We start from the raw sequence: 144,179 nt of genomic DNA on the forward strand, positions 1-144,179 counted from the left end.
AGAGATCTAGTCCCAATTCCCTAATGGGAAGAAAGGAAAGGAAGATCCATATTGGCAAGTTATCCAGCGTTTCTCTTGGATTACATAGAATCTAATGGATAGAGAAAAAACTTTTTCCTACACATGCCTTCCTATATGTGTGTGTGTGTGTGTGTGTGTATACATATACATAAAATATGCATCTGATTGTACCTGTGTATACATGTGTCTATAGCACATCAGGTAGTTGCATTTCAATTTTAGCGTCCTGGGTAGTATGGATAATAACAAGCATTCAAAGAAAATTGGAGAGAGATTCTAGGTTTCTCTTCCACAGCTGAAAGTCAAAGCAAGGTAGATCTTTTGTACTAGAAGGTTTCTAAGAGTTCATAAACTAAGCACAAGACCATTTACTGGTAACTGGACCTCTCTATGAGAATTAATTCATACTTTAGAAAATTCAAGTCAGTTCTGTAGCTGGAGGAGGAAGACAAGGAGAAGAAAGAAGGAGGAGGAGGAGGAGAAAGAGGAGGAGAAGGAGAATTAGAAGAATTAGAAAATGAAGAAGGAGGAAAAGAAAGAGGAAGAGAAGGAAGAAGAGAAAAAGGAGGAGGAGGAAAAGAAGAAGAAGGAAAAAGGAGGAGGAGGAGGAAGAAGAAGAAGAAGAAGAAGAAGAAGAAGAAGAAGAAGAAGAAGAAGAAGAAGAAGAAGAAGAAGAAGAAGAAGAAGAAGAAGAAGAAGGAGGAGGAGGAGGAAGGAAGGAAGGAAGGAAGGAAGAAAGAAAGAAAGAAAGAAAGAAAGAAAGAAAGAAAGAAAGAAAGAAAGAAGAAGAAGAAAGAAAGAAAGAAAGAAAGAAAAAGAAAGAAAGAAGAAAGAAAGAAAGAAAGAAAGAAAGAAAGAAAGAAAGAAAGAAAGAAAGAAAGAAGGAGGAGGAGTTCGGTGAAACCAGCCATTCCCAGATGGCTTACAAGGTCATTCATTTTCACTTTCTAGTTCTCTAACCCCCTCTACATTGATTTTGACTGCTAAGATCCACCATTTCCTTAGATTAGTTATATAAGGTTCCCTTTTCTTACAAAAAGAGAATTAAAAAGAGAAGGAAGGAAATTGCACAAACATTGAATACATACTCCATATCTGGTACAAGAAGCTACTTTCAGCACCCTTTGGACAGCTGTAATCTAAATAAGTTTTCCCCAGCCCAGCCCTGCCCTGCTTTCTCCCCACTCCTCTCTAGCAGTGGCCAGCCATATCCTCAGAGTTAAACCCACAGGCCCTCATATCTTTATCCCCAGTGCCTAGTACAGTGCCTGGTACAATGCTTATTGATTGATCCAAGGTCTCACATCAATGAAACTCTTCCTTTCTCTTGCCCACTTTGGCTCAACTGAATTTGTCTTTAAAAGTTAAATTTTCATGACGTTTTCCTCCAGCACATTTTGGGGTATTATCCTCAGAATTGTCAGTAAAATTTCCCAAGCTACCTCCCGGCCATTTTTCTTTGGCTGCTGAATAATTCAGCCACGGCTGATTAAGATTAATTTTGGTCAAAATAAATGTACGCCCAGGCAGACAACCAGCAGCCAGCATCCTCGCCAGAGGCAATTAAATTGAGATTCATTTGATAGTGGAAACTCTTAACAGGACTGTGGGCTTGGGCACTACTCTAATAAACCAATTACAGTGTAAATGTGCTGAGTGAATCAGACAAGCGAACTATTTATGTTATGCGTGTGTTTTATGTGCATTTTTAAGTATATATGTGTTTATGTATGTTTATTGTGTGCATATATGTATGAGCATATATATGTACAATTACATATGTATACATACACACAAAAACACACAGATGTATATATATATATACTGAAAAAAATTCTACTCTGAAATTGCTCCTTGATCCTAGCACCCCATTCTGGATGCCCAGGAACATTCGCCCATAGGCTGTAGGATGATCAAGAACGAAGAACAGATGGGAGCCTCCACTTTGCTGACTTAACTTTCTTATTTGGATGGCAATATTTATATGCTCAGACTCACATCAAATAAGAAACTTCTTCCAAGTACAATTCAATTCAATCCCATCCAACTAAATTCATATTTATTAAGGATATACATTTAAAACTCTAGGCATCATGGGACAGGGCAAAGAATGCTGGGTTTGGAATCAGGGGTTCTGGGTTTGAATCTCGGCTTTGAAACCACTCATTATATGGATTATTTCATTATAATATATACATATATACACACATGCATACATATATGTCATATTATACTATGTATTTATTTTATATTACATAAAATATACTGTATATTGTATATTAAATATAATATGGTATATATCATATATACATGTATACATACATACACATTGATATATATCCATATATGGTTATACATTAAATTTCCTCGCCAAAATGAGAGGTTCTACTAAAAAGGCTTCTGACCCACCAGCAATTATGCAAAAGAGGAAGAATTAGTGATTTGGAAGGTGCAGCAATGTTCTCAAAGTCATAAAAGATCTTAAGGAATTCACTAAACCTCTCAGACTCGGTTTCTTCATCTCTATAATGGGGGAAGGGGAGTTCATCAGTGCTAACAATATATATAATTTTTAAATGAGTTAGATCTCAGGTTGTGTGCAGAACCTTCTCTATTTGTGTGAGGTTTGGATTTTGTTAAACAATCCAACAAAAGCAGAGGAAGACCAGAGACATCGTTGGAGTACAACTCAATACAACAGAACTCAAAATCAGAGTGCTGCAATGGCTAACAGATTTGGAATATAAAGGCCTGGATTCAAATCCCAATTCATTCAACCTGTTAGGTCTTGTGCACATCCCTGATTTTTCTCCGTGCTTCAGTTTACCTATCTGTAAAATGAGGCCATTGGGCAAGATGACCACAAAGATCCCTTTCAGTTCTAAGTCTATAATCCTGTGGTCCATGAGCCTCTAACCTTCTCCAATTCAGATTTTCTAATCCCATTTTCATCTCCTTGAAATGACTTTTTTTTCTGAAGCAATTGGGGTTAAATGACTTGCCCAGAGTCACACAGCTAGGAAATGTGAAGTGTCTGAAACTAGATTTAAACTCAGGTCCTCCCAACTTCAGGGCTGGTGCTCTATCCACTGCACTACCCAATTGCCCCAAAATGCTTTTTTTTTAATCCATTATTTCCTAGGAAGAAACATCCATGAGATTTAAAGACTGCCAGATCACAGGAGGGACACAAAAGCTGCATCTTCCCTCGCCCCGTTTGCAGATTTTCTCTGCCATTAATATTATCCCAAGGCAGCAGCCACAGCTCATGGCTGACAGCTCCTGACAAATAGTCTAACACAATAAGAGGTACTTTGGGTTCTGCTTGCAGATCTGGTCTCGGAGTTGACTCTGCCACCATCACCCTCGTAACCACCTGAGAGCTTACTTTGTGGACATCCCATGTTTTGAGTCGAGTGCCCAGCTTACAAAGGCTCCGTTGGATGACTCACACTAAAAATCATTGAAACCTCCTTTTTCACACCCAGATGCTGTTTTCTCTGAAAAGAACCTCGTGTTCCTTTCTGAAAAGTGTACTGACTTTCCATGGAAGCACTCCTACTGACCACCCAGGAAAATAGATGGAATCCACATTCTATTGTCAACCATAATCAAAAGAAGGAAACAAAGAGGTTTTATTTTTTTAATTCTTAGAATATTACTCTCTTGATGAAAGGCAACATGAGGGAGTGTATAGAGGATTGGATTTGAAGTTCAGGAAGACGCAGGTTCAAATGCCATCTCTGTTATTTGTTTCCTCGTGGCTATGGACAAGTTATTGTGAGCTTCAGTTTCCTTTCTCTGCAAAATGGAGATCCCCATTATAATATCTATCCCCACTTACATGGTAGTTGTGAATCTCAAATAGAAAATGTATGTAAATGCTTTCTAAAGGGAGGCAATCGGGACTAGCTGAGAAGTGGGCAACCTAAGGCATAGATGTAACCCGAGCGAGTCGGGCTTTGGAGTCTGGTGTTTTGGAGCAGAGCGTGAAGAAGAGATTGAAAGAGAAGGGGAAGGAGGAATACAGTGTTCAACTGAGATCACCAAGGATAATGGCAGGAAATGGAGTGAAGAGGAAAACTGTGAGCCAGATTCTGAGCTCTTTAAGGAAGGAAGAAGAGTGGTCCCTGACCAACAGATGACAGCTGGATGCTAGGAACTCCCAAAAGGTGATGGTGTCAAGGGGGAAGGTCTTGGGGAGCCAATTTTTTTTCAATCCCTGCTCTATCTTGCTTTTTCTCTTTCTCCTCTGGCAACTCCTCTTTCCCCATTCTTTCTTTGCATTCTTTTCACTACCCCCCCCCAATTTGAGTCTCCTCCAAAGTTTCATCTTTTTACACTCTCTCTTTTCTCTTGTTTCTTTTTCCTTTTTCTCTCTCTTTTTCTTTCTCACCTTTTCTTTCTCTTCTTTTCTCTTTTTCTTACTCCTTTTCTCTTTTTCTATCTCTTCTTTTCTCTCTTTTTCTTTCTCCTTTTCTCTCATTCTCTTTTTTCTCTCTTTTCTCTCCTTCTCTCTTTTCTCTTTCATTTTCTCTTTTTCTTTTTCTCTTCTTTTCTCTCTCTTCTTTTCTCTTTCTCTTTTTCTCTTCCTCCTTTTTTCTATTTTGTTCTTCTCCCCATGGTGTCAATTTTCTCCTCTATCAGCTGAAATACTCCAGTTACCATTTGGAAGTCTCAAAGGATTTATCAACACTCAGCTGGTCCAACTAATCAGATCATGACTTTGGAGCTGGAGGAAAATCCATAGAATGTTACTGCTTAAGACCAAGATAGGTCCAGGAAAAAAAAGATGTTTGATACCAGAGAATTCCTGAATATGTTTATGGGCATCAGGGAAGAAGCCAGAAATCATCTGGCACATGGACCATAAGGGGTCTTAGAGGTTACTTGTTCCAATCTTCTTGTTTTATAGATGAGGAAAATGAGACACTGAAAAGAGACTAGTCCTAGGTTACACATGTAAGTGGTACAGTCAAAATTTGAACTCAGGTGCTCTGATTCCACATCCAGTAATATTTCCTCATACTATACTGCCTCTGATATCCTTATCCCAAAAACTAAGTGACTCCCCCCCAAAAAAAGCATTTGTGGATTCCTATCAGTGGCCCTGAGGGCTTTATCCCTTCAGAAAAGTATAGAATATGTCTTATTCTCCTGGTAATTGTTGACCCTAGGTAGATCAATAGGTCTGCCCTGGGTAAAACTTTTAATGGAAGGGAGGAGAAGTAGGAAGAAGAAGAGGAGGGGGAGGAGGAAAAGGGAAGAGGAAGAGGAAGATAAAAAGAAGAGGTAGAGGAGAAAAAGTGGAAGTGGAGGAAAAGGAGGAGAAAAATAGAGAGTTGGAAGAAAAGGAGGAAGAGATTGTGGAAAAGAAGAGGGGGCAGGAAGAAGAAGAGAAGGAAAAGGAGGTGAAGGAGGAAGAGAAGTTGGAGGGGAGGAGGAGAATCTAAGCACTGCCAGATCCACAAGTCATGAGATTAATTTTTTTGGTGTTTTTTTGTTGGCTTTTTTTTTGTTTTTACTTTTATTTCTACACATCTTCAGAGGTCAATGCTCAGCAGAATGTTCTTGAGAATCCAAGGGAAGTCACTTGGTGCTGGTAACCATGGTGACTGCAATTCCGAGAGGAATTACAGACTTCTTTTGTCCTTGAGCATCAAGATGGAAGCCCTTGACCCAGACAATGAAGTCTTCCTAGTGTGCCAGGTGCCAAGTAGTAATTCCTCCAGCAAGTTTTCTCCTGGAAGATCATTATACACTTCGACAACGATATTGTATGAGGATGTATTCTGATGCAAGTGGATTTCTATGACAAAGAGACCTGAGTTTCAATGGATAAATGATGGACAGAAAGAGCTACACCCAAAGAAGGAACACTGGGAAACGAATGTGAACTATTTGCATTTTTGATTTTCTTCATGAGTTATTTTTACCTTCTGAATCCAATTCTTCCTGTGCAACAGGAGAACTGTTCGGTTCTGCAAATATGTATTGTATCTAGGATATACTACAACATATTTAACATATATAGGACTGCTTGCCATCTAGGGGAGGGGGTGGAGGGAGGGAGGGGAAAAAACGAAACATAAGCGAGTGCAAGGGATAATGTTGTAAAAAATTACCCTGGCATGGATTCTGTCAATACAAAGTTATTATTAAATAAAATAAAATTTAAATTAAAAAAAAAGTTTTCTCCTGGAACTTTCAAGAGCAACAGAAATGAATCTTACAGGCAAGGTTTTGAAATGGGATGGTGTCTTTGAGAATGGGAATTCCTCTGCAAAGAATATTCTCTACATCTGTCCCCCCTCTAGGGCTCTGTCCTAGTCCCCCCTCTCTCTGTCCACTCTCTCTCTCTCAGTGGCTCATCAGATCCCATGGGATTAATTATTAACTCTATGCAGATAATTCCTAATCTCTCTCCCAAATCCAGTCTCACAAAACCAACCTCCTGCTGGACATTTCAAGTGTCCATAAGGATCTTAAACTCTACGTGCTCAAAACAGATCTTATTATCTTTTCCCAAGACTTATCCTCCTTCTAAACTTCCCTGTTTCTCTAGAGAATATCACCATCTTTCCCAGGTGAGCCCAAATTCACATCCTCGGTATCCAACTTCTCTTCATCTCTCTCTCTTGACCTCACATAGTATTACAGATCTTGAACTACAAGGGAACTTTCGAAGTTACTTATCCAGTCCAACCCCCTCATTTTACAGATAAAGAAACTGAGGCACAGAGAAGTTAAATGACTTGTTCAAGATCACACCAGTAGTAAATGACTGAGCTTGGATTTTAATCCGGATCTTTTGACCCTAAACCCAGAGCCCTTTTCACTGTTTCAGAATGCCTCTCCATTAATTTGTCAAATCTCATTGACTATCTCCACAGATATATCTCCTTTTCTTTACCCAATTGGGGCCACCCTTGTTCAGGCCCTTATCATCTCTCTCTCTTAGACTATTGCACTATTCGACCTCCTTTGCTCTTAAATCTCTCCCCCTCTCCAGTACTCTCCAGAAAGCTGCCAAAGTGATTTCCCAAAAGCACAGACCTACCAGCTCTCTCTCTTAGTCAATAAAATGCCAATGACTCCCTAGGAATTACAGGATCAATTACAAACTCCTCTGACAAACCCAGTCTACCTTTCTAGCATTATTAGACATCACTCTACTGGGTGGATCCCTTCAGGTTGCCACATTCCCACAATATACTCCATTTTCCATCCCTTTTTCTTTTTTGATGGCCATTCCCCATGCTTGGAAAGCATTTCCTCCTCACCTTAAATCTTAAAATCCCAGGCTTAGCACACGGAAGGGCCATCTAATGTGAGCAGTCCTGAATTCGATTGTCTCTCAGCATCTAAAACAAACAATTGTGAGGACATATTAAGAATTGTCTCTTATTTGTTGGATGAAGGGATGAATAAGTGAGTGTGGTGTTTCCATTTCTGGAGACAGAATATGCTGCTCGAAATTGGATAGAAATAGTTTAATATCACAGAGACACTGTAAATATGATTGAGATGCAAAATTCTAAGGAAACATAATTCAGGTGTTTCTTGGGTATTTTTTTTAATTCCCTTATTTCTGGGGCAGCTAGATGGTACAGTGGATAGAGCACCAGCCCTGAAGTCAGGAGGAACTGAGTTCAAATCTGGCCTCAGACCCTTAACACTTTCTAGCTGTGTGACCCTGGGCAAGTCACTTAACCCCAACTGCCTCAGCAAAAAAAAAAAAAAAATCCCCTTATTTCAGACCTACCAATGCATAAAATTTTTCTGGACTATACTTATTTGTTAAGAGGAAGAGCATTTGCTTGGATCGAGGGTAGACTAGGGAGACAGGCAAGGGGAAAAGCGATAGTAATTTTAAAAAGAAGAAATGAAACATTTAAAGACATGCAAAAGAAAACAAAAGAGAGTTCAGAAGGGTTCACAAATAAGAAGGGCAGTATTGGTGCTTCCATATTAGGGATAGGATCCATAATTTCATTGTCATAGGAAAATGCCTTTTCCAATTCAGACTAGCAACTTCTTTCTCTGCAACGTATAGATTTCCTGGATCATTGAGTGGTTAAGTGATTCACCCCCGACTGCAGAACCAATGTGTGTCAGAAGAAGTCTTTCTTGTTTAATATATATCAAATTTAACATGGTAAAACAATATAGTGGAATAGACAGAAAACCAGCCCGGAAAGCAGAAAATTCTCACACGCAGTGTTTTGTGACCCTGGGTCAGTCACTGTACAAAATGAGGAAGCTAGACTGGGCAAGTCACTTAACTTTTCAATCCTCTTGTATGGAGTAGAGAGAGATAAGGAGAAGAACTTATAGGAATGTATGAATTTTTTTTCTGTATTTTATTTTCATTATTTCTGTGTTTCCTCTACGACCTGTATAATATCTGTAGGCTCGTATTTACTTGAGCCTTGGCCATTTAGAAACCTATTTACTTAAGCTGAGCTGATGACATTTATTGATATTTGACATTTATCGATATTAGTCTATTAGCTGCACCACTGTCTGCTTGATTAAGCCTAAAGGCCTGATTTTCTGTTTCTTAGAAATCAGGAGATTTCAGGGAAACAGAAAACTTCCATTCCAATTTCCCCAAATAGCAACAACCAATTAGATGCCTCTCCCTCCCCTTCTCAAAGCTCTCTTACTTGTGATGTAATTTCTTGTATAATTTCTTGTGTCTTTACTACTTCTTTAGCCCTCCCACCATGAGTTTTCTCTTTCTTATCTCGTGATGAAATGGCTCATCCTCTGGAGGTTTTCAATAAACCACTTTTCTGCCTTCTACTGAATAATCTCTGAGTAGTCATTTTGGGTAAGGGTCTTCTACACCCCTCACACTCTAAATAACAAAGTTGTCAACCTGTATTTGTAAAAAGGAAGCTTTCTCTCTCAGAAGTTTCCAATACCAATGACATCACAAGTCCAGCCTCTATCAATGTTCCTAATATAGATTATATATACATATATAGTCCATATAAGCTCTGCAGTGTCTTTCTTCTGACTCTCACTCCTACTGAGAAATTGGGTTCTCAGAAGCGGATCAGCCATTTCTTCTCCTTCTCTTTCCTTCTCTCATCTCTTTCCTTCAAGGTTCTAGAGGTATCCCAGAGTGGTCGGGGTGATTTTCTAATGCCATTGGCTTGAGCCCCCACTGGTGTGCTTCCTTTCTATAAGATGATCAATTGAGATTCAATTTAGTCAGCTAATCTTTAAAAAGTGTTTTTTAAAGAGGGCATTTACTATAATGAATAACAAAAATACTAAAAAATAAAATACAAAATAATTCCTCAAACATCTGTGACACACTTTCCCACAAACATATTCAAGACCGAGAGAAAGTGAGCTCATGCTTGGAGAATGCATGTGACATTGGGGAACTCATGATCCTGGTTACTGGAACTCCTTTTTTCCTGCCCAAGAAGTTTGCTGTAAATAGGAAAAATCTACATTCAGTTTGTCCCCAAAACTCAATGGAGACATTGCTATTAGCTGACCCAGAAATGTTGTTGTCAACGCCAGTGGGAAGGTGGGGACTCTAGCGTCCTCCTGGCCCTTTGGGGCTTTGATTTCTACAAGTAAAAGAGGTGGGAGATTAAGTAGAGACCTGGCTAAGACCTGTGTCCTCCCCCACAGGTGCTTCTTTTTTAAGAGCTTTAATTCACTCCTAATTTCTCCAAAAAAAAAAAAAAAAAAAACAACATTCTATTTAACAGGACTCAGAGGGCACAACAAAATCCCCCAGCCAATTGGAACAGACCTCTTCTGAAGGCATTTTACTTCATGGGATGGTTATCAATGTCTACTTTCACTTTTAGTTCCAGGTCCATGATTAAAATTGATTGATTGGCCATCTTATCACCCCCTTCAAGCAGGAAGGGAGTTAAGTAAAGCAATCACTCCATACTTCTGTGTACTTTTTTTTTTAAAGCTGTATGTAATAGGGATTCCTGGCTTCATATTTTTAAGGAGCCCCTTTAAAAGAATTGTAGCAAAAGTAATAAGTACTAGCTGTGTGATCCTGGGCAAGTCACCTAATCCTGTTAGCCTCAGTTTTTTTTCATCTGAAAAATGAGCTGGAGAAGAAAATGGTAAACCAGTTTGATATTTTTGCCAAAAAGCAAAAACAAAAACACTGACTTGGGAGTCAAAGGACTTCAGCTCAAATTCCACCTCTGATACTTCATTACCTTCAATTTTGCCCAAGTCCTGTTAATTCTCTGGGTTTTTCTGTTTCTTTTTGTGAAAATAAGCATATCTGCCCTTTTCCACTTTTGTGGCACTTGGTGCCCTTGATGGTAATAGGGAAATCCCAAGGAAGTATGGGTTTGGAAGAAAAGATAATGAGTTCAATTTGGACATGTTGAGTTTGAAATGCCTACCAGACAATTAGTACAAAATGCCCAGTAGGCACTTGATGATGTAGAACTGAGGGCCAAGTGAAAGACTAGAGCCAGATTTAGGAATCATCTGCAGGGATGTAAGTGATAAGGATGAAGATCCATCAAAGGAGACGGGGAAAGAGCAATCAGACAGGTAGAAGGAAAACCAGGAGAGAAAAAAGTGCCGTGAAACCCCAGAAAAACCAAGGAAGAGAAAGTTGTCAAAAATGTAAACTGTTGCACAGGGTCAAGAAGGATTTGGCCATTAGATTGGGCAATTATGAGATCATTGGGAGCACTTTCAATTGGCTGATGAAGTCAAGACCCAGTCTTAACAAGATTAGAGGAGAATAAAAGATTGGGAAATGGAGGACTAGGAGGACTATGTATGAGACAGCTCTTTCAAGTAATTTAGCTGAGAATCACGAAAAATCTAAAATGATAGCAGTAAATCAAGGAAATGATGTAGCTATAGTTTCCTTAGACCTTAACAAAGCATTTGATGGAGTACCTTATATAATTACCATGGCTAGATGACAGTATAATTAGGTAGATTCAGAACTGGTTGAATGACTAGACTCAAAGAATAGTCATTAATGCTCCAACCTGACAGGAAGTCTACATGGTTCCTGTAAGCACAGGACTTGTACTCGTCTTGTTCAACATTATTGTCAGTGACTTATATAAGCATGTTCTCCAAAGTCAGTGACTTAGAAAGAATGCTCATCATGTTTGTACATGAAATAGGGATGTTAACACATTGGATAATTAAGAGTCTGGCTCTGAAAAGATCGTAATAGTCTAGAACATTGGGTTTAATCTAATGAGATGAAATTCAACAGGATTGGGTTGGAATATAAAACTGAACCGTCGGGTTAAAAAACATCAGCTTCACAAGTACAAGACTGAAAAGGCTTGAGCTCAGGCCAGTTGGTCTGAAAAAAAAAAAGAGGGAAGAGTGGACCACGAGCTGACTCGAAGGAGTAAACAGTATGTGGCAGCCGAAACAAAAAGGTATTGTGCTCCTCGGGAAGCCTAGCTCCTAGGAAGAAGAACACGAGTGTCCTGTACTCTGCTCTAGCCAGACCACAACTGGAATAGCCTATTCGGTCCTGAGTGACACAGTTTAGAACGGCTGTTAATAATCCAGGACATAGCCGGAGGAATACCACCAGAATGGTGCACTTTGAGGAGCTGAGAAAGGAACTGGAATACGAGATTCAAGGGAGACATAATAATTGTCTTATAGAAAAGCAGTGAGACACATCTTGTCTTGCCCCAGTGGAAAGGATCAGGAGCAATGGGTAGAGGTTTCCAAAATGAGAGTTTGGGGTGGATGTCAAAGTCCCAGCTATTAGAGGCACGTAAAAGGGAAATGGACCGGGAAAATAGTAGGTCACCCTGCTTTGGGTGGGGGTGTTCAACCAAAAGGTGTCTGACCACTGCTCAAGTATGTTATGGAAAGGATTTTTGTTCAAGAATGGGTGAGACTTGGGGCAGCTGGGTGGTACAGTGGATAGAGCACCGGCCCTGAAGTCAGGAGGACTTGAGTTCAAATCTGGTTTCAGACACTTAACACTTCCTAGCTGTGTGACCCTGGGCAAGTCACTTAATCCCAATTGCCTCCGCATTGGAAAAAAAAAAAAAAAAAAAAAAAGGATGAGACTTAAGGGTGCCCGAAGTCCCTTCCAACTCTTGAGATTCTTTGATTCAATAACATCTCTAAGACCACCTTCAAACCTTTAAAATCTGTAACGCCGGGTTCTTTTCCAGAGTGTTCCTGAATGAATAACAGACCTCCTGTGTGACTTTATTAATGAAAGTCAAGAAAACCCACATAATAAAATGGGAATAGGCCAATGAGATGTGTCTGTTGAGACATCAAAATCAGGCCCACAATTTGTCATCCAACCACTATAACACTGAGGAAGTCACGAACTCCCATACTTAACCCTGACATTCTCACATGGAGCTTCAAGTGAAGAACTTGCTTTATGAATCACATAATAATTCACTGTTGCCCTTGATAGAAGAGATACCTTCGATCAGTGCATCCTAGCTGTAATTCAAGGAACAAAACCACTGATTTTTCAAAGCAATTTTACTTTATTTTTTATTCAGTAGGAAAAATATGGTCAGGACATAAATCAGTGGATGATGGCTTAAGATTCCTCTAGCAGATATTTATTTCAATATGAAAAGTATTAGATTTATCATGTCAATTTTACTTCAGGAGGGAATGAGGGATAGGGTTTGGTAAGTACAGCTCAAATCTAGAGAACTTCTTCTAGCATGTCTACCAAGGGCCTCAGACTGTGTATTTCAACTTGAATGTGTTCCCATTTGGTTTTTCAGGCTTTTCAAAGAGGGAGAAAGGTAAAAGAAAATTACTAAAATTACCAAAAAATTACAAAATGTTTACAAAGGTTCTCTACTGATTCTATTTTTTAGAAAACTTCACTCTCCTGCTCAAAAAACCTCAAGAGCTTCCTATTGCTCACAAAATAAAGTTTATTTAGGAATTGGAGGCCTCCCCAAGTTGAAACTAACCTACCTTTCCAATCTTGCCTTACATTACTTCGTATTTAATAGATTTCTTATTTATTGGAGTTTGAGGGAACTTTAGAGGTCATCTAGTTATTGAATCAGAGAATCTCAAGATTGAAAGGGACCTTAGCGGCCATCAGGTCTGCCGTTTGGGTTCTGTTCACATTCTAGCTAGATGTTTTCCCCCACCAAACCCAGTCACCACAACCACCCCCACCTCAAGGTCTAGTCCAGGTACTATCTCCACAATGAAGTCCTTCCATCCTCAAGTGGAAGTAACCACCCCTCCACACACGTTCACTTTTCTCAGAGCAAGTTCTTCACACCTCTGGCATCTACTTAGGATCATAGTTGGAAAATGGAAAGGAACCAGAGAACTCCAACCCAACTGCATTTTACAGATGAGGAAAGTGGGCTGAAAGAGATTCACTGAAGCAAGATTGGAACTCAGGACTTGCCTGACTTTTAAGTTCTATACTCTATCGATCACATCTATTGATTGCCTCTCTTCCGTGGAAATTTCCCAGACATGAACACATCACAATGGTCCTTCTTCTTTTTGCCAGACTTCTGGAAGATGGCCAGGGAAGCAACACGTCTGATCTGGGTTTTCCCTCCCATCTGGCAGCTTGTATTCATGTCAATGTTGTTATCACTTCCAATCTCAAATTTTGGATACAGGTAGATCTATGTTGGTAAAGACATTCTGGGACAGGGCAATGCAATGGGAAACCTACTGACTCTACTGTCATAGAATATAGATTCACATTCTCCAGTGTTTACAACCCATGTGATTTTGAGAAGCTTTCTGGGTTTTAATTTCCTTATTTATATATTTTTAAATGGGTGCTATAGTTTCACAAGTCCTTTCCACCTGTAAATCTATAATCTGATGTCTTAGTATTATAAACAACCCAGCACACTTTCAGTGAATTGAATAAAATCATATGTATTGCCCTTTTTTGTGCATAGATTAAGAAAGGTAGATATCAGCATGGTTCATAAAAAACAAATTCACTTAAAAGCATTCTTGAATTTATAATTGCATTTTCGTAAATAACTTTTCTCAACCAACCAAGAGTAGGGGCTGTGAAATATTTCTACATTTTTAAAAAGTGTCCTTGGATTTTAAAAAATTGGGAACCAGTGCTCGAGAACGCCTAAAATGCCAGGAGTTTTTGCCAAAGCCATCTCTCTGTGGAATCCACGCCCTTCCGAAAGATTCCAGGATAACAGCTGGTCCAGATGAGGAGAAAAAAGAAAATTATCCTGCTCCAAGAGCAAGATTCCAGATGTGCACAACAGGTTGATAAGTGGAGAGTGAGAAGTCTAAATATTGTGGATCTAGATTGTTGGCAAAAAAACATCTAGAATGGTAGTTGTCACCAAGGATTTCATCATCTCTGGATTTAGTTGAACCCGTCTCCAACTCAGCAGCTGTGCCCAGACTTTGCAAAAACTAGAACTCCAGGGTAACTTGCCAACGACCCTCATGGTGGTCAACAGGCATTGTCTGTTTTTCCACCCTGGTTTAGTTAGAAATCAATGGGAATCTGTGATACAAATTATTTTCCTTTTTGTCATAATCAATAACCAAATCTCACTTTGAAACGACTTCTGAATTCATTCTTCAAGACTCAGCTCAAGTGAGGTTTCAATAATGGAGCTTTTCCTGATCCCTGCCCCCAAAATGCTGTGCCTTCCCTCCAACAAGCTTGTATTTAATGACTTTGTATTTATTTGTATTAATCACCTTTATACTTGTTCTTGTGCATATACTTGTTGTCTCCCTCATAAGCCCCTTGAGGGCAGAGATTGGGAGGGAGGGAAGGAGGAAAGAACAGAGAGGAAGGAAGGAAGGAAGGAAGGAAGGAAGGAAGGAAGGAAGGAAGGAAGGAAGGAAGAAAGGAAGGAACGAAGAGAAGGAAGGAAGGAAGAGAAGGAAGGAAGGAAGAAGGAAGGAAGGAAGAGAAGGAAGGAAGGAAGGAAGGAAGGAAGGAAGGAAGGAAGGAAGGAAGGAAGGAAGGAAGGAAGGAAGAGAAGGAAGGAAGAAAGGAAGGAAGAAAGAAAAAAGAAGGAAGGAAGGAAGGAAGGAAGGAGAAGGGTGGAGGGAAGAGAAAGAAAAGGGAAAAAAGAAAGGAAAGAAGGAAGAAAGAAAAGCAGGAGAAGAAAAAGAAGAGAATAAAGAGGAAGAAAATAAGGAGAGAAGAAAAGAAGGAAGATAAAACTAAGGAGGAGGAAGGAAGAAATAGAAAGTGGAGGAAGAAGAGATGAAGGAGGAGATGGAGGATCAAAAGAAAAGGGAGAAGTAAGAAAAGGAGAAAGGAAAGGTGGAGAAGGAGAAAAAGAGAAAAAGAAAGGAAGAAGAGAAGAAAGAAAAAAAGAGGAAGTAGAGAAGCCTAGCTAATGGTGCTTTCTCAGATTTATATATGCATAATGGACATTCATATAAATCATCTCATTTTCTCTCCTCGATGAACATTTATTAAGTGTCTACTTTTAAGCTCTGTGAGGCAGTTAATGCAAGTGTTAGGGGAAATTGCTGGAGCTGTGATTCCATTAGCACAGAGGACGCCCAAGTAAGGAAACTCCCTCTACCAGGAGAGAGAGCCTGGAAGGTTTATCTCAGCAGACATCTCCCATGGGAGCCCTGCACTGCTCCACTTCCCTAACTGTCGGTATTCTCCCTCTTCTCGGATGACCTTGTATTCTCTGGGCACATACTGCATCTTCCTCAACCATCAGTAAAATATTAGCTTCTTGAAAGAAGGAATTCATTCTTTAACCTAGAGAATTTAAAACAGACCCTAGAACATAGTGAGCGTTGAATAAAAGTTCATTGTTGAATTGTTGAGTTTCCTCAGAATTACTTAACTCTTGAAAAAGGTTGTGAGTTTAGCCAAACAACTTGGCCCAGTGGGAGTGTTGCCACTGAAGGGACTCCCTAACAGCGTGTCGCTCCGTGGCTAGAGAAATGTCTGGGTATCTTACTCTGATAAAGATACTCAGAGAAGGGGTTGAGGTTGAATTTCCAGAAAAGTTTCCATCTCCTTTGACCCTAATCAAGAAAAACCCAACGTTTATTTTCCCTCTGGGGAAATATTACAGTTTCTCCATTGAATAAAAATATAAATCCCTATTTTTAGACCTATGCAGTATGTGAGATTATAGTTATTGAGCAAAAATAGCACGGTACACCAAAGGAGCCTGGAGGGAGAGGACTGCTGGAGATCCATCTGCTTCCAGGCCTGACCTGCCTAATGAAGAACATAGATGAGGTCAGTCTTAAAAGCTGCCCCACAGCAGCTGAGCTCCTGCTGAGCCAGCCTGTGCCTCGGGGGCTGTGGAAAAGTCAAATGAATGCCTTTTAAATGGTTTCAAAAGAAACTGATGGGTGTTGGGGGGGGGTATAACTCCTAGTAAATGCAACTTGGGCCCCACCATAATCCATCGTGGAACTGGCCCTTGGGTTGAGGAGGGGAAGAGAAGGGGAAAAGGAGGGGAAAGCATTTTAAAGTATGCAGTGAACTCAGGATGGCATCGGGTGATTAACTTCAATTTACATCAATTCCACCAGCATGGATTAAGTGTCTAATGTGGCACTGTCCTAGGCACTAGGGGTAGACTCCCAAAAAGTGCCTCCCTTCAAGAACCACTACCAGAGTCCCTCTTTAAGGTTAATAATATAATTGTGTGCTAAGTGCTTTACAAGTATTCTTATTTAACTCATAACAACCTTAGGAGTTGGGTGTTATTTACAGTTGAGGAAACTAAGGCAAGGGTTGACAGAGATGCTCAAGACAATGATAATAATAATAGCTGAAAAAATAATAATAGCTGTCATTTATAGGACGCCTACTAAGAGTCCAATTTTACTGTGAATGAATGTATTTTAGGGATGTTTCAGATACCACCCTAAGTGCAGGGGGAAGCTAGAGCCTCAGCTGCTTCTTGAACAAGTCTTCTCCAGAAATCTCCATTCAATTCTCCATAAGAGCTGTGGGGAAGTGGGAGCTCACAATCCTATCTCTATCAAGGAGGAGAGTGCCTTTAGCTGAATCTAATGATAAAATGCTAATGGGATTTTAGAGATAAGCCAGTCCTTCCAATGAGAAACTAGATCAAGAGAAGGTGGGACTTGTTCAAGATTACACAGGGAGACTGAGCGGATGCCCATCAGTTGGAGAATGGCTGAGTAAGTTCTGGTAAATGAATGTTAAGGAATATTATTGTTCTGTAAGAAACAATCAGGAGGATGATTCCAGAGAGGCCTGGAGAGACTTATAGGAACTGATGCTAAGTGAAATGAGCAGGACCAGGAGATCAATTCTGATGTACATGGATCTCTTCAACAATGAGATGATTGAGACCAGTTCCAATGATCTTGTGATGAAGAGAGCCGTCTGCACCCAGAGAGGGGACTGTGAGAACTGAGTGTGGATCACAACATAGCATTCTCACTCTTTTTGTTGTTATTTACTTGCATTTTCTTTTGTTTCTCCTTTTTTCCAGTTTGATTTGATTTTTCTTGTGCAGCAAGATGACTGTATAAATATGTATGCATATATTGGATTTAATATATATTTCTACTATGCTTAACATATATTGGATTACTCGCCATCTAGAAAGGGGTGGGGGAAGGGAGAAAAAAATTGGAACACAAGGTTTTACAATGGTTAATATGGAAGAATCATCCATATGTTTTGAAAAATAAAAAGCTTTAATTTAAAAAAAATTACACAGAGGGTTAATGAAAAGGCCTAAATTAGAACACAGTTCTCCGCACTCCCAACCCAATAATTTTTGCTCGATTCATACTTTTTTTTTTCCTTTTCCATGCCCATCTTTGCCCTCCCTTTCTCCTGTACTTTCTTATCTGGCATCTAGATTTTAAAATTCTGGGTAAACTTTATGTAAACAGCATAACCTAAAATTATTTTTTGAGACATCCACCAAAGAGAACATGTGAGCTCTTGCACAAATGAAAACATGTTATATAATTTTTGCATAACAGAAAGTCCCAGTATTGTTTCCTGCTTTTTCAAATCAAACATTAAATAAGTGGAAGGAATGAATGAAACTAAAATGAATGGATAATGAAATGCATGAGATGGAAATTAAAGAGCACTTTTGGCTCCCTGGCTATTTCGGTCTCACTTAGAAATCTCAAGACATCTGGACGTCCCTTTCTATGGGTGTGGAGAAAAATAACTGGGCAGCCTCCTTGAACATAAAACCACCCAGGTTCCCTGATTTCCAAATGGTCTCAAAGGACCTTAGCAGCACTGAATTCCAATGACCAAGCAGAGGCCAGCTTGGAGATCATGTTGAGTTCACATTTAATACTTTGTCCATTTGTTCTATGAATCTTTCCTAACTCCTGTGGAGATGCATTCTACAAGAGGAAAGGGATTCGCAATCAAGAGTTGAAGGGTTTTCCCCCCAAAGTTTCTCTGTAGTACACCTGACAAAGTGTCATATGAGTACCACAAAATGGGAATGGGTTTCAGAGTAAAAGACCTTAGTCCAAATCCCACTCCTGCTCTGGGCCTCAGTTTCCTAAGCTGTCAACTGGAAAGTGGAGTAAATGTTTCTTTACGATCTCTTCCAAATTTAAATCCTGCCATCTATTATCTCATACTCCATCAACTGAACAACAAATCATCAACGTTTATTAAAGCCAGCTGTGTGCTAGGGACCCAAAGACAAGAGAAAAAGAATCCCTACCTTGAAGATACTTGTGATCAATTGGCTTCCATTAGGAGATGGCCAGGCTGCTTCCCTGGAGGTATCTCTTATGCTATTTTTTAAGAACAAATTATCAAAATATTTCAAAGGAGTCACAGTCAACAAGCATTGAATCATCACCTCCTATTTACCAAGAAGATTGGGGAGACAGACATGATTGTAATGATTAAATAATAGCAATAAAACAACAATAGCAATAAAAAAGTTTCTTTCCATTTCTACCTCTATGATGTCATGACATATCACTCCAAAATAAAGTTGCTCACCTGAACTTTACTTCTGAAATTGCTTCCATCTACTCTATTTATATATTTTATGAACATGGTTGTTTACATGTTGTCTTCTCCATTAGGATGTAAACTCCTACAGGGCAAGTATTCTTTTTGCTTTTCTTTATATCCCTAGTGCTCAGGCACAATACCTGGTAAGAAGTACTACTACTACTATCATAGTAGTAGTAGAAGTAGTAGTAGTAGTAGTAGTGGTGGTGGTGGTAGTAGTAGTAGTAGTAGTAATAGTAGTAGTAGTAGTGGTAGTAGCAGAAGTAGTGGTAGTAGTGGTAGTAGTAGTAGTAGTAGTGGTGGTGGTAGTAGTAGTAATAGTAGTAGTAGCAGTAGTAGTAGTAGTAGTAGTAGTAGTAGTAGTAGTAGTAGTAATAGTAGTAGTGGTAGTGGTAGTAGCAGAAGTAGTGGTAGTAGTGGTAGTAGTGGTAGTAGTAGTAGTAGTAGTAGTAGTAATAGTAGTAGCAGTAGTAGTAGTAGTAATAGTATAGGAGGAGGAGGAGGAGGAGTGGTGGTAGTGGTGGTGGTGGTAGTGGTGGTAATATTCATAATAATGGAATTAAGGTTAGTACTTTACAAGTGTTATTTCATGTGATCCTCACAAAACCCGAAGCAGATACTATTTTTATGCCTACTTTACTGATGAGGAAGCTGAGGTTGAGAAAAGCTCATTTGGCCAGGGTTATACAACTGATACGTGTCAGAGGCAGGATTTGAATTCAGGTCTTTCCTCATTCCCAGCCCAATATTCTTTCCACTTCACCACACAGCAACCAATAGTAGTATTGAATAAATGCTTGCTTCCTAACTGACTAACTGACTGAGACTATGGGAATGGAAGGGAAATTCACAGAATCAGTCCAACATGGAAGTCCAAGGGGAGGGAGGAGAGAGAAATTGCAATCAAAAGGTCTTGATTGAGTGCCGCCTATGTAGTAGTATACCTTCTACATGAGCACTTTTGAATCCTCCCAGCTTATCCACCCAGTACTCTCCTCTCAAAATAAAGTAAATAAAGAGAAACAAAAACACCCTGATTTCTACTCTATTTTGTACATCTTTCTATAACCCTATCTCATTTGCACAAATAAGACTCATCTCTTTGATTGAGAGGATGATGGATGACTCCATGTGATGCGCCTGGGTAAATGGTACAGTTAGTGTGAGAGCTTCAGAGAAGAGAGATTGTCTTCTTGCTTCTTACTTCAAGAGTGTCCTGTCTCGGGATTCAGATCTCTTTGGGGGAGAGAGAAATCTAGAGAAAGAGACCTCTTTGGAAGCCATACCCACAGAGGGAAGCCAGCCCCCCAACACGTCCCTGATGTATGATTTGTCTTCCAAGAGACTTATGGGAATTTCCTCTTGGGTGAGTGGGGATTCTCTCTCTCTCAGCTGAGCTGAAAGATTTTCCTGGGAAGAGCCCCAGGGGAAGAGCTCGTTCACTAGACACATTCTCTGGCACAGTCAAATCTGTGTAACAGAGAAGTTAATTTATCTGTGTTGTATGCTTGGATAAATGAATGTATTTGCTCCTCACTGCTTCGTGATGGATTTTTGTAAAATTAGCATCTGATGGGAAGGACGCAAGCTTTCGGATATAAAGTTATTGCTTTTCCTTTAAGCAATAATGATCAGCTTATCTTCAACCTAAAAATCATTTTCCCTGAGGATATTTAGAGGGCAACTAGATAGAACTGGAGTCCAGCTTCCCCTCTGTGAATAAAGCAGAGCAGCTAGTGGCTCCTTTGGAGAGGGGATATTCCAGAGAGAGCATTTCATGCTTCCCTATGAGCAAGTGCATTCAGGCAAACCCATCTGGACATGTTATCTACATGGATAGCACAGACCTTATATTTACCTCTGGATACCTTATTTCCCCTGAGAGAATAGGAGACAATGTGATTCTGGGAAAAGAGAACTTCTGACGTCCGAAAGCTCAGGTTCAAATCCTAACCCTGGTACTTAGTCCATGAATGACATTGGGTAAGTCACCCAGCCTCCTGGGCCTCAGTTTCCCAATCTGTAAAAATGATAACATTGGACCAGCTGGTGTCTGAATTCCTTTCTTCCATGTTGTTTTAAATTCCATGGGGGGCAGAATTGTTTCATTTTTGTCTTTGTATTTTTAGTACTGTCCCTAGTACATAGTAGATGCTTAATGAATGCTTATTGATCAGTTAATTGCCCAGCACAATGCTAGATGTCACGAAAGATAACAGTCTCCTCCCTCATAGATCTTATAGTCTTTTTATAGAGTCCAAAAATGATACATAAAGCAGAGCACAGTGCAAGACTGTGTATTTTTACATTGGAAAATTTGTATGCATTTTATAGTACCTAATATCCCAGTATATGGTACAGGCAGCAAACGCCATGAGTTTCAGGAAGACACTAGCTGTAGTTATTGGGTGTGACTTCATGAAAAAAATAGAATTTCTTCTTCCTCTCCATGTCTTTCAACCTAAAGATCAGAAATTATTGGGGCTCAACATAGGTCTTATTCATCCCTCTCACCTATCAGAATGTCTGACCAGTAGTAGAAAAAGAGAAAAGAACAAGCATTTATTAAATGACTATTCTGCGCCAGGCACTATGCTAAGTGCTTTATAAATATCATCTCATTTGATCCTCACAACAGCTAGTCTGGGAGGTGGGTGCTACTATTAACCCATTTCACAGATGAGGAAACAGAAACAGAGAGCGGCTAAGGAACTTGCCCAAATCACACAGCTAGTAAGTGTTTGAGGCTGCATTTGAACTCAAATCTTTTTGAGTCCAGGCTCAACTTTGTATCTACTGAGGCACCTGGGGGTCTCTAATTTCTATCTAGAGAGTAGACATAATCAATATTTGTTAATTCATTGAGTGAGTGATTATGAAAATCCCCTATTTCTTGTTTAGTTCAAAGTGAAATCCATATTATTTCTTTTATCCCTTTGTTTAAATATTATTCTCTGCCTCATTCCACAGCTCCATTTAGTCGGGAGTACATTTTGTATGGTCTTAGAAGAATCAATGTTACTATATAATCATGATGCACACTGGGAAACCAAGGTCATGAGTTACATACACATTTCATATGATTCTGCCCCAGAATCACTACACAACTGTTCCCTCCCCCAGTCACCCTACATAAATCTGTGTAAGGAAGCAAGGAAGAGAAAGGGCAAAATCTGTACTCCCTCCTAGAAACAAAACTCCTGATGCATGCAAATAAGCCAGTGGTAAACCAGCAACAGATTTGTTCACCTGAAGTGAAAGGTAAACATGTTTGCCACAAAACCAAACAAACAAAATCTTCAGAAAATAACTTTTTAGTGAATTCTTGTTCTTGTTCTTGCTTCTACTAGTCCCATCTCACCTCACCATACATTCAAGAGAGATGAAGACAAAATGGAAAAACACTAAATTTTGAAATTTTAGACAATATTTTCATGTGAGCTTTAATAGTTTTAAATACTGTACTTTACTTATGGAACAGTATGTTTCAAAATTTAAATAAATTTAAATGTACAGTTGTATGTACTGTTTTCAAAAGTAAATTCAAGTTGACCATCCATTGGTTCCCAAATGCATTTAAACAGATCACTAAATGATAAACAATAATGAGGCATAAAATGTAAAATGTTCAAATATCTTAACAGCATTGGTTAAGCAGCCTCCCTTTATCAGTCTTTTTTTTTTTTTTTTGCAAATTCCAAAACCTAAAATTTTATGACAATATTTGTGATGATTTTGGCAAAATAATGATGAAAACATTTGTAATATGCTTATGACAACACCTAGCATATAGTAGGTACTCCATAAATGCTTGTTTCCTTCCTTGACTCTAATTTGTTTAATTGAGTTGAACAGCTGGAAGGGTTGTCAAAGTGGTATTGTTCATGAGAAGATAGTGAAGGAATATTCTTCGGGTCAGAAGTAGCAAGCCCCAAATCTGCATTTCACCACATTTTTACCCAGACTCCTTTCTCCCCACATCACGCAGCCAACCCTACTCCTGGGTGATTTACCAACTGGATCTTCCAAAACACCGAAAGAGGTCCCTGAAATGTTTGTGTGTTGCCTAAGAAAGAGCTTAAACCCACAGGAAGGGCCCTTTGGATATAGATGCTCAAACAGAATTGAATTATTGGCAAAATTAGCTGATCTTAAAGCATTGAAGCAAGTTTTGAAAGGGATGGAGGTTCTAGTTGGAGTGTTGTTGTTTTTTCTGCCACTGAGAAAAATGGGCTTATTCCTTCAGTAGGCTCAATGGCAGATCCCATCAGAAATTAAATGATCAGCAAAGCTAGGTGGTGTAATGGGTAACACACCAGTCCTGAAGTCAGGAGGACCTGAGTCTCAGACACTTAATACTTCCTAGCTTCGTGACCCTGGGCAAGTCACTTAACCCCAGTTGCCTCAGAAAAAAAAAAAATTAAATGATCAGTGTGCTTATATAAAAGAGCCAGAAATATAAGAAGATCCAGATTTGAGTCTTTCTAAGGTATATTGTTTGGGACATTTAATAGATTCACCTCTATTAGTATCTTTTCCTTTCCTATGTATACAATATACCTGCATATATTTATGTGTATGCACATATATGTATATATATATGACCTCACAAAATTATTTTGTCAATCACATCAGATGCATAAATGAATGCATGAAGGAATGGCCATTTATTAATTTGCGGCTAGGTGCCAGCCATTATGCCATAACTAAGGTTACAAACACAAAATCAAAGGCAATCCCTATCCTCGGGCACGGGGAGACACTCCATACGGAGGGACAGTAGCTAGGCTGAGGGAAGTCACAGGTGTGATGAGTAGAGTCACAGAGGAGAATATTGCTCTACCCTTTCTGGGCACAATGATAGATGATAACTTTAAAATACTACATATAAATATCATGTATTTTTGCTTATGAAATGCACAGGTGGAGCCGTAGTCTCTTCAATGTGGCTATTCTGCCCAACGATCCCAGGTTGGCATTTTACATACTGGACTCACCTCGCTGCCTAAATGAGTAAAGCACAAAGGGATATGGAGTTATTCCAAGAGATGGAGAGTGCTAATCATTGACGAGATCAGGAAAGGCAGCAGATAGCGGTGTGCTTGGACTGTGCTTGGAAGGAAACCGGGTCTTCTCCCAGGTGGAGGTGAGAAGGAAGCACCCTTCCCAAGGAGGTGAGAATGGCACCGGCTCCAGACGCGTTCTGCTGGACTGGCAATCTGGCCACAGGAGAAGTCTAGGAGCTTCTCTGTTATAGATACATAATAGATCCCTGGGAAAGGAGAGCCTTACTTCATGGGAGCCGTGGTTATTTTATAGCGAATTGAGGATAGGAGGCTCTTTCTTAATCACATTTACACTCTAATAGATCCCTGGGAAAGGAGAGCCCTTCTTCATAAGAGCCAAGGTTATTTTATAACGAATTAAGGATAGGAAGCCCTTTCAGAAATTTGTTGGGGGCCCAGATTTTCAGCCCCAGCTCACTGCTTCCTGTGCATCCTAAGCTGGATGAGCACATTACTTTGTAGCTATTTGGTGCAACTGAATCCAACCGTGTGGACCAGTCTCTTGTGTTCAGCAGGAGAAATCAACACCTCCCTTCCCAAACTAGGTCTGGCCTTAAATTAAGTAACAGCTCTGTTGGCACAAATGTAGATTCAGGTGGCTCCTCTGGGCCCCTGACTTAAGCTAATTAATGGCACTCTTAACTGCACTTAAATTTCCTATGTCTTTTCTTTACCGATTATTTGGTTTACCTCTAACAAAGAGCTACTGTTTGGCTCCCAATAGTGCTGTACAAATTCTGCTTACTGAGAAAAATAAGGTAAAAGAAAAAACTTGAAATGAGAAATCTAAACCTTTATTAATCCAGAACCCAAGTGACTAGAACATTCATAGAACAATAGGTTCCTGGAACTGAAATGCACTCCAGAGGTCATTAATAGAAGGGGTTCTTTACTTTTGTCCATCAGTCATCCTTGGTCCATCAGTTTGGTGAAGTCTACAAACCCCTTCTCAGGAGAATGTTTTCAAACACATAAAATACAGACAATCACAAAGGAATCCAATGATATTGAAATAAAGATTTTTTTTCCAAAGTCACAGATTTTGGAAATAGACCCTTAGGGGTCCATGCATGCTAGGTTAAAAATACCTGATCTAGACCCAACCTTTGGTCAAAGCATGAGGACCGTCTGCAACATTCCTAGTAAGAAGTCACTGGCAGCCCATTTTAATTGTAGAGACTTTTAATAGATAAGAAGTTCTTCCATTTTAATTAATAATTGATCAACAAATTTTTATTAAGCATTTCCTTTGTGTCAAGTACTGTGCTAGATATTAAGCATATATTGAACTGAAAATTGTTTCCCTGTCTCAATCAGCCAGGTCATTTTTCTTCTCCCCACTTTTATGAGAAAAAGGTAAATCCCAAGAAATCTCGATATCAGGGATTTCACTTAAACAAAATATTAAAGGGATTCCAAGGTTATTTTTCTTCTTTCCACTTTTGGAAGAAAAAGGTAAATCCCAAGAAATCTAGATATCAAGGATTTCATTTAAATAAAATATTAAAGGAATTCCAAGGTTATTTTTCTTCTTCCCACTTTTAGAAGAAAAAGGTAAATCCCAAGAAATCTAGATATCAGGGATTTCACTTAAACAAAATATTAAAGGGATTCCAAGGTTATTTTTCTTCTTCCCACTTTTAGAAGAAAAAGATAAATCCCAAGAAATCTGGGTATTGGGGATTTCATTTCAACAAAATATTAAAGGGATTCCGAGGTTTGTCCCAGGAACAGGATGTCCTCTCCCAACATCCTTTTCCTTTTACAATTATCCTCACAAACCAGACATAACCCATAAGAATTCCTTGAACATTCCTTCTGTGTATAGACACATATCAAGCATGAATAGAAGAACTGACAATTACTATGTCACTATACTCCACTGATGGCTCATGATAGGCTGGAGGTAAGCAAAATCAGTTCTCAAAGCCTATGCCGGTGGAGTGGAAAGTCTGGTGCTATTGTGCAAATTCTAGCAGACGCCATCCACCTGCACAAAGCCAAGCATCCTCATCAAGCCTGCCTTTGACAAGAATCATAAAACTTCCAGCGGCACTGGGTCACATGTGACCATCAATGGCACAGCAACTTAACGCTTTTCATCAGTAACATTATGAGTCCTTACCTGGGAAGTCCTTGTCAAAGCATCCCTCAGTGTGTGCCCAGCAGAAGGGAGCTATTTCTTCCAAAGAATCTTCATCCCAATGTTCAGCAGGAATCCTTCGTCAAGATTCTACTAAATTGAAAACCTCCCTATGTATTGTTGGTGAGTCATATACTACCTTTGCACAGAAGTGGGGGGGATGAATTTGGGGGCCATAGCAACTCTAAGCCAAGTTGTGATGTCTGTCAATCAAGGGAGTCACTACTTGGAAAAAAAATTGCAGATGCTTGGAGCATTGGAGCGTGTTACGGCAGGGAGTGAACCAAAGCATTTCAGAAAGAAATTGTGCAACAATAGGAATTGAGACAGAAAGGATTTTCTGGTTAACCACGAGTTAACTGGGAGATTCACTGAACCACAACATCCTCTTCCAGGGCTATTAATAAAGGTTTTAGCATAAGTGGGGTTTGGGTTTTTTTTTTAATATATTAGCTTTGGAAATGCCCAAATGGGAAGTTACCAGCCACATGTGAGGAACCTCTGGTGCCTTGCCATCCTCTGAAGAGTCTGACACTTAGAATAGACCCATCTTATATTTATTTGGTATTTTCTTGTCTTTGTATTTATTGCTCTTTCCTCCCTTCCCAGAACCTCCAAGTAGAAGGTAAGCTTCTTGAAGGCAGGAACTGTCTCAGCTTTGTTCTACACATCCCCAATGTCTTACATTGCCTGGAACATTACAAATGCTTAAAGTTAATTGTTTAATGGATACAGAGATAAATTCTTATGTGCACATAGGTTGTTATCTTTTTGAGGGCAGAACATTTTAGTACTTATCTTTGTATTTTTAACTCCTCGAACAGTAGTGTAAGGTACATAATGGACACTTAATAAAACATGTTAATTGATTGATGAATTAATGGGTAAGAAGAAAGCAGAAGAGAATTAAGTGGCTGGCCCAAGGTCACACAGATTGTGTCTGAGATCAGATTTGAATTCACAAAGATGAGTTTTCCTAACTTCAGGTCTGGCACTTTATTCACTGCCTCCTTTGCCTAAATTTGTAGTGAAATATTTTTTTTAAAACTTCAGCTAAAGGAAAATCTTCAAGGTTCATTTTAAAGAAGAATCATGAACTAAGTAACAAGTAAGAGAATATTTGGTGGCCTATGGGGTAACCTTGGGCAAAGATGAGTCAAAAAGGAAAAACAAAAAAATGACATTTCATCACTAATAATAATAGCTAGCATTTATATAGCACTTACTTTGTCTCAGGCACCCTGCTAAATGCTTTACAATCACTATCTCAGTTGATCCTTACAAAGCTTTAATTAAAAAAAAAAAAAGATGTCCATGAAAAGGAAATAAAAATTAGGGAGCTTTTGTTCAAATATCCCCCCAGACCAGGAAGCTAGCTCAGTTCTTAGCACCCAAATAGATATCTAATATCATTGGTTGCTGTTGATGCAGAAAAGTTTTATTCAAAAACTCGCACCTTCAGAAGGGGTAAAGCTTCCTGGCCAAAGTGGAGAGAAGAAGACCCAAGAACTGTAGAATGGGTCTACGTTGCTTTTCCTCTCCTGGAAGCCCCAGAATCAGTTCTATTCCAGATTCCTCTGCTGATTTCTACAGTATTGATTTAAATCTTTCACTTCTCTCCAAAGAGAGAGAGAATTCAGCAGAGTGTTGCTATGAAGGCTTTGAGATCTTCTCTTTAATGAGGATCTGATTCTGGCCGTCAATAACCCTGATATGAGCAGAAAGAGCAATACAAAATGTTACCACTAAACATCGTTGTGCCTGTTGTTGGTCCTTTTTTTAGACCAACGACATCACTGGTGATGTCTTGACCTGCCTGTGAATTGAATTTAAAGAAGGCAGAGCCGCACAAGTCATCAATCTCACTCTCTCTTCCAGAGTCATTGACAAAAATGGCAGGACAAAAATCAGGATGAGTGGCTATGGCCTGAGAGGCAATTGATGTCGTTGCCTTCTTTGGTATCCGAACAAGCTCTCGATGCTCTACGATGTAACCTTCGTGGCCATTGGAACAAATGGTTCTCATCTGCCCTTTCCTCCTGAGGGCAAGTTTCCACATGCTTCATGGGCTAAATATAAATTTCCTATTACTCCATCCATTTGCAAATCATTTTACTGTGTTTATAGCATCCATTAAACTGCAACTAAAGATGCAGTATGATCCTAATAATTTTTCATCTTTTATATTATATTAATTTTTTCTGTGTTTTAATACACTTTGATTTAAATCTTCATCCAGGAAAAAGGAATCAAATGAAATAATTTTTACATTAAAAGCCTTGACGATAAGAGCTTATATTTTCCTAACCTTTTACAGTTATAAAGCACTTTCAGAGGACATATACTATCTCATTTGATCCTCACCCATCCCTTAGGAGATCAGCTGCTCAAGTTTCCTGATCTCCATCTACCCAAATGAGGAAATTCAATCTCAGGGATGTGATGTCTAGGTGAGTCCAGAGGTCACACAGGAAAAAAGTGGCAGAATCATATGCTCACAGATTTAGGATTAGCAAAGCCCATAGATGACATTTGATCCAATCCTCTCCTTTTACAAATGAGGAAAACATGGACCATATGCCCAGGGTCACATAACTAGAAAGTGGCAGTGCCAGGATTAAAACTCGTGTCCTGTGACTCCCTCCTTCATGTCATTAGGTTTTCAGATCCCACATCCTTTAAAATTCCTTTAGATCAAAAAACTAAAATCTGTCTCTGGTGGTTTGATATATACAAAACCCAGAAAATCTTTTAAATAATAACTAATATTTATATAGGCTTTATATATGGGATTTCCTCCCTACTAGTCTAGGAAATAAATACTACAGATATTGATATCCCATCATGGTAGATAAAGGGAAAAAAGATGTACAGAGAGGTTAAATTGCTTGCCAAGGATCACATCCTAAATTAAGTGTAATTTTCCTGATTTTCAGTTTGGTCTATTTGGGGGCAAGGGTGATAGCAGTTTAGAGAGGATTGACTTTGGGATGTGAGGATTAGGTTCATGTCCTTCACCCTCTGTTTGCATCAATTTTCTCCTCTATTAGATGATTGAAGAAGAAAATGGTGAATCATTCTATTATTTCTGCCAAGAAAACCCCAAATGAGATCACAGGAAGTAGGACACAACTGAAAAATGACTTAACAATTACAACCATGGGGCTCAATAGGCTTTAGGTTCCTTTCCAATTCTAAATATGGGATCTTCCATGGTCTCTCTAGTCAATAATCAAAAAACATTTATTGAACATCTACTATGTGGTAGTTACTGCTGAGTACTGGGGATATGAGGGAGAAAAAGAAAGGCAGTCCCTACCCTCAAAAAGTTTCCAATCTAATGCAAGAAAGCCAGAAGAAAAATTGGGGGAGTTTTTTGGCTTCCCTCTCCAAGCCCCACAACCAGAGAAGAGAGGCAACCGAGAATCCAGATGAAGTGTTGATATCAAGGGAGAAGCACTCTCCATGATGATGAAATTTCTGGTGATGAAGCAAGATGTGATAATCATGGAGTCTAAACACAGTAACTGCTGGAAAACGGAACCATTTTCCTAGTCAAGAAGACTAAACTGGAGCCATTCTCCCAAGTAAGAGCTCCTCAGTGATGACAATGATGACAAAGGCTAGTTAGTCAAGTGCACCCATGAGGCAGCCATTCCCTCTTTCTTCCTATTTCTGGTCCCCTCCTCCCCTTTCCATGGACCCCACATCTTCATTCAAGACCTAATGTGAAGGTTTTCATCAGGTACAAAACTAGGGGCTCTAGATAACCAACAATTATGAAACCAGAATGAACTTCAGTGGAACAGCTGAATTTACTTAGGCAGAAAATTTGGTACTGGCAGCAAACGGCCCATCTGAATGGCGAGAATTATTCCCAATTATAGTGGCTTTGCATTCTGTTTAGGAAACTGCCCTTCATCTCAATTGTCCTCTCTCTTCTTTGGCTGTCCTTGTCTAATCAGTTGATGTCTCCTTGAATTATTCTCTATTTTCATTTGCCATTTTCTTCTCCTGCTGCTGCTTTTTCTTCTTCCCTCCCTCCTTCCCTATAGAACTCTCCCACACATACACACAAGTTATTTTTCCTGATGTTTCCATAATTTTAGAGATTTGTTCTCTCTGTCCTTGAAGACACGATTGCCTTCCCCATCAGATGCCTTTGTTGCAATGCCTGATGAGCTGTTTGTTTTTCCTAACAGCTTTCCTCCTTCGCCTAAAAAACAAACATTCACCAAAAATGTCCTTGTTTCCCTAAATTGACTCTGGGGTTGCTGTCTCTGGTGCTGGAGCACACCCTGCCGAGGAAATGAAGAATAGCAGCTCTGACAATGATAAGAAACTGGAAAACTGGGACACAAAGAAAAAGGTCCTGGATTCTGTTACCCCTCTCCCTCACAACCATTTTTCTGAAAGTATCGGTCCCTGTACAGTGGGGTAGAACCTCACAATCAATTGACAAGCATTTTTTAAGCTCCTACTATATGCCAAGGACTGAGCTAAGCAATGTGGACAGAAATACAAAGAACAAAGCAATCCCTGCTCTCCTACAATTCAGTACTACAGTTTGGGGAAAGTATTCAAGAGGGCCAGTCCTGGAATCAAGAAGTTCCGAGTTCAAATTCTGCTTCTAAATCCTAGATCCATAGAACTACGGGTGCATTTTATGGAGAAGAATACTGAAAAACAGGAAAATGAAGTGATTTAGTCAAGAAGTTCTAGGTTCAAATTCTGCCTCTGTAGTCCTAGATCCATAGACCTATAGATGCATCCTTTTATGGATAAGAAAACTGAAAAACAGGAAAATGAAGGGATTTGCTTAAGGGGGGAAGTGTCTAACCTCTCAGCACTGCAGGCAATTCAAGAAGTTCCAGGTTCAGATTCTGCCTCTGGAGTCCTAGATCCAGACCTACAAGTGCATCATTTTATGGATGAGAAAACTGAAAAACAGGAAAATGAAGGGATTTGCTTAAGGTGGAAAGTGTCTAACCTCTCGGCACTGCAGGCAAATCTCTAAAACTATATGTTACAATGAGGTTAACCAATGAGCTCTGGAGAACAGGGACTTAGCACAGTGAGCAGGACATAGAGGGTGCTTAATAAATATCTGTTAAGTTACCAAATGACAAGTAAGCAAGAAAAATCAATATGGTGACTCCCTAGCACCATCACCCCCAACCTAATCAAATATGGGGAATTCATGACATGGCTAGCCAGATTGCAGTAAAAGGAACTAGACCCTCAATACTACTGTCCACAGAAGGCAGTCTGGGTCACCTTTTCTGATCTCTTCATTTACATTTGAGAAAATTGAGACCAAAGAAGCCCTTGCCCAAATTGCAGACATTCAAAATCTGAGCTCAGGGTATCTCAGGTCCAACTGAGCATCTTTTCTACTATTTTCAATTAATCAATCAATAAGCACTTATTAAAATATACTATGGACCAGGAGTCATTCTAGGCTTTGGAGACATGGGATTAAAAGCAAAACCAGTCCCTCCCTTCAAGAAACTTATATTCTAATTTGGAGAGCACATGAACACATACAAATAAAGGAAGAATGTGTCCAACAGGGAACCACCCAATGAGGGTCCAGTTCTAGGAATACACACAATAGATTCTGCTTGCTGCCAATTCACTGGGGCTTATCCATTAATTGTACCACATCCAAAAGTGAATTTAGTGACAGAAATGTTTTGGCAAACATGAAAATGAGCCAACTCTCCCCAGGGACTCAAGAGAGTATCACACACACACACACACACACACACACACACACACACACTTTTCAGCTCTCTTCCCTCACTAGATTGTAAATTCCTTGAGGGCAAGGAGTATCTTGCTTTTTCATAATTGTAGCCCCAGTGATTAGCACACTTCCTGGCACATAATAAATACATCCTTAATAAATGTTTATTAGCTATTGACTATTATTTACATCTTGTCTCCCCTTTTAAATTGGGAGCCCCCTAAGAGCAAGTACATGTTTGAGTTCCTTTTGTTGTCCCAATAATGGCACAGAGTAGGTCCTTAATAAATGTTTGTTGACTGAGTGAATGACTCATTGACGTAGGTAGTTAAAAACATCAGCCTAAATCTTTGAGGTAGGAAGCCACAAATATTAATTTTTCACCACATGCAAGGTGAGCTAATAGTGCTCACTTTTTACAGGTGAGGAAAATGAGGAACAAAAAGGCTAAGTAAAATAATCCTAAGAGAAAAATTTCAGCCTAGTTAGAGCTTAGATTCATCTGTTTCTAAGTTCCCACTCTCCTCTCCTCTAAGGTATGTCCTTCATTAGACTACTCTCTTGTTATAGATCATTTCTATGATTCCAAAACATTTATTAAGCACTTAGTATACACTTAAGCAAGCACTGCATAAGGATCTGACATGCATCTCCCAGACAATAAGCTCCCCAAAGATGGGGACTCATAGAGAAGAGTTAGAAGGAATCTATTTACTTCAACCCATACCCAAAAAACCTGTGTTCCAGAAGTGATTGATCAACCAGCCTTTGCTGAAAGACCTCCTTATGATTAATGGACAGCTCCACTGTTAGGAAGTATGTCTCCATCTTTGCAATTTCCATTTTGGAATCATAGAAATGAACTCTCCCTCATCTGCTCTCATAGCACATTACATTCCTTATGCATTTATTCCATGTGTGTTATATTTATCAGTGAACATGTCTGGACACCCACAAAATAGGGGAGGTCCTGGAGGAAGAGAATGAACTTACAAGTTTCAGCACTGATAAGAATGGCTCTGACAGAATTTGAGCCTCAGGGTTGAATTGTGCACAGATAGCAGGACAACTTCATTTTCCTCTCTGTTGTTTTCCACTGAAGGGTCCCAGATGTTACTAAACCCTACTGCCTTTCTGATCCAGCCACCTAGAACGGTTTGCTCTCAATTTCTCTTTCTTCACATTGAGAAATCTTAGCTGATAACAAAGCCTGGATGACTGCCCAAGCTTCCTTCATGGTAGATCTACTCATGCTGTGTGGACATATATCATACCCTTATCTAAGAGTGTTCTGCCCGAAGGGATGTAAATTTGAAATGCTGAAACCTTCCAAGATGTCTTGAGGTTTCTTAAGGACCATGCTATACAACCAGATTATGTGATGACCAATTCTGATGGATGTGGCTCTTTTCAACAATGAGGTGATTCAAACCAGTTCCAATTGTTCAGTGATGAAGAGAGCCATCTGCATCCAGAGAGAGGACTATTGGGACTGACTGTGGATCATAATATAGTTTTTCACTTTTTTGTTGTTTTATGCTTGCTTTGGGGGGTTTTCTCATTTTTCCCTTTTTGAGTTGATTTTGATAAATGTGGAAATAGATATAGAAGAATTGTACATGTTTAGTATATATATCAGACTACTTGCCATCTGGGGAGGAAATGAGGGGAAGGAGGGAGGAAAATTTGGAGCACAAGATTTTGCAAGGATGAATGTTGAAAATTATCTTAGCATGCATTTTGTGTTTTGTTTGTTTTGTTTTTTAATTTTTTCTTAGCATGTATTTTGAATATAAAAAAACTATTATTTAATTTTAAAAAATAGGACCATGTTATAAAATTAAATTACTCTGGCTCTATTGATTGGGCCCTGCTTGGTTCAGATTGCATGCAAATTGAAATTGTTTCTATTTTGGCCAGAAACCCTGAGAGTCTTCCCCATCCCTCCAACTCCCGCCCCAAACTGACTTTTTTGACTAGGTAAAAGAGGCTGTTCTCTACCTCATTTCTTACTCTAGATAAGGAATCACTGACTGCATGCTGACTCAGTCAAACTGAAATCTGGAAAGACCTTAGCTTAAAAAGGCTGAGGTCTCCCCCTGCATCAGGAGCCATCTCCAGTAGTCCTGATAGCCACTGGACCTCAATGGCTCTGGAGGGGAAAGTGAGACAGGTGACCTTGCCAAGCCCTCTCTCACTCAAATCCATGTCATTTGCATGACATGGAATCTCCTCCCTGATGTCTTGGTCCTCTTCAAGAACAATAGACAAACAAAGAACTCTTGTTATAATATTTAACACCAAGGACAATTTTTTTTAAGGAAACAAGTGGTTACAGTGAATAAAATGTTAGAGCCAGAGTCACGAAGAACTGAGTTCAAATGCAGTCTTAGATACTTACAAGTCATTTAATCTCAGTTTTCCTCTTCCATAAAATGGGGATTGTAATAGCACTTACCCCCTAAGGTTGTCATGAGGGTTAGATGAGATAATATTTGTAAAGTATATTGTAAACCTTAACTACTGACATTACTGCTCCCACAGAATATCAAGCAATAAAGTGTTGTCTGGGAAAATTATTCCCATGGTGTTCCATATGACCTAAGTGGAAAAACATGTGCCCCAAAGATGTCCAAGCCCATATTAAATAACTGGAAAATGACATGTGTTTGATAGAATTTCTGAAAGTTTAGATACTTCTTCAATTTACTTGAGAGAATCTATGTCTTAGAAAATCAACACCTGTTCACAGAATTATTTGGTTAGTGACGGACTGAGCCATAATTTTAGTCAGCAAATTTTTTTCTTTTCATTCATTTGAAAATCTGGCAACCTGAAGACACCTCAAAGCCATGTGCCAAACTCAGAACCTCGGAAAAGTGGGTGTAGATGATACAAGAAAAATATTTTTAACCATTGATATTTCTAGTCAGTGAACTTTGAAGAAAAAAAATCAGATTCCAATTTCAGAGAGGCCTGGAGAGACTTACATGAACTGATGCTGAGTGAAAGCAGAACCAGGAGATCATTATACACGGCAACAACAATACTGCATAAGGATGTATTCTGATGGAAGTGGTTCTTTCCAGCAATGACATGATTCAGGCCAGTTCCAATGGTCTTGTGATGATGAGAGCCATCTGCACCCAGAGAGAGGTCTGTGGGAACTGAGTGGTTCACAACATAGCATTTTCACTCTTTTTGTTGTTGTCATTTGCTTGCATTTTGTTTTCTTTCTCATTTTTTCCCTTTTTGATCTGACTTTTCTTGTGCAGCAAGAGAATTGTATAAATATACACATATATTGGATTTAATTATTTTTAACATGTTTAACATATATTGGATTACTTGCCATCTAGGGGAAGAGTGGGGGGGAGGAGAGGGAAATTTGGAACACAAGGTTTTATACGGATCAATGTTGAAAAATTATCCATGCATATGCTTTAAAAATTTAAAAAAAAAAACCCTATAAGGGGCAGCTAGATGGCAAAGTAAATAGAGCACCAGCCCTGAAGTCAGGAGGACCTGAGTTCAAATATGACCCCAGACTCTTAATACTTCCTGGCTGTGTGACTCTGGGCAAGTCACTTAATCCCAATTGCCTCAGCAAAAATAAATAAATAAATGACTATAATAAAATTTTTAAAAATCAGTTTGCATCTTTGTAAAAGACCAACTAAAGATGACATTTTCAAAGAATCCTCAGTAGACTGTAACCTCTTTGAGGGCAGAGACCGTTTTTGTTGCCAATTCTTACAACCTGGTAATGGTGATTAGCACAAAGTGCTTAACATATGTTTGTTTAATTGAACTGAATTGAATTTACCCATCTAGACTTAAAGCCCAAGAGAAAGGAAGGGCTGAGTCAGGCTCCTAATCAATCTGAAGTCCACCCAGGAGTTTGGGTTCCTCTAGTGTCTGGAGCTTTTTTTTTTTTTTTCCTTATGTTTGGCATTTAACTAAATTTAACTAAAGGCAGCTAAGTAGCTAAGTGGATTAAATACTGGTCAAATCTAGCCTCAGGCAGTTACTTACTGTTAGCATGTGTGATACTAGGCAAGTCACTCATCCTGCTTGCCTCAGTTTCCTCATCTGAAAAATGAGCTGGAGAAGGAAATGGCAAACTACTCCAGTATCTTTGCCAAGAAAACCCCAAATAGAGTCATGAAGAGCCAGACAGAATTTCATGAGTGTTTTTTACACTAAGTTCCTCAAAAATGATCTTAAAAGAGCTATTTCAAGGCTGAGATGCATTCTGAGTCATTTTATGAGTCACCTAATGCTTTTGAAATCCAATGAATTTGGAGAATTTGGGAAGAAAAAACTTTCTGAAAGTCTTGTCACTTAATATGATTCGTGCCTGAATTCTTGTATATAGAAAATGGATATCAAGATGGCCCTAGGAAGATTCCCTCTAGTTCAATTCAAAAAGTCAACAAAACTAACCTTATGAAGGGATCGCTGCATACCAAGGTGGTGGCTATAGGACAGTAGGGACACGGACCGCCCATCTTGTACCTCATTAGACATAAGCTGGATAACAGAGCTGAAGTTCAAGTTTTATCACTAGAGTGATTGGTTTGTTCATTTTATGACACAATCTCTGTCCTCAAGAAGTTTACAAAATAATGGAGAGAGTCAAAATAGACAAGACGTATAAACCTTAAGTAATAAACGTTATTAGAACCAACTAGATGCCCTGTATGAGGTGCTGGGAGTACAAAGACATAAAGAAACAATTCTTCCCTTTAAGGCCTCACACTCTAGGTAGGGAAACAGCGTATTTCTATCCTTGTCCATATATGAGGGCAAAAGAGAGGATCCAGATAGTGAGTTGTTGCTGTGATCACTTTCCAACGAAGAGATGGCAGATGGGGACAGAGGGAAGGGAGGAGGGCTAAGGAAAAGCTTCACAGAGTAAGTGGGACAAAAGCTTTGAAAGAGAAGGTTTGAGCTGCTGGTGAGGATGCCCAGGCCTTTGTAGGATCATCTCTACAACCATTTTCTGCATTGCATCAGAGCACCAAGGAGCCCGTGAGATTCACTTAAAGGCCACCAGAAATGGCATATTGACCATTTTTCAATCCAATGGGTTTCATCTTATTGACAAAAGAGGATTTATTACCTACGTTAGCTAGACTGTGAGTAATAAATTAACCTCGCTGGTCTTAAGGAAACATGGCTAAATATGACAGGAGTTTGAGTTCAGCTGGTGTCTGGAAACATTTTTTTTTGATGTTTTGCATTTCATTAAAACCAAAACACATTTTTCTCCCCTGAGGAATTTTCCCTTCATTCCTAAACCCATGTGTATTACCAAGAGAAATGGAATCTATTTACTGCTGATACTACTTACACTAAATTCATCAAAATTTTCTTTTATGAGCTACTTAAAGTCCAAGACACATTCTGAGCCATTTTATAATGCACCCAGCACCTCTGAACTTCAATGGATTCCAAAAGTATGCACATATAAGCTTGACTCCTTCTTCAGTTTTTAAGATTTATTCTAACTGTAAAACTTATAGAGTGACTTTAAGCTTGGCCAAACCAGTCCTCCCATCCGGAAATGCTTCCAAACAATTCTCTAGATGATAAATGCTTTTCTTCACTGAGCAGCATTTGCTATAATGCTGTATCTAATAGCAGAGCTGTAACTAGGACAAGGCAATCAGGGCTTTAATTCAGGGCACCAAAATTTGGAGTGCTGATGGCACTTGTGCCAGAATTAAGAGGATGTTTTTTCAGTACAGAAAAGAGCTGAAGAATTTAGAGGCCATATCAGCATTGCAGGGAGGGGAAAAAAAAAAAAAGCTTAGTAGCTATTTAGTAAAAAATAATTAGCTAAACTAGGAAGTGTCCCTGATTTTAGTCCTTCTGCCAATAATAATCTGTGCAGCAATATTTCCTCTCCCTGGGCCTCAGTTTACTAATCTGAAAAATAATGAGACTAAATGACTCCTAAGTTCCCCTCTTTCTCTAATATTTTACTATTTTATTTCCATTTTATGGTTGAGAATAATCAGATACAGATTTTAGTGACTATTAGAACCTCATAATAAGTCAGAAGGCTGAACCAAAGGTGGCTCAAACTCAGAGCTGCCAAATTCTAGCCTGATGCCGTGTGAACAGACTTCATTTCTAAATTGTGATCATTCTTTTAATGAAATGAAGGAGGGTGTTTCAGGAAGAATGGATCTAGAGTTGCAAAAAAACACTGGAGAGAATCTGGTCTGACTCTCACATAATAGTTAATTCTGGGGGACGGGAGGGGAGCCAGAATGCAGGAAAAGAGGAAGGATGTTAAGTCACAAAACTAATAAATAGCAAATCTCACATTCAAATCCAGATTCTCCATTTTCAAAGCTAGGTTCAAAGTTCTTTCCACTACACCATTTTCTCAAAGCAGGATGTGCTCCCTTAAAGTAGATGGTCCTCAATGGCATCATACACCACAGTAAGATGCAGCATGGACAAGATTCAAATTCTCACTATTTTAATGAATAGCCTCACTTAGCCCCAGAGGCTCAGTTTTCTCCTCAACAAAATGGAAATAATAATAAAATTTCCACCATCTAGTTCCTGGGATCCGTGCAAAGAAAATACTCTACAAACTTTAACCATGGAAAGAAATTGATTTTGCACAAAATTAAGCTGGGTCAGGCCACATCTAGAGCACTATGTATGGTTTCAATGCCACATTTTAGGACAATCATTGAAAAGTATCCAAAGGACAATGACAAAGGTCCCTTTCAACTTTGAGATTCTGTAGGGCGTTTATTCCATTTAAAAAGAAAACATCCAAAGCCAGCTAGTCCCAGGTATTGGGGATTTTTGCAGCCAACCATGGGTGTGTCTTATTGTTTTTTTTTTTCTTTCTTTTTAAATCTCTTTACAAATCTGCCTAAAGTTATTTGGTCCTGGGTTTTCTCTCAAATGAGCTTATTGAAAGAAATATCACTTCCTTTGGGTAAAAACTTGGATTTAGATACTACTCTACGGATAGTATCCATATTGAAACCCCCCCAAAACTTATTTCTCCAATGATCCCATATGTGTTATCTCCCTTCAATGAGAATATGAGCTCCTTGCAAGTTCACTTCTGTGTTCTTAATCCTAAAGCTTGGCGCCCAGCAAGCACTAAAAAAATGCTTTTTGATTCAGTCAGCACTTACTCCCTGGAGTACATGCCCAGGATTGAGATCTCGGGAATCTTTTTTCTAATAAGCTTTGAAATCAAATGCAGCCACCATTCTATGGCTGTGAGAAAATCTGGCATCCATCATAGGGCGCGGAGCTAACGTCTGAACCTGGAATCACAGGTCCTGTGGTCACCCCTGCCTCAGCCGCTCACCTTTCTGAGTCTCAGCTTCCTCATCTAGAAAATAAGGAGGCTGAACCTGAGGATTTCTAGAGAAATCAAGAAGATGCAGTGGCAAGAGCACTGACTTGGGAGCCAAAGCATCCCTACCTGTGTAGCCCAGGTCATAGTTACCTTATTTGAAAAATGAGAGAGGATGGGATAGATGATCTCCAAAATCTCTTTTAGCGCCAGATGTAAGACCCAGTGAACTTAGAAATCATGTAAACTAATTCCATTTTACAATTAAAAAAAAAACTGAGACCTGGGAGATAAAATAGAAGATTCAGTCAGTAACTGCTAGAAGTGAGGTTCCAACTCACAACCTTTAACTCTAAATTTGCACCCCTTTATAAAATGAGAGGTTGGAATAAATGATCTCCAAAATCTCTTCTAGCTCATATCTATGAGATCCAGTGAACTTATAAATCATGTAAACTAATTCCATTTTACAATTAAAAAAAAAAACTGAGACCTGGGAGATAAAATAGAAGATTCAGTCGGTAACTGCTAGAACTGAGGTTCCAAGTCATAACCTTTAACTCTAAATTTGCACCCCTTTATAAAATGAGAGGTTGGGATAAATGATCTCCAAAATCTCTTCTAGCTCATATCTATGAGATCCAGTGAACTTATAAATCATGTAAACTAATTCCATTTTATGATTTAAAAAAAAACTGAAACCCAGGAGATAAAATAGAAGACTCAGTCGGTAACTGCTAGAAATGAGGTTCCAAGTCACAACCTTTAACTCTAAATTTGATGCCCCTTCCCCTCCCTCTACTAGCTCTTCTGAGATTATCCTAATGATACTAAGGACAGAAATGCCCTGCAGCTCACTAAGTTGCTCCACCAGAAGGCAAGCATCTCTGAGGAGGCCTTCTCCTGCTGGGACTGGACATTTCTTCTGGTATCCACCTGAGGGTTTTCACTTGTTCAGAAACTTTGCTCTGATCTCAGGGCAATGGCTCCAATTTGAGCCAATCCACTCCTTTCTACAAATGCCTATAGAATCTTTTTCTTTAGTTCTATCCATCTCCAACAAATGTCCTGGTGCCGCTTGGGAACCCAGAACTCAGTGGTTTCTGTGAGTCCAAAGCCCCAGATTCTGCAACTCCCAACACTGGACCATTCAGGGACCAGGTAAACATCCAAACCCCAGAAGGGGAAAATAAGACAGGAGTGGGAGATGGGGGGCGGGGAGGGGGAAGCAGCTGCTGTATAACAACACCAGGGCTCAGGCAGTAAGAGAAAATGAGGTTTCTGTCTCTTTAAAGCTGAGGCAGCCTGCCATTGTAGGGCTCCCTTGGCAACCTGCAATTCCCCAGCCTCCCAAATTCAAAAGCAACAAAGGAAAATCCTGAGCAAATAAAGTATGGCACTTCCAATGGGACGATTATCAGCTTGTTAGTGTCTGACTTGGAGAGCTTAAAAATAAGGCAATTGCTCAGGAATCCTTCCTTGGGTCTGAATGAAAGAGGATTTTTTTTTTTTGTTTTTTGGAGGAGGGTGGGGGAAGGTTAGTCTTTTCAGACCCTTTCAGGCAGCAGAGAAAAGCAAGAAAAAGCAAACAACTTTATGGAAGGTCTAAATGCCAAATCTGCTCTCAGCCTACAAAAGAATAGTCACAAAAATGAGGGCACCAAGAGGCAGGATCGAACAGCTCCTACTCTACAACAAGCCTACCGGGTCCTGAATGTTCTGGTGCTGTCTCATGTTCTCTGTCTCTATCAGTCTCTCTTGTTGTCTCTCCCTCTCTAAAGAAATGTTTATAGTATATAGATATGTGTGTGTAGATTTATATGTGTCCACATATATGGAGAAAGCATTTATATATAGTCTGTACAATATGTATATTTTATATACGGCTCTATTTGGTCAAAAGAGAGACTATATATAAACTATATATAGATGAGAGAGAACATTGGTTAGGTCCCAATTAGTGCAAATAATGAATCTCACAAAGCAGTCACATGTATTCAAATTGATACTATTTGAATTTATGATTCCCTAAAATATGGTCATTGATCCAATTCAGTAATAATATGCAAGGTGAATTAGAATAATACAGCCCTTAATATTGCTTAATACACACATATTCAGTCTCCCGAGGATTCAATGATCACCTCCACCACAAAGTCCCTTAAACTGTGGGTCACCTAACAGAACATGGGGGTCATGAAGCTATGATTTGTTATCAGTAATTGTTTGATTTGTCTATCGATTTGACATACCTATATACCCAGGGTCATATAAAAATTTCTTGGGTGAAAGGGGGTGGCCAGTGGGAAAAGTGGGAAAATGGCTTCTAGCACTGTATCCCAGCCCTATCTCTCTTGAGTGCTGAGCATCATCAGTTTACTACAGCTTTGACAATCCCAACCAGACGTCCCGTGAGTATCGCAAACTCATCGTGTCCAAAACTGAACTGAGATCTTCTTCCATTAATCCACCTTGGTTCCAAACGTTTTTGTTTCTGGTGAGGTCATATCCATGTTTCCAGGCACCAAGGACATTGGTATCATCCTCCCCGTCCATCCCCACAGCTAATCAGTCACTAAATGTTGCCTCCTGCACCTCCATAACTCCTCTCACATCCTTCTCTTTTCCACTCACCAATCTGGCTCCCACCTCCCACCTCCCACTCAGGTTATTCCAGCATCCTCCTATTCCAGCTTCTAGAATCTCTCTTACACAATTCATTCTCTGCAAAATAATCTTCCTAAAGTCAAGCCTGACGGTAGCTGACCCTGGAACTAGCACCTCCAATGGCTCTTTATTGCCACAAGGATAACATACAAAAGCCTTCAGTTATTATTGAGATCTCTTCACAATCTGGTCCCAGCCTAGGTTATCCTCTAATTTCACATTATTCCTCTTCTACTGTTCTGTGGTCCAGCCCTCTAGTTCTTGCATTTGTGTGACTCCCTCCCCATTCCTGGTCACTATACTGGCTGCTTTTACCCAGAAATATTTATAATTTTAAAATAATCCAAATAACTATAATCTAAAAATAAAAGGTCTCTTTTTTTAATTAAAGAAAAGAAAATGCCAGCAGAACTTCAAGACTTAACATGTTCATATTCAAATCCAAGCAACATACATTAAATACTTTCTGTGGGTGATGCACTATGGCACACAGTGCTTAATAAATATTGATTGATTGGAGAACATGTTTACAACAACTATCTACCCTCATCTCTTTATTTTGTATTTGAAGGGGAGCTTGAGTTGGACAAGGAAGACCACAAGATGGTACTATCTCCGGATGACTAGTGTTAAAAGAAGAGAGAGATGGAGAGGATGAAAGGGAAAGGGGAGAACAAGGTGGGGGGCGGTGTATGTGACTGTGTGTGTGTGTGTGTGCAATCTTTGCCAAGGCTGAGTATTTGCTAACCACCCCTGCTTGGTCCCCCCCAGGCAATCCTCCATCTTTGGCAGCTTCTTCCTAACATTCCATCCCCAGGTAGCTCAGCAGATAGCCCATGTTCCTGGGATCAGCTAGCCCATCTCTATCAGCCCTGCCCTACTCTGGCAGTTACTATCACTGAGGCAAGAAGATGCAGGTGTCTTTTTTGGCAATCATCTCTGGATTATCCAGAATATTCAGGGGTATAAACTTGCAAAGCTAAGCACTGAACTCTTGGGGAATGAAAGGAGAAAGGGCGGGAGAAGGAGTACTCTTTAAATGTTCACTAGGCAGCGGGAGGCCCAAAGAACAAAAGGGACCAGGAAAGAACCTGGGTGGTCCTGTGACAGTTGGGTACTTGCTAAGATTTCCCTAGAATCCCACTATAGAAGTCTAGGATAAATAAGAAATTTACTATTTTTTTCTTTTTTACAGAAGTTTTTTTGGCTGTAATCGGTTTTTATTTTTCATTGAGAGAAAAAAAAAATTTAATTACAAAATGTTTAGATTAGTGAATGAAATATTTTATCTGGCCTTTCTGCCTCCAAGCTATTTCTTAAGATTCAAAAGATTTTTAATGATTTATTAAATTTATTTAATTTCTTAATTACTACTTTTTTGTTTTTATTTTATCATAAATAATATTTATTTATATTATTATTAGATAAAGTTAACTTTATTAAATCCTTGAGAGTGGCCATCAACACAATTAATTACTAATGGCAATTTATATTTAATTTTAATGCACAAAGTAGCATAACTTTTCAGTCTTTGCCTCTAAACATTTTTGTTTGCTTTTCCTCTGGTTTAGGTTAGTGTGTCATTTTCTCTTCCTAGTTCTGCTTTTTTTTTTTCCTTTGAATTATTTTATAAAGGTCTTTCCAAATTTCCTTTTCCCCTCTTTATTGATATTAGTTTTAATTGTTCTCATTGTTTATTGATTTCATTACTTATTAGCTTCACTGATGATTCATTTTCATTAATAATAATCATTGATATGAATAATGAATAGTAGAATAATGTATTATATTAACATTCTAAATCGATTTAACCATTCTCCGGCTATTGAACATTTAATTTGCTGCCGATTTTTCATAATTAGGAATAATGTTGTTAGAAACCCTTTTATGCACAGAGCTTTTTGTTTGTTTATAATCCTTTCAGGACAGAAATTCAATTGTTTGGGATCAGAGTACTGTTCCACTACTATGGACATTACAAAAGCAGGATAGAGTAAGATGCAGAGCCAGGATAACTCGGGTTCAAGTCCCACCTCTCATGCACAAGGGCTGTGTGAACTGGACAAACCTCCTAACCTCTTTTGGCCCTAGGTAACTCTCTGAGACCAAAAGTTGCAGAGAAGTCCATTGATCTGCCTTGGTGAAGGAAGTTTCTTCATCAGAGTTAACTATACTAATAAACTACTTGGAACTAATATAACTATACTAGTAAACTACAAAAGTACTAGTATAACTATGCTAATAGTAGTTGTATAACTAGTATAACTATACTAGTACTAGTATAACTATGTTAATAGTAGTATAACTATACTAGTACTAGTATAACTATGCTAACAGTAGTATAACTATGCTAATAGTTGTATAACTATACTAGTACAACTATGCTAATAGTAGTTGTATAACTAGTAAACTACACTAGTACTAGTATATTAGCAAAATTCCAGGTCCAGCCCTTCTCATTTCCCACTATATTAGAATGCAAATTTAGGGCTATTAAGAACATTAGAAATCATCTAACTTCAATCTGAAATCCAAAAGACAGTGACCTGCTCAAGTTGACATAGCAATAATAGGTGGTAAGTTGCAGAAACAGAAGGGGTCCTCTTACTCCAAAGCCAGAGGGTTTTCCACTACATCACAATCTCTAAACATATCCCACCAAAACTTACCTTAAAGCAGGAAGAAGCCACTGTCCCTTAGAGGCAGCCCATTCCATTTGAGAATTGTTCGAGGTTTTCCACGAGTTTAAATCTCCTTCTCTGTAATTTACCCCTTTTGTACCTCATTCTGCCTCTGGAGACCAAACAGAGCAAGTCTAACCCACTAAAAGCCTTCTCCACCCCAAGGGCAGCATATAGAAAGCATAGTTAGGTTCATAAAATGGCATAGTCTGATTATAACTTGGGAGCAGATACATTAGAATACTCCCTCTCCTTGACTTCTCAGGAAAGGTGAGAACACCAAAGGAAGGTGGGGAGTCAAACCAGACATTGTCAGCAGGTTCCTTCTAGGCTGCAGGGTCTTACACCTTACCCAGAGTTCCCCCACTATCTGTGGCCCTCTACATACTCCCATGCCTCTTGTTACATGCCTTCAAATCCTTGAAGACAGGCTTTGTGTCCCTTCTAAACTGTCCCAGGAGAAATACTTCCAGTTGATTTCTGCATAAACTAGTCAACTGTATAAACTGGCTCAAAATTCCAGTTGCCCTTTTCCAGACACCCTGCAGCTTATAATTATCTTTCCCAAAATGGGATACTCAGGAAATGATACAGGCCACAAGTGGACAGATAGTGGCAGACTATTGTGGGATGAACACTTACCATGTTCTGGTTCTCATGTCAACCTGTTGATTCAAAATTTTTCAGATCTTTTTCAACCTCCCCATCTTATGCTTGTGAAATTGATTTTTTTAACCCATGAAGCACTTTATTTTCATTGTTTCATCTTCTTAAACATTTTAGATCAATTTTCTATCCTTTCAAGGTCACTCTGGAGTCTGATTCAGCAATCCACTGCTAGTGATCCCTGACAACTTCCGGTTGTCTGAAAACATGATCAGCACATGCTCTATGCCTCTGCCTTAATCATGAACAAATCGCTGAACAGATAGGGCTCCAGCTCCCCTTTAAATGCTTCCCTCCAGGGTGACATTGATCTACTGACTCCTATCTGGGTCTGTCTGTTTATTCTCTTAGTTCCAAAAGCCCTATTATCTGTGTTGTGCTTAAGAAGAGTTTCCCAAAAGTCTCACTAAATCTATTTTTGCTACAGAGGCAGTTTGATGGCACACTAGAATCTGAATTCAAATGTAATCTTGAGATCTTAGGCAAGTGCTCAGTTCTCCCAACTGAAAAGATGGGGGTAACAATAGTACCCACCACTTGAGGTTTTTGTGAAGCTCAAATGACACATTTGGAAAGCACAGCGCCCAGCTACACATAGGATGTGTTAATAAATGCGTCTGCCTTCCCTTTATCAAAAGAAAGGAAATGAACTCTGGCATGGAGTGCTCTTGATGAAATGTTGCTCTTAGTTTTTTTCCCTTGCATTTTGAAAGTGTCTAACTATCCTTTTAATAATACATTACAAAATGTTGCCACAAATCAAAGTTAAGCTTATTTTACACATAGTTTTAAGAACTCCCTTGTCCTTTTTATTTGGAGTATTAACTCCTTATTAATCATGATTGTTCTATCTTTTTCAGTTCAACAATGTTCTCAATGGCAAAGAAAAAAGATGCTCAAAGGGCAATGGGGAAAAAAATGGCTACCTCATCCACCCATTACAATGTTTTGTTATAAACAATTATGTCTTATCGGAGCAACCATTACAAAGCACAAGTGAAGCCCACTATGCCCACCTTCTTGCACTGTTCCAGGGCAGCTCTTGCTGAATATTTTAAACATTAAAATATTTATTACTATCAAATTGGTGATTAGGAGAGAATGAGATTATGCTTCTCACTGATGAGAATTACTCTTCTTGTATATGCTAGCTGCAGGAGACAGAAAAATTGAGGAAATAGGTACAAACAAATGAGAAAAATTAGACAGGTGTAATATAAAAATAAATGGAGGAAAAACTTAACACGCTGAGCAATAGTCGAGCAAATAGAATGAAAACACCAGGGTGAGACCACCTAAAGAAATGGAGGTTTAAAAAATAAAAAACACTGTGAAGGAACAAAGAAGGAAAAAGCCAGCAGTAGTTTCCCAAAGCTTAATTAAGAATGATGAGAATATTCAAGTTCACTGTGTAAGAAAATGTGATAGAAAAGCTTCTGTATGTGAGATGCCTTTGGGAATTGTACCTAAACTGTCCTTCTGGAGAAACTGATCCTGATCTCTTCCTAAGGCCTAACTCCTGGATACAAAGAAAACTCCTCTTTGTCCTGTCATCACAGGTTAATCGAAGAAGCAGTCTGGATACCTTCCCTGACAAAACTGGTTCTCACAATAAGAAAAGAATAGTTACTTCTAGGACTGACTCGTACAAAAAGAATTAGAGACTTATGGTAATTAGCACACTTGGCTAACAAAGCCTGGTTCAAAGCGATGTCCTAAACACTGAGAGCAACTCGGAACCAAAGGAGAAAACAGAACAAATTTCCACCCACTTCAATTATGATCAAGGGATTAAAACCAAATCTTAGAAATGGATGTCCTTCTGTGCTCATAAAAGGCCCTTCTGCTGACTCTACATTTCTCAGTGGGTCAAATCCACCGGAGCAAAATAAAATCAACCATCTACTGAGCTTGGTCAATGTCTCCAGCTGATATATGAGTCCGAAGCCCAACAAAATCATATTTCCTTAAGGGAATTTTCATCCAAATCGACAAACTGCTTCCAAACGGTTTTGTTCTGCCAGGAGTCGATCCTAAAAGGACAAGATGTGCACAGCAGAGGCCTCAGGACACACAGTAGGCACTCTAATTTTATGAACCACCAAGATCTCCTCAGTAGCTGGGCTTTAAACTGGGATAAGGAGGCCCAACCTGACTTCAGAGCAGCAGCACAGCATAGGTCAGAATAGTAACTTTGGAGGCAGATGTTCAAATCTCAACTGTCACATTAGCTGTGTGATCTTAAACGGGACATTCATCCCCCGAGTTTCCTCACCCGTAGAATGGGGATAGGAGTGGGCTAGATCAGAGCACCCCCAACACACCCAAATGTGGCTGAATCAGATTAAAATAGAATTGGGAAATGTTTAACAAAATGTATAATCATACGACACAGATGATGCTATTTTTTAAAAACTAAGTCCAAATGGGGCCTGCAAAGATCATTATACATGGGTTGGTGGCCCCCATTTCTATTTGAGCCTGACACTACTGGGACTGAAATCACTCCGGGGACCCCCTGGCATTTCTCATTTTGGAATTCTTTCCATCTTGTGCCCCCATGCCAAGTACCTTTCCCCACCCCCAGCTTTCTTTCATGTATTATCTTTCCCCAGTTAGATCGTTAATGCCTCAAGGGCAGGAACTGGCTTGTACATAGTAAGTACTTCATAAATGTTTATTAACTGTTTTACTGATTTCCTCACTTAAATAATTTGGGGTGTTCCTGCACCACAAGTCAAGACGTAGGTGTTAAGACAATAAGTTTTCATTACAAAGAGTTTTACAACAACAAAAAGAACTAGAAAGTCTCAAATCAAACACTTGGTTAGAAATCATATTTATTATCCGCCCCATCCCATGTACAGGCTACTATTCAGAAACACAGGATGAGATATTGTCCATGCCCTCATCAGTTATCATTTTGTCAATAAACTGAACCTGTGTCTTGTCTACAATAATGCATTTCTCTCATTAAAAAAAAAAAAAAAGCAAACACCCCAAAACCATTTGTCTTTCTTTTAATGCAAGGATAGCTTCAAGTTTTATTCCGGATCATATGAAGACAAGTTCCTTGGTTTGTCAGTCATGATTTCAAGATGCTTCTCCCTCCCCCCCTAAAAAAAATCTATATCCTAAGTGATAAACTCTTCTTTTACATTCAGCAAACTTGATACTGGAAAAAAAAAAACGTAACAATGGAGATAAGCAGTTACTCTCGTGCACAGTAATAAGTCTAGCTGATGTTTACAGAAAATAAATCAGATCTTATCAGGTTACATTAATTTCTTGAAATGTAGATTTGAAAGATAAACACTTAACCCATATCCATTACCTGGTCAGAAACTGTTTAAACCTGAAATTAATTTACTATCTGTCTTCCTCCCCCTCCCCCCCTTAAGAAAAAAGCATTTCCCAAGAAGACAGGGTTTTTTCTCTTTTTCTCAGCCTACAAGCTGACCCTCCCCACCCTGGGGGTCTTAGAAAGATACATGAAAAGCGCAGACAAGATTTAGTTTGCTGACATAATGAATGCCCTTAGTTTGCTGACATAATGCCCATATGTTTCTTAAAATGCAAAAGCAGAATTAAAATGTCAATGAATTCATACAGTACGGTATCAGTCAATCGGCGATGTCCCACCAACTGAGAAAGTTGTCTGTCCACATCAGCTGTCTTCTCAGCGTTTCCTAAGTGTAGTGTATGACCAGTGACTCGGTAAAAGGATGTGCTTGTAAAAACACTGCTGGCTTAATTTTGGAATTCGAGGTTTCGATATATGGATAATTTTCCAACACAGAAGTGCTGTGAGTGGCACCTTGTTTTTTTCATATGAACTCTTTGTTCATTTCCCATCATCTACAGGAAGAATTCATTCAAATAAAATGTCACAAGACAAAACACGTATCTATATACTTATATAGATGTATATATAGATGTATGTATATATTGAACCTAACTAAAATTTTAATAAGCAATACTTACACTGATCTGGTTATACATTCCTAAAGGCTTAATCATTTTTTAAGATACATTTGATAAAGAGGTGTATGCAAAAGGCAAAAATTCAGTATTAATTTGACCTTTTTTTTTTTCCAAACATACCCCAAAAAGCTGTGTCTACTCCCACAGAAAGCAAACCATGTCCTTGGATATCTTTAAAAGTAAGAAATCTCAAAAAGAAAATGAATGCTACCATGTAAAGAATTCACAGAAACTACATTAGATAGTCCATAAAGGTCATACCCAGTCAAAGGTAAATCCAATTATGGTTCTGAGAGATGGCATCCGGGACGTCGCCACCACCTGTAGCCTTGGAGCATGGAAGGGCTTGGATTCCTCCCCAGCTTGGTTAAGCAGTATTGTGGCAGCAGTTCAAATCCCAGTCACGATGCTGTAGAGCAGTTAACCAGACTATAAAATAAGGCATTTTGCTCACATGACACGACAGTAACAGGCGTATCAGTAAACCAGATTTCTTTCATCTTTTCACAATTTCACACAGTTCACAAATGACGAAAGGAATGGACACCTCTTTTTCAGACTACACCACTAAAAGACTCTTTTCGGGACAGGGAAGGGAGAACAGAAACACAAATCAGCACCTCCCATTGGGCGTTTTCTCCTGATAGCGGCAAATGAGAGGTCCTTTTTACAAATCAGAATTAACAAAATCCCAACAGTCTTGGGCATAGCATACCGCCTCCAAGTCTAGATGTGCACAGCAGAGAGAAGGTCACATTAGGCCACTGGATTGATACTTTCTAATTTTGGATTTTAACTCTATTTAACAATAAAACAAAATTTTTGTAGTGTAAAAAAAAATGGTCTCAGATTATGAAAAATATGCTATCAACATATTAAATACAATATTCTTTAAACTACAAGTTATTAGTTCTATAGAAAGAACCAACATTCTTAACCACTTTGCTACTATTTCTTTTTTTTTTTTCTTTTTTTTTTTTCTTTTTTTTTTTTAGCAGTGCTATAATAAGTGAATAGTGGTCAGCAGCTCAAATTTTATCAGCTCAAGCTTGGAATCTCAGCTAAATGGGCTGTTAAATGAACTAGTACCTTGGACAATTAATTTAATTCTCTTTTCCCAAAGGCAGACTCTAAAATATATTACTTAAGTTTGGACTTAATTGTTGCATGGTTATCTTATGTGTTCTTTAAATTAACAAAAATAGAGCATAAATTCAATCTGATAACATCTAAACATTTTTAAGTGATGGTTAATTCATCAGTAGGCAGGAAGTATACCTATTTGGTTCTTTTCATACCTCTATTTTTAAACCTCTTGTATGATAAACTTCTTCACAGTTTAAAATATTGTGAAGAAATATGTAAAACTATATTCACATACATATTTGTACACAAAATTATGTTATTTCATATATCCATAAACATGCAATGTGTGTGTATAGCTATACATACACATATGCATGTGCTCTAAATAATGAATGAGTTGGTGTAGACTGTGAAATCATTCCAAAAAAGTTATTTATGAGTAAGAAGAAAAATAATGCTTTATTTACATAGTGCCTATCTCCCAGGAGGTAAATATGCTTTACAGACATTTTCAAATTAATTCTCATGAGGCCCACTGTGAAGCAGGCAATGGAGCTATTTGCCCCATTTCCCACATGAGGAAGCTGAGGCCTAAAAAATAATTAAGTGGCTTGTTTAGGACCCCAAGCGGTGGCTGATGGCTGGGCCGGGGAGAGCCCATGGAGCAGCTGAATCCCAGCTCAATTCTCCATTCCCTAGAGTCACCCCTGCCTGCCTGGGGGTGAAACGGAGGTCTGTGATTTGGAATTTCCATGCAAGTAGGATAACTTCAGAGCCCACCTCCTTTTAATTGTGCGTTCTGTTTATACCACAGGGAGATGAAAATTCTTTTTGGTTTTGGCAGATGAAAAAAGCCTTAACATTCAGTGTGATTATAATTCAGTGTAGCTTCTCCTGTTTAAGAGCGACACAGCTGATTTGGTGTATATCATGGAGGACGCTGTCAGGTGCATTGCCGCATGGCTGAAAAGTTCTCAGTATTATTGCGTGATTACAGGGATCTCTAACAATCATGTAATGTCATAAGGGTTCCTCTTTCTCCACAGAGGGTACAAACCTATAAATAAGCATTTTAGCACAAAACGTACAGTCTGCATGAACCCGTCCATGTATAAATAAACAGCCCTAAGGGTGAACTTTAAAGGCCAAAAGCTCTTCAGAGTGCATGTTGTTTAAAGAACGCAGATCTGGCAACTTTAAAAGGAGTTTTGTAAAAATAGAGGCTTCGTTCGGATGATTTTTCATGATTAAGGTCCTTAACGCACGAATAAGGGTTTCTTGTAAAGCCTCCACAGAGTTGACATTTTCTATTCCTGATCGATCTAGTATGGGGGAGGAGAAGGAGAGAGGAGGCGAGAGAGTTGAGAGAAGACGGAGGGGGAAGAAAAGGGAAGACAAGGAAAAGAGGGGGAGAGAGATTAAATAATATTATTAAGTATTAGAATGTAATTCTTACTCACCAGACTTATTGATATAAAAAAAGGTTCTAAGAAGCCTGAACTAATATTATATTTACTAATCATACAATTAAGTAAATCTTAAATGAATGATTTCATAAAAAATAATCATTATATTAGAAACCAAGTTGTCATTTGGTAAATGAAATAAAATAGCATTCTTTACAGCTTTAGATACTTAATACAATAAAATATTCTAATTTTATAAACTGCTCTATCATTCTTGAATATGACCGTTTCTACTTGAAAGGTCTCCGCTGCTAAGTCACTCTGCCTCTCACCCCATGCAGCTCTCTCCTGCAGTAATGACAGCATTAGTTTCTCCCACCACGTTCACATCACAGTGCAAAAATAAACAAAGCTGTTTAACATCCCAAAGAGGCACAGCTGCTTTGGGACACCTTCTGATCCTTCTGGTATCCAACCAACAAGGAAGGAAAAAAGACTTCTACAATCAACCAATGGCATGCTCACTCATGCTTCATCACTCAGAAGGAGAATTAAAATGTTTACTATGTTGTTAAAAACCATCGTCATCATAAAATTCACTTTATTTTCTGTCCAGGCTGGAAGCACCTCCAGGCTTGGCTCTGCCCTGTTCTGCTCCCCTTCAAGCAGCCCGGGGCCCCTGTGAGCTCCTGTGCTCCCCACCCTGGGGTCGGATTTAGAGCAGCCCCAGGAAAGGCATCAGCCTGGCTGCCCTGCACATCTCCCAGGCCCCGGGCAGTCACTGTATCAGAGATCTTGGCTGCTAATAGGGCTCTTTAACATGGCCAACTTAGAAAGAGCTCACGGCAGCAGCACAGAAGACATCGCAATGACCCCTTGCAATGTGCAGTTACTGCTCATTCACCCCTCCTGTCCCTTGACTCTGGGTTCCCAGGTTACACAACAGCACTGGTCCTCCAACCTGTAGTCCAGAGCCTGAGTGCCCCTGGGGCACTGCCACCTTCTCCTCCACCCCAAGGCTCCCACGTGCAAATGTCTGCAGCTGAAAGGTCACCTCTACGTGGACAGCCCCAAACCTTCCTTGTATATCGGCCATCTCATCATATTCTGTCTCCAACTGCTTCCTGAAACATTCTGTTTCTGCCAAACGTTTCAGGCCAGTTTTCTGGGGGTGGGCCGGTGCTCCCCTGACTCCCTTCCCCAGCCCATCTCCTCAGGGAACTGGCCGGCACTTCTGCACATCTGGCTCATGCAGTCTTTGCTCCTAGTATCAAAGCAAAAGCTCCCCCCAGAGCCCCCAGAGTCCTGCAGGGACTCCTAAACGCATATGGATTTGCATCCAATCTAAAACCTGGGGTTTCAGACATTAGATTTACCATCTTAAGATTATTACTTACCAAAGAACAGTCAAGATCCAAGACAAATATAAGAGGCTTGTCAAGTTTATCTGGTGAATAAAGCACCTTTGGGCAGAATCCCTTGGTGGGATTATACCATGGTGCTTATTATATTCAGCAGTCACTTCTGGCAAGAGTTACCCCAACAAAGTGTGATAAATATGGCTGAAACATATGGTCCAGAGTGTGAAAGAACCTCATGCTCCCTCCCCTGACCCAGCTCTCAGGTCTGTCCAGCAGCTGGCCATCCCCCAGCAGGGACTGGAGCTCTGATGAGCCCCTGCCCCACCCACCCTGGCAAAAATTGGCTCGGACACCTCAGTGCCATTCGCTTTCTCTTCCTACATCCACAGGTCACAGGCCTAAGAACAGAGCATGCTGGGGTCCAGCACAGAGGTGGATTCTTTTAGCTCAGGGGACCCGCTTTCCCTGTCCAGAGCTGAAGATCTTCTCTGTCTGCAAGGCCCCAGTTTGGCACCCACTTGTTAAGCATATGCTACATTTATGTCATTGAGGTGGGAGGCACAGAAACAAAAGGTGGCCAGCCTGGTTCTCAAAGAACAAAGCCAGAGACCTGGGGAGGAAGGTGGATGGCAGCCAAACAGGAAGCAGGAAAATGAAAGGAAGAAGAAGAGGAGGGAGGAGAAGAGAAGGAAGGAAAAGAGGAAGGGGGAGAAGAGAAAGGAGGAGAAGAGGAAAGAGAAGAAGAGGAAAGAGGAAAAAGGAGAAGAGGAGGAAGTCTTTCTGGGGGGCAGCTGCTGGACATTTTGAGCTGACTAATACAACCCCTCCCCATCCAATCTGCATTCCCACAAGTACCAGATCTGGCTGAAAGCTGCATCAGTGGAACAGAGTAAGGACTGAGAATTACAAAAGTATTGTAAATAGTCAGCCAAACAGCAGGGAAGGACTCTGCAAGAACTAGGCCCAAACCTGTGAGGGATACAGCTTTCATTCCCACAAAAGACCTTAAAATAAAGTCCATGGTTCCCAGACCACACTACCTCTAGGGGGGCACTTTCCCCTGGCGACCACAGGCCCCAAGCTCCCTGTCTCTCTCTTCCTTGCCATGTAGTGACCCCGTGGCTTCCTTCTGCTCCTTCCAGCTCCTCAGGAGGAGGCTCCTGCTTTATCCTGGTATACCCGGGACCTAGCATAATGCCCACCATACAGCAGGCACTTAATAAATGCCTGTTGGTCAATTGATTACCTGCAGATACTAGGACTACAGCTGTAAATAAACTCATCTCCTCATCGCTGAGTTGTAGAGAATTTAGTTTTTCACTAAATTCAAACATGGAGTTGAGCAGTTCTCCAGCTCCCATTGAACGTAAATCATCCACGCTATACTTCTTTCCACTGAGAAAGGTCACAGTACGTTCCTTTGCATCAAACAGTGATGCGAACCGTACCATTAAAACCTAGCAAGAGAAAGAAAAGTGCTTTCAAAAATTCATTAATCGTACCAAGCAAGCCAGCTTAATGATGTCTAAGTCAAATAATAGAAACATCTTTAATATATATCAACTATGTAAAAATACTATTTTCAAATATCACTAAAATAAAAAGAATCAAAAGCATACAATAAAATTAGAAAAAAAACAAACAAGCAAATGTTTATAACCATTTTGGTTTTTAAATGCTACAAATAATGACACTGCCCAAAGAGAATTTTCAAGGATATGGAGCTAATAAACAACACTATATTCATTTATGAATGAAAATGGTCTACAATGAAAGATATCTGACCCCATTTTCTAACTCAGTATCTATGAGCTTATCCTTCTAGAACAAATACCATTCTTTATTTTCCTGCAAATTTAGGGAGTGGGGGAGGAATGAACCTTAGGAGGCAGAAAAATGCAACTTCTAAGGGAAATACAAGTAAGTTAGGTCAATTTTTTTTTTTTTTTTTTTTTTTTAGAAAAGACATGAGAGAGCGCACACTTTGACATCCAGGAAAACATACAAAACTTCAATCCTGCTCAGAGGGTGTTCCAAGAAAATTAACAAATTTCAGCCAGAAAAGAAAACATGTCAGCATGGAGGAAGGGTGGGGGAACAGCAAGGGCAGCTACTGACTGGACAGGACACACAATGCAGGGCACCAGATGGAGAAGAAGCCAGGCTACCGCAGGGTCTAAAATGACACCATGTTAAACACTGAGAAGCTATCTGGACCTTCGTGGCCCAAGCACGTCAGAAGCCAACATTATCACCAAGCCCTGATTCCTGGGCCTCAACAATCTGTCAAGGTAAAAGAGAGACTTCTCTTCCCATTGTATAAAAGGGGATGGAGGTAGGGTGAGAAAGCTGGAAAAGAGAAGGGCTACTGGATTTTAAAACAAAGGTCATTTTTGTTCCTTTTATGTTGTCAACAAATAGGCCGTGCTTTTTCTCACACAAAAAGACACACAGCACCACTACAGAGGAGCTGCTCAGAAATCAACCAGAGAAGCTCCTCTGGTTCGGGGGCAAGGGCCACAGCTGGGCATCCCTCTGTAAAAGCACAGAGGCGGGCTCCCTCTGCCCACAAAGGGCCGGGCATCTGGGTGTCCAGCACCCACCAGGAGCCTCTCCAAAGACCTTCGGCAAGCTCTGGGTATTCGGCTCAGCAGCAGGTCAGGGTCCTGGTAGGTCCAGATGCAGCCTTCCCCTCTGCAGATCCCCTCCCTGCTGCCTGCCAGACAGGTGTGCCCCCCAAGCTATGCACAGTTCCCCGAGAGCGGCCTTATCATCACCAGGCGGATCACAGACCTCTTTATTGTTGAAATGAACTGGCAGAGAAGGAAGGAGCCTCATCTCAGAGGAAGAAGCTGAACAAGCTATAAACGAACTTTCAAAGAAAAAGAGCCCAGGATTGGATGGATTCACAAGCAAATTCTCTCAAACATCCAAAGATCAATTAATTAAGCTTTCTGGGGAAAATAAGCACCCAAGAAAAACCCTGTAAAATCTCTTCTATTCATACAGATATGATCTTGAAACACAAACAAGAAGGAGTTACAACAGAAAAAGAAAATTAAGAGACCCAATATTCCTGATGAACCCTGATACAAAAATTTTAAATAAATTCTTAATAAAGAAGCTAAAAGATTATATCACAAAGATCATATACTATATGATGCTACTAGCTTCATGACAGAAATGCAGGATTGGTATAATATTAATAAGTAAAATTAAAATTAAAAATTGGATTAACCACATTAGTATCAATAAAAATCATGATTATATTAACTGATGTTGGAAAAGCTTTTGACAAAATACAAGTCATTGCTCTTAAAAACAATAGAAATTAGAGGAATGAATGGTCCCTTCCTTAAAATAGTAAACAATATGAATCTAAAATCAAAAACTACCATTCTATATACAGAGACGAGCCCTCTTCAATAAAATCCAGGATGAAACAAGAATGTGCATTGTCATCCTACCTGTATTTGACAAAGAAATAGAGATGAAAGACCAAAAAAAGGAGACTGAGGGAAGACATGAGGAAAAGCAGATGCAAAATCAATATTTTTGCAGGTGATGCAATGCAATGGTGCACTTATAGAACCCTAGAGTCAACTGAAAAATTAACTGAAATAATTAACAACCAGCAAATTTACAGCACATAAAATAAAATCACACAAATCTTCAGCATCTCTATGTATTCCCAACTAAACCCAGAGGAGAAAGATAAAGAAATTTCATTTAAAATAATTACAAAAGACATAAAAATACTTTAAAGTCCACAATCAAGAATCAAATAAGATATATAAAATTACAAATAACTGTTTATACAAAGAAAGACAGACCTAAATAAATGGGAAAATATGAATTGTTCGTGGATAGGAAGAGTCGATTTAATAAAAATTCTAATATTACCTACAATAATTTATTTATTCAATGTTATCACCATCAAACTAACAAAGAATTACTTTTAGAACTAGAAAAAATACTGCTAAAACTTAAATGGGGGCAGAAAAAAATCAAGAATTCAAGGAAAATCATGAAAGAATTGGAAAGAAGAGTGCCTAACAGCACCAGATCTCAAACTATACTAACAAAACAGTAATTCTCCCAATAATTTAGTGCTAGTTAAAAAATAGAGATAAATTTATGAAAGTGATTTGGTACACAATATACCAAAGGAAATGTATTCTGTATTCTAGTATTCATTAAACACAAAGATCCCAGTTATTAGGATCATGACTCATTATCTGACAAAAAAGTGCTAGGAAAAGTGGACAGCAACAGAAGAAATTAAGATTCAAAACCACACAATTTATTCTAAGTAAGTTATATATGGACATGTAATCTAACTATAAAAGGTTGCATCATAACTAACTTATAGGAGAAAGGGAAAAAAATTATTCATCAGATATATTGACAGAAAAAAGTTTATAATCTAGAAAGGGGATTAAGAAGGTCACAGAAGATAAAAAGGAATAATTTTTATTACAGAAAATTTAAAAGGTTTTGCACAAATATAATAATCTAAAATTGGAAAACAATTTTGCAGTAAGTTTCTGATCAAATGGGTGCTTATATATGTCTACATACATAAGGAGCTGATTCAAATTTGGGTAAGTCTCTCCCAATTAATAAATGGTATGAGGATGTAAATAGGCAGTTTTCAAGAAAAAAAATAAATAAGATACTCTATGGCTATCAAAAGCCATATTTAAAAAAAAAAAAAAAGTTCCAAATGACTAATTTAAAAAATGCAAATTATTAAAGTAATTCTGAGACTCTACACCTATCAGATTGACAAAGATAACAAAAAATGAAAATGTCAAATGTTGCAGGGATGTGGAAAACAGAAAAGTGGACACACTGTTGGGTCTGTGAATGGGTACAACCATTTCTGGAAAACAAATTGAAATTATACACAAAATGTTACTAATCAGAACAAGCCTTCTAACTCAGCTATACCACTCTTGAACTAATATCCCAAATAGACTGGAGAGATGGGAAAAAACATTTTTTGCACAAAAACATGTATGTTTTTGTAGTGACCAAAAAAAGTCTTAAACCAAACAAAACCAAAACAAAATAACCTGGAAACCAAAAGAACGGAATATGATGGGGCTATAAGAAATGAGGAAATAGATGATCTCAAAGAGGTATGGAAAGACCAATGCAGAATAAAATGAACAATTTAGAATAACATGAATATTATACAAATGAACAATTTTTAAGACTTTACATGCTAATGAAAAAAGAGACAAGCACAACCAGGAGAAAAATTTATACATTAACAACACTACAAATACAAACTTTGAAAAAGGCCCCATCCACGCATGTGTAGGTAGGTGTATATTTTTTTGTACAGTCAGTGAAGAAGCTTGTTTTGTTTAACTATTCATATTTACTACAGGAAACTGTTTTTTTTTTTCTTTTTTCCAAATGAAGTGGGAGATAAAGTGAATTCTTTTAGTGAAGAAAGAGATATGAAGTGTCCTGGGTAGCCTCCTCTTTCCAGTTGCAGCAGAGTAAAGGAGCCTCTATGAGAGACCACGCCACTAGAGAAAGCCAACCACAGCCACCATGACAGCCGGAGGAGAGGGGAAGGCTTGGACAGGCCAGCAAGGGCGCCCTGGGCACCGCGTGTCTGGAGGCAGTGAGGACCGCGGACAAGTGGCCCTTTTCGGTGACTTTCTGATCCCTCACAGCCACAAGATACTGAGGCTGAAGCTGCCAAGCCTGGTCAGAGAAGGTGCACGGAGGGGTCCCAGTGAAGAAGGCTCTCCTGCCAGGGATCACGAGGTCCGCCAAGTGCCCCGTCCTAGACGGCACTGTGTTAACAGCATCAAGTTTTGGAATACCGCAAAGCCCCTCAACAAGATTCAGTCACTCATGAGAGTCTGGCCCAATTGTGGGCAGAGTTGTGAACTGACCCACCCATTCTGGAGAGCAATTCGGAACTCTGCCCAAAGGGCCATCAGACTGCACACCCTGTGATCCAGCAGTTTCTCTGCTGGGCCTATATCCCAGAGATCTTAAAGGAAGGAAAGGGACCTACATGTGCAAAAATGTCTGTGGCAGCCCTTTTTGTAGTGGCAGGAAGCCGGAAACTGAGTGGGTGCTCATCAGTGGGGAATGGCTGAACAAATTATGATTTGTGAATGTTATGGAATATTATCGTTCTGTAAGAAATGATGAGCAGGATGATTTCAGAGAGGCATAGAGAGACTTACATGACCCTAAGCGAAGGGAGCAGAACACAAAACTGTGTGACGATCATTTATCATAGACTTAGCCCTTCTCAGTTATACAATGATCCAAGACAATTCAATTCCCAAAGACTTGATGCTGTCCACAGACAGAGAAAGAAGATGCTGTCCACAGACAGAGAAAGAACTGGATGGCGTCTGAATGCAGACCAAAGCATACTATTTCATAGCTCTTTCCCTTTGTTCTTTTTCTTCTTTCATGACATGACTAATGTGGAAAAATGCTTTATATAATTTATATCAAACTACTTACCATCTTAGGAAGCAGGAAGGGGAGGGAGAAAATTTGGAACTCAAAATTTTATTTAAAGGGGTTAAAAATTATTTTTACATGTAATTGGAAAAAATTAAGTACTATCTGAAAGGAAAAAGAGTTGAGCCTAATGATCCGCAGATGCAAAAGACACAAGGTCTAGACATCCAGACATGTAGCTGAATAGATAACACCTAGAGCACAGATCTTAGACCTAGGACACAGATGAGCAAAGCTAGGCCAGATCAGAAAAGGGAAACTGAATCAAAATGTCCTATGGAGGGCTTTTGGGAACCCCTAATTTATCCCTCAAAACCAAACCCCTTCTTTATAAGTCCAATTTGCTCCACTCAGGCTACATGGGAGAACATATTCAATGAAGAATCAAAAAGGTCCTGAAAAGCTAAGAAAGCCACAGTGTGAAAGCCCAGGCCATCATCGAAAAGGTGCGTGCCTCTGAGGGCAGCCACAGAAGGACACAATCCCTTTGGACCCATCACAGAATTGCCCGGATCCATGTGGTAGAGCAACAGATAGATACAGAGACAAGGAAGAACCATCTAGCACGCACAAATAGCCAGGGAGCAAGGAGGAAAGTTCTGAGGGGTCACAAAAGGGGAAAGAACAAAAGGAGAAAGAACTCTTGTTAACAAACTAAATACATCCAACAACAGACACAAGCACCAGACTGACAGAAAGCCTGATGTCTCCCTAGAAGAAATGTCCAAAGTCACAACAGACTACACAGTCCTCCTTTTCCCTCTCCAGTCAGCAGCCAGGCTGCCCCCAAACATCCACCTTCTACGGCTCTGAGAAGCCGAAGCTCATCCTGACAAAGCATCTGAAGGGAGGGAATACAGGATGTCTGGAGGACTTGGGAAAAGGACAACAATGTGAATGGGCAGCAGATTTTCTACCAAAGCAAGACTCTTTCCTCAGTCAGAAATTATCAGAAGGAGAGCCCTTTGTCATGAATTCATCAACAGCAGCATTTTTGTAGCTGGAAATGATCTTTTCCTGTAAAGAAAGTCTCTGAAATGCCAAAGAGCAATGAAGCTGACAAATGCCCAGAACTGTAAGAGCTCAAGTGTGGAGGCCTGAAGAATCCTTGAAAGACATGGACAAAGTCTCCATGTCCTCAGAAAAAAGAGCATGACTATGCAGTGGGGCCTGGAGCTGATCACAGACAGCCCTGATGCTGGACAGCTGAGGTGTCAGCAGCTCAAGGAAATTCCTTAGAAAACTATCAAGAGGATCTAGACTTTTTCCCCAAAAATGTGCAGTGTCAAGAGACTACGTGTCAAAGAAAAATACTCTAACACAGTGTTTTTAAATCAAATACCACACAAATTGATCCAAAAACATCTGACTTCAGCTTCAACATTCTGCTCAACCATATGTATATACACTTTACTTTCACCCAACAACCCAAACCCATTGAAAAACGCCCCACAAGCCAGCTGGGCAGGGAGCCTCAGGGAGAGTGCCAGAATGGCCCAGGAGAATGTGTCAGCACTAGCAGCAGGAAGAGATATGACCAATTCTACTTGTTTTTCTGACCCTCTGCTCTTGATGGAGAGAACAAAGTCCAGGGGTCTAACAGGAGAGGCTGAAAGAACATCCCATTAACAGCCGGCTCTGTGAGGCATAGTGGGCAACTGGAGAACCATTCTCTTAGGTGAGCTGGGTGTTCTGGACCCCAGCAGAGCTGGTGGAAGGAGCTGGACGTGAGGACGGCCGGCCTTGCAGCACCAGCCAACTCTTGTCTCGGTGCCTTTGTCCTGGGGGTTCCCAGGACTGTTCTCCTATCTCACTCATACCTCATAAAATTCCTGGTTTCCTTCAAAATTTCACTCAAGTGCCAACTTGTACATGAGATCTCCCTGCAGCTGACAGTTTCTGTCTAGCTACTCTATGGATATTTGGTGGATATCTATATGTCTGTACCCATACATACAATGCTGCCTTCTCTTACCTCCACACATACTCTCAGAATGGAAGCTCCTTGAGGGCATAAAATGCTCCAATGCTGTTTGTGTCTCTTCAGCAATTAGCCCAGTGCTGGGCACGTAGGAACGGCTTCCTAAATGCCTATTATTGAACTAACTTGTGGTCCTGAGCACACATACTTTCTTTCTTACACCGAAATGTGAAAGTCCCTATGTGCTCAAATTTTTAACCAGAGTTTAGAATTTATCATCTGCAGAAAACTGACAATTTGTATATATGTCACATATAAAAAGGAACCTTCCCTCCAATTCCTAGGGGAGAGTCAACTAATGAACTTTTATCAAGTCTCGGTATAAGATGATATACCAGGAGACCCAAATGGTGAACAGACTAACAAAAATGAATATTATGCTCCTGGGGACAGCAGAAAGGGGTCTGCTTGGAGATGTGTGAAGGAAGGCAGTGGAGGATATTGTATTACTACTTTCTCTTTTTTATGGGTTCCACAAAGTGGGGCGAGAGAAGAACTGTGTTAACCCTGGGACTGATTGTGCACGGAAGGAACCATGACTGGGGTGACTGGGGTCCATCATCACAGAGCCCTTCTATATTCAGAGCTGCTAGTAGAACGCTGGTATAAGAGTAGGTCTGGATGCAGAAATAGGGCAGCAAAGCTTGCCAGAATGATCAGAAGTTGGCTAAAAGGCTGGTCAAAGGTGGAAGCTAGAAAAGGTCTGAGCAGAAAAATAGTCCAGACTTGACATGGAAGGATACATGAAGTCTCCATTTACCCATCTAGTTTCATGGCCAGAATGTACTTTAAAACATACCATCTTCAGGATAAGGCAAGAGAAGATGAGGAAGAGGAAGATAAAGAAGGGCCTTTATTTTCGATACAACATATGGAATACAGCCCAGGATGTGCCAGTCTACAGGACTTTTTTTTTTTCAGTTTTCAGTTTAATCTTCATCACTTTAAGTCTACACAATCAACAAACAATACCTCAAGTGCTGTGTAGCTTTTTCCAATTTCCAAACTCTAAGTACTCACACTGAAAATTTAACAATCTGCTCTCCAAGACTGAGCTAACTCCAGACACACCTGAATTTAGACCTAACACTTGCCAAGTGGATGCCAATAAGAAAACAGGACAGAGTGACTGTAGAAATAAATGTAAGACCAGTAAAACAAATAGGTGTGTGCAGGAGGACATCTAGGCTTGTGGTGCCCTCCCGCTTCTCAAGTCCCCAGCCTGGCCAGCCAGGCCTTCCCCAACACCAGGTGCCAGGGCCCACCTCCGACATCTCTCCTCACCTCTATTTCCTGCCTTTCCTTCCTTTCAAACCCAGCTCAGATGCCAACTTGTCCACAACCCCTTTGCTGAGGCTCCTGATTATTAACCCTCTCCCTCCTCAATCCACATCACTTGGCATTCATCAGAACTTCCTCCTCATGGGCTGCATGTTACAGCCTCCCTAACAGAAAGGGGCCTCCTGGAGGACAGGGACCACTTGGTTCTGTCTCTGCACCTCAGGCAGCGCAGCCCTGCACAAGGCAAAATGGCGTGCATGGCAGGATGACGCCAACTGCAGGAAGGTGGCCCTCAAGCAGCTGCAATGGAGCAATCTGACCTCCGAGCAACATGGGAAGGGACTCAGGCACTGTGCACTCCCCACCCTTTTAACAGTCACCAGGTCTGCCATGGACCCAAAAGCGTCAGGTGGTTATCGCCCCCTTGCTATGTATTTCCCAAAATTAATGATTTCATTAATCTTAAAGAGCTCCCAGGGAAGAAATTCCCTCTCCCAAATCAGCACCTGATCTAGGGCTTATAGAATGAGGATTTGGCATGGAACAATGACAAGTTAAGAGACTAATTCCAAGTCACACAGGTAACCCATTGAGGGCTACAAACCACATCAAGAACTCTGATCCACTAACACAATGACCCAACACAATTTTGAAGGACTGATGAGGAACCAGACTACCTTACTGCCTCCTTTTTGACAGAGAAGTGAAAGACTCAAGAAGCAGAAAGATACATTTTGGGGCACTAAGAATTTATTTTGCTTGATTTTGCTGATATATCGTGAGGTTTTGGCTTTTCTTTTAAATTAGTTAAAAGAAAAAGGAAAGAAAATAAATGTCTATAAATTGAAAACTAAAATCAAAAATTAAAATACACACACACATAATATAATATATATATATATTATACACATTGAACCCTGACTTGGGATCAGTCAATTAGCAACTAGTATTGTCTTGGAAAGTTACTTATTAATAAAAGACACAAAACTCTATGAAACACATGGTCTCACCTCAAAGGTCCCTGCCTTTAAAAGGTTGACCTGGTCATGCTGGGAAAGATCTCTGAACCCTGGGATTCGCTTTGCAAACTCAACCACTTCTTTCACAGCTGGAGTAAAACTCATGGAAAATTCTTCCCAGATTTCATGGCCTGATTTATGAGGATCCACATATGGAGACTTACTCATTGGACATACCTAAAAGAAACAAAATAAAGTGACTTTTTTTTAAAAAGAGAGAAATTAAAAAAAAGAAAATTCAAAAATCATGATTCTTAGAACTGTATCACAAATTATCTCACTCCTCCCATGCACATGCACCTTAAAAACTGCTAACAATTAACTCTGTTTGCTGTTTATATTGCTGTAGAAACTCTGATGAGCATTTAAAATTAAATACCCAATATGAGTCACCCAAGAGTTACTCCAGTCTTGAGTACTATACCAAGCTTCTATTCCAATAATGATTACACTGACCCAAAAGTCCAGTTTGTATATGGCAGTACTTTCACAGTTAGAGAATCAGTCCTTTGCTAGAAATAGGCTGAGCAGTTTGGAGTGCTTCCAAGGAGATATAGGGAATAAGCCTGTGATTTCACTGGCTTAGAAGGAAGAGATGTAAGGGAAAAAAGGAAAGGAAAAATAGGAAGAGGGAAGGAGGAAGACAGAGAAGGAAGATCCATATTGGCTCACAAGTTTTCAATGGATCCCACAGAATGTCAAGGGAAGAAAGAAAACTTTCTTCCAACATAGTCATTTATTTGCCCACACCAGACGGCTGTATTTGTGCCTTTAGCCATCTCTGGTATTACAGATAGTAATAGGATTTTAAATAAAGGCCTTTAGATTTCTTTTCCACAATGGAAAACCAAAGCAAAGTAGTAGGCCCTTTGAACTACAACGTATACCCAAAGTTGATGTTTCAGAAATCATGCAAGGATCATTTATGGGTAAGTGAGCTTCCCTATAAGAATTAAATTGAACACCTTGGAAAATTCAATTCACTTCTTAACCTGGATCAAAAGAAAACAAACAAAAAAGAAAAAGTCATCATCAATGAAAGCAGTAGTTCTGCAGTCAGAGCAGTCATCCAGTCTATTGGGCCAGTTCTCTGTTTGCTACCTCAAATCAAATAGGAATGAACCTTACAGGGAGCAGCACACAGACTTAGAAAACCACAAATTAACATAAGCTAGGTGGCAATGTATGTTTCTTTCTTTTGTTAACCATTGCCCAATTCCATTTTCAGCTGCTGCCACCTTCCAATCTCTGTGTCTCCCAAGAAGAGCCAAAAACCTCGGTCTCCTGAACAACAGCAGGACCAGTGCTGGATCACTCCCTTGTTCATCAACCACTGAGGAACCCAAATGTGAACTTCTACATGCTGGAGAGAGAAGAAAGTCAGCAGCTGGCACCTAAAAACAGACAGCCCCAGACTGCGGCCGATTCCCCTTGATCCTTTCTAAGGACCAAGATGCACACTTGCAGATAGTTCTCTGGCTGTGGGAAGTGTTACAATACAAACCCCAGGAACTTATCCCAAGCTTTGAAAGGAGCTGCTCAGGTAGGTGATTCCATGGGGGAAAAAGAAGACATGCAATTAGAAAACAAAAGACGACAGGCTGGCTGGATGGTTGGCTGAAGAAAAAAACAAACACTGACCAGGGATGACATGGATTTTTAATATTTCAGGATCATAGCTAGTCTGGGGAGAATACTGCATGTTCTTTGAGGAATTTGTAAAGGAAGAAATATTGCTAATGCTCTCCATTCTCAAAAGCTGACTCCAAAAGGACATACTTCTGAGAGAATCCTTAAGACAGATTTCATTAAAATAATTTTAATTCTCAAATAATAGAAAATCTTAGGCAAATTCTGTATCTAAAAAAGTGATTATTTTGTTGACTGTTTTTAGAAATGAACTTTGTAGGTGGTGGGTTTGGGAATTTGTGTGAGGTCAAAGGACAATATCTTAAAAACACCATTTTTTGAATAAACAGTTAATGTTGTGTGCAGGACTGCTTTTTCTGTAATAAGAATTTTCCCTTAGAAAAAAATCTGGATTCATAAGGGTAGAATGCTAATAAACTGATCCATCCAGAAATATTCAGAACTTAAAAACATTGGCTCTTCCAAAACATTTTTCAGTTACAGAATAAGAATGGTCCAACACTGATCCAGCTGATGAATCTGAAACAAGACAATGGAAGTACTAAAGAAGAGTAGGAGAAACTGACTTTTTCTCTCCTCATAGGAAGCATGATATAGTAGTGAAGTGTTGATAGTAGTGTTGGTGGTATTGTGGTAAATGCAATTGTTATAAAATGTAATTGGGAAACGTTTAATGAAATAAAGGAAAATATAATTCAACACAGATAATGTTAATTTGTGGTTTTCTAAGTCAAAGGCCTGACACTTAGTGTCTTTAAAAATGCCTTATGTTCTAGGACTTAAATTTTAAAAATCATTTCCAAGAGAAAAGAAAGGCCCCCTTCATGATTTATAATTTGCATGAAATCCTACTCTTATCCAATCAAATCACATAACTACCTCTAAACCTAATGAAATCAAGTTATTAAGCAGTTGAAAGAGGTTTGTTAAAAAACTAAAGTCTGACCTAAAATCCTATACAAAACTGGTGCCAGAAATCTCTCAGATCTTTTGAGTCCAGGCACTACTCACTAAATCACAGTAAAATTAAGAAAAAATTGAAGTTTCCTTAATTTAAGGAGAGCAAAAATGATCAACACCACTATACCAGATGCATTCTTCCTCCAGTGTTGCACAAGTAACTATTCTTGTTCTCATTCTGAGAAAATCCATCAACTGGTATTCGATCGCATACTCTTTGAGTATAGCCATTGGAGAAGTTCATACAGTGTCCATTTGTAATGCAAATGGAACGCCCATTTGGGTAATGCATGATGCTCCTCCCTTTGTACTGTCCGCTGAGGTGCTGCTGGCTTTCCGCACTGGGATAATGGCTGCCTCCAAGCCCGCTACTACAATGGTCGTGATTTAAGTTATACTGCTCCAGGCTCTTTGGAATCCTTTCTCCCCTGGGATGCTGAATGACCTCAGCGGAGTTCTCCTGTTGTTCTTGGTTATACATGAAGGTATCCTGATGGGCCCTGGTCACCATGCCAATTACTTCTTCTTTTGCAAAATCTGAAGGCGGAGGAGAGGGACTTTTCATGTTCTCCTGTTGCATCTGAGGTTTAGGCCGCAGCTGCTCCTGGGCAGGTGAGGTTGTCTGCCCATGACGATCCACTAACGCTTCACTCTGCAAGTGACCACTGAACTGGCTGGTCATCATGGTCTTCATGGCACTCTGCATTTCCATCAGCATCCTCTGTTTTTCACGTTTAGGAATTCGACCAAACCGAACAGCTGTAGAAGAGAAAGATATCTAATTCTAATTTAAAATGCAGCTGTTAAGTCAAACAAACAAAAATAGTTCTTTATAGCAAGCATTTAATTAGAAACTATCTTATCTCCATGCCCCTAAAACACATCATTATAAGTTTGATGGTTATGTAGTAGTCAATGCTATACACATGTGTATACAAGTGACACAGTCATTACAAGATCTGACTTTGAAAAAAGGAAGCTCTAAATTCAAGTCCTACTTCTAATATACATGGCTATGCGACCTTGGGCTAGACACTGAACCATATAATACTCTAAGCACCTATAGAAAGGGTGCTGCCCTGCACTGGCTGAGGGAATGTCCTCAGCATGGAGTTCCCGCTGCCAATAAGTCATCAGCCCAGTCTCTATTTCCCTCCCATGCCAGCTGAGTGGCCAGGGGGCTCAGAAGTCAGCCCAGTGAGGCTAAGAAAGTCACTCTGCTCTGCTCTCATGCCCTTCCCAGAAACCTTCCCCTCATCAAATCACATTAATGGCCTTACCCTTAACACCTAACACCAATCACATAAATAGCATCTCAAAGAAAAAAATCAAAACAACAAAAAAGATCAATAAAAATGGTTATCTGAATAGATTCTAATAGATTTTCACAAAAATTAATGGAAAAAATAAGACTATTCACACTCCATTCTTCTAGTATCCATAGTCTCGATATCTACCCTGTTTTCTAAGAACCCAGAGATCCTAAAGGAAAAAAGAAAATAGAAAAATAGAAAAACTTCTATTCTAGTGCTTATACATGGATCATCAGTATTCAATATATTTATTCAGTGAGAAATCTCTAAATTAAACTAATTGCAGTCACTGATATTGGCATATTCAAAGAAAAATTTTGTTTTATCGGCCCTTTTGTTTTATCGGCCCTCACCCGCTACATAAATACATTCTCTTCTTTATCAATTGTCACCCTTGTAATGTTCTGGGAATGGTATTAAACACCCCAGCCCAGATCTTCAACTAATCACACACACATAGAACACCAGAGTTCTTGGAACTCACAATCCCACAGCATTCAAATGTCAAACTCTGTTCTGAAGAGACTGCTTGATGCAATGTCACTTTTTGCATTGCCAGTGTACAAAGATAACCTGAGGGTTGTCTCTGGGATAAGAGATGCATAGGTTCTCCCTTAGTAACCCTACTAGTCATAGCTTGGTAGAAAGCCCACGCCCCACCCTCTGTTGGACTACCCTAAGAACTGAAGAGGAAAAGAAGAGCTCACTGCAGATCATGACTAACGTGGATCACTCAGCTTGTGTGGGACATTACAAAAATCATCTGGATCAATGCCTGCAAACTATAGGAGCTCTTTTATATTTCTTTCCACTCTGTGTCTACTTTCCAAGCACCTAGATTCTAGCAATTCAAGTCCATTCACATGAGAATGAACTCTAGAGAGATTAAGAGTCCTGAGGTCTACAAGAAATCAAGGGCTTCTTAAAGAAGCATCTGCAACAAAGACCCAAAACCTGATTAGAAAACAAGTTATTTGGGGAGAAGCCAAAGAAAATTATATTTGGACAAACTTAGCATGGGACAGTAAGAGAAGTAAGACATAGGCATTTCTACTTTCAAGAACTGGGAGCCTCAGAAAAAGCTCCAAGGGGCAAGGCTGGGCAGCCTGCAGAAGGTGCACAGAACCACGGATTTCTACAGCTGGCCCCACACTAGGAGAACTTACCGTCTCGTGACATTCCAACAGACAGACACTTCTTAAAGCGGCACTGCTGACACCTGTTCCTGTTCATCCTCATGATAGAACAGTTCTCATTCTTCAGGCACTTTTTATACTGGATATTCTGCTGAATGCTTCTCCTGAAGAACCCCTAAGAAGAAGGAGATACAAACAATTACTTTTAAAAACCAAAATATGTTCTTCACAAGAACTTCAGTATTGATCCATGCTGGCCCTCATCAACAACCCTCTCACAGAGGCGTCTACAGCCCTGAGAACATTTCAGTTGGGGATGGAAGGAAACTGTAGAGGGACACCCGAATGCTAAAAGCCTAACCACACAAGGATGTCCCTCACAAGCACCAGATCTCCCTCTTTCTACATCCACTCCCATCCTCACTCGAACATCCCCAATCAGGGAGATGGGGTGATGGCAGGTATTTCAAGATCAACTACACAGAGATGCCAAGAGACATACAATGATGGTCTTCCTGAACCTCCTGGAGTGCTAGCTATCTGATGAGCTACCCCACCTGTGTGTTCCAAATTCCCTCATCTACATACCCTGGGTAGGTAAACGTGCCCCCCACTCCCTGCTCCAAATCCCCATTCATTCTAAGCAAAGAAACCCCAGAGGGCAGGTGGCTGGAAGGGACCAGAGAGTGCAAGATTTCATTGGACAGCTGAGCAAACTGAAGCTGGTTCAATGGCCAGACCAAGGTCACATGACAGCACAAGGAGCACCTGAACCTTGGACCTCTGTTTAAACCCCATATCAGCCTCACACTGTCAGGCTAGTGAAAGTGCACATTACAGTTTGTAGCAGCTTTTTGTGGTAGCAAAGAACTGGAAAATGAGCAGATGCCCATCCATTGGGGAATGGCTGAACAAGCTGTGGTACATGAAGGTAATGCAATATTACTGTTCTATAAAAAATGGTGAACAAGCTGATTATAGAAAGGCATGGAAAAATTTACACGAACTGATGCTGATCAAAACAAGCAGATCCAAGAATACATTGTACACAGTAACAGCGAGAATGCACGATGATCAACTATAGAAGACTTGGTTCTTCTCAGTGGTTCAGTGATTCAAAGCAATCCCAATAGCCTTTGGACAGAAAATGCCATCTGCATCCAGAAAAAAGAACTAAGGAGACTGAATGTAAATCAGCACATGCTACGTTCATTTTTTTCGGTTTGTTTTTGTTTTTCTCTCTCCCATGGTTTTATCCTTTTGCTTTGATTTTTTTCTCCCAACATAATTCACAAAACAATGTATATTAGAAATAATTATTTTTTAAAAGTGCACATTATAGCTTATTTGAGAACAAAGATCTTAGACTTCTTTCTTTGAAGAACCCACAGTGCCAAGCACAGTACTTCACAAAAACCAGAAATGTATCTGTTGACTCATTTTACATCAGGAATTGGACTAAAGAGAAATAGTCAAAAATTAATATCTATGCCTTTAAAAATCTTTTTCGGTCCAGGTCTGTAATGTCCTTAATGCCAGGAGCTCACAGAAAATGAACCATCCCTGCCAGTGTAGATTAGGAGCAGCTCTTCTGAAACTTAAGAGTCCAAGAGCTGCCTAGAGCTAAGATATGGGCATCCCATTAATTTCATATAACTGAGGGAAGGCAGGGATGGAATGCAAGACTTCCAACCTTCTTTCTATAAGGCTGCCTCTCCCGACTTACATGAACTGATGCTAAGTGAAATGAGCAGAACCAGGAGATCATTATACACTTCGACAACGATATTGTATGAGGACATATTTTGATGGAAGTGGATTTCTTTGACAAAAAGACCTGAGTTTCAATTGATAAATGACAGACAAAAGCAGCTACACCCAAAGAAAGAACACAGGGAAACGAATGTGAACTATCTGCATTTTTGTTTTTCTTCCCGGGTTATTTATACCTTCTGAATCCAATTCTCCCTATGCAACAAGAGAACTGTTCAGCTCTGCAAACATATATTGTAGCTAGGATATACTGTAACATATCCAACATATAAAGGACTGCTTGCCATCTAGGGGAGGGGGTGGAGGGAGGGAGGGGAAAAAAATTGGAACAGAAACGAGTGTCAATATAAAGTAATTATTAAATAAAAATTAAAAAAAAAAAAAAAGGCTGTCTCTCCCATTATAAGTACGACTTAAAGTTCAAGGACATCCTCAAATTTATGACGACTATCCATGGGCACAAAGGACATTCCCAACAGGAATTTAAATTTGCTAACAGGATTTACTTCACCAGTAAGAGGAAGTAAAGGCTCTACCACAAGATGCAACAATTGATTTCACAGATTATCATGTCAATTATAATGTCACTGATGATTTGGGTGAGATGAGATCTGTGAATGAAATTACAGAATTGGATAAGAATACCTCATTAAAAAAAAAAAAAAACTAGAATAGTCAGCATTTACTGAGTGCTTCCCATGTGCCAGAGGGGTGACCCTAACTGGCATATTAAGATGGCCTATTCATGTGAGGGAAACCCAGGAATCAGAGGGAAGAAGCAATACCAAGAGTTTTTAGTTGAAAGGGAAAGAGAGAGAAGCAAACAGATTACCCAGACAGAAGGAATCTGAGAAACAGATCCCAAGCCAGCACAAAGGCTCGCTAGCATAGTAATGATGAACTTCAAATATCCAGACAACATCTGAAGCTCTCTTTCCCTTCTAAAAGCAGAACAACTAATCACTTATTAACTTTTCTAAGAAATAATTTCATCTTTCAAAAGATGGGAAAATCAACTAGGGGAAATTCTTTTCTGGATCTGCGTCTTATTACCAGGGAGGATTTCATCACTGGTGTCGAAATGATGGGAAACTTGGAGGAAAGTTAACACTTTATTTTAGAGTTTGTGATAGAGGAGAAACACAGAAATAGTTCGACATACATCCAAGACTTTGAGAAAGATTTCCAAGGGTTCAGGATTCCATGGACTAAGATGCTCCCAAAAGGGAGGGAAGACATCCAACAAAGAAATTCCAAAGACCCAAAGGGAAACAATTTCAACTAGGAGGAACAATGGGATTTGTCTTAAGAGACCGATGTGGATGGCCAGTCATGAGAGAAGATGAAAGTAAGATTAGACAGCAGGAGGTAAATCTAAGAGCATGACACAGTTTTGTAAAAAATATTGTCAGGAAGACCAAAGCTGAGAATGAGCTGAGGCTGACAGAAGATGTTAAGAGGAAATTCAGCTAGACTGATTGAAAAGGCAGGATGAAAGAAGGAACAGGAGCAGAAAGCTGATAACTGGCAGAGAATCAGAACTGCTCCATTATTATTGTTTCTGGGTTTTCTTCAAAAGAAAATGGTTTTTATCATGAAAATGACAGAACAAAATTGACTAACAGAGAGTTAGTTGATAACCAAAATGAGTAAGAAAAGTGTCTTGCTACCCTGGATGAATACAAGAACCTGGGCTCAACTTAGCTCTTTCTCCTCAGGCAAATAAGGATATCCACTATCATTGATATAGGAAAGAGCATGGAAACAAAGGAGCCACAAGTTTTGTTGGAGGTTTTTTGTCTTTCAGTTGCATCTGACTCTTCATAACTCCATTTAGTGTTGTCTTGGAAAAGATAATGGAATAGTTTGCCATTTTCATTTCCAACTCATTTTACAAACAGGGTGAAGTGACTTACCTGGAATTGCACAGACAATAAACAAAGCCTTCCTGACTCCAGTCTAATGCTCTATCCACTGACCTAGCTGCCCCAATGTTAGAGGAGGGGAAAAGTTATCCTAGTTTTCAAATAAGGGCAGAGATGTAGGTCTAGCTGAATATAAGACATATTTCAACAGATAAGAGGAAAGTCTGACATGCAGCACAAAAAAATAGCTTCACAGAGAAGCGTAAAGAATTTATTTGGGACAAGACCTGGAGGGGCTGGTGGATACCAGTTCCAGGGGTCAGCAGTGAGATGGGGCAACTTTTTAAAAACTCATGAGATCTTAAACTGGACTCAGAAGGGTATTGTTGCTATAGGGACCGGAGGAAAGCGAGGAAGGGTCATGTATTTGTTACCTAGCCTTTATCACCATACCAGACAAAGTCAGGAGGACAGAGTTTCCAGGATTGCCCTGCTTAGAGTCTGTCTGGGCCACTGTGGTCACTTCTGGGCACCCTGGTCTGAGAAGGAAACATAAGTTGAAGAGTGGCTAGAGGGGGCAATCAGCATGGAGAAGAGTCTAGAATTTGTGACATAGGAGGATAGTTTAGGAAAATGGGCATGTTTTGTCTGGAATCACGAAGGTTTGGGTTCATTAACTGTCTTCAGGTATGTGATGGTATCCTATGGAGTCACCTCAGGACACAGAACTAGCACAGTGAGAGGAGGAACTGGCAAAGAAACAGACTTAGGCTTGATGTCAGGAGAAACTTCCCCACAATTCAGGCTGCCTTGAAGAGGAGGGATCTGTGTGCTTCCCGAGAGGTCATCTGCAAAGGCAGGCAAATGGTTGCTTGGCAAAGCAGAGTGCTCTGTTCCCAGAAGAGCCTGAATCTAAAGGTGATTTTCACAGATTCTCCATCAAAACATGCATTTCTTGCTTCAGTTTCTTCTTCTACAATGTGAGAGCAGTGAGACTTGGCTCTGTCTTTAATTCCACTGACAAACAGAATCTTTAGAAACAGTAGTCTAGAATCCAGAAAGATGCTGGATTAGTTTTAAAAAAAAAAAAGTTCTGACCAGACTTGTTAGGTAATCAGCCTTGCAGTTGTTCAGGAACCACCCAAAGTAGTAAGCTCTCCTGTCTTTCCCGGGGAGCCCACTCTGCCAAATGTGACAATTTTTGTTTATGGCTCTGAATATGAATGGAGCCAAGCCACGGGGGTGGGCTCTGTGATTTATTGGGGCTTTTCTGAAGGATGCAGTATTTAAGAGAAGAAAGACATTTCCCCCCACTCTCTCATCCAAGTAGAATCTGGCCCCAAGACTGCAGACCTGCATCTGTGTATACATGGAAATTGACTATGCCTTTCTCCAGAGCCAATCAAGCCTGAAGGATTTTGAACAACTATCTCAAGCTCCACTTAATTTCTCCACAGTTATGCATTTCACTCAGCCATTGCCATAAGGCTTGGGGTTTTATTTGTTAGGAATAGTCACGAGGGAAGAGGAATAGTTTCAGAAAATTTAGAATTAGATTGTTAAAAACAATCCAAAATGTTTTAGCTTACAACTCACAAATAAAAGGGAGCAATCACCATTTATTTCTTTCTCCCCTGGGCAGGGAGTCGAGCATGACCCCCCAAAGCCCACAGATCTGAATGCAGACCCACCAGCATAAGGAGAACTGTAGCATGCGTTACCTTACAGCCTTCACAAGCATGAACTCCATAGTGGAATCCTGACGCCACATCCCCACAGACTTTACACAGTAGAACCATCCCACTGAATTCTAGGGCACAAACAGACAGTAGGTGAAAAGCTAGTGCAAACACTTCACAGAGTTCAGAATTTCTTTATAATTAACTATTTTGATCCCATACAACTTGAAATCATCAACTGCTGGAGAGTTGATCCTGCTGGAGAGGACAAAAGAAATCTTTGCTTTTAAAATTAAATAGTAATTTCTATAACAAATAGTCAAATCGAAAGGTATCTCAGAAAACTTTCTTTTACAGTGCCATTTTGTGGAGCAGCCAGGTGGCGTGGTGGATAGAGCACCAGCCCTGAAGTCAGGAGAACCTGAGTTCAAATCTCTGACCTCAGACACAAACACTTCCTAGCTGTGTGACCCTGAGCAAGTTATTTACCCCAATTACCTCATGGGGGTAAAAATTACACAGTACCATTTTGTGAAACTGCTCAAAATCTATCCTAGAGCTCTGATTTCTTGAAAACATGGTTCTTCATACTGAGTCCAACCATATTATTTTTTGAAACACTATGGACAGAGAGGCCTCAGGAAAGGTTGCTTAGATGAAAAGAAGGTAATTGATAGCAAAGAGCTAGATGGGCCAATTCAGACATGGGCAGGCTGGCAGACCTGTAAGACCATGCAGCATGTGACCTCAACCAGGAGAAACCCTAAGCTGGGTTAAGGAAAAGGACCAAAACTTTATCAAAGAATATGACAGTCTGTGGAATGATGAATGGGGTGCAGAGAACTCTCAGGTGGCAGCAATTAAAGCAAAACCAACTGTGACAATCACTTACTTGTTGCCCCTGCAGGACCCTTCGTCATCCCAGCAACACCAGATTTGTTGGTTTTCAGGGGGCCATCTGTCCGGTCGCTCTTCAAGGTGCCTTCAACATTACTGTTGCCATTGCAATCTGACGAGGAACTGTTTGGAGAAGACGGGACTGAAGGAGAGGACTGGAAGCCGCTCTCGGAACCCTCACTGTGACAGGACGCAGGGCTGGAGGCTGAACTCGAGGAGCTGATGTAAGCAATCACACCTCCTGAAAGGGACAAGAAAGGCACTGATACAAGAACCTGTTCTGAAATCTTTTCCCACTGACCCGACCCAACCCTCCACAAAAGGTGCTGCCTTGGTCAATGCCCCACAATGGGAATGTGAGAGATCCCAACCAGGGAATTGCTGCTGGGAGCCATAAGAGAACAGTGCTAGAAAATAATTTGCTGCTTATTTGTGACTGTAGGAGAGGGAATTTAGAAAGAGCTTTGGAGGGAGAAGCGTTAACTGGAAGGTTTTCAGTTTTCCAAGAGTTAGGCTCTGTCTCTTCATTGCTTTCTCAATAAAACTTTGCTCCTGTTTTAATACCCGAGGAATTACTAGAAAGTTGGGCAGTGCCATAGACTCATTTCCATCAAAAGTCACTTCAAGCATCTTCTCCACCAAGCCTTTCCTGATGCCCTCCACTGCTAGTTCACTGGCATTTATTTTATATATACCAGAGATGGATATTCCTGATGCAAACAGAATCTTGATAAAAGTTTAGGATGAAATGTGCAAGGATACCATGTAACACAACTGTGGGCCCCATTCTTCTCTGATGATTCCCATGATATCTTTGGGTGTCATATTCTAACAGAAAAAACAGACGAGTGATTCCAAGCACATACTAAAATTAAGACTAAAAAACAATTCCCTTCTCTTCTTTCTGCTCCCAGTCCCTAAAAGGTCACTATGGATTTCAATAGTGAGAAGACTTTTGCTGGTTTTACATAGGCAGACATGGCATAAAGGAGACCAACAAAGTTAAAGCCCTTTTTCTTATGTTTTCAAAAAAAAAAAAATTAAAATCTTGAATAAGTCTATGGTTCATAATGAAACACCACAATTGGAAGTGAAGACATGCTCTTGTCCCACTGTGGCTCCCCCATTAGAGAAATAACAGAGTTAATCCTATGCATCTTCTTGCATTTGGCCAAAAAAAAAAAAAATGCCAAGAATAAACCTAAGGAGGTACTTTCTAAATGGTGGTGGAGTGGTGACAATAGAAACAATCATACAGCTCTCCAAGGTGTACAGAGCAAGGGACTATGATTTATCACCTCTTGGCAGATGAGGAAACTAAAGAAATTGGCAAAGTCCAAGCAGCTTTGTTGGGTTATATAACTAGAATCTGAGGTAAGCTTTGACAAGTCTTCCTGATTTTAAATCAACATTTTATCCACTATAAAGCAGGAAAGAACCCTAAAGAAAAGACAGGAGGTGACAAGAATCAGACAATCCAAACACCAAAGAGCCTCTCATGGCTCCAGAAACAGCCTTCACCACACACACACACACACACACACACACACACACACACACACACACTACGCATGTGGGCGCACATGCCCCCTATCTTCTAAAGGACTAAGAACCTAAAAGCCAGCCTCAGGCAGGAAGTTCATTGAATCATAAAGAGCTAAAAGCGCCCAGGCTTCAAGTCCAAACTTTTCCTTTGACAGATGAGGAAACTGAGGACAATTACATGTCTGGTAAGTGTTTGAGAAAGGACCTGAACTCACTTCTTCCCCATTGCAAGCCCAAACCTCCATCCACTGCACTCCACAGCTGCCTTCTGATCAGAAGGGATTTATCTTTCTACTTGCTTTATCTAATGAGATAACAAAACTCTTTGAGGAAAACAGTGAAAGGTTATTCCTGAATTCTCATCCTATTAGACATAGCACTAAACAATTTTTAGTTGTAAGAAGTTTTTTTTTTATTTAAAAACAACAACAAAAACAATTTAGTTTTATTCATCACTGTCCACAAAGCTATTTGCTGAAGCATCAAGCAGAACAATATTCTTCATGACATTCATTTGATCTGTCCTATCTTCCTACCAATTAGAACTGTCCTAAAATAAAATGGGCCACAACTGGGGGCAGGGAATGCTGAGTTGCTGAAGATCTTTGACAGTTGCTAGATGTCCCTTTGGGGACCGAATGGATTCTCACTCAGCTGTGTCTAGGACTAGATGGCCTCTGAGTCAATTCCCATAATCCAACACGTTCTCTTCCCCATTGTTATTTTTAATGCTATGTCTAATGTCATAAATAAATTGAGCGTTAGCTGCACCACAAACTGAAATCATGCCAAGGTTCTAGATTAATTAAAACTATAGTCATTCTGCTTGATGAGTTGTTACCCCATGAGTTGAATGGACAGAGGGGCTGACCTGGATTTTTCTGAATAATATGAAGCGGACCTTTCCCCAGCTGGCTAGCTGTCTTATTCAATGAACAGAAATGTTCCCAGGCCCCAGTACCTGCACAGGCAAAAGGGAGCTGTTATCAAATGTGGCAGTAACTGCTCAGAGCCAATGGACCTGGCAGACACACAGACTCTGATTTGGAAGAAGATTTGGTTTTTGTTTTTTAATCTGGAAAATTTAATATGATAACTAATGAGGTAGGTTTCCGGGAGATTTGAGTTCATACAGGTTATAACATTATTCGATATTCTTGACACATTTTTAAACCTCACAACCAAAATTATCCCGGAGAGAACTAGAGCTGGGACCACTGTGGGGAGAGGGAGAGAAAGAGAAGGGCAGCACAGGGAGAAACCATGCCTTGAATCTAACCACCAGGTAGGTGAGTGAGTGGAACAGCAGGAAGAACCGTGTGCTGAATGATGACAAAGGGGTGCTAGGCAAAGCCTTCCTTACTTCTTGTAGTAAATGGGAAGATTGCTTGGTGCTCTCTATGCCTGACACATGATCCTTAAGAATATGGATTTCATCTCCCCACATGGGCCAGTCACCCAAAATCTACTCCACAAATGCGTGCCATTGGCCAAAACTGAGCAAGAAGGTAGACTATTCATTGAAAAGCATGGTAATCATGAGGATACTATGCAATTCTTTTCAGAGGATATTATTGGCTTTTTTCCTGTTGCTAATCAGAAGAGTATCTAAATTTCAAGGTGGCTCCCAGACCTGGAATATCCTCCTGACAGCTCCTCTGGTTTCTGGAACTGTTTCATCTTAACTGACTGAGACACCATTAACATAAAATGGTAAGACAGAAGCACCTCCAAGGTTCTGGAAAATAGCCCAGTGATCAACCCCAACAGATTACACAATGCTGCTCAACCCCAACAGCAGTCGCTCTATGGTAGTCTAGAACCAGGTAGCAAACACACCACAGAGATCACAGGGACAAGGATCAGTCCCTGAATGTGACAGTGGTCACAACTGTAACAGCTGACATTTCTAGTCTATGTTAAGACATGCAAAACCATTTACATACATCATCTCATGGGAGCCTCACCACCAGTCTGGGAGGTCAGGTCTTAGAAATGAAATGACTTGTCTCTCAGAGGGCAGAAATTTAACAGACAGAAATGCAGCAAAGACCAGCTACTCCAACACTGGCCGCAGAGAGATCCTGTAAAGGACAGCCGTCTCTGCATTTATCAACTATCTTCAGCCCCTTTCTTCTTACTCAGCAAACACCAGGGAGAAAAGTCCTTTTCCAGTATGGCAATCAACCCTCCTAGTCACTCAGCTGAGATAACAAATCAAATGACAATAGTTAACTTAAAAAGTTCCAAGATAAGAAATGCAAAGATACCCTGGTCTTTGACAACCAAGTAACTAACACCTTTCTTAAAATAAATGGCAGTGCGTGTTTTGTTTCTGCTTCCTGTTTTTGCTTAGGTCTCACATGCGACCTGCTCCATAATTATTTAATGGGTGGGTATATGAATACTTTCTTGAAGCACTTAGCACAGTGCCTGACATATATAAATGCTTTCCCCTTTATCTTACTATAAAACTACAGCTGCTCCTCACTGTGAGACATTACTCTTAAAACAGGACAATTTCTAGTTAATAAATCAGCATAGAATAAGAAGGGAAGGAAGAAATAGCATTTGACAAACATTACCCAAGATAACTGAGTCTGAAAAAAATCTAGGTTTAAACCTTACCTCTGATATACCTTGTTTTCTAAAATCATAAATTACAGAACAGTTGCTAATCTTCATTAGTCACAAGTTTAGTGAAAAAATAACAATAAATGAAATGTAAATCTTGTCTAGAACATCTCACTTGAACTTCATAGAGATCCTGTGATAGATTATCCCTATTTTTACAAGTAAGTAAGGTTCAAGGAACTTTAAGTGCCCATAGTCCCACAGCTAAAATATGTCAGATCAGGAGCAAGATGTGAATGAAGTCTTTCTGACTCCCAACTTTCTGATTCTATCCCTTTAAGTCATCCTGCTTCTCTGAAAAAATATTTGATTTCTTAGCCTAGAGGACAAGAATCTGTCATTCATAATGTAGTTAAAATAACAAATAATAGAAAGAAATAGGATTACTAGTCTAGTAATTAAACAAAACACTGATTTAGGACAGGTCTTTCCTTGATAATAGGCGTTGTCATTTGTCTAACAAGAAAATGATGCCTTTTGATGGCCTAAGGCAAACAAAAATTGTAGAAAAACAAAGTTAGGCTATACAGTGCTCCACATTGGCCACTAGATGGTGATGCAAACCTAGCACAGTTTGGTTGCCTTTGGTCACAGCAGCCTGTAGATGTGACACAGAACATTTCTAAAAATTATGGGAACCAAATTAAAATTTAATTGGGAAATATTTAATAAATAAAAACAATAAACATGATAATACTGCATTTTAAAATTAAGTCAATATGTGGTAGTTTCTTTTGAATTTGACAGAAAGACAAAACAACCTTAAAGTTTATCTAGGTAAAGGGTTTCATGAGATCACAGACCATTTTTAATCAATGCAGCTGTTGTAAATTGGATGTCAGTCATTCTGGGAATGCCTACAGGGAATAATAAACATGCTAAAATAATAGAAAAGATAATGTAATTCAAATTCTTCACTTTAGAAGAAAAGGAAAATCAAAATAAGTAATGACTGCACAAGTTAGAAATTCAACTATTCATCAGACAAAAGAATTTCAATGGTTATCTCTAATGAATTTGGTCAAATTGCTATATAAAGGAATACAAGAAGTTTCTACGTTAAATTCACATTCAACAAAAACAAAATATGAAAATATGACAGATTATTATTAATTTTGGGCACTCAGTGGTGTAGTGTATTGAGTTCTAGGCATCAGGAGAACCCAAGTTCAAATGCTGCTTCAGACATTTACTAGCTATATGTCCCTAAGCAAGTCACTTAACTCTGTTTGCCTCAATTTTCTCATCTATAAAATGAATTGGAAAAGGAACTGGTAAACCACTCTAGGATCTTTGCCAAGAAAACCTCAAAGGGGGTCATGAAGATTCAGACATAACTAAAAAACTAAATAACTTTATTTCAATAAAGTTTCCATTCACTTGGGAACATGTATACTTTCATGCCAGAAACTATTAGCTAATTTCAGGCTATCTTTATTCATTTTTGAAAAGCGGAGATTAAGGAGATGGCAATTCAGAATACAACTTACTTTACTCAATTCTCTGAGACAGGAAAATCTCAAGCTCTCCACTTTCTCTAACCATTCTGCTATAAAATTGCCCCATGCACTACCTGCCACTACTAGTGATACTAATAAACTCTTCATTTTATTAATGTTAAGTATTTACTCCACTAATATAATAGAAACATCCTTCTTTTGTATCCTACATAATTCTTTTCCATATCTTTTCATAACTCTTTCAAAGATCTCTTCAATGCGCTGAAGGGTTATGTATATGTATGCCTGTGTCTCTCTTTTTAAATTAACATTTCTGGGTTACCAGGGTATCATGAACTGGCTACCTACTGTCCATTCTGGAACTATGACCAGCTCATGTTGTGTCAGTCATCCCATATGTCTGATTATAAACATAAACAAAAAAATAGCTATAATTTCATCAATCTCCTAGTTGAACACCTCCTAGGGTAGGAGCTCCTAGAGTTCAATGTAACTATGAATTAGTAGGTAAGTCCTAAGTAGTTAATAAAAGCACCAAGTACATATACTGTGTGACTGTGTGTGTGTGTGAGAGAGAGAAAGAGAGAGAAAGAGAGAGAGAGAGAGAGAGAGAGAGAGAGAGAGAGAGGAGAGAGAGAGAGAGATATGCCTATGATAGTGTGGATGTAAGCTTTTCATTTACTTCAATTCCATTTGCAATGTCACACTGTGCACATCTTTCACTGAAGAATCTATGCATCCCAAACATATCCCAAACATAGGCAAATTTGGAAAACCTCGAGATCAACAGAGATTCTTTCTTTTGATTTTGTGACCTTCCAGAATACCTCAAAACAATAAGACAAACCTGTGTTTTCCTGTTGAAAATCTCAATTTGACAGATTAGCTAACAAAGTTTTCTTTATACAATCAGATTTTTCTCATCTTGTATAACTTTTAATATGTAGTATTCTTGGTTGAATTTTGTTTACATAGTCAAATGCTTGACTAAAAAAGTCAAAAGTATAAAAGTATTTGACTATATAAATAAACTGCTAGTGAGAAGAAAAAGCAAATGAGTTGGGAGCTTCTTACAACTTAGCCATCACTTGTTTTTGGCAAAAGCTTCCACCATAACCTTCTCCATTAGTTCAATTTTAGAAACATCTTAAGAATCCATCATTTAATACTTTTAAAGTTGTGTACCCTCCTATATCTTTGGCCAGGTCCATCTACTCTTTCAAAATGCCTAAGTACCATTCCACTTCCTCTCAGAGTACAATGGGCACTATACTGCAAGAATCAAAATAGTTCTCTCTGCACTACTGTTAGATTAGTTATATAACAAGGCTTGTATATTCCTTCCGGTTGAGGGCTACCCATTCTTCATATTTCATTCAGAAATGCTTTAGAAGTAATATGGCTAAATGTTTGTAGCAGCCCTGTTTGTAGTGGCTAGAAACTGGAAAATGAATGGATGCCCATCAATTGGAGAATGGCTGGGTAAATTGTGGTATATGAATGTTATGGAATATTATTGCTCTGTAAGGAATGACCAGCAGGATGAATACAGAGAGGCTTGGAGAGACCTACATGGACTGATGCTAAGTGAGATGAGCAGAACCAGGAGATCATTATACACTTTGACAACGATATTGTATGAGGATGTATTCTGATAGAAGTGGATTTCTATGAAAAAGAGACCTAACTGAGTTTCAATGGATAAACGATGGACAGAGACAGCTACACCCAGAGAAGGAACACTGGGAAACGAATGTGAACTATTTGCATTTTTGATTTTCTTCCCGAGTTATTTTTACCTTCTGAATCCAATTCTTCCTGTGCAACAGAGAACTGTTCGGTTCTGCAAATATGTATTGTATCTAGGATATACTGCAACATATTTAACATATATAGGACTGCTTGCCATCTTGGGGGGGGGGGAGGGGAAAAAACAAAACAAGCGAGTGCAAGGGATAATGTTGTAAAAAATTACCCTGGCATGGATTCTGTCAATACAAAGTTATTATTAAATAAAATAAAATTTAAATTAAAAAAAAAAAGGAGTAATATGGCTCAATTGAATCTCATGCTTAGTTCTCTACAGGTATCTTCACTTCAGAAAAAAACTACGAAGATCTTTATAAAATGATACAAAGCAAAAGTAACATTTAGAGTAATTTATTCTGTATTAATATTATTTAAAATGCCTAAAGAGACATACAATGTATTTCAAACAATAGTTATATGGACATTTGTTTTACTAGACTATGTAACAATGTACTTTTTAGGTTTGTTGGGGGGGAGGTTAATTTGATCAGTTGGGGTTAGGGAAGCAGTTGGAGGGACAAATTGAAAAAAAAAACTTGTTACTAAAAAAATAAAAATAATAAGCTATTTTTAAAAAATAGCTCCCTCCCCAACTCACCCACTTGGATGCTGAGTTAATTACAATTTCCTTTATTCCTCAATAATTATCTTTAACACAGTCTCACAGGCATTTGCCTTTTTTAGAGTATAATCCATACATTCTGGATTCTAATTCCATCCTGAAAGACAGTCCTCGATATCTTTGGAAGACAGAGGGAAGACTTAATTCATAATTCTTTTCTTTTTAAGGGGACTTTCCTAATTCCTACAGTAAAGTCAATCAACATCCTCTCAAAAGCAATTATTTCTAGTATAGAATTATCATTAGAAATACTATGTATAAAACAACAGGCACAATGTCAATAACAAAACAAGCAACTAAAAACCAAAAGTGAAATGCTGCAAAATTACAAATAATAGGCATATAAAAACAGATCTATGAGAAAACACTTCCATCTCCACTCTAACAAGTGTTAGAGGTAGGAATTCCATAAGGATTGCACATTACACAGATTTTTTTGATGTATTAATCAATGAGGCTGATTTTTTCCTTTTCTTCCTTTTTCATCTTTTAAAAAATACTTGTTCATATATGGGATGAATCTTTGAAGGGAAAGGGAAGAGAGGTACTCAGAGAAAGTATGTCATTGTTTAAAAGATAAAACACTAAAAAATTATTTTTAAAAATTAATACTGTATGTAAGGATAATTTAGACAACCTATTACAAAATTATTCTGCAAAATCGATTAACAAGTATTTCTAGGATTGAGTAATTAATCAATCATTCAGTCAACAGCTGTATTATAAAGGACTACAGGAGATACAAGATCTCTACACCCATAAATGAGGCATACTGCCTTTGCAAGAGTCCTGCAATCAAATCTTTCTCTCTTTAAGAGCAGAGCAAAAAACTACCAGGAAGGTCATCTCTTCCAACACCTGCTTATGCCGAGCTGTTTCCGCTTATACAGAGCTCTTTCCTAGGTAGATATCTTCCCTTTCCTACCCAACAAAGCAAGGAGAGAGTGATGGGCCAAAAATGGTTCAAACATTCTGTTCTGAGATGGCAAGAACAGTCTAGAATGACAGCCAGTCATGTGTTTTACACAAAGAAAGCCTTACTGAAAAAGGTCAGTTCTTCTGAAAGCAAAGCAGCCCAAGTGTCTTCCCCCCTACTTCTCAACCCAGGGTGTGAAATGAAGAGTCAGAAGGGTCTAGGTCCCAGCCCTGGCTCTGCTCTTTACACTGTGAACGTTCTGGGGGCCGACATTTCCTCAGGTCTAAAATGAGGAGGCTGCAGGAGAAATGACATCCAAAATTCTCCTCCTCTTTCCTTTTGCTCTCACAAGAGGAGATGGTCTTTCTTACCAAAGCTATCTGGTAGCTATTAGGACTCCGGTACTGGCCCTCATAATTTACTATTTCAATCCCATCCTCTCTCATTTTCAATTTCTATCAACCAATTTCTTCTCCTTTGCCTAGAAATTTTCTGAAGTATCCTACCTGAAAACAAAATAACCTCCTCTGAAATCTAGTTTTGATCTTCATTATTCTATTTAAGATACTCTGGGTCACCAATGACCTCTTAATTAACCAAACACAATAATGTATGTCCTCCTAAGCAGGCTAAACCAGTGGACACAGCTGACTACCCACACTCTCCAATTCAAGAAATGTCTATTAAGCACCTACTCAGCCCAACATCTCTAGGAACATGACATACACAAAGACAAGAACATATCAAGTAATTTCCAGAAGAGAACATTAATATTGCAGAAGCAGGTACTGCCCCCTCTACAAAGTCTCCTTGGAGCTTCCAGCTCAATGACCTTTCTTTCCCTTCTACTATTTCTTAGCACTGTTCACATGCTACCTGGAGCTACTGTTGTCTGTATCTTATCCCCTGTTAAACTAAACTCTAAAGAAAAAAAGGCATTTTGGTTTCCCTGGTCAGGTGCCTTCTATATTTGAGGAACTGGAATGAAAAGGAAAAACTCAACTACTTCTGCCCTAGATGAGCCACCCTTCAAGGAACTGGAACCTGAGAGGATGCCCCTCAGTTAGGGAATGGCTGAATAAGCTATGGTATATGGATATTATGAAATATTATTGCTCTCTAAGAAACAATCAGCAGGATGATTTCAGACTTCCATGAGCAGAACCAAGAGATCATTGTTCAGAGTAACAAGAAGATTCTATGATGATCAATTATGATGGACTTGGCTCTTGTCAATAATGCAATGATTCAAGACAATTCTACTAGACTTGGGGTGGAAAGTGTCAATCACATCCAGAGAAAGGATTATAGAGACTGAATGTAGATCGAAGCATACTATTTTCATCTTTTTTTTTTTTTTGCTTGCTTTTTTTTCCTCATGGTTTTTCCTTTTTCTTCTGATTTTTCTATTACAACATGACTAATATAGAAACATGTTTAAAATTATTGTACACGTATAACCTATATGAGGCTGCTTGCTGTCTTGGAGGGAGGGGAGATAAGAGAGAAAAGGAGAAAAAAATTTGGAATTAAAATCTTACAAAAATGAACATTGAAAACTACATAAGTAATCAGAAAAGTAAAATACCACTGGAATTTTAAAAAAAAGAAAAGAAAAAAGGATGAGCCACCTTTACATCTCTATAGGAAAAAAGAAGCCTAGGCAATGCCTCATTGGCCAGTCTATTTCTACCTGCAAGACACTCAGCCACTGGGGGCCAGGACTGACTTACTACCAACTTTTAGGGAGATAGTCACCACATCCTAAGTTTAGAGGAAGACATTTTGCAATTGAGGAAACTAAGGTCCAGAAAGGTCAGGGCAGAGTACCCAGAGGGCCAGAAGTAAAGAGATCAGTGAGCTGTTATTCACACGGAGGTACTTAATCTCCAAATCTATAAAGTTTTTCCTACTATCTTAGGGTCAAAAGAAAATATTCAATTCTTATTCATGTGTCTCTTTCTCTTCATTCAAATAATTAGCACCCGTCATTATTATGTCCTGATTGACTCAGATTGGTTGTAAATAACAATCATTTCTGTTTTGACCAAAAATCCTGAGGATCTTCCTAGATTTATTTATTGGGGGGAGGGGAAAGAAGGGAGAGACAGAAAGAGAGACAGACAGACAGAGACATTTGATTAAATCAAAGAGGCCATTCTTTGTCTCAATTGCTACCTTGCCTTAGTTACTGAATGGGTGCAGCCTCAGTCAAACTGACATCTGTTGAAGACCTGAACTTGAAAAGGCCAAGGTCTCCCATTTCATCTGGGCCTTTCTAATCGTCTTGATCTATATTTCTTTCCACTGGACCCAGATGGTTCTGGAGGAGTAAGTGAGGCAGGTGAGTTGCACAGCCCTCACTTATGTCCAATTCTCTTGCATGTCACGGCATCACCTCCCTTATATCCTGGTCCTCTTCGAGAACAAAGGCTAAACTACTACAACAACAACAACTATTATTTACTTAAAAAGTTAAGGAAAGCAAAATCATAAAAGCAAATCTTCAACTATATTAGGCATAATGTTATTTTTTCTTTATAACACAAATAACTAAGGCTAGGGAGCATGTTTTTTAATTAGTGCTGCCAATTCGGTAGGAAGCCCCAAATTCTAGAGTATATGCCAAGACAAGAAAACGTATAATCTGAAAGAGAATTTTTGTTGCCAATTATATTTGCCATTGTACAGCAGCATTTTTTTTAAAATGGGGTATACTGAATATGACTGAAACATTAAAGAAAGAAATATTACAGAAACAATGAGATAGAGTTAAGGATGAGGAAATCTTTGATTAGCCGTGATCAGTTGATCAATCAAACAAGAGATGGATTGAGAAAGAAACAGAATAATAAGTAGAAGGCAGAAAATCAGGTTCTGTCCTTCAAGACACTGAATTCCTCATATTAATGGAATCATTAAAATGTAGCAAGTAGAAGGCTACTATGACATACTATATTAAGAACTGTGTATTTCTGCCCAAGTTTTGTGTTCTTCCAATTTTTTTGTCGACATGGTCCATGCAAGCGGTCCCGGACCCATCTTTTTGAAATATTAGATGAAAGCAATTCTATTTACAATTACCAACTTCATTACTGGTCAGCCTTGGTGCCAGAAATTTTTACATATAAACAGAAAATAGATGAAAATCTGTGGAAAATTTCAAATTGGCCAATAAATATATAGTATGAATATGCTCCAGGATTTGGGGCTTTCTCCTAAATTAGCAGCACTAATTAAAAAATATGCTCCCTAATGAATATAAACTGCTTGCATTTTTGTTTTTCTTCCCAAGTTATTTATACCTTCTGAATCTAATTCTCCCTGTGCAACAAGAGAACTGTTTGATTCCACAGACATATCTTGTATCTAGCATATACTGTAACCTATTTAACATGTATAGGACTGCTTGCCATCTGGGGGAGGGGATGAAGGGAGGGAGGGGAAAAATCGGAACAGAAGAGGGTGCAAGGGATAATGTATTAAAAAATTACCCTGGCATGGGTTCTGTCAATAAAAAGTTATTTAATATATATATACTCCCTAACTTTTAATCATCTGTATTATAAAGAAAAAGTAACATGAAACCTTTGAAGAGTATAATCAAATATTGAATAATATTTCAATTCAATTCAACTAATTCAAACTAAAAGAGTAAGGACTCATAACAAAAAAAGAGAAAAAACAAAAAGTGTTTTGCCAGAAGTTAGGTTTAATTCAACATCTTATATCATATGCCATAATGAGCTACATAATCTAAATATAAAAAGTCACAATACAGAGAGAGAGACAGACAGACAGACAGACAGGGACAGACAGAGAGACAGAGAGAGACTGGAAGGAGAGACCTTGATCACTTTGAATAGAAGAAAAAAAAACTTAAGTAAGCAAGAAGTAGACCTAATCAGAGATAACAAAATTGAAAATTTCAATTACATAAAATTGAAAGATTGAACAAAATCAATATACATGTAATTAGAAGAGAGTTAGTGGAGCAACTTTGACCTGATTAGATGTTAGCAAACATCTAATCAAGATTTGACATGTAAAATATATTTTTAAATATCCCTGATAAGAATCAGGGAACTGATACAAACTAATATGAAAGAACAAGAGCTGTCCCTCAAAAATATCCATAGAGAATATGAAAACTCTTGTCTTCAAAAGAAAAAAATTCAAGCTATCAACAACCATATGAAAGAATGCTCACAACCATCAAAAGCATTACATTAGCAATTGTATTACATTAAGAAGTTTCACTTTATACTAATCATTGATAAAGCTGACCAAAAAACTAAAACAGAAAATATCCTAAAGGCTTTGAAAAAATAAGCATATATATACACAGAGAGAGAGAGAGAGAGAGAGACTTTAAAATACACACACACATATATTTATAACAGCTTTTTTGTAATGGTAAAGGATTATAGAGAAAAAGGACGTCTGTTTAGTGGAAAATGATTGAACTGTGATATATAAATATTACCTATGTTAGGGATGTGATCTACAAAAAAAAATCAAAGAAGAAGAATTCGAAGAAACTTAGGAAGCCTCATATATTGATGAATGAAGGAAGCAGAACCAGGACAAAAGTTTACACACTAAACACAATAAGGAAGAAGACAACAAGACTGCAGAATGGGGAACAGTGACTAATATAATGATTTCAGAGAGTTAATGATGAAGCCCACTTCCTGACAGAGGTGACCAACATTTTCAGACATGACCAACACAGGTTATTTTGGTAGAATGTACTTATTCATTCAATTTGTGAGTATGGAGAGGGCTGTCAATAGGAAGTGACAATGATGTAACAAATAAAAGGAAAAAAAATTACCAAAGTATGCTCCAAAAATATAAAAGCATCACAAATTTTCTAAAGGCAATCAAGACTGCTTTCCTCCACTTATTCAGTCTGGACTCAGTTCATTAGCCCTCCATAGCATCTGTCCAAGACAAAACTCCACAAATAGTTCTTCCAAATTGAACATCAGTCTGGACAGTAGACATTCTTCCATTCTTCCATTTGGATAGACTCCCTGCTCTCTCCCTCTTCACAAATCAGTATCTGCTGCCCATCAATTGGAGAATGGTTGAGTAAATTGTGGTATATGAATGTTATGGAATATTATTGTTCTGTAAGGAATGACCAGCAGGATGAATACAGAGAGGACTGGCGAGACTTACATGAACTGATGCTAAGTGAAACGAGCAGAACCAGGAGATCATTATATACCTCAACAACGATACTGTTTGAGGATGTATTTTGATGGAAGTGGATCTCTTCGATAAAGAGAGCTTTAATTGATCAAAGATGGACAGAAGCAGCTACACCCAAAGAAAGAACACTGGGAAATGAATATAAACTGCTTGCATTTTTGTTTTTCTTCCCAGGTTATCTATACCTTCTGAATTCAATTCTCTCTGTGCAACAAGAAAACTGTTCAGTTCTGCACACATATATTGTATCTAGGATATACTGTAACCTATTCAACATGTAAAGGACTGCTTGCCATCTGGGGGAGGGGGTAGGGGGAGGCAGGGGAAAAATCGGAACAGAAGTGAGTGCAAGGGATAATGCTGTAAAAAATTACCCTGGCATGCGTTCTATCAATAAAAAGTTATTAAAAAAAAATCAGTATCTGCTACACAAGATGAGACAGCAGAGAAATGTTAGAAGACATGGTCTTCCAAATTAAATCAATATTCTGTAACATCAAAGGAAGACCATCAAAAAAGTTAGAAAATATGGTTCAAAAGGAACCAGCCTGAGAGATCAAAGGTTGGTAAATTTTACAGAAACCTCACACACATGGATCATAAATACCTTCTTTAAGAAGGCTGCCTGAGGTCAAAGGATATAAACAGACAATTCTCAGAGGAAGAAATTGAAACTATTTATAGTCATATGAAAATATGCTCCAAATCATTATTAATCAGAGAAATGCAAATTAAGACAACTCTGAGATACCACTACACACCTGTCAGATTGGCTAGAGTGACAGGGAAAGATAATGTGGAATGTTGGAGGGGATGTGGGAAAACAGGGACACCGATACATTGTTGGTGGAATTGTAAACACATCCAGCCATTCTGGAGAGCAATTTGGAACTATGCTCAAAAAGTTATCAAACTGTGCATCCCCTTTGATCCAGCAGTGTTACTACTGGGCTTATACCCCAAAGAGATACTAAAAAAGGGAAAGGGACATGTATGTGCCAAAATGTTTGTGGCAGCCCTGTTTTTAGTGGCTAGAAGCTGGAAAATGAAAGGATGTCCATCAATTGGAGAATGGTTGAGTAAATTGTGGTATATGAACGTTATGGAATATTATTGTTCTGTAAGGAATGACCAGCAGAATGAATACAGAGAGGACTGGCCAAACTTACATGAACTGATGCTAAGTGAAATGAGCAGAACCAGGAGATCATTATATACCTCAACAACGATACTGTTTGAGGATGTATTCTGATGGAAGTGGATCTCTTTGTTAAATCGAGCTAATTCAGTTTCAGTTGATCAAGGATGGACAGAAGCAGCTACACCCAAAGAAAGAACACTGGGAAATGAATATAAACTGCTTGCATTTTTGTTTTTCTTCCTGGGTTATTTATACCTTCTGAATCCAATTCTGTTCAGTTCTACACACATATATTGTATCTAGGATATACTGTAACCTATTCAACATGTAAAGGACTACTTGCTATCTGGGGGAGGGAGTGGAGGGAGGGGAAAAATCGGAACAGAAGTGAGTGCAAGGAATAATGCTGTAAAAAATTACCCTGGCATGCATTCTATCAATAAAAAGTTATTTTAAAAAAATTGAAAAAATAAACAAAAAACAAGCAAACAAAAAAAAAATTAGAAGAAGAAGAAGAAGGCTGCCTGATTGTTGAAGTTGTGAATTGATCCAGCCATTCTGGAGAGCAATTAGGAACTCTGGCCAAAGAGCAATTAAACTGTAATTACCTCTCACTACTAGGTCTGTTTGTGTACCAAAGGGATGATAAAAAGGGGAAAGTAGCCACATATACAAAAATGTTTATCACATCTTTTTTTTTGTAGTGGCAAGGAACAATAAATTCTTCCAATTGGTGAATGGCTGAATAAGTTACGATATATGAATGTAATGGACTATTATAGTTGAAAATTATCTTTACATACAATTGGAAAAATAAAATACTACTGAAAAGCCGCCCAGCCTAGTGGAGAGATAGCTGGCCTCCAAACCAGGAAATCCTGCCTTCAGAACAAGTCACAAACTTCAGTGTTCTGGGCAGCTCTCTCAAATTCTTCAATTAGAGAAGGCGCTGCACTGCATTGGGAGAGGGAATTTCCTTGCCAAGGAGTTCCCTGCACCAATGAATCATTGATGTGGGCTAGTTATCTATCCCTTTCTTCAAGGAAAAGAATGAGGAGACACTAGAAAGAAACAACACTAAATTTTTTAAAAATTAAATTCGATTCACTCAGACAAGAAATGATTAGTATACACATGGGCATTATTCCCAAATCAACTGTGTGTTCAATCGGACCACCCATGTGAGCACAAATATCAAAATCATCTTCAAAGAAAGATTAGAAATGAGGCATGATATGTCACTAAAAGGACCTGACTCACTTAAATAATAAGTTGTTGACAAGAAATAAAAAGAAACGGATTTTTTGTAAGACTGTCATACTTGAGATAAGAAAACAGGAGTGTAGACCAATTCATTTTTATTGGGGCTGGTCAAGAGGCCAAATCACTGAGCAAGGGATCAAAGATGAGTCCTAAGGGCAGTCAGTGGGTTAGCTGGGTTCCTCCTCAGACCTCACCCACTTAGCACAGAAGTCCCACAGGGACTCCTGGAATCTCTTCTCTTCTGCCTCCATCTCAGCAGCTCCTGGGGATTTTATCATCATCTCTAGGATGGTGGCTCTCACTGCTACCTTTCCTGCCCCAGTCTCACTTCTCCAGCGGTGCTTCAGACCTCTGCAATCTAACATTCTCTCCTCTGACACTGCCATCCCCCTCCCCCCCCAAACTCTCATCCCTTCACACTTGGACTACAGCTGAGAGGAGGATCTATGGCTGCTTTAGACTCTCCCTATTCCAATCCATCTTCCATTCAGCCACCAAAGTGATTTTCCTACAGCACAGGCTGTCTTACCCCGTCTCTCATAAATTCCCATAAAGCTATCACCTCGAGGAGCAAATACAAAAAGTTCTACTTTCAAAGCCCTTCACCACCCTGCCCCGCCTTCAGCCCCCAGAACAAGACCTCCCCCGCCCCCAACCTCTGGGCTCTCTCGCGGACAGTTCCCCAAGCCTGGGCACTCACTTCTCTGGATCCAGCTGCAGACCCTCTCGGCTTCAAGTCCCAACTACGACCCACACTTTAAAGAACACTTTCCCAACGCCTCTTAATTCTAGGGCCTACCCTCTATTCATTACATCTTGCTAGCCTGCTTCTGTGGGGCGGCTTACTCCTGGGCCCCAGGGGGCACTGCCCGGAGCCAGTGCCTGAATCTCACTGCCTGGAAACGCTGACTGACTTCGGGACAGTGAATGGGGGAGCCAAATAGAAGTGGCCGAGGCGTCTGCTGCAAAGCCCCCCTCGCGGCTCTCCTCCCAGCACGGGAGGCGCTCTCCCAGGCTGCCCGGGGCCCGCAGAGGCTGGCCCGAGCTCAGCCCCAGGCACCCTGGCACCACCCCCCTCCGTATGGGAGCAGGCACCGGGAGGCCCAGGTCCTGTCTTTCGCAGGTCTTCCCTGGTGGGCTGTTCCGCACCAAAAGCCAGTAACAGGCCCTTCTCTCCGCATGACCCCATTTCAATTCCAGAATCCCTTCACTTCCCTGCGCGGGTGGGGCTGTGGGGCCAAGTTGGCTCTTTTACTAAGAAAAAGCTCTTTCTCCTCCTAGGAAAGGGGTCTGTTCCTTTCGGTCATTCCGGTCCTGGGCCGCGGGTACAAAAACCCACACGCCCTCACTGTTTCCCGCGGGCAACCCCAAGCCAGTGCTGCGGCTGCCCCCGCTGAGCCGTCTCCACGGGGTGACCCCAAGGTGCCCGGGACCGTGAGCTCGGAGGCGGAAAGAAGCCTGTGCAAGCAAGCCCTCGGGAGCACTAGAGGTGGGGCTGGAAGGGACCCAAACTCTCATTTATAGATGGGGAAACTGAGGCAAGCAGTGGCGATGCCAGCAGGTCGTGGGCTCGCACGTTGCCTGCAGAGCAAATTCGTTCCCTCTCTCCGCGGTCGAGGGGGGGAGGAGGGCCTCCCACTCCGAGAGCGCCCCCCGAGGCGGGGCCGCGCGGCTGCATCGGCCAGCGCACTGCGGTCTCACCCACGCACACTCCCGCACTCGCCCCCGGCCCGGAGCGCTCCGCCCCGCCCCTCGCGCAGTCTCCGCAGTGGGCCAGCCAGCCCGCGGGGAGGGGGTCCCGGGGGCCGCGTCATTCCCGGAGCGTTCCAAAGAGGCGGAGCCGCTCTCGCCCCGCCCCCTCTCGGGCTGCGGCCCCGCCCCCACGTGTCCCTGCGGCCCCGGGGAATGTGGGTCAGGGAGCCCGGCGGCCTCACGTGTCCCCGCCCGCCGCCGCCGCCAGGGCCCCCATTATGTAATGCCGCGTCACGGACTCCCCGGGCCAACCCGCGGCCGCGCGCCGCCGAACGTAAACACAGCGCGCACGTGGCTCGCGCGGCCGGTCCATGTGAGGGGGGGCCGAGCCGGGCCGAGCCGCTGGGGGAGGGGAAAAGAGGGGGAAAGGAGAAAGGGGAGGGGGACCCCGCGCCCCCGACCGCGGCTCTTACCCGCATTCACCTCCATGGTGCCCTCACGGCCCGCCCCGGGCGCTTCAGTCCTGCGTCCCCCCGGGCCCGAGCAGGAGGAGGCGGCGGCGCCGGCGGCTGCGGGCGCCCTTCATGGGCCGGGCGGGCGCCCCGGGACCCAGACCGGCGGGCAGGAAGGGAGCTCCGGGGGCCGCCCGCCCGCCCGCGCCGGGGACCGGGCAACAAAGGCGGTAACGGCGGCGGCCGAGGAGGAGGCGGCGGAGGCGGCGGCTTCCTGCAAAGCTGCGCAGCGCGGGGGGACAGGAGGGGACAAGAGAGAGAGGAGAGCGGGCGCTGGCGGCCGAGGAGCCGAGCGCAGGGAGCCGAGGGGGCCGAGCGCGGGGAGGGGAGGGAGCGGGCACCGAGGGGAGGGGAGGGGAAGGAGGGGGAGGGCGGGCCGGCAGCGCGGCACGTGACCAGCGCGCGCACACCCCCACCCTCCCTCCCTCCCTCCTCCAGCGGCGGCCGCCTCCCCTCCCCCGCCCCCTCCTTCCTCTGTTTCGTCTCCCCCTCCCACCTTCATCCTCTGCTTCTCCTCACCCTCTCTCTGTCCCCTTCCCTCCTCCATCCTCTCCCTTCCCCATCCTCTGATTCTCTTCTCCCCTTCCCCTCGCCTCTCTCCTTTGTTTCCCCTCCCTCTTCTCTCTTCCCTCCTCCACCTCTTCTCCATCCTCTATCCTTCATCCTCCCCATCCTCTTTTCTCTTCTTCCCATTCTTCTCTCTCTTCTTCCCTTTCTCATCTTCTTTCCTTTTTTCTCTTTCCTTTCCCCTCTGCCTCTCCTCCTCCTTCTCTGTCCTCTAACTCTCTTCCCCTCCTTCTTCTCTATCTCCTCCTCTCCACCTTTCCTTCCCCCATCTCCTTTCCTTTTCCCTCCTCACCCCCTCCCGACTTTCTACTCTTTCCCCTCCTCTTCCCCTCTCTCTCCCTTCCCTTTCCCCTCCTCGTACTGAACTCCTCCTAATCCCCCTTTCTTCTCCCCTTTTCTTGCTCCCTTTTTCCTACCTCTCCTCTGTCTCCTTGCTCTTCTCTCCAGTCCTACTTCTCCCTTCCCTGTCACATCCTCCCAACTTTTTTGCCTGTCCCTTTGACTCCACCTTTCCCAGCCCTCTTCTATAGCTAGCCTGGAGGCTAAAGCCCTGAGGGCGACTTCAGCACTAAAGGCCATCTCTGGCCGTTGTTTCTTACCTGAATGACCATCACTCCATTTCAGTCATTTACCCTCCTCAGGACTCATTTTCCTCATCCCTAACTAACATCAAAGACTTGACTTCTAAGGGCCTTCTCATTTCTCCGTCTCTGACCCTGTGTTTGTCTCTTCCACTCCCCTCTTCCTTCCCTCTTCCCCCCCTCCTCTTCCTCCTCTCACCATTAGCCCAAATCCAAGTTTCTAGCATTGTTTTTCCTTCTGCCCTTCCTAATACCTCCCCAATTACTCCCTTTTTCCTGAGTCAGGAGCTTCTGGAATCTCTGCCTGTTCTTGTGATGCTTTTTTTTTTTTTTTTTTTTTTTGGCTGCTCTGCCTTTTCCCTTCACCCAATGATACACTTTTCCTAGTCTACATCCTCAGACTGACCAAACCTCTGGATGGCCAAGAAGCCCCATCTCAGATGCAGAAGGTGGCCTTGAGAGAAGGGCAGAGAGATTGGAAAAAAGGCTCCCTTCAGTGGCTTGCCACTGTTGTAGGTATTTGAAATCCTCTTTCCTTTGAATTTCTGGACAAAGCAACTTTTCAGAAGTTGACATCTCTCCCCACCCCCAACTCCCAAATGATGACCAGCCATCAGTCTCAGACTTCACTCCCTTGCTGGGTCTCTAGGATCCACCACCAAAATACAAGTCCTTCCATATTTGGTGGGAGGCTGCATGCATAAGGGAATTCTAGAAATGTGCATTTTGATCTGGAAATGGCTTTAAAGGTAATTGCTCAACCCCAGGAAGCTGGGCCCAACACTTTATTACTTGCAGACAGTTAATAGCCTGGCTTCTGACCCAGGTACTCAGACTCCAAAATTTGTTCCAGAGGTAACCCTAAGACAGTTTGCCACAAGCCCCTCCACCCCAAAAAAAGCCCCAGGGGGACAAAGGGGCCAGGTTGTGTTTTTTGTTCACACTTCTGAATCATGAGTGGTTGAAAATGTAGGAGATTCCAGAATTAAGTGTTAGATCATAACAATCCTGAAAATCATGCAATCATTCAAGGATCTAATCTAGCTTTGAGCTGATTTCTAGTCTTGCTCTCATAGTTATTCAAATATTTGTTGAATGAATAAATGGGTTTTTAAAACCAGATTTTCAGTTTTTGTCTTTTTTTTTCCCTTGAAGTGATTGGCATTAAGTGACTTGCCCAGGGTCACACAGCTAAGAAATATTAAGTGTCTGAAGCTGGATTTGAACTCAGGTCCTCCTGACTTCAGGGCCGCTACTCTATCTATTGTGCCATCTGGCTGCCCCCAGTCTTCCAAGATCTGTGATGTGCTAGATGGATTTTATTCAGACTTATCCAAAGGTATCCTCAGAGCTTATCAAGATCATTTATTGTAGGTATCCAGAATCAACATGCCCTTCCAATGAAAGATTTCATGACATTTCAAATCAGAGTAAAAAACATTTCAAATGACAAGAGCGAGATGTTTGGGACCCACCTCCATACAAACCTACTCCTCTGCAGCTATAAAATCAATAGGTCCAGTGGTCATCATATAGAGATGGCCATCCTGATAATAAGCTAAATTGTGTGGATTATAAGTACTTGGCAACTTGCTCCAGAGCCCTTGGTCCATGTGCCAGGAAGTTTACCTTGATAGATGACAACTTGAAGAGCCCATCACCACATTAGAAAAGCACTTCCATCCAAGAAAAGAATTAGGTTAAAAAAAGGCAGGCTTAAACAAAGAATGTCTGGGAACCATTCAAAGAATAGTGTTTGATCAAATTCTGGGTCTTCAGATAAAAGACTATTTCCTGAAAGAGTGGAAATGTTCCAAGTCTAAAATCAGAGTTATAAATTCATTAATGTGTGTGGTCTATTGAGCTACCAATAATAAGTAGAATAATAAATCTGCCATTCCCATTCAAAGAAATTATTATTATGTATTATTATGTATATATGTAGGCAGGGGATGACCAAAAAACCCAACTATTTCTTCATGGTATATGTCCTTTGACTTTTGGCTGCAGTTTTATTTCGCCAAGTATAATCATTCTGCTTCCTAGATTGATCTTGACATAACTTCTTCATGGAAAAACAAAATCTTCTCCCTCTTTATAAACATGTGAATATTTATGTAATAGATACACATATGCACACAGAAATCACATTTTAGTACCTTTTTTTAGTACTCAAAATAAACTTTAGTCCTTAAGTTTAGTAATTTACAAAAGTCACTGTCTTTTATAACTTCAGGATAATATTCAAATAGTCAAGAAACTAAATAGATATGGTATCTGTTATATATGTGAGTAGACCACGTAGGAAATTAGGAAGCACCGACCCTGTGAAGCTTCGGTCTGATTTGGAGTCTAACACAGATGGTGCTGCAGTGTTTAGCCTTATGTTGCAGCAAAAATCTTATGTCGTACATAGATAGATCTTCCTTGGTGCAAGCATTATTTCATTAATTCATTCCATTTTTCTTGAGTTTTTCTATGAGCAAGATACTGTGTATGCAAAAGTGACAAAATACACTCCCTAAATTCCAGGAGCCTCTCAGTCTCCTCCAGGAATATTGCCAGCCTGTATTTTTGAATCAGCTCTGCAAAGTCTTCCATGATTAGTCATATCTTGCTTCACTTGTACATTCAAGGGCAATCACCCCTCTTATCAGTTCCTGGATGACTCTCCCTGGGACACTGATGATGTTCCTAGGCTAGTTAGTTGGAGTTTCCTAGAAGATCTGATTTTAATTGCAGGCATCAGCACACTTAATTTTGGCAGCTAGAACAGGTTGAATGATACTCTACTTCTCTTTCAACCTTACTTAATTACATCAGTTCAAATCAACAAGCACTGATGATGGCAATGAATCACAAAGAGCACCCTTCATCCCCTCTGACTAGATGGAGTAGCCTTTGGACATTGCTCTTCTCAAAGCATCCTAACTAGCTTAATGACATTTTCCTCATCCTACTTCTTGGTAGCGTTTCTCTAAGAAGGAAGAGAGAAAGAACAAAATGGGTGGTGGGAATATTAGGGGGGCAGGAAATGTTGGGGGGGAAACAGTGTTGAGAAAAGAAGAAAGCCATAAAATAAATATCAAGAACAGGGGAATCATCAGCCTGCATAAAGTCCCATTTCTCACTTTTGCCTGCTTGTTGTCCAATCATGTCCAACATTTCACGACCTCATTTGGGGTTTTCTTGGCTAAGATACAAGAAAGGTTTGCCATTTTCTTCTCTAGTTCATTTTACAAATGACAAATCCAAAGCAAATAGAGTTCAATGAGTTGTCCAAGATCACATATCTAGCTAGTAAGTGTCTGAGGCTGGATTTTAACTCAGGAAGTATTTGAACTCCAGGCCCTACACTATCCACTACACTCCCTCACTACCCCACACAGAAAGTGTTCTCATTAAGCTACCTTCTTAAGATTTTGCTTTGTTCAATCCGTTTTGCCCTCTTGGACTCCCTTCCTGACTTGATCCAAACAGAGGAAGGAAATTTGTTCTTTTATGTCTTACCACTCACCCGTAGATAAATCTTTGAGGGGAAAATGTTAAGTATATTTAAGGAGTATGAATATAACCTACAAAACATTAAAAGAAATCAAAAACAATCTATAACAAAAGCCATATAGTCAAGATGGCCCATTAAGTAGAATGAAAAAAATATGTGATTCCATCTGGTGGCCCAAGATGAATTTTTAAAGTGGCATAGGCTTAACAACATGCTTTAGCTGAGAGAAAGAAAACAAAAGGAGAAAGTGGTGATTCAACCATGCATAAATAGAAATGCTTTAGAATGATCCAATTCTCTGATAGTTTTTCTAGCAAGCTTCACAATTCGAGTAAGAAATTTCTAGCAGTGCATCACTAAAACATGAAACCTAGTTTTAAAAACATTGCATAAAATGTTTGTGGCAGCCTTTTTTGTAGTGGCAAGAAACTGGAAAGTGAGTGGATGTTCATCAATTGGGGAATGCTTGAATAAGTTATGGTATATGAATGCTATGGAATATTATTGTTCTGTAAGAAACGACCAGCAGGAGGATTTCAGAAAGGCCTGGAGAGACGTGAATTGATGTTGAGTGAAATGAGCAGAACCAGGAGTTATACATGGCAACAACAAGATTATATAATAATCAATTCTGATGGACCTGGCTCCTTTCAACAAAGAGATGATTCAGACCAGTTCCAGTAGTCTTGTGATGAAAAGAGCCATCTACACCCAGAGAGATGACTTCAGGAACTGAGTATGAATCATAGCATTTTCACTTTTTTTGTTGCTGTTTACTTGCTTTTTGTTTTCTTTCTCATTTTTTTTCCTTTTTGATCTGATTTGTCTTGTGCAGCACAATAATTGTAGAAAAAAATTTCTTAAAATACTGTAATTTTATGTGACTTGTAGTCTATGGACTAATTAATTTTAATTGGTCAGTTCTGAATTTCTGTTTTTGGGCTTTGGTATTACTGTATCATCTTTGTGACTTTTGTAATAAAGACAAAGGAAAATTATTTCCTTAAATGCTGGGCAGCAACTTAAATTTCTGTAAACGCTACAATATTTAATTATATTAAGTAAAGAAATATCAGCTGTGAAATTAGCAGGATTCAAAATTTTGTGATTGTTTTATAGATTACTTTCCAAGAAACTACTAAGTACAACAAGCTTCTGTTTTTTCTTCTTCAGAGTTGATTTTAAATTAATATAAAATTAATTTTATGTAAAAAAGCCAAATATTTATCAATGATCTAATGCTATAATGCAAAATATTCAATATCCAAATTATTGTACCCACAAAATCAATAAAATTGTAGGGAATGGAAGAGGGAAAAAAAAAAGAGAAGTTGCGGATACCATAGTACAATTAGCAAAGAAGGTGGTTTTCAGAATCCTTCAACTCTTCACTGATCCTAATACTCAATTGTTTTTCTTTGTCATAAAGCAGGGAACAATTCTAAGTAAAATTATTATTGTTGTTAATAATAGCAGGCAATTACATTATGTTTTAAAGTTTTCAAAATGCTTTACAAATATTTCATTTGATCCCCCACCTGAGGAAAAGGCACTATTATCATTCCCATTTTATAGATGAGGAAACCAAGATAAAAATTAAGTGACCTGCCCTGAATCACACAGCTAGTAAGTATCTTGGATTAAATTTGAATTATGGTCTTCTTGGCTCCAGGCCCAGTATCTTATTTATTACCTATTATCTTATTTCTAGCTGTGATAGAAAAATAAAAAGCATCAATAAAACTTTTTTAAAAAATTAATATTGTGATTATAACTCTCAGAATGTCCAAGGTTCCCCTTAGAGACAGTGAAACTCATCTTCATACAATTTATTTTGGATTACATGAAATGAGAGGTATATAGTCACTCTGGAACTACAAAAGAGAAGGATTAGAATTAAATACCATGTTAACAAAGACTAAAATTTTGTCCTCAGAATTCAGCAATTTATGTTTTGGCAGAAACCATGGAAGACTTGGTTCTCCTATTCTTTTGTCCTGGATATTGCCAACCCAAGTTAATTTGAATAATCCTGCCTAGTGTGTTACTGCCTGAGTGCTTGGGAAGAGAGGAAGTGACATTATGAGATTCACCCAGACCTAACCTGATGGTGAGATGGAAATGGCCTTGGAAAATAGAACCATGTGTTTCTGATTACTGGGGAGGCTTCCAAGAAGTCTGAGGTTTCCAAGAGCTTTTTCTAATTGGGGAGACTAAGGCAAGACAACACAGGGAGTTCCAAGGTCTCAAGCCAAGTGACAGTGCCTTTAAACATAACCCTTGTATCTGTCACTTAAGTAAGAGACTCTCATGACCAAGAAGGCCAAGGTCTACTGGAGGGATCTCTCCCTTCTCTGGTTCATTGCCCGCATCCAGACAATGTGGAAATTTTACTATCTCCTATCCTTCAATGAGTTATCACCCACTCTCCTTGGGAGCATCCAGTTTAGAAATCAAAGAATGAAAAGGTATTTGTCTGGGAGCTCCATGGGATCTCATGCTGAGTGATACTCTTCTATTGCTTCTGTAGGTAGGTTCTACATCAGGACATGTTATAAGGATTTTGCTTTTCTTTCATTTTCGATGAGGGCCCATGTGGGGTGGAGGGAGGTGGGAAGGAGAAAAGACCGATTTTTATTCATTAAAAAAAGAATATTTTTTAAATCATGGACCAAAAATAATTATCAAATTTAGCAGTGAATGTAGAAATTAATTATATAAAGGTGGTCCACCCAACTTGCTAGGGATCAGTTCTTTTGGCATCGGATACCAGAGAAGCATGCAGGCTGGCAGTTGTTTTGACTTCGTTGCCTTGGTTATGTAACCAAGTCAGTCATGATATCTCTAATGAAATTCTTCATGCGATTTCTTCACAGTTCTTTTTCTTTTTCTTTCTTTTTTTTTTTTTTTTTTTTGGTAATATATTGCCGCCAATTCACTCTCACCATATGTATTCCATTGTTCTTTGAGTGACTGATCATGTTAAGTCTCTGTTGACTGGGACATTCCATGTCTAAAAGCTGAATGAAATCACTGGAAGAATATCAATATGAAAAATATATATTGGGCCTTATTTCAAGGAAACAATTGGGATCTTTAAAACCATTATACTCTTTCCCTATAGCAATCCAGCTTGCTTTCCTTCTGTTTTAGTAAAAGGGAAAGGTTTTTTAATTATTTCCTGGGCATGCATTCAAAAGGAACTGTAGAAATTGAGACTCTATCTTTCTTTCTGACTGCTTTCAAATAAAGAAATAAAGTGCTGTAAGCCTCTGCAGAGGAGAGAGCTTCTCTTTCTAGATGATTGATATAAAGCCAGGAATACATGGCCAGGCAGTTGCTTATCCCTTTGTACACATTCCTGGTTTAGGTGAAAGAGTGTTGGAGATAGAACAGAATAGGCTGTGACCTTGGGAGCTTCAAAAGATTGGAAGAATGAGTCTCCAGAAGTCAAGTAGTAGAAAATCATGCTAGAACTAGGGGCAGTTAAGTCCAATAAGGAATAATGCTCTAAGGGAACTGCTTACTCAAGTGGATCAGAGGCAATCAAGAAAGAGCAATTGTCCTTCAGCTATGCTGCAAGGTGGGTGGTGAACCCTTTGTAGAAAATGCTTTAAGTTTAAGCCCCACTCTCCCCAGGAACTGGAGAGGAATAAAAAAGAGTGTCTCAGTACTAGGGGAATGATTTGTACTTCTGTTCATTCTATATTTCTCAATAGCTGAAAGCTAACTGATGATAACTGGGTAAGTGATACTGAAATGCTAACGGATGGATAAAGCAATGATATAATGATATGGAAGAGAGAAAAACTGGTTAATAATATTAGGAAGAACTATACCAGAATGGGGCTTGAAACAGTAGCAATAGAAAAACGAGCCCAATCCCTGGAGGATATTCCTAGATTACTGAAGCTAAAATGTAGCTAAGACTTGTTTGGTGAGTACCTGACTTGCCAGTGAGAAGAGAAATTGTAATAAGAAGCCCCAGAGTTATATATGGGCTACATAGTACCCTTTCAGCCTCTGCAACAGACATGGGTCTTAAACTTCAAGTATACATATGGCAGTCTTTTTATAAATTTTTATCTCAGATTCTTTAATATAAGATGACCAAATATACATGATATCATTTTGTTTTATTTTGGTTTTGTTTTATTTTTGGTCATATGGAAAAACCTTTTGTCACAAATTCCTTTACTTGCCTCTTCCAGGAGACTCTATGAGGGCTACCATTTGGTGTTTGATTTACATTATAGCAAGACTATCACAAGAAATATGATTCCATTCCTCTAGTTATTTATCCCCTCACTGACCACTCTACAAGGAACTCAAAGAAACCAACAGCTTTCAGTGATCCTTAAATCTTCTGCTCCTTTTCCCACTACCACCATTTTTGTGATAGAAACAGAAAGGACATGCACAAGATCGTGGTCCATTTTGAATTCCGTGTTTCATGGGTTGCCATAACTAAAGAGAAAATGCATTTTACTGGTTGTGTGGCTCTTTGTAATTATCTAGACTGGTTATCAGAAAATGAATATACTCTCACCTGTTTCCAAGACTATTCATAGCCCTTCCAGAATTTAAGAAGAAAAAAGCTGGATTTAGTTGTCCAAGGTGAAATGGACAAGAAGTAGCAGAACCGGGGTTTGAACCTACATTTCCTGAATCCAAAGTCAACATATTTTCCAAGCTATCATACAAAATAACAATGTGTTTCTATGAGCGATCTTCCCTCAATGACCAATAGAGTTTCAGTCACTTAAAATCATGCTCTAGAAAGGGCTCCCAAGAAAAGCATTGCTCCTAGGAAAGCTGCTTAGTACATCGCCAGCAGGGGGAACTCATGGTCAAGCCTCTACTGGTTTCCCATTTGTGGTCCCTCCCCATTATCACTCTCCTGCGTCTTGTACAGCTCTTGATCAGTCATTACCCCGTGAGTCACATCCCAATAAATATACCTTCTCTCAGAAGTCCATCTCAGAGATATGGGAGGTTCAATAGAGTTCTTTTGCTTGACCAAAAATATCTAACCTCCCTGTAACCAGCCAAGCAAGGGCCCTCACTCTGGGTTTCTCCTGGATGCTCCAACTTCTACCAACCTCCAGTCTCACAGATTGTCCAATAGTCATTCTTCTCACTGTCCAAACCATTCTCCATTCCCAAATTAAGTTGGGACAGAGTAAGTTACACAATCAGTAACTACTTTCTACTCCTTGTAGAACTTCTTGTAGGCACTTCTCGTCTGCTTCATCATGCCCCCCTTATAGCTCTGGAGGTTCAAAAGAGCTCCCATATTGCCCTAATACTTAATTTTTGAGCTCCACTAAGCTCCTTTCCACTATATAAGGACAATGGGGAGGAGCCAAGAAAGATAAATTTTTATAGTCCCAGCTATATCTATTAACCATAGTGAACAAGACCCCTATTCAATCATGTCACTCTTTTGGATTTAAAACCATTTATAATATTCCTCTCTTAAGCATCCCTTTAGAGACTAAATAAATTCTGCAGGGTAATGAGTCTCTTGAGATTCCTGAGACATTTTTAATGCTTCACAGAGCATGAAGGAAGGAAACTAGATGCCTATAGGTCCCCTCAATTTTTAAAACACTGAAGGATTTGTTTTATTCTCTACCCTACCCGAAGAACACAGGCAAGCTGTGAATAATCATCATTGTCGTTATCCTTAATTCTTGCACAGTTGATCCTGTAGGTCAACCAGCTCTCTTTCTTATAGTTTATAAATTACACTGAAATAGTTCCTGCTGACCTGCTCATGCTGGCAATATTCCCAGAAGTGCCACCCCTGAAGGCATTGTTGAAATGAGCAAATCCAGAAAGTTGATCTCAGCATAAATAAAATTTCAAGCTGAGATTTAAATTTTTAACACATTTGCAGCACAAAAACAAAATAGCCAGAACTTATGCAGAATGACATCATTCAAATAACTGAATAATCATTTAAAGAGCTATTAATATCAGAAAAGATGTAATTGTAGCATAATGTGACTTGCAATTTCCCTCAAAGCTGCTTTAAGAGTCACTGTGTACCTCATATATATGCCTTGCATAAAACATATGGACCCAATCAATGGAATGCTTCTTCATCATTTTTTTTTAAGTTTTTCCATATGTGTAAGTAAAGAAAAGTAATCAAAAACTCCTGAATTTCTTCTTGATTGGTCAAAAGTACACAAAGAATATTTAACTCATTAATTTAATACCATTTTGTATATTTTATATAGATTTATATAGATATATCAGAGCAAAAAAAATCTTTAAACTTTAAAATCTGAAACACATAAGCAAAGAAGTAAAAAAAAAAAACTCATATAAATATGTCAAGGCTGAATGAACTTACAGAGCTATTTCAGTGAGCATGTCTTCCTATAAAAAACCAGGGAGTATTAAAAAAAAAAAAAAAAAAAAAGGTGACTCACGGATCAGGCCTTTGGGATAATAAATTTCCTGGCTACTACCAACCATGGGATAGCCTGGCAATGAAATGACTTTTTGGTGTTTTTAAATGATGTGATAGATCCTGAATAGTTCTTTAGTCACAGACCACAATCTCATGATAGTGCTACACTGAATAAAAGAAGAGGTTTTTGGCTGGTGGATCTCTCCCAGAGAAGATGTAATGTCATCAAAGATGGATAGAGATTTTCTTATTCCAAAGTCATGGAGGTCTCACCAATGTGCTGTCATCAAGAGTTGGGGGAATTCACAAGACAAGCCTGAGCCAGAGGCTGCTTTTGCTTCCTTTTAGTTTTTTTCTCTTTTAGTAGGTCTGCAGTGGCGGTGGCAGTGAAAGCAAATACCCAAGACAGAGACTTTCAAATCAATTGTGATTGTAGCAACAATGGAAATAGAAGCAATCAGAGAAAGACCACCAGAAAGAGAATTTTGATTGGTGCTTAATTGGACTAAGCTCAGTAGAAGTAAAATATATACTAATTAGCAGTCCTGCAAAAACTATTTATGTGCCAATGAGACCTGAATATTAATCTCCCAATTCATTGTCCTGAGTGACAAATTAGCTGAATTCTGTTCTAATGATTCTGTAATATATACACTATGATGCCTTATGGCTAGCATTCTCTTTTCTGAGTGAAAATAAAGATCTTCCACACCTAACTTAGATTTGTACCTTGAGTGCCTTTGTATACATGCTCAGTCTTTGAGAAAACCTTAGACTGGGGCTAAAGATAGCCTTACCATAAATAACAACTGTCCTCAGGAAGCTGAGCTGCAGAGGATGAGTCAATGAAAGTGAGAATTGAAGAGCCTATTTCCCCTATCAAGAAGTCAGTCTTTCCCAACAAAGAACCAAGTATAAGATCACATTTCTGAGCATAGGAAAGGGAAGAGACCCATTAAATCCCAATGCCATGAAACCCAGCCACCTGTACCTGTGATTGGTTAGCTGCCAGCATCCCCCAAGCACAAAAGAAAAGTAGTGATCACTAGAAACCAGAGTGAGTTCACCGAAAATAAAACATTTCAAGTGCGGTCACTATTTTCATTGTTTCTGCTTAATAGGTTTAAGAAGCCAGACTCAGTCTACATGAAGTGAATATCCTTGATACCAAAGAACAATCAGTCCCTCTTTCCTCCTCTTAGCAGAGAGGAGAAAGCCTGGAGATTAAGAATGTTGCTTATGCTGGGACATGAGGTAATTGGGTTAGTTTTGCTTGAGTTGGTATTTTTGTTTTTCAATACAAATGAGGGTGGGGATATTAAGATTTAATTGTGTGTTTTTTTTTTAAGATATCCACTGATGCAGTTGAGAGTCTGTTATCTTTCATTCTTATTAGATTAATAATGTAACTAAAATTAATATAGCACCTACTATCTACCAGGCACTGGTAGCAAGAAAAGAAGAAAAAGAAATTGAAGGGATTAAAGTAGACAATAAGGAAGCAAAACTATCACTCTTTGAAGATATGACAATATATTTAGAGAATCTTAGAGAAGCAACTAAAAACTACTTGAAACATTTAACTTCAGGAAAGTTGCATGATATAAGCCAACAAAGCCCAGCAAAAACACTATATAAACTATTTGGGAATCTACCTCTAAGATAAACCCAGGAACTATATAAACATAATTACAAAATACTTTTTACACAAATAAAGTCAGATCTAAACAATTGGGAAATATCAATTACTCGTGAATAGGCTGTTAATCTAATAAAAATGATAATTCTACCTAAGTTAATTTACTTATTCAATGCCATACCAATTAAACTGCCAAAAATTATTTTATAGAGCTAGAAAAAATAATTATAAAATTCCTGTGGAAGAACAAAAAATCAAGGATATCATGGAAATTAATGACAAAAATGCAAAAGAAGGTTGGTAGGCATACAAGACCTAAAACTATATTGTAGAGCAGCAGTCATCAAAACCATTTGGTACTGCCTAAGAAATAGAGAAATGGAACAGATTAGTTTCACAAAACATGGTAGTCAGTGACTACAGTAATCTACTGTTTGATAAATCCATAGACTTCAGCTTCTAGGATAGGAACTCACTGGCAAAAATTGCTGGGTAAATTAGAAAATAGTATGGCAGAAACTAGGCAGAGATCAACATCTTGCATCCTTTATTAAGATAAGGTTGAAATGGGTTCATGATGTAGACATAAAGAATGATATTATAAGCAAATTAATTTGCTGTAGTGTTCTGGTTAGTTTTCTGAAGGTCTCTGGATCAGCCTTCATTTCAGCAGAGTAATCACCACAAGAATAGTCAAAGATAAAGTCCAAAAATCTTTATTGTCTCCGTCAAAGTCTGTCTCTTTCACCTGGGGCTCTGCTAACTTTCTAGAGGTCCCCTGGAGTCTTGGAGAAGAGTCTTGGAGAGTCTTGTCAATGGAGAAGTGAAGGAGGAGAGCCACCACGATGGTGTGAGATGGAATGAATGTCTGAGTTTGAGGGATTGTGCTCTCACAAAGGTGGGAGATGTAATGAATGTCTCTCCTTGGCTCCGAGAGCTTGAGCTCCCACCTCCAGTCCTCTGTCTTCTTCAAGTCTGACCCTGGCTGAGTTTGTCCCAGTGTATATGCTCTATTATAATTAGATCATTTACAGCATACTGAGTACAAATCAATCATTATTTCATTAGGGAACCATTATTTGTTGTAAGATTAAATCAATCATACTGCACTAGAGAATTATTAATCACCACACTAAACTAGCTAACCATCGTCTCATCAATTCCACTGAATTAACATCTTGTAAGAATCCTTGTTTCAAGTACTGAGTTCTGGCCCATTACAGTTTACCTGTCAGATCTTTGTAGAAGGGAGGAATTTATGACCAAAAAAAAAAAAGAGAGAGAGAGAGCGAGAACCTTATGAAATGCAAAATGGATAATTTTGATTACATTAAACTAAAAAGTGTTTGCACAAACAAAACCAATGCAGCCAAGATTAGAAGGGAAGCAGAAAGCTGGGAAATAATTTGAACTGCCAGTGTTTATGATAAAGGCCTCATTTCTAAAATATATAGAAAACTGAGTTAAATTTATAAGAATACAAGTCATTCTCCAGTTGACAAAAGGTCAGAGGATACGAACAGACAATTTTCTGATGAAGAAATTAAAGCCATCTATAGTCATATGAAAAAAATGCTTTAAATTACTATTTATTAGAGAAATGCAATTTCAAACAACTCTGAGGAACCACCTCACACTTATCAGATTGACTAATATGAAGGAAAGAGAATGATAAATGTTGGAGAGGATGTGGGAAAACTGGGACACTAATGCATTATCGGTGAAGTTCTGACTGATCCAACCATTCTGGAGAGCAATCTGGAACTATGTCCAAAGGGCTATAAAACAATGCAAACTCTTTGATCCAGCAGTGTCTCTCCTGGGCCTGTATACCAAACAGATCATAAAAAAGAGAAAAGGACTCATATGTGCAAAAATGTTCATGGCAGTCCTTTTTGTGGTGGCAAGGAACTGGAAACTGAGTGGATGCTTATTGGTTGAAGAATGGCTGAATTGTGACATATGAATGAAATGGAACATTGTTCTATTTTTTAAAATGATGGACAAGCTGATTTTAGAAAGGTCTGGAAAGATTTTACATGAACTGATACTGAATGAAACAAGCAGAACAAGGAATACATTGTACACAGTAACAACAAGATTGGGTGATGATCAATTATGATAGTCTAAACTCTTCTCGGCAGAGCAGTGATCTAAAATAATTCCAATAGACTTGGGATGGAAAATACCATCTATATTCAGAGGAAGAACTATGGAGACTGAATATAGATCAAAGTTTTCACCTTTTTTGTTTGCTTGCTTTTTCTTTTTCATTTTTTTCTTTTTTGTTCTGACTTTTATTTCACAACATGACTAATATGGAAATATGTTTCAAATGATTGTACATTTATAACCTATACTAGATTACGTGTTGTCTTGGAGAGGAGGAAATAAAACTTTAGAGGGATAAAAAATTTGAAATTTAAAATCTTATAAAATGAATGTTGAAAACTATCTTTAAATTTAATTGAAAAACTGTTATTGAGAAAAAAAACATATGAAATGTCAGAAGCTAGAGGTACGATTGGGGAGGGGGAATGGAAATAGTATTTATTGTTTTAAAATGTTTAAAAAATGACTCTTCTTTTTGTAAGTCATTTCTTATCCTAATCTTGTTTCTAATTTCAACTTACCCTTGTATCAAAGAGAAACAATTAGGTAAAAAAATCTACTATGGAGATTTTATCTGACAATGTATACACTATTTTGTCCTAGTAGTATCCAGCTTCTACACTATAAAGAGACAGACCAGGGAATTTTATTGAATTATAAGCCTCGTTCCTGTTAATGTTAACCTTATCTAACTAAAACATGACTTAAAGAATAATAGTAGTAAAGTAAGACTTTTGACATTCTTAAGACAAGAAACCAAAGGAGAAGAAGAAGGGAATTTAATATAAAAATTTCAAGAAAGCATAAGATATCTGACTAGACCTGGGTGACCTTTATAATTTGAAGCCATAAAGATTGTTGGGGGTTTTAATTATATTTGTCACCCTCAAAATCTTTTTATATGAAGCCTTTATCAGAAACTTCAGTCTTGATTTAAAGTTATTTTTGACTTTTTAAACTTATGCTTAAGCATAATAAAACTTAGGTTTTGACCTCTATAATTTCTGTGTTATGATAGTTTTATTCTGTAGTAGAAACCTGCCTATCACATTTACTCAGAGAGGAGATATTTTCCCATAGCAGTGAACTGGGCTAAGAGAAGCTTAACTTCCTGTAATGAGAATGTGCCAGTCGATCTTACTGTACCCTGCCCTGGTCAGATCAAATCTCCAGTAGCATGTTCAGTATGGGATGCCAAGATTTAGGAAGATCATTGATAAATTGAAGAATATTAAAAGAAGAGCAACCAGGATAGAAAAAGGCTTCAAATTTGTGTTGAATTAGGATTAATTAAAAATCATAATGGCATTTATTTAGTTCTTTAAGGTTTGCAAAGCTCAGTATTTATATATATATATATATATATATATATATATATATATAAAATCTCAACAACCCTGAGAAGGAGGTGATATTATTATCCCTATTTTAAAGATGATGAAACTGAGGCTATCTAAAGTCACATAGTTATTAAGTATGTGAGGGCAGATTCGACCTCAAACCTACCTGGTTCCAAGTACTTCACTCTTATGTACTGTGTCATTTATATGTCATTCCAGGATTGGGGAATGTTCAGTCTAAAGAAGAAAATAATTAGGAGGGACCTGCTGACTGTCTTTAAGGATCTGAAAGGCTCTCCTGTGTAAAGGGAATTAGATTGTTTGGCCTGGCTTTAAAGGGCAGAACTAGGCAATAATGGGACCTCTAAGAGAATAATGTTGGTATGTTGTCATAAACACTTTTTAACCCTAAGAGTCGTCCCAAACTGAAATGGGTTGTGAGGGAGAAGGTCTTCAAGCAGGAACTGAATGAGTAATTGTGAGTTGGTTGAGCTATAGAAACACTCTTTCATGTATAGGCTAGACTAGACAGATGATAAGGTCTCTTGGAACTGTGTAATTATTGGACTTTAAACACTCCATATGAGAGTATGGGCATGATAGACACAGATCGGACATTTCAACATTCTGGCCAACAACTGCACTAACCCAGCAGCAGATTCTCTAACTATTGAGACACCAGGCTGAGCAGCTGTTCATATAAATAGCCTCCATTTTCAGTTTATTTTTCCTCTATTAAAAACATACTGTGATGGTCTTTGGAGTAATATATTATTTATTAGTAGCACAGGGAATTTCAATTTAAATATCCAATCTCTTTTAAAATGTATTGATGTGACTAGAAAACAAATGATAAGGATGTAATTCTGGTATCCCAAACTCAATAATATCCAAATGATCCCCCATATTTATTTGACTTCCTAAATCCTCTATTTCTATTGATGATATCACAGTTATGATAATTACTTTAACTTAAAAACTTAATATCATCTGGGGACTCTTCCCTTTCTGGTAATTGATCTATCTTAATAATTTTCCCTCCACACTCTGGATCCCAACCCCTTCATTCCACTAACACTGCCACTCCCATAGTTCTGGCCCTTATCTTTTCTTGCCTATACTATTTTAAAAGTTGAATATGGTTTCCTCTGATTCCAGTCATGACCCTCTTCAGTCTATTTTTCACATTTCTGTCTTAAGAATCTTTCTTTTTGTTTTTAAATTTATTATTTATTTGTTTCATTAAATATTTAATAATTACATGTTAAAAAATAATAATCTTTTTTTTTTTAATTTAAGTTCCACTGATCATTTAACCATTCTGGAGAGCAATTTGGAATTATGCCCAAAGGAAATACCTTTGATCCAAAAGTGTCCCTACTGGGTCTATATCCCAAAGAGATCATAAAATAAAGAAAAATGGACCCACATGTACAAAACTGTTTGTAGCAGCCCTTTTTTGTATGGATGGATACCCATCGGTTGGAGAATGGCTGAATAAGTTATGGCATATGAATTCTATGGAATATTATAGTTCTATAAGAAATAATCAGCAGAATCATTCCAGAAAGAGAGACTTACATGAATTGATGTTAAATGAAGTGAGTAGAACCAAGAGAACATTGTACACAGTGGCAACAAAATTATGTGAAAATTATAAGTTCCAAATTCTTTCCCTTCCTTTTGCCCCTACCTTCTTGAGAAGGTAAGCAATTTGATTTTAATTATAGATCTCAAATACTGTAAAATATATTTCCACATTAGGCAAGTCGCAAAAGAAAACACAAACAAAAGAAAACAGTAAAGAAAGAGAAAAAATTTAAAGCATGCTTCAATCTGTATTCAGAGTTCATCAGTACCCTCTTTAAACATAGATCGCATTTTTTCATCAAGAGTCCTTTGAAATTGTCTTGAATCATCATCTTTACAATATTGCTATTATTGTGCACAAAGTTCTTCTGTTTCTGCTCACTTCACTTTTCTTTTAGTTCCTAAAATGTTTCCCAGGTTTTTCTGAAACCATTCTGCTCTTCATATCTTATAGAACAATAACATTCCATTATCATATACTACAACTTGTTCGGCCATTGCCCAAATGATAGAGTCTCTTGATTTTCTATTCCTTGCCACAACAACAACAACAACAACAACAACAAAAGAGCTGCTATAAATAATGCTGTGCGTGTGAGTCCTTTTTCTTTTTTCTTTGATCTCTTTTGGATACAGATCTAGTAGAATATTGCTGGATCAAAGGATATGCACAGTTTTATAGCTTTTTATCTATATTTCCAAATTGTTTTTTTTAAATAACTTTTTATTGATAAAACGCATGCCAGGGTAATTTTTTACAGCATTATCCCTTGCATTCACTTCTGTTCCGATTTTTCCCCTCCCTCCCTCCACCCCTTCCCCCAGATGGCAAGAGTCCTTTACATGTTGAATGGGTTGCAGTATATCCTAGATACAATATATGTGTGCATATAATTCCAAATTGTTTTCCCGAATGGTTAAACTAGTTCACAGCTCTAACAACCGTACATTAGTGTTCCAATTTTTCCATCTATCTCCAGCATGCCATTTTCTTTTCTTGTCATTTTAACCAATCTGATATATATATATGATATATATAATATAGTATCTAAAATTTTTTTCTCTAGTTAGAAGTGATTTAGATTATTTTTTCGTAGGATTCTATTTCTTCTAAAAACTGCCAGTTCATATCCTTTCACCATTGATAAACTGGGGAATAGGTCTTATTTATATAATAAAAATGAGGTTTTTAGTACAGAAACTGGCTGCAAAATGTCCTCCACTCCAAGTTTCCTGTTTTTTTTTTTTTTAATTTTGGTAACATTAGTTTTGTTTGTGCCAAAGCTTTTTAATTTCATGAAATCAAAATTATATATTTTGCTTCCTGAGATCCTCGCTGTCTTGTTTAACCATAAACATTTAGATTACTATAATCAATCATTGCTGTGTATTGTATACCAAATTTATTTCACTGTTCCACTACTTTATTTCTTAGCCAGTATTAGATTATTTTGATGATTGCCACTTTCTAGTACAATTTCAACTCCAGAACTGCTAGTCTGCCTTCCTTAACATTTTGTTTTACCGTTCATTCTCTTGATGTTATTATTGACCTTTTATTTTTTCAAATGAATTTTATTAATATTTTTTCTAGTTCTATAAAATAATTCTTTGATAGTTTGGTATGACTCTGAATATGTAAATTAATGTATATAGAATTGTCATTTTTATTATATTGTCTCAGCTTACCAATGAACAATTAATATTTCTCCAGTTGTTTACATGTATCTTTATTTGGATTAAAGGCATTGTTCATATAAGCCCTGAGTTTGTCTTGACAGGTAAACTCCCAAATATTTTATATTGTCTGAAGTTATTTTAAATTTCTCTTTCTGTCTACTGGTGAGTTTTGTTAGTAGTATATAGATATGCTGATGATTCATATGGATTAATTTTATATTCTGTAAGTTTGTTAAAATTGTTAATTATTTGCATCTAATTTTTTATTTGATTATTCAGGATTTTCTAAGCATATTATTATATCATCTGAGAATAATCTGAAAAATAATAGTTTTGTTTCATCATTGTCCATTTTTATTCCTTCAATTTATTTTCTTGTCTTACTGTTATTACTAGTATTTCTAGTACAATACTAAATGATAGTGGTGATAATGAACATCCTTTTTTCACTCCTGATCTTACTAGAAAGGCTTTAAGATTATCCTCATTATAGATAATGCTTATTCTTGGTTTTAAATACATCTTGCTTATAAGTTTAAAAAAGTCCCCATTGATTCCTATGTTTTCCAATGTTTTTAATAAGAAAGACTATTATATTTTGTCAAAGATTTTTTCTGCATCTATTGATATAATTATAGGACCTTTCTTATTATTATTATGATAAATTATGTTGAGAGTTTTCCTAATATTGAACTAGCCCTACATGTCTAGTATAAATCCCACCTGGTATAAATCCCATCATAGTATATTATCTTTATGATTTATTGCAGTAATCTCCTTGTATTTTATTTAAAATTTTTGCATTGATGATATTGATTAGGGAAATTGGACTATAGATTTCTTTAGTCCAATCTTGCTCTCCCTGGTTTAGATATCAAAACCACATTTGTACCAGTACACACCTGTCAGATCGGCTAGAATGACAGGGAAAGATAATGCGGACTGTTGGAGGGGATGTGGGAAAACAGGGACACTGATACTTTGTCGGTGGAATTGTGAATACATTCAGCCATTCTGGAGAGCAATTTGGAACTATGCTCAAAAAGTTATCAAACTGTGCATACCCTTTGATCCAGCAGTGTTTCTACTGGGCTTATACCCCAAAGAAATCTTAAAGAAGGGAAAGGGACCTGTAGGTGCCAAAATGTTTGTGGCAGCCCTGTTTGTAGTGGCTAGAAGCTGGAAAATGAATGGATGCCCATCAATTGGAGAATGGCTGAGTAAATTGTGGTATATGAATGTTATGGAATATTATTGTTCTGTAAGAAATGACCAGCAGGATGAATACAGAGAGGACTGGCGAGACTTACATGAACTGATGCTAAGTGAAATGAGCAGAACCAGGACATCATTATATACTTCGACAACGATACTAATTGAGGATGTGTTCTGATGGAAGTGGATTTCTTTAACAAAGAGAAGATCTAACTCAGTTTTCAATTGATCAAGGATGGACAGAAGCAGCTACACCCAAAGAAAGGACACTGGGAAATGAATATAAACTGCTTGCATTTTTGTTTTTCTTCCCGGGTTATTTATGCCTTCTGAATCCAATTCTCCCTGTGCAACAAGAGAACTGTTCGGTTCTGCACACATATATTGTATCCAGGATATACTGTAACCTATTTAACAAGGATAGGACTGCTTGCCATCTGAGGGAGGGGGTAGAGGGAGGGAGGGGAAAAATCGGAACAGAAGTGAGTGCAAGGGATAATGTTGTAAAAAATTACCCTGGCATGGGTTCTGTCAATAAAAAGTTATTAAAAAAAAAAAACACATTTGTATCATAAAAATAACTGGATAGGATTTCTTCTTTACTTAGTTTTCAAATAGTTATTATAGTATTGGGATTAATTATTTCTTAAATGTTGTGAATTCATCTGATTCTGGGGTTTTTTTTTATTTTTTTATTTTTGCTGAGGCAATTGGGGTTAAGTGACTTACTTGTCCAGGGTCACACAGCTAGGAAGTGTTAATTATCTGAGGTCAAATTTGAACGCAGGTCCTCCTGACTTCAGATGATTCTCTTTTCACTGGGCTACCTAGCTGCCCCTTGGGGATTTTTTTAAGGGAGCTCAATTGATTGCTTGTTCAATATTTTTTTAAAATAAAATAGGATTATTTAAACATTCTATTTCCTCTTCTGTTAATTTGGGCAGTTTATTCATCAATTTCACTGAGATCAATTTTACTGACATGTAATTGGGCAGAGTAACTCCTAAAATTACTTCATTTTTCTCTTCATTGATGGTGTAGTCACCTTTAAAAAAAAAAAAATCTGATACTAGTAACTTAGTTTTTCTTTCTTTTGATCAAAGTAACCAGTAGTTCATCTATTTTATTTCTTTAAAAAAAAAATAAAACCAGTTGCTAATTTTATTTACCATTTCAATATTTGGGGAGGTTTTCTTTCACCTTTATTAATATCTTCTTTAATTTTCAAGATTTCCATTTTAGTGTTTAATTGGGGATTTTAAAATTTGTTTTTTTTGAAAGTTTTTTTTTTTTTTTTTTTTTTTTTTTTAAAGCTGCATGCCCAATTCATTGATTTGCTCTTTCTCTTTTATCCTAAACACTCCTTTGGTTGAATTCTACAAATTTTGTAATGTTGTCATTTTATTTATTGAATTAGTGGTTTCCATGATTTATTCTTAGACCTACTCATTCTTTACTAGATTATTTAATTTCAAAAAGCTTTTAATTTGTGTTTCCATGGCCCTTTCTTAAATGTAATTTTTATCTGTTTTTGTAAAGGTACCATATACCTTGAGAAAAGATATATTCCTTTCCTTTTCCATTCGATTTTTTTTCAAAAATTTCTCATATCTAACTTTTCTAAGATTCTTTTCATATATTTGACTTCTTTCTTATTTATGCTATAGTATAAAGTTAAGGTTCCCTCACTAGTATAGTTTTACTGTCTATTTCCTCCTTAATTTATTTAGCTTTTCATTTAAGAATTGGATGCTATACCATTTGGCAAATATATTTTAAATATTGGTATTCATTACCCAGAATTTTTTTTAGCAGGATGTAATTTCCCTGCTTATCTATCTCTTTTAATTTTTTTTTTTTTTTGCTTTTGCTTTTGCTCTGAGATCATGATTGCCACTTCTCTTTTTTTTTTAAATTCAGTCGAAGCAAAATAGATTCTATCCCAGCCCCTTAACTCTGTGTGTCTCTCTGTTTCAAGTATGTTTCCTGTAAACAACATATTGTTGGATTGTGCTTTCTAATCCACTCTGCTATGTATTTCTGTTTTATGAGGGAGTTCATCCTATTCATGTTCATAGTTATGATTACAAAATGTATAGTTCTTTTCATCCTATTTCTTTCTTTTTTATCCATTTCTCTTTTTTATTCTGTTCCTCTTCTAAAGTTTGTTTTGCTTTTGACCACTCCTTTTATTCTGCCTTACCTTTTATTACTTCCTCTTTCCCCCCTTTCTCTTATCCCCTTCCCTTCCTACTTCTCCATTGATTAAGGTAGATTTCGATTAGCACACTCCCTTTTTAAGCAAGTTTCAACATGTATTGGTCTACCTGCCATCTTGGGGAGCTGGTGGGGGGAAGGACGGGAAAAATTGGAACAAAAGGTTTGGCAATTGTCAATGTTGAAAAAAATTACCCATGCATATAGCTTGTAAATAAAAAGCTATATAAATAAAATAAATGTAAATGTTTCAAGCATTATCTCCCTCCCCCCATTTTTCTCTCCTTTGCTAAAAGTCTTCCTTGCATCTCTTTAATATAAGATAATTTTCCCCATTTTTCCTTTTTCTTCTCCCAGGGTATTCTTCTTTCTCATCTATCCATCTCTTTATATCATTGCAGCATAATCCACTCACTACTGCACCCTCTTTCTATGTAAACTCCTTGCAACTGTTCTAACAATAAAACAAAGACAAATGAATCATCTTCCTGTATAGAAAGGTACACAATTTAACCTTATTGAGTCCCTCATGATTTCTCTTTCATGTTTACCTTTTTATGTTGCTTTTGAGTCTTGTATTTGAAAATCAGATTTTCTATTCAGCTCTGGCCTTTTCATCAGGAATGCATGAAAGCTCTCTGTTTAATCAAATATTTCATTTTTTCATTAAAGGATTAGTTTTATTGGGTATATTATTCTTGATTGCAGAATATCATATTCTGAGCACGCCACTCCTTTAACCTGGTAGCTGTTAGATTTTGTATGATCCTGGCTATGATTCTACAATATTTGACTGGTTGCTTTCTGGCTGCTTGAAGTATTTCTCTTTTACCTGGGAGCTCTGAAATTTGGCTATTATATTTCTTGCAGTTTTCCTTTGGAGATTTCTTTCAGGTAGTGAATGGATCCTTTTAATTTCTGTTTTACCTTCTGTTTCTAGTATGTTAGGTCAGTTTTCCTTGATAATTTCTTGAAATATGATGTGTAGGCTCATTCTTTGATCACGGGTTTCAAGTTATCTAGTAATTTTTTGATATCTCTCCTTGATCTATTTCCTAGGGCAATTGTTTTTGCAATATATTATTTCACATTTAAGACTTTTTTTCTTCATTTTGTTTTATAGTTTCTTGATGTTACATGAAGTTGTTAACTTCCACTTACCCAATTCTAATTTTTAAGGAATTATTTTCTTCAGTAAGCTTTTATAATTTTTTTGCCATTTATTTAAATTTTGTTTTTTAAAGAGATATTTTCATTAGTGAATTAGCTAATTCCATTTTTTTGAGGCCTTATTTTTTTTCTAGGATTTTGAGTTGTTTTCATTTTTGGTTTTTTGATGTATCTTGTACATTTTTTGTATTTTTTTATATGTTTTTTGAATGTATTTTGTACATATCTCTTTTTCCAAACTGCTAATTTTTTTTTCATAATCTTCTGTCTTAATTTTCATTCTTTTATGTAATTTTTTCTTTACCAGCATTGATTTTAAAAATCATTTTTTGGGGGCAGCCAAATGGTGCAGTGAATAGAATACTGGCCCTGAAGTCAGAAGCATCTGAATTCAAATTGGGCCTTAGGCTCAACACTTTCTAGATATGTAATCCTGGGCAAATCACTTAATCCCAATTACCTCTTAAAAAAAAAAAAAAGGGAAAACAAAAATCAAAAATCATTCTTTAAGATCTTCTAGGAATTCTCTTTGGACTTGTGTCCAATTCACATTTTTCTTTGAAGCTTTGCTTGTAGGTTTTTAGAATTCATTGTCTTCTGAATTTCTGCCTTGGTCTTTCTGGTTACCATAGTATTTTTTTTATGGTCAGTTTTCTTTTTTATTTGCTCATTTCTGCACCCTTTTTCTTAATTTGGAACTTTATGTTAATGTTGGGCTCTGTTCCCAGGGTTTTTCACACAGCTCTTTTCAGAGCTATTTCTCGGGGTTTGGAAGTTTTCACTCCTTTCAAGATGGTATGAGCTAGGGAGAGGTGGTCTTAATCTGATCCTTACTAAGGAAGGGCCTCTGATTTATTAAAATTGTAATCAATACTGCTCCTCAGGGCCACTCTTCCCTTGGAATCAGAAATAATACTGTTCCAGAGTTTCTGATCTGAGGAAGTAATACAGACCTCAGGGCTTCCATTGTCTCTTGATGGAAAGTGTTCCTCTCTGTCCTTAAACCATGATCCAGAAGTGGGCATAGCAATGGAGCTATCAAACATTGTCTGGTCCTATGTCTATGGCTAGCATTGTGTTACCTGTAATTTCTGAAAAGTTGTCTGATTTCCTTAAGAATGCTTGAAGAAGCTCCTACTTCTGTCATCCCCACCCATTCCCACCACTGTATTTCATCCATGTCGGCTCCAGGTCAGTTTCCTCCCCTATGTCATAGATTTCTCTGATTTTCTGTTGTCTTGGACTGGAACAAGGTCTCACTCTGGTCTTTTGTTGGCTCTGACAATCCAGAATTTGACTTGGGACATTATTTTAAAGTTGTTTGAAGGGGAATGTTGGTAAAGCTCAACTTTCTTTACTCTGTCATCTCAGCTGCATTTCTGAGAATCCCTTAAGAATATTTTTAATGCACAAAATTGAGTATAGGATAAATATAAGGTTCCCCAAGTCTTAGGGCAAATGATACCTACTAAGTTATTAAAGCTTAATAGTCCATTAGGATTTGGACACATCCTATACAAATGAAATGTAAGCCCCTTGAGAGAAGAAACTGTTTGTTTTTGGACAAAGGTACCCCCAGCAACCAGTGCCTGGCACATAGACGGCAGAGGCTTACTTAATAAATGTTAAATGACTGAATGTATATCATTTTCCTCCTCCAAAGACCTTCAGGGTTTGTGTTGTCTAGAAAATAAATGCAATTAATCAACTCCCTAAGAAAAAATCCTCAGGACCAGATGGATTTACATGTGAATTCTACCAAACATTTAAAGAACAATTGGCCCCAATGCTATATAAACTATGTGAAAAAATAGGGAATGAAGGAGTCCTACCAAACTCCTTTTATGAAACAGACATGGTACTGATACCTAAACCAGGTAGGTTGAAAACAGAGAAAGAAAATTATAGACCAATCTCCCTAATGAATATTGATGCTAAAATCTTAAATAAGATATTAGCAAAGACTACAGAAAATCATCCCCAGGATAATACACTATAATCAAGTAGGATTTATACCAGGAATGCAGGGCTGGTTCAATATTAGGAAAACTATTAGCATAATCAACTATATCAATAACCAAATTAATAAAAACTATATGATCATCTCAATAGATGCAGAAAAAGCATTTGATAAAATCCAACATCCATTCCTATTAAAAAACACATGCGAGTATAGGAATAAATGAACTTTTCCTTAAAATAATCAGCAGCATCTATTTAAAACCATCAGTAAACATCATATGTAATGAGGAAAAACTGCAGCCATTCCCAATAAATCAGGAGCGAAACAAGGTTGCCCACTATCACCGTTACTATTCAATATTGTATAAGAAATGCTAACTTTGGCAATAAGAGTTGAGAAAGAGATTAAAGGAATTAGAGTAGGCAATGAGGAAACCAAATTATCACTCTTTGTTGATGATATAATGGTATACTTAGAGAACCCCAGACATTCTACTAAAAAGTTATTAGAAATAATCCACAACTTTAGCAAAGTTGCAGGATACAAAATAAACCCACATAAATCATGAGCATTCTTATATATCACTAACAAAATCCAACAGTCAGAGTTACAAAGAGAAATTCCATTTAAAGTAACTACTGATAGTATAAAATACTTAGGAATCTATCTGCCAAGGGAAAATCAGAAACTTTATGGGCAAAACTACAAAACACTTTTCACACAAATTAAGTCTGATCTAACCAATTGGAAAAATATTAAGTGCTCTTGGATTGGGAGAGCAAATATAATAAAGATGACAATACTACCTAAACTCAGCTATTTGTTTAGCGCTATACCAATCAGACTCCCAAAAAACTATTTTAATGACTTAGAAAAAATAACAACAAAGTTCATATGGAAAAACAAAAGGTCAAAAATTTCAAGGGAATTAATGAAAAAAAAAAAAAATCAAATGAAGGTGGCTTAGCTGTACCAGATCTAAAATTATATCATAGAGCAGCAATTACCAAAACCATTTGGTATTGGCTAAGGAATAGATTAGTTGATCAGTGGAATAAGTTAGATTCAATGGACAAAACAGTCAATAACTATAGCAATCTAGTGTTTGACAAACCCAGAGACCCCAGCTTTTGGGATAAGAACTTACTGTTTGACAAAAATTGCTGGGAAAATTGGAAACTAGTATGACAGAAACTAGGCATCAACCCCCACTTAACACTGTACACCAAGATAAGGTCAAAATGGGTTTGTGACCTAAACATAAAGAATGAGATTGTAAATAAATTAGAGGAACACAGGATAGTTTACCTCTTAGATCTGTGGAAGAGGAAGGAATTTATGACCAAAGAAGAATTAGAAATCATTACTGATCATAAAATAGAAAATTTTGATTATATCGAACTGAAAAGTTTTTGTACAAACAAAACTAATGCAGACAAGATTAGAAGGGAAGAAATAAACTAGGAAAACAGATGTATGGGTGGAGGGAAGGAGGGGAAAAATTAGAACAAAAGGTTTGGCAATTGTCAATGCTGTAAAATTACCCATACATACAACTTGTAAATAAAAAGCTATTGAAAAAAAAAAGAAAGAAAAGAAATGCAGATTCCTTAGCCTGGTCATAAAGGACTTCCAGAATTGCATTTTGCTTTAGCTTTACCATCTGATTTGACATTCATACCCTTTCTAGAGTATGTTCCAAACCAGAGGGGTGGCCCAAGACATTACTGGGTTCATTCAAAGATGGATTAAAATGTAATTGGGAAACATTTTATAAAATAAATGAAAATACAATAAAACACAACATTACATTTTAAGGCCATTAATATGTAGCCAGCAGAGAACCTCATGTATAGTTTGTGGTCCCCTTTTTCTTTTCTTTTCTTTTTTTTTTTTTTTTTTTGCTGAGGCAATTGGGGTTAAGTGACTTGCCCAGGGTCTCACAGCAAGGAAGTATTGTGTCTGAGACCAAATTTGAATTCTGATCCTCCTGACTTTAGGGCTGGTGCTCTATCCACTGCACCACCTAACTGCCCCTATAGTCCCCTATTTCAACTTGAATATGATACCACTATTAGAACAGAAGTTATCAAACTTTTTAGTTTCAGGACCCCTTTGGGAACCTTCTCCCCCAAAGTTCTTTTTTTATAAATTAAAATATCTTAGTGTTGTTGTGAAAATAATTTTTATTCAGTCTTGGGGACCACATGTGACAACCATTGTCCTAGACACAAGGAATTACTATTACCTAAATTCAATATGGTTTGATCAAGGTGTTCTTCCATGCTGAAATGCATGAACTTCCTTGATTCTGTAGAAAGAGATCCCACCTTCCTTCACAATGCAGCTCAGGTGTAATGAGAAAAATAGCTGACATATATATACAGCACTTAAAAATTTGCAAATCATTGTCTACACCAGCTTATTTGATCTTTCTTCATTAGCTTGTGAAATAGCTACTATTGAAGGTATTTTCATTCACACTTTATAGATGAGAAAACAAATTAAATGTTTTCCTTTGCTATAGAGACAGACAATGAGAGCTAGAGCCAGAATATTTTCCGATTTCAATCCCGGATTTTTTGGTGCACTGCAAGGCCTCTCCACCAAATACTTTTCCTGACCATTTCAGTTTTAAGTATTCTTGAGTTTTCCTAGGACAATTTGTCTCATTTTAGCCCTTCTTACTTTGTACTATGTACCTAAACAAGTCGAAAGCTGCTGAATACAGAGCATCAAGTTTGGAGTTAGGAAGGTCATGGTTCAAATTCAAGCCGAGACCCTTACCAGCCTTATATATAGTATATTCCTTATACTTAGTAATAGCATCTCCTTCACATGGCTGTTGTCAGAATGAGATAAATATATAGTCTCTACTTGTGCACTGGAGATATCTCCACTTAAAAAGCATAGGTTGTTACTATTTATCTTCGTACTCCCAGAATCTAGCTATTCTGCCCACTTATTAAGTACTTAATGTTTGTTGCAGTGAGTTGAAGGTCCACTTGTTTCTTTAATTGCTTTTTCATTTGTCTCTTTTACTGAATCATTTAATAAGATATAATACACCATTAAGAAAAAGATAGTTGGAGTGTTAGTGGAAGATGCTTATCAAACTTAATTGGTAAATTTACATCAAATTCGCTGATCAAAAAACCCACTGCTTAATGAAGTTACAAAGAGTTTGAGGCTGAGAATATTCTTTCACAAAAACTGACTTGTAAAAAAGATCCTGGGCTGTACATCCCAAGAAAACTGACCATTTGACTTATTTTTGTTAAGGTCAGTTGATTCCTGATAAATCCTTATATTCTCAGTCAAGGGACATTTATGGACAGTGAAAGCAACATTATGAATAGATTAAGAACAGGGCTGGCTGTACTGAATCCAGAAATCTGCCATCTCTGCAATCCTCAAGGCAGCAGCCAAGCGCAACTAATCAATACCCAAGCAGTAAAGGTTGCCAACCCAAAGGCCTGTAATTCTGTGAAGGTCATTGCTGTGATTAACACACCCAGGGACTGCAACATGAAGAGGAGCCCCACAAAACTCTTTGAAAAGCCAATTGCTATACAGATTTAATGTTTGTTTATATAGCCCAAAGCCTTAGATGGAAATGGGGAGGAGGAAGATTCTTGATCAGTCATGCTTGATTCTATCTCCCTTTCTCATCCTAGCCAGAAGGACCAACCTGATGGTCAATTGACATTTGCCTCAGCTAGTTTTTAGCCTGCAAGAGCTTGAAACCGAAACCTTTCTAATTTGGAAGAACCTTGTGTTTTGGTGCATTAGTTTTGGAGGACACAGGGTCATATCCATGACAAGATGACATAGTGGAATAGGATTTTCATAAAAGCTCTCAAAAGAATGCCCTTAAAAGGAACTATCCAAACATTAGGTTAAAATATCTAAAATATCTCAACAAATATGTTAATTTAAGTGGAATATATTTTTACTTTTCATTTAGTACAGGGCCACACTCGTTAGCTTTTAAAGTATTAGTGAAAACCTATAGCTTTAGGTTTTTGTTTTTTAAAGTTGAGCTATTTAGTATTTATATTATTTAGTCATATATTATTAATTAAAGTTTAGTTGAACAAAAAGACCAATGCCAAATACTGAATAGGCTGGGAGAAAATGGGCACATTACTAAGCTATTGATGGTACTACAAATGTCTTAGCCATTTAAGAAAATAATGGGACTATTGCTGTTACTAAATTGTGCATATTTTGACCCAGGAGTACTATTAGAACATATCCCAATGACATCAAAGAGACTCATGTACAAAAATGTTAAAAGATTTTTGGTGGTAACAAATAACTGGAAAACTAGAGTACCTACAAACTGGGCAATAATGGACAAATTATAAGCACAAGTAGAATAATATTGTGCTGTGCCTTAAGATGGAAAGGATGGTTTAAAAGAAACCTAGGAAGGGTTTTATAACCCTATACACTTTACATTTATAAACAACATTGAAAACACTGTTCAAGATTGTAGGGATATTCTTTTCCATCTCCAGTCAAAATAAAGCTTTCAATTTCCCCATCTCGTGTCTCAATTTGTTTCGCCCCCTTTCAACCATCTATGCCAAGTAATCCAAAGGCAGAAGATGCATTTTCATCAGGCATCTCTTCCAAATAAACTTGACTTGAATACCTAGCATTTTTTATTCACTACCACTGATTTTTAAACAATTGAGATTCCAGAAGCACACTTCAATTAAATCCTTATTTTCCTTGCAGGTTCCTTTTCCCTCAAAGTATAATGAAAATATTGATCAAGTGTTTCAAAAACTTAGGTAATACCCAAGAAAGAAGTTATTCTATGGAAGCCCATAGTTAAGTCATTCTAGGGAAGGGTTTGCAACACCCTTATAGAACATGTGACCATTTACCTATTTAACAAATGCTTTCACAAATAACTGCAGTTATTTAAAAGTAAACTATCCTCACCCTGGGCAAGTCACTTGACTCCAATTGGCTTCAGCAAAAAAAAAAAAAAAAAAAAAATTCTATTACTACAAACTACAATTTAGACAATCTGGCCCCAGGTATTCTGGAATTACATCTAATCTCTTGGACCCTGTCATTTCAGCATAGCCTTCTTTCAGCCCAGGTAGAATTCCTACCAAGGCTCTATACCTTCCGAGGACTTGAACCCAGCCAGACCTTTTACTCCAAACTCTTTTCCTATGGTTGCAAAAATGTAACTACCAGTACCAATTCTGAGATCTATTCTACTGCGGAAAAAATTATTCAACGAAAATCAGAAGAGAAATTTATTCCCTTCAAAAATACATTTTTGATGTTTTGATTTTCTTTTGATGGGATCCCAAGTTACAAATTTTCAATTTATGGTTGCCACAGTAGAGTTTGCACATGCACCTATTAGTTAAATCTCTTAAAAAATAAAAATTTGAGTATTAATAGTTCTTCAAAGATTTATTTGGCCCCAAGTTTTTCACAATTATTGTATTTTGTTAACCCTTATTATCTGGCAATTCCTAAAACCTGTATTTTAGAAACTGCAGGCAACACAAATTTCCTGAATTTTGTTTATTAAACATTTAAGTTTACAAATTAATGCACACCAATTAGCGGTATCGGTGTAGCTGGAGAGTGTTGCGCCTTCTCCAAGCAGCACGACGAGATCCTCCAATGGTATGGTGGAATTTGTGACCCTTTCCAAGACCCCTGCTCTTCCTGCCAGCTGAGGTAAGCCCACGCATCTCTCTGTGTTTGTGCACTGGCTTGGTTATCCATTGAGTATCGGGGTTTCGTCTGATAGCTTTGTGGAATGGGTCAATAAGAATAACTTCAAAGAATTTGTAGGTTGAGTCTTCACCCACCCAGTAGGAGTTCAAGACTCTCAGGGCTCCACAGTGGCGGCCAGCACGTTCCTAAAATAGAAGGAGATATTAAAATTCCAATTCCTGCGTTTTCTCCTGGAGATGTTTACAAATAACCCACAGTATTATAATAGTATATTCTAATGCCTGTAAAAAAAAATTGCCACAAGCAGGCACAGACAGGCCACAACAGACTATTCATGCAATACTGGCATGTTAGGTTCACATAAGCAGTAAAACATAAGGTCCTTGAAGAGTTCCTGATTGTTGTTCTAGCATAGTGCTTGGTAGCAATAACTGCTTAGTCAATATGTACTAAAGTAACCAGAATAATACTCAGGGAGGTGGTGCATTTGTTAAATATCACATTTCTTTCACATGTGTACTTCTTATATAAATCAAGATACCCAAACTATCTGAAATACTTTCCTCCATCCCCCTAGCAGAAAAAAAAAGTCATAGGATCACTAGTAAAGAGCTGAAAATGACTCTAGGGACTAATCTAGGGACCAACTCCTGGGAAACTGAGGCTCTAAGAGCCCATCTATGCCCCTGCTTTCCTTGTTTCCTTAAGACTAGGCCTTTCCAGGACCACCAGCTGTGAGTTGCCCCTGAAGCCTATCTACTCTGATTAGACCCAGTGCATACCTAGGGCATGGTCATGCTTTCTCCTCAGTTTAAGATTCTTGACTCCCAGTCTAACAAAGCTTAAATGCCTGTTGCTTGCTGAATTCTGGATCACTGGACTCCAATGTTTTTTCACTTCCAATTTTGTGACAAAATAGTGAAAATGACACTAAGCCTTAAGGAAGGAGAAGCAGCATATCATCCAATGTGCTTTCCTATATATGTCGCATCTTTTTAGAGTCTCCCAAACAATCCTGAGAATTAGATGCTATTATGATTCCTAAACTGAGGTATGGAAAATGCCATGAGTCATACACAGGATTTGAATGCTGATCTTCCTGACTCCAGGCCCAGAGTGCTACCCCTGACCTGTCTCTAGGTCCTCAAATGGTTAGAAATCCTAGCTTCAAGTCATAAAATGCTTCTAGGTTTGTGTAAAGTACCAAAGAAACTTATCTTAAGCCTAAGTCTAATCTACTGATGAGCTTAATTTACTGATGAATTGGTTTCAACTTGCCTCCTATTACTAGGCTTGACATACTGATCACTTAAATTTCTTTCTTGTCATCAGCTTTCCCACTCCTGTTGTCAGGGGGGGGAACTAAATCAACACCACCCCAGCTTGGGGAAAGGGTGTGTTATTGGACGATTCTGACTTTTCTTCCAAAATTAAACATTTTCAAGTTAAGTTCCTTGAGGGTAGGGCTGAGCACAAAGCTTGGTTCAATTGAATTAACAGATGCAACCAGATCCATGGAAAAAACTAGTGTCTGGTGATGGTGATGTTATACTAACAGGGGAACAAAAAACACCAATGGTCTTCTAACTTTACAATCTCTAAATAAAACAAAACTCATAGATCTACAGCAAAAGCCTTCCTGCCAATCTAAAACAAAACAATTTGGAGGGATTACAATCTAACTTTCAGCAGTCAACAAACTATAATCAATAAATATTTGCTAAATGAAGGAACTGTGCTAAAAGTTGGATACATGAAAAACACAGTCCCTGCCCTTAAGGAGTTTACCCTCTGATGGGATGGTCATAATTAAGTTCTTTGGGTCATTACAGCTTTCCCCAAGTACCATCAAAATACTTTCTTGAGAGATTTCTGGATTAGTTTTGTTTTTGCAAAGCTCTAGTCAATTCTCAAATAAAGAACATATATTTAATGAGTCCATCACTTCTGGACTGATGAATTATAAAAGTGTCAACTTTTCAAGTTCCACCAGCCCCTGTTGTGCATTAGTCATGTTTCCATACCAACATTTATGAAATTTAGTCAGACTGACATCAAATTTATTTTCATATGAATAACAGTTTTTCATCTTTTCTCAACAGTCAATAAGGACTATTAAGCATCTTCTATTTGCTTGCCAAATGCTAAGCATTACAGGTGCAAAGAACGGCAAAAAATCCAAATTCTTGCTCTCAAGCTCAGTCTCATGAGGTCAAACTACACACAAGATAAAACTTTATAATAAATAGAGGACACTTTTAAAATCAGGAATACCTAAGGGTTTCTCAACCTTTTTTGGGACATATTACATCCTTAGTAGTCTGGTGAAGCCAAAGGATCTCTTCTCAGGATATTTTTATTGCCTATATTTCTAACAGACAAAAATGCTAAGTCAGAGGTTACTGAAAACAAATTTAATTATCCCCTTCATCCAAATACAATGGCTCCAGGTTAAGGATCTACATATACTGTGAGCAGCATCTCTTTTGAAAGACGTTTTAATGATTCTGAGCTTGTTGAAAATGTCTAACAAAAAAAAAAAAGCAAAAACACCTTACAGGACTCGGGGATTCTGCCTCAGCTGAACAGGATTTTCGCCTCACACCATTTTGTTTCCCATATCTAACAGAACTATTAATTTCAAAAGAAAAAAACCTCAATCTTACTTCTGCAACAGACTGAAGGCTCCTGGCAAACTTCAGCTGGTTGACACCATGATGCACAGGTTTCCCATAGGTCGCGCCCTTGGGAACCGGACGCTTTCGCCCTCCACGGCGAACTCGGATCCGGTAGATGACATAGCCTAAAAGGAACAAGTTTCTCGGTCCGCTACAGGCACTAAGTCCAGCGGGCCGTGAGCTCCCCGATCCCCCCAAATCTCCGGCGCGTCTTGGGAGCTCGGTGCCGGCCGCTGCCCAGGGCCTGAACCCGCGCCTCTATTATGACATCGCGTCAGTTCTGGTGCTTCCAGCCTCAAACGCGCCCAGCTAAGACTACAAAGGAAATTAAATGTAACCAAGTAAGTTCGGGGCCCCCCCTCCCCCATGCATGGACTCCCTGGGGTCCAAGCTCAAAAGCTCCATGCTCCCAGCCCATGCGCTCTCGACGTTCGTGCAAAGGCAAGGCCAGGTGAGGCGCGACTCCGGCTCCCCGGTCCTCACCCTGCTTGGCCTTGTAGCCCAGCCGCCGCGCCTTGTCGGGTCTCGTGGGCCGCGGGGCGCGGTGCAGAGCAGACAGTTGGCGGTACTGCCAGCAGCGCACGCGCAGCAGGAACCGCATCACGTCCGACTGCTTCTTCCTCCAGAGCTCCTGGATGTATTTGTAGGCCCCCATGCTGGCTCCCGCTTAGCCTGGAAGAGAGCGCACTCGCTTAAGAAACGCGCCCGGCCACCGGCTCGGGCCCACGCCGGGCCTCGGCACTGGTTCGGGGGCCGCCCCCCCCAGAGTCGGCTGCCCGGCGGCGTCAGCTCCCCCGCGCCGGCCCAGCCTCCCTCCTATCCCCGCTCCCGCTGCCCCGGGCCCCAGCCAAGGCCGCATCGCACGGCACACACGCCGAGGCCTCTGGGCGCATGGGACCCGGGCTCGGATGGCCAAAGCAAAAGGTGGATTACGGGCGGATGGCTCGAACGAGACAGGGGTTCCCTACCTGCCTGATGGCTGCCACCAACCGGAAAGAAAGAGTCCGCTTTCCCACAATCCTTTATGGGCCCTTCCTCTCCCCACAGAATCCTCTTTCCGGCTCAGGCACTCGGCTACAGCACAGCCTCATGGGAATTGTAGTCCTTCCGCCCGGTATCGTGGCGGCCTCGGAGGGGGCGGAATGGAGGGCGCGGCCTCTCCAAAGGGGAGGAGCAAGGGATGACACTGCCTACTATAGACGCGCTGCTCATGCTCTCTTGTTCCCCCTCGGGCTGGAGAACGCTCGGTACCTCTCCCGCTAGATCGCGGGGAGCCTAAACTACGGATCCCGCTGGGGCGGGAGAGGGGCAGGAGAGCACGGATTGCGCTTGCGAGAGGGCGCGAGGGCGCGTGCGCGGCTCCCCCTGACAGCTTGGCCCCTCTCTCGGCAGGTAACAAGGGGAGCCGCGGGGCGCCGAGCTTGCTTCCCTCGGCTTGTAAACGGGGAGGGAAGAGGACGCTTTTCCATTTGGGGGGAAGGCGTCTAGCAGCGCTTTTTCTGCCTCGCCCCTTAATCAGGTGTCCCCCATCCTCACCTCGGAAGGACCGGGGCGGGGGGAGGGGAAGAGGAGGCTGCGAAGAGTCCTGACTGAATCTTGAACCTGCCGGGCCACCGTCCCTTGGACCCTCTTCTTCCACCCACCCCCACCCCCCATGGTGCGCGTGAGAAGTCTGCTTGCCCCCTCCCCCAAGGGTTTTTCTCACACACCCCCTGCACCTGGCGGGGAGCTTGGGGCAAGGCATTCTCCGTTGCCTAGGAAACGCACTCCTCTCCTGAACTGGATGCGGGAGTCCGGGGATTCCCCGGCTTCCAAGTGCAAACCGGGCGGACCTGGGTTCGAGCCCGGCTCTGAACCCTGACCCACTGAGCTCTTTAGTCTTCTTCCTCCCTCTCGACCCCAGGTAGCTCAAATGGCAGCGCCGAGCTTGATCTGGGCCGCTCACTTTTCCAGTCTGTAATGGAACCGCAGGCAACACCGTTAGCTTTACCCCTCGGGGTAGGCTGGGCCCCTTCTGCCTGGGGTGGGGAAGAGTCACTGCCTCGAGGCTCCTCCAGGAGCTAGAGAGTAGGAGGGAGGGGAGGAGAGCCAGGGCCAAAAAAATCCTGGGTTTGGAGTCGGAGGTGGGGGGTTCGGATCCGGCTGTTGCTCCGCCCAGCGTCCTGCCCTCTGGCGCCGCGGCCCGGGATCCCAGGACTAGCTCCTCCCCTAGAACAGTTCTCCCAGGTTTAAAGTCAGATGAGCCAAGCGTCCCCAAACGGGGTTCGGCCGGACTGAGCCCGGGGCGCGGCAGACTGCGGCCAGTCCTTAAAAAGGTCGTTGTCGGAACCAGAGCGAAGCGCGCTCTAGGACGGGACCTCGGGCTCCGACCGGCCAGTGGCTCCCCATCTCCCGTGAAACTCCCGCGCCTCCTCCCGGCTGCTGGGATGAAGGATGAATGGGGTGAGAGCGTTTCATTATATAGATGGGGAAACTGAGGCCCTCAACGCGGGTAGCTCTCCCCAAAGACAGTTGCAGAGCCAGATATTCACACATCTTCCTGCCCAGCGAGTTCCTTCTCCATGGGGCACCAAAAGTGACACTCCGGCTTGGAGTCGCTGTTTTCTATAAAATGCTATTATTTATGCTGCCTTTTCCACAGCGGTGTAACTGGCACCAAATTAGGTAACGCATTGCAAAGCCTCTAAATAAATGGTAACTATAGCTCCTGCAGGGGTTGGGGAGGCCGGGGGCGCGGGAAGAGAGTGGAATCCTGGACTCAAACTCAAATAGAAACAGATCCCTGCAAGCTGCATATTGACCTGGAAAACTACAACATTTTTATTTTGCTTAAGATTCCCCAATAACATTTTGATCCAGTTCTGCCAAGCTTGACACCTCTATAGGGAACTCCTAATGAGGAAATTTGCCTTTACTACTTTTTAAATTTGATTTTTCAACTAAAAAGTATTTTCTCTCTTTCCCATCCCTAATTAAAAAAAAAAAAAATCATTGCTATTGCCATAGCTATAGCTAGGTACAGTGAGAGACAAATCATTCTATAGTCTATATCCAGAATTACTTGTCTCATTTTGAGTCTTGAATCCATAACCACTCATGCTCAGGAGGCACATGTGTTATTATGGTCTGATGCAATCATGGATAACCATTGTGTTAATCGGTATTCTTAAATTTTTGAAAGTTGTCTTTGCAGTACTTATTTGTTCCCTTGAATTTGCTTGTTTTTGTTTTGTTTTGTTTTTACTTATTTACAGTTCTTATGGGATAGTATTTCAAGATATTCATATATCTTAATTTTATGATGTAAAATTTTAAAATGTTTGCATGAACAAAATTCAGATAAAATTAAAAGGGAAACAGGTCACTGGGGAAGAAAGTGCGCAGCTAATTTCTCTAAAGAATGATGGAAATGTGTGGGAATTGGAGTCTTTCCCTCATTGGTCAAATAATATGAACAGGCAGTTATCAAAGGAAGAAATCTGAGCTGTCAAAATACCACAAATCAGTATTTTTGAAAATGCAAATTAAAACAACTCTGCGGTTTTACCTTATACCCATTGTATTGGCCAAGATGACAAGACATGCTAGAGGGATGTAGCTCAAGAGGCAAACTGATGCTGTTATTACAACTTGGAATTGGTATAGCCAATCTTGGAAGCAATTTGTCATTCTGCTCCAGTCAAACTTAGACATACTTTGACCTAACCGCAGTCCACTATAGCTATTGTCCAAAATCTTGAAGGAAAGAGAAGAGGACCCACAGGAACACAAATTACTAATAGCCTTTTTGTAGTGGGCAAGACCTGGGAACTGGGACCTGGGGAGAGTCGGGGTGAAACTCTCACTGCAGATCTGTCTCCATTCTGGGGAAACATTAAGTGATGGCACTCCTGATGAGTCTTGGAGTCTTCAAAGCCAGCTCCAGCTTCTTGGCTAAAGTGCCTCTTCTCTGTGGTCATGAAATAATTATGTCATCACCTTTCCTTTTGAGCATCTTTTGAGTAACTTAATTTCTTTTCAAATGCCATTTAAAACAATTGAAATACATTTGGGTGGAAATTGACTTTTTATAGACTTTGCAGTTTTCACACTTTGTAAACTGTCATTTCTTAACCTCTGTCAGCTTTCCTGGATCTGCTGTTATCTGGGAATCCAGAGAATCAAACTAATTGGAATTGTGTCTAAAACAAGAATCAATAAAACCTGGGCACCTCTGCTATGGAGTAAAAGTATATGTGGTCTATGATTATGTTTGAACTGCTCATTGGCATTTTCTTTTTTCATATTCAAGCCCTGTTTTAGATTATTAGGATTACCCAATTGGATAAGTGTTTTTCAAACGAATGAGTTAGTTCAGAAAAATTTAAACTTGTGTCCTCTATGTCACATTTAATATTTTGAAAGCTTTCTTTTTACAGAGAGAACCAAGGAAGAAATTCTTTTAACAATGAGCTAAACTTCTTTAAATTATTTCATTGACAAAATTTTAACTTTAAAAAATATCTTACGAACTCAAAAGTTTTTTAAATGAATGTTGAAAATTGTCTTTACATGTAACTGGGAAGAAATAAAATACTATTTTTTTAAAAAGAGGAAAATCAAATTACTAGTATCAAAAATTTAAAAAAGATTGATTTCACCAATAAAATGGAATCACTGATAATAAAATAAAAAACCTCAAGAAATCTATCTTTTGTGGAAAGTAAGATTCATTAGCTGTTTCCCCTTCCTTCAGCCTCCTCTTTTACTCTTTTATCTTATATAGCTCACTTTAGCTAGGGGAGATGAGGGTGGGATTAGTAGATGTGATTTATTTGATTAGTATTTCGTTTTAAGGAAATTCATTTTTTATTGTCAATTGATTAAATTTTATCGGTGATATACTTTGGGCCTTTTCTGCTTTCCTTTTTTTAGTATTGCCAAGCTTATTAAAGCTTTTTAGAACTGGGAATGTTTAAAATCATGGACCTGTGTATAAAATGAAAGTTAAAAAAAGTGTTTTCTCCAAATTGGCTGTTTTCTTTTTAAGAGCTGAATTGTTAAACTGACTCAGTTTTTGTATCGGGGAGAAACAGCCTTCTATGAATATTTCACATTGGTCATTTCCCAGCTTCTAAGAGACTCTAATATTTAGCAATCAGGTTGTTTGTTTTTTTCCCTTAAATCTAAGAATTCGAAGAAAGAAGGATTAATACTTATATATGCTCATGGGGATGAAATTTAGTCAAAAGATATACACACTAGAAGGAGAGAAGAAATAACAGGAAATTTAAATGGTAAAATCTCTTAATGAGAGCTGGTGAAGTAAGGCTGGTGACTTTTCGGAGCCCACTCTCTTAAATTCAGTTCACTTGTACGGCTTGTTATCGCCTCACTGATGTCATACTCTAATAGAAGGAAGGACAACAATAAGGACTTTACTTCTGATTGGCAACATCTTCCTTTCCCTCTGAGTTTCTAAATGGTAATGCCTATTAAATTCAAGCAGCACAATGAAAAACCTTTATTAAAATAACGATTTGTGACATTTTGGCTTGCCTTTTTTTTTTTTTTGGTCTGTTGACTTTTATTCATCAGTCTACAATTTCTTACCATTTCCCCCATATTGCCACCTCACTGATAAGCTAGATGATTGGGAAATACAGAAAAACTAATCAGCTCGACCAAACATCAGTCAGCTCCTAACCTTCCTTAGCACTGAGCTTTAGCCTATATGGAAAACATCAAGAAAATTAGATGGAAAGCAACCCTAATGTTCGAACAGCTGGTGCTGGCAGAAAAAGGCATGCTAGTACTTTTGTATGTAAATGATAGGCATTTTAGGGAGCTTTGCTCCTTGTAATATTTATCTGTGCTCTTCCAGTGTTTTCGTTAGCAGGCCAGGAGTCAGTGAAGCCTCTGCTGTGTCAGGCACTGTGCTAAGTGCTGGGGATACAGGGGAAGGCAAAAGTCTCTCGGGGAAGACAGCCACAAAACAGCTGGAGAGACAATGTTTGTGGGATAGCTTGGAGAAAATCAGCAGAGGGAAGGCACCAGCTTTTAATCGAAGGGCATCAGGAAAGGCTTCTTGCAGAAGGTGGGATTTTAGTCACGCTTTGTTGTTGCCTTCTACACATCTCTAAGGAAGAGAATTTTGAGTGGGCAGTGTCGAAAAGAAATATGGAGATTGCTACATTTCCCCCCCAACCTTATAAACAGAAGAACTTGTAGAGAAGGAAACTTCCAACCTCCCCCCCTTCCCCTTTCTAAGAGTTTTACCATCACCCTCCCTGGCCACTTCCTTTGAAGTTTAACCACTGAAGATTTTTAGACCCATGTTTACGTGGCCCAGCTGAAGGTTAACTAGTACCAGTTTTTAAGTCTTTGGCGCCAAAATGCTCTACAAATTTTTAGCTATGATTTTTATTCCCTTTGGAAAATTTTTCCAAGGATTTGTGGTGAGTAAACGAGCTCTATTTTCTATCTTCAGCATAATCTGTAACAGGAATTTTTCAAATTAAGTGTGGCAACCACTCCTATATACTCTTGAACATTATTAAATTTAGCTTCAATAAGATAACATTTTAACTATTATTCTCTCTAAAGTTACCATAATGTTTTTAATTAAAGCAAATGCATTTTTGTGCAGAATTTATCAGACAAGATGGGAAAAGGCTGTAAGGTCGTGGTTTGTGGAGGAGTATCTGTGGGGAAAACTGCGATTTTGGAGCAGCTTCTTTATGGGAATCACATTATTGGTAAGGCTGGTTTCTTTTTAGCAGTTTTTTTTTTTTTTTAACGTGACCTGGGAACTACTTGAGGTAGTTGGGAATCCTTCATAAAACATGTTATTTGGGATAAAAAAATAGAAGTTGTGCCACAAAGGCTTGAAATCTTTGAGAGAAAAGTAAGATATAACAGGACCTCCCAGACGCCCTATTTAGGCACTATTTAACACTACTGGTAAACAGTTTATACAGATGGCAGATATTGTCTAGACTCAGCAGTGGTCCTCAAAGTGTAGTCCAAAGAATTGTTGGGATCTCTGAAACCCTTTCAGTGGGTCTATAAATTCAAAATTATTTTTTATTTCTAATATAGTAAATAGCTATAAATATAACCCATGTGAACAAAAACTCTTTGGACAGATCCTCGATAGTTTTTTAATAACATGAAGATACTGAGAACAAAAGTTTGAGAACCACTGGTCTAGAGCCCAGTATCTAGTAATGTGGAGGTCACTAAATTATAATTCATTATCAGTAAATGTTTGATTTGCGTATCTATTTTGTATGCCAGGTTCACATAAAGATTTCTCAGGCAAAAAAAGGTTTCGTGATGGAAAGTTTAAGGAACCCTGATTGAGAGCACATGATTTGGGAAAAGGAAGTACATTGGGATCAGTGAGGAAGGCTCATTAGTTAAGAGAATTTAAGCCTGAGATCAGAGATGTATCCTAGAAAGGAAAAAAAAACAACTCGTAAGCCACCTTATATGCCAGATATCAAAGATACAGTGATTAAGGGCATTTGCATTATTCTGGGGGAGATAAGACGTATACACATAAATATAAAACATAAAAATGTATACAAAGTGATCTGGGGGGAAGGCACTAGGATTTGAGAGGGAGCAGCGATGACTATGCAGATAGTGGAACTTGAGAGGGGCTCTGAGGTGAATGGAAAGAAGTAGTAGAGATGAGAGATTGTGGGGGTGGATGTGGGGGGCAGTCAGGAGGAGGGAGGTTGGAGCCAGCTCAAGTGCAGGGCTCCAAGAGATTGGCCTGCGTGCAGTTAAGCAGAAGAAATTCCAGCTTAGCCTGGAGGTTAGGGACCCAGACCCTGGACAGACGGAAATGGGGACCTTTGTGAGAAGAGCAAGCTCGGAGAGGGAGGGGCAGGTGATAAATTTGGCTCGCTTGGAGTGGGGGGCAGGCGATGAGTCTGGCTCGCTTGGAGGTGGCAGGCAACAACTTTGGCTTGCTCAGAGAGGGGGGCAGGCGATGAGTCTGGCACGCTTGGAGAGGGGGGCAGGTGATGAGTTTGGCTCACTTGGAGAAAAACAATGAGTTTGGCTTGGGACATGCTAAAATGAGGGACCCATCTGTAGAGCAAACCCTGCCTGCTGATGAGGCTGCCCAGCAAGCATGTGGACAGGGGCCTGGCACTGACCTTGGAAAATGCCAGCCGAGGACTGAAGAAGGGGTCAGATGGGGGGTATGGTCTTGGAGAGGAGCAGCAGCAACAATGGGCAGTCACTGGGTGTTTGGGGCTCCTTGTTATTGCAGGGCAGCGGAGAGGGCCCAATGGGAGGCAAGTGGTAGCCAACAGGAGAGCAGGATTCAGGAAAGGATTCTGTTCTTCCATCCCCTTCTGCTTTCTGTGGCTACAACTTCATTTCTTGTAACTTTAAGGACCTGGTTTTATTTGTTTAGTTCTTTGTATGATTAAGACATGCGTGCATGTGGGGGGCAGGGGAGGGAGGCTCTGACTGCTTCTCAGTGCTGGAATGAAGCATTTCCAGAGGGCTTGTGCGCTCTTCAGCATCAGAAGGACTCGTGAGATCATCGGCGTGGGCGCACACTCTGCGCTGGTCCAGGAGGCAGTCTTCCATAGCACAGGGGCTGGTCCCAGGAATCTGAGGTCTTTGTGTCCTTGCATCCCTCTGCTTTTCAGGAGAACTTGAGGCCATTGTCCTGGGGTTGCTCTGAGCCGGCAGCCGGTAGGATTTGCACTCTTAGCTTTGAGTCCCCTCCAGCTTATGGTTGGGAGAAGGACGTTGCACCAACAATGACAAGAGAGCAGACAGCTGACTGTGTGCGTTTTCCCTCCAACACCAGGTAAGGAAGACAGTGAGACGGTGGAAGATGTGTACGTGGCCTCGGTGGAAACTGATCGCGGGGTGAAGGAGCAGCTGCGCCTCTACGACACGCGGGGTCTGCAGGAAGGCGACGAGCTGCCCAAGCACTACTTCTCTTTTGCTGATGGGTTTGTGCTGGTCTATGCGATGAATGACCTTGAATCCTTTCGGAGGGTGGAGATTCTTAAGAAGGACATAGATAAGTTCAGAGACAAAAAAGAGGTAAGCTGCCCCATTTGAAATGTGGAAGGTTTTCCATCCAAATCTTAAGACTGATTTGTAAAACAAAATTGGACTTTAAAAGATATTTGTGATCTTGTCACAAAAATAAAAATTTTTTCATGTTTAATCATAAAAGCTGGTACAGACTGCTTGGCTTTGGCACTTACCGGCCAGCTGATTTTCTGCCTTCATTTTTGAGATCAGAACTTTTATTTTCTCTTTTGTTCCACATAAACATGAAGGAAATGATAAGCTACTTTTAACTCTTTTTAAGGTGTCAGATCGCTATTCCATGCTTAGGAGCTTTATTGTTTTCATTAGAATAAATATTACTCATCTCAGAGGCCAGCTAGGCCAAAGCTTCTTGAACTGTGGGTCAAGACTCGGTGGGGTTGTGTAACTGAATGTGGAATTTAAAGTTTGGCAACAGTAAAAGGTGTCGAATACTCTGCCGAGTTTTAATTCTTTGTGTAAAAATAAGCACATCCATCTCATTAGCATGCAAAAACGTCTGCTTTTGTCCTTAACAAATGGTTAAAATTATATATCCCACAGTTTAAAATAAATTTATGATTTATCATCAGTAAATGTTTGATTTGCATACCTGTTCTATAAAAGTTTCTCAGGCAAAAAGGGGTTGCTGGTGGACAAAACTTAAGACGTCCTAATCTGGGCCAATCCCTCAGTGAAGGAATACTCAGCACATGTATTGTCCTTGTCCAGCTAAGAAGACACGGCATTGCCTAACTAGAAGCCCGACGCAGCATCATGTCAAAGCTGTGTATGGCAGGGTTTGGGAATGGAGGAGAGAAGAGAGTTGTGGAACGGTCGTCCTCTATTCCCCAGAAAAATACATCCTGAGAAAGAAGTGATATAGGGGAAGGATGAGCATTTAATGGGAAATGAAATCACCCACTCTAGAAAAAAAGCTAGAATTCCATTCTTCTGGCTCCATCTTTTCTGGAATTATGTGGATCCTTTGGCCATTTTTGCTTTTTCCAAAGCATGCTCTGACTATTAAAAATAACCAAGACTTTTCAACCTTTTTTCTTGCTTTGATTTCTGGCATCCAAATAGCTTTAAATTCTTTAGAAAATCATACTTATTAGATCCCATGCTTATCATTTTCTTCATGGCTGCCAACATTGCAGAATCTAAATATATGAAGCCATACATCCCTTTAATCAAATAATGCTTAGAGGAGAAGTTTGAAGTTGTGGCCTAAAGTGAGTGGTTTTTGGGGAATTACAGTGAACACCTTAAAATTGAGTGATTTTAAGTGAACTCAATTTTAAGGTGCACATAACAATGGCATATTGTATTTAAAAAAGTTTTTTTAGTTTTAAAATAATAATTGAATACATAAAAATTTGAATGTTTTTAAAAACACTTTTCCCGTGGTCACCAATTCTTTTGACTTTTCTCGGTATAGCTCCCCATGTACCAGGGAAGGAAGGAGGTGCCTTTTTGGGAGTGGGTTAAAGCAAAGGTTTGGGATATATCTCAGTGGTCTATTGAACTGGCAAACTTTATTCCTTTTGTTTTGAAGTCATCATTTTAATTCTCCAAATATTAGCCATAATAAAATTTTTTCTGTTTCAGTCAGATCTTAATATTTGGACTCCATCCCATCAATAGTTCAGTGTGACCATGGATTTAAATCACTCTTAATTCTTATCTTCCATTAGTGCTTGCTTCTTAGTCCAGTGTGGAAAAGAAAGCATGATAGATAGCATAATGATTTGGGGGCTGTGAAGTTCCTTTTGCCCTTTTCTCCAAATACCTTTCCTCCCTTTTGCGTGGAGGCGCATGTTCTTGTCAGGAAGTAGGTACAATGCAAATCCACCTCAAATTGCACCTGCAAAAGGATGAGGTGACAGCCTTGCCAAGAGTAGATTTTTGACCACAGGAAGGCAGGAGCCCAGGAGTCCATGTTTCTGTGTTCCCAGGGGCTTGATAAATGTGTATTGTTGCTTGCCTGACCAGACTCCAGTTTTGTGCTGGTCATTTGTCATGGCACAAATTTTAAGTGTCTTTAACTTTTTCTTCCTTTCAGGTAGTAATTGTTGTCTTGGGAAACAAATCTGATTTATCTGAGCAAAGGAAAGTGGAAGCTGACATGGCCCAGCAATGGGCAAAGAGTGAGAGAATGAGGCTGTGGGAGGTGACCGTGACTGACCGGAAAACGTTGATTGAACCATTCATACTCTTAGCCAGTAAGCTCACTCAGCCTCAGAGCAAATCAACTTTCCCCCTGCCTGGAAGGAAGAACAAATCGAATGCCACTTCTGAGAATTAGATGTTGTCACAGTAAAATGGCATCTGAGAAAACAACTGGTCTCATTCTAGACTTTTGTGAAGAGTGAATGGATTTAAAATAAGCTATTGCCTAGAACATCCACCTTTCCCTTAGGAAACAGGTCTAACCAGGTCTCTAAAAGCACTTTAGATCCTTAAAGTTAGTTATAGTTTATAAAATGGGTTTGGAGGGGAGGGGGGTGGAGAGGAAGAGGGACTGCCTGCCGTTCTAATATGAAATCGTATTATGTTGTAAATAGAATTCACATATTCATTTCAAAGCAGTGTTTTTAAAAATGATAGTGCACTTGTGTTGTGTTAAGACTGTGAAAATAAAATGTGGATAGCACAAATGCAGCCATGTAGACTTTGGATTTTCCCCTTTCACTTAAATAAAGGTGCCTTAAGGTGACCAATATACCTGGTCCCCTTATTCTCACTGAAAACACTTCATAATACTGCAATAACACAATGAACCCAAGGGCTAAAAATGGATCATTAGAGAAAGAAAGTACTAAGGTACTGATTCAAAAACAGGTTTTTCTAATCTTTAGTGGTGTAATAGGATCTGTGGCTCTGCCCCACGTAGCTTTATAACCTTCTTAAGGTTTTGTTTGAAGACATCTTTATAATCACAATCACAGTCAGTCTTGATCTTATCGATCATGGGCAGCAGTGGGTAATGACAAAACATTCCTTTTGGCTGCTTTGCTATTAGGGAAAGGCTGGATAAGATGCTTGAGCAGTTGCCGGGCTTAAGGGCCATAAGGGGCAGTGTTATGATATTATTTTACCTGTGGGTTCCCCACCCACCCAATAGCTTCACAGGAGCTTCTGACTTGTACCAACCTAACTAGTGATGTTCCTGATCTAGGTCTTCCTTGTGGCTTTATCATGAGAGGAAGCAACAGTAAGCATCCCTCCCAGCTACATTGCTGATAAACATTGCATCTTATTCCATTCTACTTGTATTGATAACTAATGATTTATACTTTTAAAAAGTCTGACCACAGATATTCTAGTCTAGGTCTTGAGGACTACCATTACATGGTATTAAAATGGAGAATCAAAATTGCTTTTATCTTGGGACTATCTTCTTGCTCTTATGTTCATCCATGAACTGCCTCTCAGTCATCCTGTTCAGGAGAATGGGGATTCGTAGGGTATAGAGGGCTGAAACTCTTGAGTTCATGCATTGAGGTCGGACAACCGAGCACTTAAGGCTAACTACCCATTGGACAATACTCATATGCTTGGAAAATGGCCCTCCCCACTACTCTGTGGGGGCTCGATCTGTTGGTGTGTAGACAGAGCATTGGAGGAGGGATTAGAGGCCCCTAATTAGAGGTTGGTGGAGTAAGACAAGCCAGAGTGACTTCTGGCCAGGAGAAGAGTGGAGATTCCTGTGTCCATTCCTGTCATTTCCACCAAGAATAAAGACCAAGGACTTTTGCTTATCCTGATTCTGGCTGATTCTAAAGTATCCAGGGTGCTAATTCGGTCTTCACAGTAGGGAAATTTACTGAGTGAAGTAGATTTCATTGAGTAAAATGTAATAAATATTTTCAATTCTTTCACCAAACTATATTTTGCACATAAAATATGGGGAGGGGAGGGGGGACCATCAACAACAAAGATTCCTTTAGGATTTGAAGGCTAAACGACAATTCACTTAAGCATTCCAGTGGCAAAGTTAATTTTGGAAGCCAATCAAATCAGTCAGTCTCGTAGAACTCTGAATCTCGAAGCAGCAGAATAAGAAAAAGTTACATCTGCAGTGGAGAAAAGCTGATCCAGATGATCACTTTTTTTATGAAGCCTCTATTGCAAATCCTGTCCTGCTATCAATTTAACTGACAAAGGCAACCTTACTTCTTTTAGCATTTCAGCTTGTGATGTGAAAGGCTGATGGGACCTTAAAACCTCCACCAAGAGTAAAGAAAGGGCTGTAGCCTTGTTTTTAATAGCTTTTTATTAGCACAGTAACAAAGGCAGACTGAAGTAGCCCACAACATATAACCAATCCACTGAATGACTCCTATTCCACGCCTTACAGTTAAACAGCTTAAGGTATTTCACTACAGGTTTCTGTAAGTCCTGATTAAAACCTCTAATCTTTTCACACTAAAGTAGATTGGCATATAAAATAAAATACATTAACTACTCATTTCCTATATGGGTGCCATAGATCCACTTGTCCATATTATATATCATGAGATGACAGTCTCTAAAAAGCAATTGTTAAATATCAATGTTCCCTCTCATGGGGGAGAAAAACCAACATCTTTTTACAAAAAAAAAAAAAAAAAAAAAAGGAAGAAGAAAAGAAGAAGAAAAAAAGGGTAATCGTGGAAGGACTTTACATAAATGCCATATGTACCTGTACAAAATTAAGCTGTTTTTCATCTTTTACATATTGCAAGCAACAGAACCCAAATGTCTATGTGTACGTTCTTTTTTGTACTATATCTGAGCTAATATTGCAGAACTAATGACAGTCTCAAAAGATGCTATTACCAATTCTAACTGTCTACTGTAGCAAGATACCTTAAGTTACAACAACAAAATCTTAGGAAATAAAAGACTGAATAAAATCTGTTATAGAAATACCCTACTCTTTATCAGCTCCCACCCTCCCCCCACCCCTTCAAAATCATAAGCAGCTCTTTCCATCACAGACAAATAATGTAAATTTGGTGAAAACCCAATTTATGTCGCGTATCTCTTGGTCCACTGCCTGGCCATTCTGTCGTGTTCTGCTCTGTTGGTCATGTACTGAGTGGCGATGCTTCCCACTAAGGGATCAGCTAAAAAGAAACAACAGGAAATTATTACTTATTAAACTAGAAAAAGAACATCAAAAAAATTTTTTGGGGGGAATTGTTATACCATGGGCAGAAAATTCGCATCCAGTGAATAAGGATGAAGCAATCAGGGAACAATGTATCTTTAAGATCTCACTTTACACATTTTATTGCCCCATTTTCTATAGGACTTTAAGACATAATGATTGATAGTCAATAAACATTGGTTAAGTCCCTATTGCATGCTAGACACTGCTATGCACTGGGGATGTGAGGAAAAGCAAAAGTCCTCCTGGGGGCTCACAGTCCAGGACAGAACATACAATAGTTCTATATAAACAAGCTACAGATGGGTTAACTGGACTGTGTAGCCCGGAAGGAGGGCTGGCAAAGGCTTCTGGTCCAAGGAGGGGATTGGATGCAACTTGGATCAGCAAAGAAGTCAGCAAATGGAAGAAAAACCTTCAGTCACTATCCATCCCTCCTCCCCCCTCATAAAAATCTTGGATGCTCCTATCACTGGGATATCATTCTGGTTCTACGTGTGATGCCTTTGGACAGATCTGGTTTTATATTTGTTATGTAACTGGATAAAGTAATATCTGTTAGTTGGTACCTCCAGGAACTAAAAAAAAAATTTTCCAAATAACTGAAATACATTCTAGGGCAGCTAGATTGTGGAGTAGCACACGGAGCTTAAGACTCCGTGACCTCAGATACTTAACTAGCTGGGTGACTTTGGGCAAGATATTTAACTTCTGTCTGCCTCAGTTTCCTCTTCTTTAAAATGGGGACAACGATAGCATGGGTGGTTAAGAGAAGCAAAATGAGATAACTGTATTCTAGGTGACTTAATAAGTTTTTATTCCCTTCTACCTCTACCTTTCTTTAGTGGCATAAAGTTTCACTTTAATGATTGCTGGTGGAAATTTTCTTATTTCTAATGTACTAATGCTTCCTTACTTTTCTTAAAACAGTGCTCTAGCGAGGTCTGTGATCCTTGCTCTTGGGGAGACTGAGGCTGGTGGATCAATTGAGCAACTCCCCTATTCAGCCATTCTATTTCCAGCCTGGGCAAACCAGGGAGAACTCAGTCTCAAAGCAAGAAAAAAAAAAGTAAACACTTGAAACACTAAAATAAAAAACAAAACTGACTCATTAAAAACATTAATTACAATATAAAGTCATCTTAGACTAACAATTATAGTAAATATCTCCAAGGTAGCGTGATTCTACATTATTGTTTCTACTTTTAAAAATATATCTTTTTCCTCTCGGCTATGCGTGTTCCTGTATCTCGCATCCTCTTCTCAAATTTTGACATTCTAGGGGAAACTAGATAATTTGTAAACAATTTTGTTAAATCTGGTTGAATCAGAAGACTCTTAAGACATGCAGATCAAAACTCTTAAGCCCTGCCTGATGCCCTGCCAAGGGGCAAAGATTAAAAAAAAATGGGGACTAGTGGACAATGTAGAAAATCTATGGGAAGACAAGCAACACAAATACATGGCTGGTGGAGCTGTGCATTCTCCTCACTGCTCAGAAGCCTAATTTTGAATTAGGAGAAGAGAATGACTAGCATGCCTGGA

The 144,179-nt window shown here is 39.3% G+C and overlaps 4 protein-coding genes across 11 annotated transcripts in view; 1 reads left to right on the forward strand and 3 right to left on the reverse strand.

Annotated features, from left to right (window-relative positions):
• Positions 1-48,136: 48,136 nt before the first annotated feature.
• NR1D2 (nuclear receptor subfamily 1 group D member 2) lies at positions 48,137-94,425 on the reverse strand. 2 transcript variants are annotated; one of them, XR_007954400.1, is made up of 9 exons: positions 93,988-94,425; positions 75,208-75,453; positions 74,358-74,446; positions 69,029-69,173; positions 66,677-67,308; positions 63,931-64,116; positions 54,398-54,608; positions 49,560-51,706; positions 48,137-49,172 (listed from the first exon to the last, which is right to left on the reverse strand). XR_007954400.1 is itself a non-coding variant. In XM_052001820.1 (8 exons), exons 1-8 carry the CDS (start codon positions 94,001-94,003, stop codon positions 51,510-51,512), a joined length of 1,722 nt encoding a protein of 573 aa, XP_051857780.1. In that variant the 5' UTR covers positions 94,004-94,425; the 3' UTR covers positions 48,137-51,509. The 2 variants fall into 2 exon arrangements, 1 of the variants encoding a protein (XP_051857780.1); XM_052001820.1 differs by having other exon boundaries at positions 48,137-51,706.
• Positions 94,426-125,573: 31,148 nt separating this feature from the next.
• On the reverse strand, positions 125,574-129,507 carry RPL15 (ribosomal protein L15). Its single transcript, XM_052001835.1, has 4 exons — positions 129,394-129,507; positions 128,909-129,097; positions 128,414-128,550; positions 125,574-125,932 (listed from the first exon to the last, which is right to left on the reverse strand). The coding sequence occupies exons 2-4, from the start codon at positions 129,078-129,080 to the stop codon at positions 125,627-125,629; spliced, it is 615 nt and encodes a 204-aa protein (XP_051857795.1). The 5' UTR covers positions 129,081-129,097; positions 129,394-129,507; the 3' UTR covers positions 125,574-125,626.
• NKIRAS1 (NFKB inhibitor interacting Ras like 1) lies at positions 128,557-140,136 on the forward strand. Of its 5 annotated transcripts, none has more exons than XM_052001830.1 (4): positions 128,557-128,876; positions 135,054-135,162; positions 137,244-137,485; positions 139,542-140,136. In XM_052001830.1, the coding sequence occupies exons 1-4, from the start codon at positions 128,796-128,798 to the stop codon at positions 139,782-139,784; spliced, it is 675 nt and encodes a 224-aa protein (XP_051857790.1). In that variant the 5' UTR covers positions 128,557-128,795; the 3' UTR covers positions 139,785-140,136. The 5 variants fall into 5 exon arrangements, with proteins under 5 accessions (XP_051857790.1, XP_051857792.1, XP_051857793.1 ...); XM_052001832.1 differs by lacking the exon at positions 128,557-128,876 and adding an exon at positions 129,725-129,817; XM_052001833.1 differs by lacking the exon at positions 128,557-128,876 and adding an exon at positions 130,151-130,328.
• Positions 140,137-141,737: 1,601 nt separating this feature from the next.
• UBE2E1 (ubiquitin conjugating enzyme E2 E1) overlaps positions 141,738-144,179 on the reverse strand; it is a 41,183-nt gene continuing 38,741 nt past the window's right edge. For all 3 annotated transcript variants that reach the window (XM_052001838.1, XM_052001836.1, XM_052001837.1), the window contains one exon: positions 141,738-142,590. In XM_052001838.1, the coding sequence (XP_051857798.1) occupies positions 142,493-142,590 (98 nt within the window). In that variant the 3' untranslated portion in view covers positions 141,738-142,492. The remainder of the gene's footprint in view (positions 142,591-144,179) is intronic.

This window comes from Antechinus flavipes, chromosome 5 (assembly GCF_016432865.1).
Source record: "Antechinus flavipes isolate AdamAnt ecotype Samford, QLD, Australia chromosome 5, AdamAnt_v2, whole genome shotgun sequence".
Lineage (NCBI taxonomy): Eukaryota > Metazoa > Chordata > Mammalia > Dasyuromorphia > Dasyuridae > Antechinus > Antechinus flavipes.

Coding starts and splice junctions, on each gene's coding strand:
- NR1D2 (XM_052001820.1), bottom strand. Junction 74,447..75,207: donor GGGTCCTGCAGGGGCAACAA/GTAAGTGATTGT, acceptor TTTGTGCCCTAG/AATTCAGTGGGATGGTTCTA. Junction 54,609..63,930: donor TAAAGGCAGGGACCTTTGAG/GTGAGACCATGT, acceptor TTCTCTTGCTAG/GTTTTAATGGTACGGTTCGC.
- RPL15 (XM_052001835.1), bottom strand. CDS start 129,080: ATGGGGGCCTACAAATACATCCAGGAGCTCTGGAGGAAGAAGCAGTCG. Junction 128,551..128,908: donor GGGCTACAAGGCCAAGCAGG/GTGAGGACCGGG, acceptor TGTTCCTTTTAG/GCTATGTCATCTACCGGATC. Junction 125,933..128,413: donor GCCTTCAGTCTGTTGCAGAA/GTAAGATTGAGG, acceptor CTTCTATTTTAG/GAACGTGCTGGCCGCCACTG.
- NKIRAS1 (XM_052001830.1), top strand. CDS start 128,796: ATGGACTCCCTGGGGTCCAAGCTCAAAAGCTCCATGCTCCCAGCCCAT. Junction 135,163..137,243: donor TTATGGGAATCACATTATTG/GTAAGGCTGGTT, acceptor CTCCAACACCAG/GTAAGGAAGACAGTGAGACG. Junction 137,486..139,541: donor AGTTCAGAGACAAAAAAGAG/GTAAGCTGCCCC, acceptor TCTTCCTTTCAG/GTAGTAATTGTTGTCTTGGG.